Genomic DNA, 144033 nt, shown 5'->3' on the forward strand with positions numbered 1-144033 from the left:
ACCAGCCAGAAGCCTAAGCGTTCTTACGCTGGCACGCTGCACTTTCTAAGTCTTTCTCTAAAGCGCCCCCCCTCCCCCCCCCCGTCTGCCATGCAGCTGCTTGCTCAGCTCACTGATGCACTCCCCCTGTTTTCTTGGACCCTCCCTCAAAAGGCCATGGCTGTCTTTCCTCTTAGCCCATCACTCTCTCCCTAGCAGCCTAATGCATGGCTGTTTCTGTTCTTGCCAGCACTCTGACCCTAACAGCTAATGAGATTACAGGTTGTTTTCTCTCAAACTCTTACAAAACAGCTCTCAAGCTCTCTTCTTGAGTTCGTTTTTAGAAATTCTTTACTAACATTACTAAGATCAATAAAAGGAATCTTGATTTATAAGTTGAAAAATTTAGCATCCAACGTGGGTTGTCATAATGAGGTTCCTCTGAGGACAGAACAGGTGGCCTTCTTTTAGTCTTTTGACCTCAAGTCACTGCCTTCTGTGGTTCAAACTCCTTCCAGTTACTTTGGGCTAAGATTCTTTTTTCGGGAGTATTGACTCTAGACTTTGCTTTTCTATCTATCTTACTTTCGTTCGGGTGCCCTTTGCTTTTGGTACTCTGTCTTCCTGGGGAAAAAAAAAAGAATAAATTTACTTTCTCTTTTCTCCTCTCCAAAGTTTCTCTCCCTTGCATAGGGACAAAACAGTGAAGATTATACACATGGCTTTCTTTCGTTCTTGGTTATGTGGGTCTGATCCTCCTCTCTCTCTCTTCATCCTATCCTCTCTCGTCCACCTCTCTCACCATCCTATCCCTCTCTCCTCTCAGTCGATCGCTCTCTCTACTCATCTAGCAAGGCAAACATCAAAATCAACTATTCTTTCTCAACATCGATCTCCATCCGTTCTTCTATTCTCGTCATCTCGATCTCTCCCTCTCTCATCTCTCTCTCTCTCTCTGTGTGTGTGTGTTGGGGAGGGGGGGGGGGGCTTATGAGCACATAAATGGCCTCTAAATGGCACTAAATTTAATCTCCTCCCTTTTCTCTCTGACTGCTGAGACCTCCCTTTTATATCCTTCACCACTACTATTCTTTCCGAGCCAGAGAAACTTCACCTCAAATTAAGGGGAAGAAAGGGAACAAGGAAAGCAGCCTTAGCAGGTTTGGACATACAGACCCCTGACCATAATGGAGGGCATTGTAACTGCCTTGTAGCAAGTGTGTTACCATGCAACTGGATATACAATCACAAGGTCTCCTGGAAGTCGCTTCTAACCACGTAGAGACAACACATGAGGATGGTGGTGTTTTACAGCAGGGCTATTTGTTTGGACAGCTTTAATTCTAAGGGTCTTGAACAGCCTGCCACAGAGGTCACAGGTCCTTCTATCTTGGCTCATGTCCTCAGCTGGGACTGTGGAGGTCACACCATGAGATAATTTGTCACTTTCAGTCCCTCCCTGTGCTCCCAACCCATCAGCATGGACGCATTCTGGCTGCACTTCCTTACCTTGTCTGGCTCTTTCATGAGCCTCATCAGCAGACGGTTTAAATTAAGACCCTACAAGGTAAAGGAAAACAAAATCCAGTTGCCATCATTTTGGTGTTTCCAATTACAACAGGATTCTTGCTACCTTCATTATGGAAAACATGGCCTCTTCCTCCTTAGGTCAAGACCATGAAATTCTTAACCTTTTCTACCGACAGCTTCTCTCTGAGTGTGCGCTTCTGGTCCTTGGCTACAGGAGCTTTCTTATTTTCTAGACAATGTGGTGCCTCATTTCCCCCCCTGGCACATGTGTGCCCACCTTCACTCTTTCACATACACTAATAATTATAATAAATTAATAAATAAGCATTAGGGTTGCCACAGCTGGGTTTCCTAGTTTTCTTTTCTAAGAATGGTGACTGTGGAGGAACCATTCAATATGCTAATATATTAGAGTTTATATTTTAGTCTGTAGCTAGAGTTTGGTGAAGAAGGAAGTGTTTTGTTTTAAGCTTAAAGATATCTATTCTCTTACCAGGGTGACTATAAAGCCTTTCACGGGCATATCTAATGTCACCCTTACTTCCACAAGAGTAAAAGGAAAAGAAAACAGTCAATGAAAGTGAATAAGGACCTCCAAGAATCACCTTAGACTAAAGCCTTGAAGAAATACCTGGAAAAAGGGCAGCTAGTTTAATAACCAGCACTTAGAAAATTACAGATTTTTGTCCCATGGATTGGATCAATTCTCAATGTGCCAAACTTGTGCGTAAAAGAAGTAGGGTCATGAAATACTGAGATGTAAGAGCAAAGATTTATTTTCATAATAAAGAAATGAAGAATGGAGAACCAGTATTTACAAAATAGGCAGTAAATGACAATTAATTGATTAAACAAATAACTGAACTATTAATGACAACTGAGTTGTTAAGCAGCCTAGTAACTAATGAAAACAATCAGCAATATTAATTTCTTGTTGCCCAAGTCATACATTTCAATCCTAGTAACCAACAACAATGTTCATGCCCAGGGCTTTATGGGTCCCTTAGACACACACAGTGGGAAATGGCAGGGCTGTCATCTGAACTCAGTTCCAAAAATGGTTCAGTAATGGCGCACTTTGGATCATGAGCTAAGTCATAATCGATCCTGGCAGATTCTCATTTCAATATGAAAATATTCTTAACACTGTGCTTGGAAATCTAGCAAACACAGAGTGGCACTACTTGTCATAGCCGGTCAGAGCTCAGGACCAAAGGGACCTTCCAGAAAGCCATAATAATTCTGCATTCTGTGCCTTCAAATATTTGACTACCCTACACTAGGTGCTTGATGAATAGACAGCCCCACACAGTTATCTCCAATTAAAGTTTTCTCAGTGGCCAGAGTTTGTGACCCACGTGTTTCTCAGCCACTTTAACAAACCACAAAGAGTTCCAAGAGGAAAACTGGATTAAAGAACATTCTTTTCTCTTTTGAAAAGAATTCATGAATAGCATCTTAGGGATAGCATACAAGGACTTCCTCGTGGGGACACGAATAGATACGTGGGACAACACAGAATCTCAACCTTATGTCTTCTGGGATCATAAAGTTGAGGGAGTTGTGATGGGACATTTGTAGCCTTTTTCTCTTAATAAATTTAATGCTTTACAATATCCTCTGTAAATATGTCCCATACCGAATAATAGAGAATAGTCATCTTCCTGTTTTAGACAAAGGCATGGATTAAAGTCAAGGAGAGAAGATGCTGCCTTTCCTGTCTGCTCACTAAAGTCTGGATATTGCCAGTCCCAAGTTTTTCTATTCCTCTATACACACCAAGGACAGAAAGCAGTTCAGTGACATGTGGCCTCTCAATAGCCAGAGTCCAGTTTTAAGTGATGTTTTAGGTCACTCAGAAATCTTCATGTCTTTGTCACAACAGAAATTTCTTTAGTGATCAGCATAAAAGCTACATTATGTAACTTCCCTCAGCCAAACCACAATGAATTATAGCACAAACAGCCACATCCTTCCCACAAACAATTGGAGATGTTGGACCCAAACTTGGGACTATAAATAAAGAGGACATTAAAAAATTTTCTTCTATTGAAAATGATTTTTTTCTCATGGAATATATCCTGATTATGGTCCCATTTCTGTACCCCACTCAAACTTTTGTCACCTCACCTCCCATCCAGATCCACCCCTTTCTGTGTCTTATTAAAAAACACACAGGCTTCTAAAGGAAAAATAACAAATAAAATGCAATAATATGAAACAAAAACTAACATATCAGAATAGAACAAAACAAACAAAGAGAAAGAAAAGAGACCAAATAGAAGGCACAAGATGCAGATATAGATAGAGACGCACTGGTTCAAACACTTAGAAATTCCATAAAAACACTAAACTGGAAGTCATAATATATATTCAAAGGACCTATAAGATAAAAAAAGAGAGAAGAAAAAAATACTAATTAAATAAAATTTTAAAATAATATATATTTTTTAAAAAATGTAAAGCCCAACATGGTATTTTGAGACAAAGAACTTCCAAAGATGCTGTTGAGTTATTTCCTGTCAGCTATCTATGACTGGGCATACAGCCTGACTTTAAGAATACTTTGTTTCCCCAGAAAGATTCCCTTGGGGGAAACTAAATTTTCATTTGCAGGTAGACATCAACAGGAGATAGCTTCTGGGTTAGGAATGGGGGCACATGTCTACTTCCTCTTTCAGCTCCAGGGCCCCATCTGGCACAAGCCCATGCATGTACAGTCCCTGTGAGTTCATACATGCATGTGTCCTGTTGACTTAGAGGGCTATGTTTATTTGGTGTTCTCCATTCTCTCTGGTTCTTACACTCTTCCCACCTAAGAGGACATTTTTTTTAAATGTAGCCTTTATGTATCTTCTGATAAGGATTATCTCCCTAAGCTATAAAAATACTGAACAAAATCTTGGGACTGAAGAGACGGCTCAGAGTTTAAGAGCACTTGCTGCTCTTGCAGAGACCTGAGTTCCGTTTCCAGCACTCACACAGTGGCTTACAACCATCAGTACCCCCAGCTCTAGGGGGTGCTGCCCTCTTGTGGCCTCTTCAGGCGCCAGGCATCCATGTGGTACACATGCATGTATAAAAACAAAGCCAATACATAAAACAAAAGTTAAGTCTTAAAAATACTAAATAACATCCATTTAAAACCTACTGTGTCCAATAAGCCTTGTTACTTTACCTAGGTTATTGTATCTATTCACAAAATCCCAGGAAAAACTTGTGCCCTTTGTTCCCACTTACAGCAAAGGCAAGTAAGTCCCAGAGCAGTGGTTCTCAGCTTAGCTGATGCTGTGACCCTTTAATACAGTTCGTCATGTTGTGCTGACCCCAACCATAAATTTATTTTTGTTGCTACTTCATAATTGTAATTTTGCTACTTTTGTGAATCATAATGTAAATGTCTGATAAGCATTATATCTGATATGTGACCCCTGTGAAAGGATGGTTTGATCCCCAAAGGGGTAGTGACCCATAGGATCAGAACCCATACCTGAGACCCATAGGCTGGGAACCCATGCCTGAGACCCATAGGCTGAGAACCCATAGGCTGAGAATCCATGCCTGACACCCATAGGCTGGGAACCCCTGCCTGAGAACCAGAGGCTGAGAACCCATGCCTGACACCCATAGGCTGAGAACCCATGCCTGAGACCCATAGGCTGGGAACCCCTGCCTGACACCCATAGGATGAGAACCCATGCCTGAGACCCATAGGCTGAGAATCCATGCCTGAGACCCATAGCCTGGGAACCCCTGCCTGAGACTCATAGGCTGAGAACCCATGCCTGAGACCCATAGGCTGGGACCCCCTGCCTGAGACCCATAGGCTGAGAACCCCTGCCTGACACCCATAGGCTGAGAACCCATGCCTGAGACCCATAGGCTGTGAATCCCTCCCTGAGAGAATCAGTCGCATAGTGAGACTACAATCCACACCCCTCTGACCAGAATTGATGTGGTGTTTTTAATTTCATTTTGTGTATTTCTTTACAAAACTTCTGTCCCCATAAATGTGAGCATTTTTACCACAGAGAAATGGTAAAGCCCTGGGCTATTGTTCTTTTTCTTCTTCCTTTAATTATTGTGTTCCAAATCATTTCTCCAGTGAGTATCTTAGAACCAGGCCACCCCTATTCTGTAAGAATTACAAACTAGTGAGTTCCCATACATCTCCCCCTACTCCTATGTAAACCCTTACCATCTAATAGTGCTTCCTATTTTGAATGTCATGTATGCAATTCCTATCCAAGAGCTGTACAAGTTTGGGGAAGAATTTAACTTCTATTATTTTAGAAATTATGCATGTATTACCTTTATTAGATCCCTAAAGTCTAAACTTGTTCTAAATATAGGACTGAAGCCCAGTGTCCCTGTGCCAGCCCAGTGTCCCTATTCCTTGCCCAGTGTCCCTGTGCCTGCCCAGTGTCCCTGTGCCAGTCCAGTGTCCCTGTGCCTTCCCAGTGTCCCTGTGCCTGCCCAGTATCCCTGTGCCGGCCCAGTGTCCCTGTGCCAGCCCAGTGTCCCTGTGCCGGCCCAGTGTCCCTGTGCTGGCCCAGTGTCTCTGTGCCAGCCCAGTGTCCCTGTGCCTGCCCATGCACTTTTGAGCACAGACCTGAGGAACCGGGTTGTGCAGATATGTAAGGAAGAGGAAGTCGAGCAGAGGAAGCAGAACATGAGGTTGGAGCATGCTTGGCATACTTAAGAAACCCAACAAAAGCCTTATAACTTAAAGTAAGACAGAGAAAGGGCACGCCAAGAACAGGTACCAAGCAGAGCCAGCAGCACAGACCAGACATAGAGTCACAGGGTCCTTGTGCCCACAAGAGCTCTGACTTTCTTTAATGCTTGACTCTCAGCGCGTTTAAATACGTAATAATAATTGTGGCGAGGAGTTTGACTCTTCATTTGCAGTGAGCAATGCAACTCATAAGAGCTCCCCACCCCCCATCTGTGGCTTTGCTTTCCTCAGATTCACTTGCTCATGCTTAGCACTGCCCAGGAAGTAGTAAATGAAATTTTCAGAAAGATACAAAGTGTGTTTTCCATTATTATCCATCTAAATAGCACGATGAGATTTCCTATGCTTTCCTCCTGAGTTTTATGGATTACACAATGTATCCACACTTTTTATACTCCCCACCAGTTGGCCCCTTAATAACCAGCTCAGTTACCAGATCAACTGTTGTATTACACCACTTCTGCTCTAGATACTCTTGTTTTATTTAATAATGGTCCCAAAAGATAAGGCTAGTGATACCAAAAAAGGAGCTGCAAAGGGAAGTAATAAACCATGTCTATTAAGTGAAAATATAAAAATTTGCAGTTGGTATTCATGTATAAGGAAAAAATACTATTTATGGGGTTCCAAGCATCACCTGGAGATCCTGGAAGGGGTCCCTACCATGTGCAACTAGTTTCTGGGTCGGAGCAATAACAAGGAGTTGATTGTTGTAGAGTTTTCGCCATTGGCCAATTCTAAGAACTTTTAGTTTAATTCTGGATGCGATGAGAAGCCACCGAGGTGTTTTTAACAGTGCAATGAAAACATCTAATTGCTTATTTCATTTAAGTCACTCTGGCTTTTGCTGAGAGATTTCTAAACCAACCAAAGGGTGCTGCTGAGTTGATCCATGGCCAGGAACAAAAAAAAAAAAGGGCCACAGCCTAGGTTTTTGAAGATAAATATTAAAACATATGGTGGGTGGGAATGGTGGACCGTGTCCTGACTGTCAGCCCTTGGAAGGGGCAAGTGGCTCTTTGTGAATCTGAGACCAGCCTGATCTATGTGGTAAGATGCTGTCTCAAAACAATAGCAATGACAAAACCAGACATATAATGCTGAATGGGAACTAGTATGTGAGACAAAGAGAAAAATCTGGGGAGACTTTCAGTTTGGGACCTGACCTGAGTGCTTGGAATAGTGGAAGACCCCAGAAATGTGGGCTTGGGCTTGTAGAGACCAGAAGTCTGTTTATCGGGCTGTCCAAGTTGAGTAAGTAGATACGCAAGTCTGAGGATGGGTAACAAACAAGGCTCAGGCTAGAGACGTCCAAACTTAGAGATTGGTAAACACAGTGGAACTGGGCGAGGATCCAGAGCAAGAGGGAAAAAAAATCACAAGAAGTAATCGCCTGGGACTAAGGAAAGAGCAGCTCCATTTGGGCCAAGAGGCCATGTGTGTCAAATGTCAGTACCGCCAAGGAAGCGCCTCAGAAACACCTGGGGAACTGCCAGGCCACGGAAGTAGCAAGACAAGGATTTTAAAAATGCTTTACTGCATCACTGAAGACATGGTTTTGTGGTTAAAAGCACTGGCCTCTCCTGCAGAATAATCATATAGTAACTTAAATAATCCTTTACCTTTTAAAAATTTTACCGCATCTAGTATTCATAATACCACAACGAAGTTCAGTCTCCCGTTGCCGCAGAACTGGATTATTGAGTAAGCCCTGAACTTCCTGTGTTTGTTCCCACCAACAACCCATCCTGATTAGTCATTCTGGAACAAAGCTTTTCTTGATTACATCCCAGATCCTCTGGCTTTTCTCCCAGAATTTTCTCTCACTCATTTCCTCGCTGTTATTCTTTTTTTCTTTAAGAGAAAAGTCCCTCGCGCAAGATCGTGTGTTTGAACAACTTGTCTCCAGCTGGTAAAGTTGTTTGGCAAGGTTGGGGAACATTTTGGATCCAGATGCTAGCCAGCAGACCGGGTCGGGTCACAGGCCTGGGCCCCATGTAACGGGGCCTCACTTGGGGTCCCCTTTCTGCTCCCTGACTGTAGCAGCCGTGTCTTTTGCTCCCATGGCTACAGCTGTAGGCTGCTCCCTCTCCCACATCTTCCCTCCAGTTGTGGATTGTATTTCCTGGCCCATGAAGCAAAATAAAGCATCTTCCATCACGGCATTTCTGTCAGGTATGCTGTCACGGCTACAAGCAAGACCGCTAATAGACCTACCTAGCGGAGCCATGGCCTTCTGACACGTCACGTGTCTCCTTATGTTTGTTAACACCGTCTTTAACACTAGAGAGGGGAGCCCTCCAGAGCAGGCGCAGGCGAGAATGATTCAAGAGGCTTCCTCTAGTCATTACAACTTGACGAGGTCAGTCTCTGCTAATTTAAAAGGAAGCGCAAATGGAAAAAAAAAAAAACCAGCTCTGATTAAGGGGAGCAAAGAACTGATGTTTTCGGTGAAGATAGAAGCTAATCAAATAGTCCAGTCTGTTTTGAAAACCAACCAAATACCAGCAAGGACACACAACCCCCAGGATGTTCGTTCGCTGTTGTAAGTTTGGAAAGTTGTGGTGCAGCCTCTTAGAAACAACTATTCCATACAGGAGCCGGTGACCTCACTGCCAAGTGTTTACTCTGACGGGATTCGAACATACTCCTCCCCCCAACCCTACACACAAACCTGCTACAAAGCAACGGTCGTAATAGCGTTATTCCTAATCTCTAAAATTGGAAGCAATCCAAATGACGAAGAAATGATGATGAAAGAACTAAAATTCGGTTTGAAATTAAAAAATGAAAACAGAACTAAGTCCCCCGGATATAGGGCGAACATGCAGAATCTCAAAGCAACTTTCTAACCGAACGCAGCCAGGCCCACAAAATCCAATGGCTCCATTAACCTAGCACGTGGGAAAGATTGACCTGTACAGGTGGAATACACACGAAGGTTTTGTCAGGGTTTGGTGGAGGGTGGAGCAGAGGAGTGTAGTAGGAGGCCGCTTGTTTGTTCCCCGGCCTCCCAGACTCGAAATAACCACACAGAAACTGCATTAATTAAATCACTGCCTGGTCTATTAGCTCTAGTTTCTTATTGGCTATCTCGTACATCTTAATTTAACCCATTTCTATTAATGTGTGTATCGCCACATGACTGTGGCTTACTAGCAAAGTTCTGTCCAGCATCTGTCTTTGGCCAGGCTACCATGGCTTCTCCCAACTCCACCTACCCTATCTTGTTAAGCCATTGGCTGAAAGCAGCTTCTTTATTCATTAACCAATAAAAGCAACACATACACAGAAGGACTTCCCACAACAGAGGAGCTCTCCAAAATGATGAAAAACACACTGCAAAAATTGGCTGATATGGCAGCTCCATGACCGGATCAATGGTCCGAAGTCATAAGCACACACGTACAAGAAATGTATTTTGCTGCTTATATGTATTCTAATGAGTCTAATTGTAGAAATAAAGTTCTATGAGGGCGATACTTTATTTACTGGCCTATCTTTAGTATCTATAACTATAAACAAAATTATAAAAATCTTTAATAAGAAGAAAGATAGAGAAGAGCAAAGGAAAGGAAGGAAGGCAGAAAGGGGAGGAAGGAAGGGAAATAAAGTAAGAAAGAACAGGAAGGAAAAAGGGAAGTCTAACAGGATTCTGTTTTGACAACTCTTAAAATTCTTAAACACATAAATTCTGGAGCTAGGATATAGCTCATTCTATATCCAAGCTTCAGAATTAACTTATTAAACAGCTGACTTGAAGCCTATCAACTGCTGTAGTTTTGGATTTGGTTTTTGTAGTCTGGATTATGGAGTAACTACTTGATTGGAAACAGGAGATATAGGAAAAGTGTGCTTTTACATATCAAAATAGTGTCACTTAGAAGTTCAAAACCAGCTCAGGTGCATGTTCAAGACTCTTGATACAGAACCATCTAAGGAACATTAGTGAGTTCAAACAGCAAGAATTTTAATATTAAGGAGACTTGCTTTTAAATTACCAGTGTAAGCCGGGCGGCGGTGGCGCACGCCTTTAATCCCAGCACTCGGGAGGCAGAGGCAGGAGGATCTCTGAGTTCGAGGCCAGCCTGGTCTACAAGAGCTAGTTCCAGGACAGGCTCTAGAAACTACAGGGAAACCCTGTCTCGAAAAACCAAAAATAAATAAATAAATAAATAAATAAATAAATAAATAAATTACCAGTGTATTTTATACAAATTTCTGCTATATTGTTAAAGTGAAAACGTGGACTCTCTACAGTCCCAGGGCATAAAGTATGGAGGATATACTTCAGTTAGTAATAAACTAAAGAAAAGAAAAGAGCTGCCACCAAGAACAATTGGCCCTATTCGAAAAAAAATAGATAGTGAAAAAGAAAGATATTAGCAGCTTAGCTCTCTGCATTATCAACAAACAAGACTAGTGTTGGAACCTCTCAAGACCAAGGAGGGTGGGTACTTAGAAAAGAAAAGTTCCATTAAATATGAAATTTTAAAAGAAAATGAAAAATATCAGTAAGAGTCTGTGAAATGCTGGGACGATTAAAATATCTGAATGCCTGATTTTAGAATCCCTTATCACTATCAGCCTGTCTTTCAATGTCAGCTACAGTCTGTTGCTATTAAATCACGCCACCTCCATCCCCTCTAAGTTATTCATTTGTGTCATAGGCCAACCCTCCCTTTCAATCTCTGGGTGGAAACGCAGACCCTACCTTTCTGAGAAGGGGCAGTAACAAATAGTGCAGATATATACATATACATACACACACACACGCGGACACACACACATACACCATGGTTGATGATCACACAATGTGACTAGGAAAACAACTTGATTTTTACAAGAAGAATAAAAACAGAACACAAAAAGCAACTGGGCATGAGGATATTCAACCTCACTTGGAATTTGAGTGGTCCCCATTCAACCCCAAGCTCTGTTAGTAATATAGGAACCCCTAGTACTGTAAGGGCACTCTGGAGCACGGTCACATGTCACTGGCAGGAGTATAAATCATTACACTATTCCTCAAAACATGTTTAGAAATATTTACCTGACTTGCCTATAATGTTCACATATTTGACAAGTCGTTGTATACTCAGATGGTCACCCAGTAAATAATCAGAAGCCTAGGAATATGGTTATCAAAATATCAAGAACTACATTTTTGCTTGGCAAAAAAAGTGAGAAGCAGTTTAAATGCTCTGCATCAGAGCAAGAGACAAGCATGTGAGTCATTTATAAAATCACAGCATATAACATTTCCAAATGATATTTTTTCAGAACCATTTATGAGAAAGAAATTGCTAAAACACAATACTAAGTCCGGATTCAAGATTAAGTGCTTGGCATATCTTAGCTTCAAAACATTCTAAAACAGTTTACTTAAATGACTGGAGAATAGGTCTGCGGTTAAGAGCACTGGCTGCTTCTCCAGAGGTCTGGGGTTTAATTCTTAGCACCCACATGGTTTCTTACAACCTTCTCTAACTCCATGTCTAGAGGATCTGGTCCCCTCTCCAGGCCTCCCAGGCACCATACATTCACCTGGTGCACACACTTGCATGCAGGCAAACACTCATACACATAAAATGATAAAATATTTTTAAACATTGGAAAAACCAAAAATCTTAACAATAATTCTCTTCGAGCAACAAGATCATGTTTATTGGCTCCCTGGTGTTTTTTTGTTTCTTTACTTAACACCTCTGTTTGTTACATGAGAATGCATTAAAAAACCATGTCTTAAACCACATTTAAAGTTTATTGATTATTGAAGAATCTACCCCCCAAAAATACACATCATGTGTTAGGATATAGTTCAGTTGTATAGCGCAAGCCTAGCAGTCACACAGCCTTGGGGTCAACAGCCAGTGTAGAAAAGACAGAGGTGTATATCAAGTGCAGTGCTTCTTATATAAGGCATAGAACTGAGTAAAATCAAATTGTTAGAAGTGAGAACAGAGGCTCCCTTGTAGTGGAAGGTAGAGAGGAATAGGGAGGGTGAGGGAGACTGGAGGGTACTGGTTCCTTTGGATTATTTACTTTTCAAAGATGAATAATTACTCTTCACTTGTGACAAAGGCATGTCTTGATACTGCATACCTAAAATTTGCTTTAAGAAGAGAATTCTTGGCTACTTTTCAGAAAAAAATACCAAATTGTACATTTTTAAAGACTGCAGAACATCATCTTTACTAAGCCTGTCTTTTTAGTAAAGAGTTTAATTCATCCTAACTTATTTACAACACAGCAAGAAAAAAATAGATGCTCAGCACTTAAAACAAAGCAGCTTCCCAGACTCACACATGATGCTGAGTGAGCACAAAAGGCTGACTGTAGAATACTTAGTGAACCTAGCCATGTCCCAGGCAGAAGTCAGGTATAGGCTGACTCACCTGGGTGTTTTCACTGCCCAGAAAAGGAGCAGCTGCTTCCTATGAGGAGGCAAGGACACTTCTTAATAACCCTTTCTCGCAAATGGGTGGAGAAGGGGAAATGAGGATGAGCAAACAGAAAAGGAGGGAAGAATAAGCCCCCGTGGGGTTTGGCCAATTCCATCCCATGGGGCATGTCCACGGGAAAGGATTCCTGAAAATCCAGGTACTACAAAGCACAGAGACCAGCTCCAAGCCGAAGCTATCAATGAAGTTTAGCAATGCATATTTTTATATTTGTGAGGCATGTTGCAATTTTCTTATTGTATATGTGCACGTGTGTGTAGGGGTCAGAGGTCAATGTCAACTTGGTGTGGTAGCTCCTTCTGTCTATGTATTGCTTTTATTGGTTAATGAATAAAGAACTGCTTTGAGCCTTTGGCAGGAAAGAACAGAACTAGGAGGGGAAAGCTAAGCTGAATGCTGGGAAAAGAAGGCTGGAGTCAGACACTGTGTAGTCCCGCCAGAGACAGACGCTGGAACTTTAGCCAGTAGGCCACAGCCACGTGGCCATACACGGATTAATAAAAATGGGTTAAATTAATATGTAAGAGTTAGCCGATAAGAAGCTAGAGCTAATGGGCCAGAAGTGATTTAATTAATACAGTTTTGTGTGATTATTTTGGTTCTGGGCAGCAGGGACAAACGTACGGCCTCCTCCAACTTCAACTGTTTTTCTCAGACCCTTTCCCACCTTAATTTTTTGACATAGGGTCCCTCACGGACCTTAGAGCTCATGAATTAGCTAGACTAGCTGATGGATGAGCCCCAGAAATCTTGCTTGCACCTCCCCAACACTGCAGGCTCTGTGCCTCAGAATTCATCCTCAAGTCCCCCTGCTTACACAGCAAGCACTTGCCTGGCTAAGCCATCTCCCAGCGTGATGCTTGATTCATGTGCACGTTGATTCATGTGCGATCGGGCTCTACCTAATCATCAAACCCATCTTTAACAGAGGTTATTCAATTAGAAGAAACATAAGAAATGGGAAAAGTATCATAGGTAGAATGATAGCAAAGGGAGGAATGAGAGGCTTGAGTTCTCTCTCTCTCTCTGTCTGTCTCTCTCTCTCTCTCTGTCTCTCTCTCTCTCTTTCTCTCTCTCTCTCTCTCTCTCTCTCTCTCTCTCTCTCTCTCTCTCTCTCTCTCTCTCTCTCTCTCACTTGCTTATTGCAGTCATGAAACAACCCTCTCCAAAAAAGTCCCAAGATAAAGATCTTGGCTTCCTCAATCTTGAAGGAGTGACTCATCTATTCAGCACAGCCAGTCCCTTTCCTCTTCTGAGGATACAAGAGCTTCTAACATGAACCAGAGGCTTTCAAAGACAAGCTTCTGCGCAGAAGTCAAAGTCCAGGGAACTTTTCCTGGGGATGATGAGCCCCAAGTGTATGAGAGCAGGAAGTGTCTGTGTCACAAGCGACCAAGCATGAACCTGCTAAGATGGGACACCTGGCTTGGGAACATGGGAGGGAACCTCTGTGGGTTGGCTTGCCTGTCTTAAAGTGACAGTCCACATTGGTGCAACCTGTAATTTAGTATTGTGGGAATCTAATTGCAAACGAACAGCGTGTAAAAGCTTCCCGGACAGCTAAGCCAGCTGTGATACCTACTCGTAACTATTGCTACATCAGAAGCAAACATCAAGAGATGGTCCAAGCCTTGGCCAGCTGCAGAGCAAATCATTATAAGAAATGCAACCATGTTGCCAGGAAAGCTGTTCTACAGTGTGCCCTTCCCTTTGCTGTTAAAGTGTTTAACTAGTGCACTCAGCGAAAGAGGAATGTCCCCAGGAAACTCGTGTTAGAAGTAAAGGGCAGAAGTTTTACACCAGCCAGAGGAGGAACTTGTCTCCCTGTAAGAGGCCACCTTGCAGGGGAGACTGGAGTAGAGACACTGTTGGGTCCAAGACGGATCCTGACCAGGATTGCTCAGCTATCTGTATCTCTTGCCATGTAAAGACCAAACCTCATGCCAGGACCCTGAAGATGAACTTGGGGAGTCACTGGACCTCTGTTTCCTCTTCCCAGTTTGGCCATATTGAAACACCCAATTTTCTCTCTTTTTCAAATTGTTTCTTCAATTGGCCTATTGTGAAGGGGTAGCTGAGCATGGCTTGTGAAGTCTGGCAGTGTCTGGGCTCCGGCTCTAACAACCTGGGGGATAGAAGTATTAGATATTGATCTTGGACCCAAGCCCCATGCTGAGCAAACTCCCAGGTTTAGATAAGGTTGTGAAAGGTGTGTTTCTCATGAAACAGATGCATAAGCAAAAATAAAAGCCATATCCATACCTTTGAAGTGTGTGAGCACAAACAGACAAACGAGATAGCTTTCTTTCCTTAGTACCCCACAGTGTGCTTCATCTCTGCTTCCTGTGTAAAGGCACAGTCTTTGGCACCCATGAAAAGGCCCCATATCCTCCCAACAGCTTCCATGTTTCAAAGTAAACCAATATGTAATTTCAAAGCCTCAGAAGCAAAAGCCAGGCAGAGGATTTGGATTTAATTCTCATTAAGAAGAGTCATTGCCAAAGCTAAACACAATATAGGGCCAGAAAAATTCCACCTCCAAGAACAAATTGATATAAGATGGCATCATTTTTAACAAAATCTCAATCGTTAGATTTTTACCAATAAAGACTTAGGAGTCAGATGCTGGGGTGAAAGCCTGCTAGCTAAGAGACGCAGAGAAAGCACCCAGCTAACCTTCCTCCTCTGTCAACCTACCAGCCACCTTCCTCCTATACCATCTCAAACAAAACTCTTTCTTTCTGATATAAGAGCCCTCAGAAGGACCTGAAGAAGCCAGGTAGTTAGAGCTGTTCACATCTCACATATGTACTAAACTGTACAAAGAATACTGTGAACAAACAACAACCATGCAGGGAGAGTTGAAAGTTATTCTAACAAAGACTACACACAATCCTCCCCATGATGATCTCTTGTCCTCGAAGATAGGATAGCCAACTGTCCATTGTAGGGAGGGTATCTTTCAGATGAGAAACTCATTTCAGTCTTTAAGAAAAAATCATGAGCAGGATGAGGTGGTTGGCACTTGTAATTCCGGAACTCAAGAAGCTGAGGTGGAAGAATCATCATGAGTTCAAAGTCAACAGTGCTAAGGTGAGAGCCTACCAAGGTGGGAGGAGGGAGTGGGAGGGTGAAGGTAAGGGTGGGGTCGGGAGGAAGGAAGGAACAAAGGAACGAAGAAAAAAGAAAGAAAAACAGAAACATCAAAACATAAAGCTTTGCATATCTTTAGCCGTAATAGTTAAGATATCAGAATATCTACAACAGAGATGTAATGTTAGAGGAAGTAGTAACCTCTCATCCATTGTCTCCCAAGTCTTATGGTTATCTCCTGATGTAAAACTCGGTCTTACTTTAAATGTCTCCATTGTCTTTAATTCAGTTCTTTAAAAAATATTTTAGCTGTGAACTTCCATAAAATCAAAATCAGGTTAAATACCTCCAATGTGTAATGGCAAGAATACATCTACTTATTCCCAAAGGGAAGAAGCAGTGACAAGAAATAATCACAGAAGAAAAAGTCCAGCTGGGAAAATACTAAATCATACAGCAACACGTCTGTCATCTGGGGTTTGTGATGAAGTTACCTGGCTTCAAAGGGTCCAGGTAGCTTCTCTCCTCCAGCTCTGCCACCTCAGCACACACAGATTCTCCTTTAGTCTACAACTTTGGGGGGGAGGGGACCATCTCAAAGTCTCAGATCCTCTAATATCCTGGAGTCTCCACAGCAACTGAGTCGTCACCTTCATGGATTCATGTACTGACATCTCCGGGCCTTCTCTGCTGTGACTCCAACCTTGCCACGCAGTGCCGGGCCTCAGTGGCTCTTCATGGCTACCACGGTCTTGCATCTCTTATGGCCTTCAAAACCATACCATGTATATAACACTTGCGGCATTATCAAATTCTGCTGCCAGCTTGACATGCACCCCCATGTGGTCTTCTTGGACCTCAGCTGTGTCCACTCCTGGGGAATGACTCTAGAATAACCCTTTACAGGCATTCCCCTGTAGTGGTACTGATCTCTCTACCAATCCCAGCTGCTTCTGCAGCACCAGCCTGAGTACCATCCTGCCTTGAAATTTCATCTGAAAAACAAATCAGTCCAGTGGCCTTAAATGAAGCACGCAAGTTCTCAGGATACTGGCAGAATGAAGCCAGATTCTCGGTCACACTGCCACATGCATAGTCCCTATTCTGGCTCCTGATAGAGTCCTTGTTCCCCTCTGAAACCTCATGAGTTGAGCCTGTACTGCCCACATTCCTCTCAGCAGTCAGCTTCCAAGGTTCTCCTAGACTGGCCCATTAACCTCTGCTTCCAGCATTGAACAGCTTTTCTAGCCCAAAGTTCCAGTCTCTTCCACATTCCTCCCACAAGACAATTCAAAACACCTAAAAGCCATACAGTCAGATTTATTATAACAATGGCCTCATCTCTCAATACCATTTCCTGTCTTGTTTGTTCCCTGCTACTGTGGTAAATTCACCTCAGTAAAATACCAAGCTGTTGCAGAATTTTCCTTTACACTGTGTGAAGATGTGTCACAGGGATTGGTTTAATAAAAAAGCTGAATGGCCAATAGCTAGACAGGAAGAGGTTAGGTGGGCTTCCAGGGACAGAGAGGACTCCAGGAAGAAGAAAGGCAGAGTTGTCATCCAGACACAGAGGGGAAACAGGAGGTGCAAGATGGAAGAGAGGTAACGCCACGAGGCAGAACAAGATTAATATAAATGGGTTAATTTATCAGAGCTAGTGGGACCTAAGGTAATAGCCAAGCTCTTACAATTAATATGTCTCTGTGTCCTTATTTGTGAGCTGGTGGCCAACAAAAATCACGCTGTACCAAGCCAGTTATAAATCCTTTATCCCTTTATTCATAATGGTGCACTAGGTGTACTAGATATGCTAAGGCAATGGTGGCACAAAACTTGTGGAAATAACCAACCAATAACTGACTTGACAAAAGGCCCACTCCACAAGATAGAACCCATACTAACACTGTTTGCATGACCAAGAATCTTAGACTAGATAGCCCAGGGACCTACAGAAAACCAAATAATACTGGTCTTAAAGAAAAAAAATTATAGTGATAAAATGACTCCCAATAATATTCTGCTACACTTTTAGATCAGTGCCTTGCTCAGCCATCATCAGAATAGCTTCCTCCTGCAGCAGATGTGAACAAACATAGAGACCCACAGTCAAACATCAGAAAAAGAGAGACTTTGGAACACTCTGCCGTAAATGGGATGACTCCATTAAATCCCTCCTCTCAGAGCTCAGGGAATGCTGAAGAAGAGTAGGCAGAAAGAGTGTAAGAGCCAGAAGGGAAGGAGGACACCAGGAGAACATGGCCTTCTAAATCAACATGATCAAAGCTCATATGAAACCCAAATAAAGCTACATGTCTGCAGCAGGTCCTCTGTGGATATATTATGGCTTCCATCTGAGTGTTTCTATGGGATCCCGAGAGTGCACACAAGTGGGTCTCTGACTCTTGTGCTTTTTCTTGGCCTCTTTTCCTTCTGTTTCCTTTGTCTTGTCTAACTGTGATGTGATTGTTTTTGTTTTATCTTATTATATTTTATTTTGTGACTTTTAAAAAATGAATGAATGAATGAATGAATGAATGAAAACCAAGCCACCAGGATAAATGTTAACAACTGAACCCTCATTTATACCTCCTTGGAAGAGAGAAAATCAGTTTTCTCCAACGGAGTGACACTGGCTCTACCAATCACCTCAGGGCGGGCCTCACTTTCAGGGGTAGTTGACCAACATATAATGGAATCCACAGTTTTTTGTATGTGCTTTTATTTGGTTATAGTTTGATGGTTTTTTTTTTCTTTTTGGGTGTAATTTTGTTTTCTTGATTTTGTTGTTGTGTTGAGAGTTTTGTGGGGTTTGTTTGAGAAAGAACTTGAATTTGGGTGGGTAGGTAAGGGGAGAGTATCTGAGAGGACTTGGGGGATGGGAAGAATCATATCAAAATATATTTAAATTTAAAAACTGTTATGAATAATAAAAAATAAATAAGCAATTTTAAACGCTAAGGTGAAAGGGGAAATAAGTAGGTAAATTTGTAAATCATAATGAAAAGGGGAAAGAATCACCTCAATAAAAGCAACTTAATAAGAAAGGGCTCATTTTGCCTCACAGTTCCCAGGCTATGGTCCATCACAGCAGGGAAGTACAACAGCATGAGACAGAGAGAACCAGCCATGTTATACCCACAGTCAAGGGGAGAGGGCAGTGAAGTAATGAACATACCTGCTTGGCTCATTGTCTTCATTCTTACGCAATTTAGGAACACCTGACGAGAAAATAGTACCACCCACGCTGAGTGTATTTCCCATATCAACTAATGTATCACTGTAATTCCCAACAAACGTGGTACTGCAATATTATGAAAAGATTTCTTACATTCTAAGGAACTGTAACTTTTGCTGGACCTCACACTAGAGTTAATAACACACCCTGAGGTCGCTGAAGATTTGAAACTGCTATCCTCCTGTGCACCCAGCTTGTTCATTCACACTTCGTGTAAGACAGTGATTCTCAACCTGTGGGCCACGATCCCACTGCAGCTGAACGATGCCTTCACAAGGGTCGCATATCAGATATTCACATTATGATTCATAACAGTTGCGAAAATACAGTTATGAAGTAGCAATGAAAATTATTTTATACTTGGGAGTCATCACACCATGAGGAATTGTATTAAAGGGTTGCAGCATTAGGAAGGTTGAGAACCACTGTCTTCTGAGAACAATGAAATCATCAACCTTACCAGTCTTGGATTTCCTGTCTAATCAGCATTTACAACCTAAGCTAATGCATAGCTAAACTGTTATGTACTCAGAGTTAACACTAATTAATTTCATCCTTGCATTTATAAATACACCCGCAGGCAAACCTGGTCTAGATTATCCTTTTGAAATGTTCTTCCCAAGTAATTCCAGGTTTTGCCAAGCTGGCGATTGAAACTAACAATCACAATGTCCAAACTAATTTTTTGTTCTAAAATCTTCTACTTAGAGATGAGTCTATTCCTGTAAACTTGATATGAAGCAATATTGACAGTGAATGTTTGTTCCAAGAAAACCACAGCAGTAGCTCACCGACCTCTACCGACAAACTGACGCACATATTTCAAACCACAGAGACAAAAAACAAATCTTTTCAAGTAATAATAAGGGATGATTAAAACTTAGCACCTTTTAAAAAGGAAACTCTTTGATGTTGATATTTAAACTTCTAGACTCGTACTAAGTCCCCCATAAGGTTTGACAGAGGGAAGACAACCAATTCTACCATCCAAATATTATTATTTCCATAACTCTGTTTATTATATTCCTGAAATAAATACAAAATAACTTAAGTTTAATATAGTCATCATCACCACAACCATTTTGTAGCAACTTGTTTTCAAGGCAGATAGCACTGCCTGCAGCTAGGGTTCATATCTGTCCTCATGTTCAGACATGGTCCTCCAAAGCCAGATCAGGACACAACTCCCTCCTTTCCTCAACTTCCATAACCCATTGCTTGCCTCTCAACTTCTACTCTTTGTAAGGTGGCATGCCTAGAACATATGTCAAAACCACAGGTGGCACACAAATTTCCTGCTAATTCACCCTTCTGAGAACCATCATTACAAGTTCAACCATGAAACTGGGTAGTCGGGCGTGTGCCACTGAGTCTGCTTCTGGAAACCTGGCCTGTGGGCCAGCACCTAGTTCCTTCCTTAGCTCACTCAGAGGCGTGTCCCCCAAAACTGCAACACCAAGATGCAGCAGGATTCTGGAGCAGGCAGCTTCCCGGCTGGAGCTGTGACATCAGCTCACCTTTATCTCCATGACATTCTTTTAGCCTTGAACTGAAACACCCTTTCTTACCTAGGTTCTCCAGCCTGCTGCTCATTCCTGCAGATTTGACCTTGACAAAGACTAATCATGTCAGCTAATTTCTCCTCTCCTCTCCTCTCCTCTCCTCTCCTCTCCTCTCCTCTCCTCTCCTCTCCTCTCCTCTCCTCTCCTCTCCTCTTCCTCTCCTCTTCCTCTCCTCTTCTCTCCTCCTCTCCTCTCTTCTCCTCTTCCTCTCCTCCCCTCTCCTCTCCTCTCTTTCTCTTCCCTCCCTCCCTCCCTCCTTCCTTTCCTCCCTCCCTCCCTTCCCTCCCTCTCCTTCCCTCTCATTTCCTCTCCTCTCCTGTCCTCTCCCCTCTCTTCCTGTTCCCCACACACTAAGCAAGTCCTTAACATTGAACTATGCCCCCCACTCCTCTCTCCACATATACCCAAATCCACACAAACATCCCATTAGCTCTGTTTCCCTGAAGATCCCTGACTTATCCAAACATGCTTAATACATCACAAGTTTAGAAAATTGGCGATTTCATGGACTTAGCTACTATTAATATTTCCCTAAACCTCAGAAATCTCTTCTGAACAGGTTGGTTGGCCTTCCCTTGCTGTGTGGCCCTCAGGAGGTTACAACCTTCACACCATGGGGAACAATGATGATAATTCACGTGAAAGTGGCTGCTTTCCCTCAGTGTCCATCCCCAGAAAAAGCCCGCAGTTGAAATTTGTGGATAATACCCGTCTTTTGATGGCAGAAGGAAGGGGAAGTCTCACGGCTTTGTTGCTTCAGCAATCCAACTTGTGATCATGGGGAAGTCCGCTTTAAGGAAGGACTTAAGGACGGAGAAGCATGGGAAAAGCACGTAAATATCTGTGAACAGGAACATCCTTAGTCCTCATAGCAAATCCCTGGAGCAAATCCTATCTAACGTCTGTCAGTTCTTGCCAAGGAGTGGTGGGTCTCAACACAGACTTAGTCTCACTGTGCCCTTTGCTTTGCAGCCTGACACTGCTGTCTTACTGAGCAATAGCCTTTAAAGAATTCTCTACAGCCAGTGTTAACCTACCCCCAAACTTCCGTCCTCTCATGTCTCACCAGAACTAGAGCACTGTCCGATACAATGGACACTTAGCAGGGGAGTTTCAAACCCTGACTGGCCTGGTCAACAGCAAAGACAACAGAATCTCTCCACTCCCACTCTCGGGCCTCTGAAGTCCTGCCTTCGTCTACCGGATAGCATGTGAGATACACTCCTAGAACTGGAGATACTGCTTTGCCATGGGTAATTTTCCTAGCACCTGCCAGTGTTCATATTTCCCTTGAAAGCATATTTGCAACTTTGTAGCATAGTTCAGCCCTACCCCTAACATTCTGTCTGGCTTTTCCAGCTGAAGATCCACTACATTGTTAGTACAACACTTTGGGCGGTGAGATGCGGGGCTGTGAAGGTCTAAAGCGGGGAGACCTTTAAAGAGAGGTGGTGGTACGTTATTGAAGGAGGAGGAAAACCATGGTGATGACAGGATCTGGACCACCACTGTTAATCAACAGAATGGCAGTTTTTCTACAACTTTCTTTCTCCTTTCTTTCTGTCTGTCTGTCCGTCCGTCTGTCTGTCCGTCCTTTCTTTTTTCTTTTTCTTTCTTTCTTTTCTTAACCTTCTTCCCTCCTTCCCTCCCTCCCTCCTTCTTTCCTTCCTCCTTTCTTTTCTTCCTTTCCTTTTTTTTTAAACCAGGAAATACACTAATTCTATTATAACAATAGCAACCCAAAGTTTCCAATTTCTCAGAAGAAAAATAACGTGCAGCCAGGGCCACCTGGAAATTGTCACAAGATATCTCACGTCACATTACTGTTCTGACGGCTCCAGGCAACACTGAAGGTCAACCAAGGACAACTACCACCAGGAGCGCAGGGAAGCCAGGCTTTTCACTGGGGGCAGCTTCATTGTCAAGGCCTCAGACTGAAGACTGAGAGGATGCAAGTTGTGTTTTGAAGCCTTTGCTGCAGAAAGAACATATCAAGGTAAGGAGCGGAACCTTGCTTCTCCAATTTAAGACAACAAAAGAAAAAAACCACAATTATGAATTAACCTAGGACTATTTGTTCCATAGTCTGCCTGGGTGCTCTATAAAGAACCATTTTTCATCCCCACCCTCCTAGGTGAAGGAAAGAAAGGCTAACAAGAGGGTAGGACACTAGCAGACAGTCCTGGTGACACTCTGGGGCTCCTTCATGCCCTTTCTGCCTGAGCAATAGGTTGTAGCATGATCAATAAAATCCCAGAGACAGAAATTGGGGTTCAACTTGAAGGTCAACGGCTTGCCTGATGTTCAGAGATCAGCTACACTGATCAACCTTACAGACCAGGCAGTGGTGACAGACCACACCTTTTATCCCAGTAGCCATACTAGTTTGCCGCTGTAGAAACTGGGTGGTGCATGCCTTTAATTCCACTGGTGCATGCCTTTAACCCCAGCCCTAGAGACGAATATAAACAGGAGGTGGCAGCTCTCACACACAGTCTCATTCTGAAATTCCTAGAGGCAGGACCACCATTTCAGACTGGGATAGAGCTAAGAGCCAGTGGCTGGCTGGTTTGTTTCTCTGACCTTCAGGCAAGCTTTATTTATTAAAATCCAAATGAAATATCATTACAGTAGGTATCTATTTTGGTGGCTGCAGCAACTTGAAGGGGAAGAGATGGCGTTTATAGAACAGATCTGTCTTAGGCTTCCCCAAATTGACAAGCCTCTCTCCTTCCCCTGAATGGTGAGTCAGAGACTGTGGGATCTCCACAGATCACAGAGTAGCTGTCGCAAGATGCATAGTTACCCTCGTCACAATTGTGCCCCAGGGTGCAGGGCTCGCCAACCACGCCTTTGCCATCACCTTTCCAGCTTTCCGGCAGCTGGCACAGATGGTACAGGCAGCCGTCTCGACTAAGTTTCACACCTATCAAAAAACTGAGGCACTTGCCAGGACACTGAACACAGGGGAGTCTTGGAAATGCAGTATCTGTTTATCTTAATTCCGCCTTGATCAAGCAAAATTTAAGGAGCAGTCAAGGTGCATCCAAAGGCGGATTTTCCATCATGAACGGTACCCTCCGTTCACATCTAATCGGTCACAGCAGAGGCTGCTGGCCTGGGAATGCAGCTGAGTTAGTGGCCTACCAGTGGCCTTCCATCTCTATGGTAGAAGAACCACTGGCTCTCAGCAATAGACAGCCCAGTCTTCGACAGAGGGTAGGTTGCCTCCAGACTTTGCTCTCTTTGTTACTTCTCTGGCTATCACTAGGTGAATCTCAGAGGCCAATTGCTCCTCCCTGCTGTAAACCGTTATCAGTTTCCATAGTAAGTTCCTTAGTCCCACATTCAGACGGAGCTGTGACGGAGCTGTTTGTTTCAAGGGGTGCTCCAGGGATTGGGGCTTTGCGCTTATGACTCAGAGCCTCTTTAAGTCTCCTGACCTGTTTATGGTAGGCAGGAAATGCTCTATTGCCAGGTTGGTGGCCTTGGCCTGTCACAGAGGTCTCCATTCCTTTCTGTAGCAGGTGGCTTTGCCCAATAGATGAGACTCGTCAGAATCTCATCTTGAATGATGAATGCTCAGGTTGGGCAGACAACAAAGGAGGGGGCTGTAGAGAAAGTGTGCTGGGACCTAGGGCTAGAAGAACATGACTGAAGCTATGACCAGTCATGGTAGTGCCATGATTTTTTAGCATTTCTCTCTCCCAGACCGACTTTCATATTTATCTGATCTACGAAGGCAGAAGGCAGAGAGCAGTGATTGAGCAGGAGGCTCATAGTCGTCAAATGGTGGGCCTGCGATTGGAATCCAGATAATGTTCTCCTCTTGTTGGTTAACGCCTGTGTTCTGTGGCAAAGAAACTACGCAAATACTTCATTAGGAAATGACACCCCTTATCTTGGACATTTTAGAGACACAATGGGCAATTTTGCATCCCCAAATGACACATTTTTTGCACTTAAAAAAAGAGAAAACTCCAAATCACTCCTTTTCTTTTTGTGTAGGGTTGTTGCTGCAGTTGTTTTTAAATGTTATGATTGCATTTAAGTTGTTCCTCCATTTTTTTTTCTTTTGGCCTAAAAAGAGAGAACTGAAGTACGTACACACACACACACACACACACACACACACACACACCACACACTAGCACATGCCCCATGCCCATTTTGTTTTATTTTGAGAGAGGACTTTGCTATTCTGGCTAAATATGAATTCCTGACTCTCCTCCAATCTTAGCCTCCGGACCAGCTTCAAGTTGACATCACTACACCACACTCGTTATATTTAGGTTGCAGGAGTATGTTTCTGTAGTTTTCTACCAAACTGTGAATGTATTCCATCCTGAAACGAATGACTGAGGAGCTCGGTGGAGGGACAGTGATTGTTGGGTGAGCCAACACTGGACTTGCGGAAGACAGAAGCAGAAAGCATATCCTGCTGGCACCTTGTCGCTTGCAGTAAACCGAAATGTTGAGCGGCAAGCATGCTTTGCAAATAAAGGAAGCACACAGTTAAAAAGACCCCGTCTTCTCTGCCACGGTTTGGCAGTTGCAAGGTGAGAGGAGAAACTAGTTTCAAGATTAAGTTCAAAGGTCCCTTCCTATGCAAAGGATTTCCTGACTGCTCCCAGCCCACTGGGTTAGAACTGACATTATTACCCTGTAGAGATCTCACCAGAGGTGCGGGCAGCTTTTACTGCAATTCATAAAGTTGCAGCAAATCTTACTCTTTATAAATAGCCCCTCCCCAAAGACTGTCTTGTATTCTCTTTAATGACAGCCAGAATTGCCATGGCCATGTTAATATCCTTTTCCCACATGATACACGTCCATGAAACAAATGCTTTCAGCATCCTATAGACATGGCCTTCTCACTGCCTTCTGATTTCAGGTCAAAAGTTATGTAAGAAATATAGGTTCACACACGCTCAATGTAGTAATTCTCTCTTAAAGGTCTATGTGTTGATACATACACATTCTCAGATCATCTAGAAACTTAGAGGTTGGTTTGGTCGTAGTACTGTGTGTGGGGGGGTGTCTTTTCCTGCCCACCATTTGTCTCATAAGAACCCTCATTAGAAAAGAATAAACTACGGAAACTGGAGCCTGGGTGTTCTTATGCTGTTTGCTGACATGGGTGGTTGGATAGCAGTGTTGTGACAGTAATAAACTGGGAGGGACATAACAATGTCTGGTCATTTGTCCCCGTGCCTGCAGATTCAAGCAGAGTCTTTTCCAGGAGACAGCAAACATGGACCTCTGGAATGAGAGTCTTACAGCTCCAGCAGGTCAGAGAAAACATTCACCGTCTATGCCAAAAGACAAAGGCAGGAAGTCACAGACAGGTCCTTCCTCTTTCCTCAACTATTAAAACACCACATTCTGCATGTCCTGAACCCAGCTAGTGGCAAATGCCTAAAATAAAAACCAAGAAAGTAACGTAAATCAAGAGGTGTGCGAAATGACGCGATGGAGATGGAGATATGGCTCATCTGCAGAACTACAGGAAACAGAGAAATATTCGTATATTTCTGCACAGTTAAGGTTTCTTGAGAAAAGTTTCCTGACACATGGGACCTGAGCTAGACAAACAAGACTCAAAGTTAGGAATGATTACTAAAGGAGGATTCCAGAGCCATTTACCTCCTCCCCAAAGGTCGGGAGTGGGAATGGTGAAGCCTCAGGACCACAGAGATGGTCAGCAGGTATAAAGTTTGGAGCTCCAGTCTTATCTTCTTTGTAAAGAAATCGATTTATAAGCCTGATCATAAGCAGCCAGGTCTTTCTTTGTATTTCCAAGGAGAATTGTCTATACTAAGGGAGACAAGGTTTCTCTTTATGTCTCAAAGAACATGGGTACCTCTTTCTTTAGGTGTAAATGCCCAGGCTGACTTTGGAAGGTGACCTTGCCTGCTATAGACACCAGTAGATTCAGGGTGACTGACACTTGGAGTACGAATTTAAACAAGAGGAGCCAGGTTCTAGTCATACCTTTGCATCCTAGACTGAGACAGGAGGGTTAAGAGTTTGAGGCTAGTCCAGTTTAATGACAGACTTTGTCTTGATAACAAACAAGCAAAGGACAAGAAGTCTTTTATTTGCTATAAATAAGAAAGAATCTCCTTTAGAGACCATAACTGACATTCAATACAATAGTAGTAATGCAGCTATTAAACACTAACCAGGAACGTATGCCCTCTTTCTCTCTGTTGACCAAATAAAACAAGCCTCTTACTTGAATCCGATCACCAAACTGCTAATGTAAGTAAGAAAAGACACACCCCTCTTTTGAACAATGAGCTACCACATCATTGGTGGCAGTTCAAAGATTCCTTTGCTCAGGGAAAAATATATTCATTTCTGCTTTCTTTTTAAGACTCCCACTGGCCAACACCATTTCTGAAAATTCATATTGCAGTTGATTAAGTTGACCCTATTTTAGGGTCAACGCATTTATTTGGAGTGGCAGTCCCAAACTGATCAAATACTGATATCAGTAAGCTAATTTGTTTAATCATGCCCCAAAGCCATGTTAAAAAAAAATCTGCCTAAATGTAGGTGAAAGGGAAGAGTGGAGAGAAATTTTAAAGCTTTGCAAATCAGAGCAGGTCTAGCTAGGAGGAGGCCCTTTGTCTGCAAGCAGTGAGAGAAAGAGAACAAGGCCAGGCACAGGAGTGCTGAGTTCCCTTTCTGGAGTGGAGAGGGGATGGGGGGTTGAGGGTGATGTGCACTAAAACAGGAAGTAATGGGGCACTGGGGACAGACTGTTTGCTTCTTTAGGTTACTCAGTTCTTTGTCACAACACTTTTTTTCAACCCACTATTTTGACTGATGCAGAGAATAGTCTCGAAGTACATGGGAGCAATCCTTTTGGAAGACTGACCACATGGCTGCAAATTATGCTCACGTTCTTTTAACTGTGAAGCTCCAACACTCTAGGTGACTGGGGGTGTTACAAAGACATAAGGGAAAGCCAGAAGAAAAGAGTAACCAGTGAACTAGTCTCAGGGAGTTCAGAGTACACAGCAGGTTCACCAAGCCTTCCAGTCCACTGCAGCTAGGACACCTTGACAAGGCCTTGTTCTTACCACCCCCCCCCCCGCCCATCTCCCACCCAAACTAGGGATCTTCTTTGCTTGCTAATTTTCTACCCTCTGTGCTTGAGTGGTAGCCTCCGCTTCTGTATTTTCTTTTTCCACAATGTGGTTTACACCCCAACTCTTTCTCTGAAAGAAAACTTACTTAGGATGGCCTGACATTGAGTGAGAAAAAGGTTGGCACAATGAATGGAAAATCAACTTGACAATGGCTTCAACCAATACGCATTTGTTTGTCAGAGACAACTTTGACAAGTATACCACTTACCAGGGTAGGGACATGGGGATTAGAAAAGTTAGTAAAGGGTGTGAAGACAAGAGTGGAAATAATAAAACAGAAAACATAGGAGAGTACCGGGAGTTCCAGTGAGTACTGAAATTGCCTGTGTTTAATTTTCATTTGCTTAAAAATACCCCTGACCCCAAAAGGTAGGAGCATAATAAAAAAAACTGTGTTAACATGATACAAGGAAATGAACATCTGATGCTATAACAAAACAAGTCATGCTCACACCCTAGACCAAACATTCTGGAGGCATTTTCTACTCCCTGTGTAGAATCCATTGTTATCTCCTTAAGGGAGTAGGAACTTAGTTGGCTCCTTAGACTTTTGTTTGGGGTAGAAATATTTATTTTCTTCTCCGTGGCAAATGTGCGTATGTGAATGGTCATAGACATGGACACAATGCTCAATGCTGACGCTGAGGACTCAGGCTTCCAGTTTCCACAGTCTTCCATTTTTGTACATGGTGTGTGTGTTGGGGGGGTTAAGGGTACATAAGTGCATGCATGTTGTTATGGTAAAAGTAAAATGCTGCAGATCCCCAAGTGGCTGCAGCAGGCAGCGGGCCATGAGATCATGCAGCAGGTTTCCACAATGGTGGCAAACAGCAGGCAGCAGGTCCTGAGAGCAGCAAGTCTCAGGTAGGAATGGCGCAGTTGCAGTTCCCTGAGTGGCTGCAGCAGCCACTAGTCCCAGGCAGGGGCTGTGTGGTGGGTGAGAGACCTCGATGAGGCAGCCAGTCCCATGAGAAGAGACAGACAGATGGGCATGCCACAAGACCATGGTCTCCAAAGGCTGCTGGTTCCGGGCAGGGAGCCACACGGTGGGCGAGAGACAGAGAGGTAAATAGGCACACCATGCCGAGTGAGGTTGGATATTTATTTAGCGGGTTATGGACGGGAAAGGGAGGAGGGGGAAGAGCCGAGAGAGGCAAAGAGAGACACAGAGGGGGGAAGGGGAGAAGTGGGGAGAAGGGAGAGACAGAAGCTGCAGAGAGAGAGAGAGAGAGAGAGAGAGAGAGAGAGAGAGAGAGAGAGAGAGAGAGAGAGAGAGAGAGAGAGAGAGAGAGGGAAGGGACTCAGGCTGGAAGCTGAAGATCAGCTTACCTCAGCGGATGAGGGAGGGAATGAGCATGGCTTGTTTCTTAAAGGGACAGAGCAGACCATTACACATGTATATGCTCAGTTGGGTGTGCAAGTGAGCATGCATATGTGTTCACTGACATAGGGAAGCCAGAGGTCGATTGTAAGGTCTTCATCAATTATTCTCCACGATATCTTTGGAGACAGTGTTTCCCATTAAATCTGGAGCTCATCAGTTTGGCTAGAATGACTAGCCAATGAACTCCAAGGCTCTGCTCCCTCACTGGTGCTACAGACATTTTGCTGGGTGCAAAACACGGGTGCTGCAGATCTGAATCAGGCCCTCACGCTTGTGCGGCAGACGCTTTACCAACTAAGCCGTCACCTCAACTGCACTTCCATTTGAGCTGTGGATTTGTTTTCTTCTCAGACTTATTGCATAAGGGTCACCCATTGCCAAAGCCCAGTAAAAATCACCGGGTGGATCAAGCTAGCATGTTCTCTTGTCGCGTCTGCTCTTATAAAGCTCTCCAGTCATGCAATATAGACTCTTGCTTACAGATCATTGATCAAAATGAAGTCATAGGACTATATTTTCCTACCCCTAAGGTTGGAAAAGTAATATTAAGCTTTTAGAGCCACAAGAGCAAGAAAGCTGTGAGGACAGGAGATTGAAGTGACTTAATGAGATTCGCCTGACATGTGCCACAAGGCACATAGCAACTCTTCATGTAGCCCTCTAAGAGAAACCATATGGTAGGTGTCAGTTTCCAAAAGAAACCCAGGGCAAGTCACACTCAGTACCTGGGGCTCCTCCCAGCACCTCTTATCTCACCCCAACCCCAAAGCTCTCCAGCCCTGGGGCTGGGCTTTCCTGCCCACCCTCAGCTTCCCCTTCCTACGTAAATCAGCCATTTGGGCCACTTGCTCTCTTAGTCCTCTCTGTTCTTCTCTCCCTCTTGGTCTCTTGGCTCCTGACTGGCTCACTTTTGACCTTTTGCTATCTTGGCATCTTGGTTCAAGGCTCCTTTCTTGGTATGCTTGTCCTCTCCCCCATCTCTTCTCTTCCTCTCCAGATCTCTCCACTTCTTTTTCCTCTTATGGTCCATTTCAGAATGGACCCCTACCAGATGCCCCTGGCTGTGCTCTCCCTCATAGCTACAATAAAACACTTCTCCTCAACCATATCTAGGAACGGTCATGTCCTCATTTTCATTCGATGGGTGACTTGCCTGTCTAGAAATAACTGACTTTAAGGCAGGGGATCAGATAACCACATGACAAATGAGAGAACTAGGAGTACCAAAAAGAAATGCTTTTCTTAGCGTCAGTATGATATACAAACACTCGGAACACCCACCAGTGACCCAGTTATATTATACAACTATACATTAAATTATAGTTGATTCCACCCTCTATCTCTTGGGTTTTTTTCTTCTTCTTTTGTTTATTTGATAAAGATTAATGCGTTGTTAGATACTTGTGCAGGGGTAAGAGAAGTGGCAGTGAGGAAAACAAGGAGTTTTCAGTCAAAAGTTTACCTTTCTAATAAAGAAAGACAAGTGAAGGAAATGTGTGTGTGTGTGTTACACATTTACCCACCTATGCATTTCCTACATCTCATATTAAATCCCTTTTTGTGTTTCTATAGTCCTGTTGCATTCTCTGGTAATTATAAACACAATTTCAATAACTATTTGTGGTGACAGTGTCACCTATATTTATACAATTTGTAAAAAAACAAACAAACCATAGGGTCCATACAACACATGTACTTTGAGTGTATATAAATTTCTAGTGAGCTCTCCAGATGGTGATAAAGACGACATCAAACAGAAAGTTAGATAAGGAGCAGTGTGCAGAGGCCTGGGGAAGCGTGTGGGGTTAACGGTATTGGCTATAATTTATAGACTGGGGAAGAGAATATGAAACTCTGTGCTCTAGCTACAGACTCTCACGCTCTCTGCTTTAAAGGGAAGCAGGCAAACATGCCTGCCCTGCTAAAGGGGAAGGAAATGCCAGCGCCTAGGCAAAGTGTGTGTTGCTCATTGTTCTCGCTGGATCATGCTTTATTTCTAAGCTTTTAGCTTATTTTATTTGGCTTATTGATTTTTTTTTCTAAGCCATGTTAAGTGTGGCCTTCAAACCATAGCTCCCGTCCTGAGCAGCAGTTCCATGTCCATTTAGCTTTGGATGATCCACCCTCACCTCAAATTTGTTTTCTTGGTTTAAAAATCTACTTGAGGCTACAGTGGGGACCATCATATAGCTGGCTATTCCCCAATGATTAGGCATTAGAAATTGCCAAAGAAGCCAAAACTCTGATTATTTATTACTTTCTGTACTGGCTTCACAAAATTTGTATAATTGGATTTTTAAAATATGCAGAGTTTATTTATTTTTCTTCTAATCTTATTATCTTGTAGAACTTACCTCTTGTCCCACCCCAACCTCCTAATTAAGCAGGCTACAGCATTGTAACATCTTTAAGAAAAGATCTACTGGACTATTGGTACAGCCCAGTTAGTAGAGTACTTGGGAAGCATGCACGGAACCCTGGGATTGCACCCCAACATTGCAGAAACCTGGTGTGATGATGCATACCTATAATCCCAACACTCAAGAGGTGGGAAGATCAGGAAGACAGAATGACTGGAAGCTTAAGGCTACTAGTGAGTATGAAGCCAGACTGAGATACATGAGCCCCTAACTCAACCAACCAACCAATAAAGTAAACAAACACCTTTTCAAAATTAAAATCTAGACTGAACCACCCCCCAACCCCACCCTCCATCCCCCACCACACATACTTAGGAAACTTTAATCTTATTGTTCTCCTTGAGAACTGTCAAGGCTTTGGTACTGCCCTTTTAATGCATGTCCCTGAGTGGATGCAAGCTCCGTGGGGGTAGGTGCCATGTCTGCTTTGTTCAGGTCTGTACTCAAGCTCATAGCTATCTTGGGTAGTCACAGAAGCACTCGACAACATTCAGTGAATGCATAAGCATCTTCCGTTTCTGAGGAACAACAACAGTGTTTCCGAAAGGATGTTCTGCTTTGTGCGTGTGTGGTGTGCTTGTGAACCTTTGTCCAAACCCTTCCTCAGAAATGGAAGACTTCGTCCCATCCCCACCTGCCATCAGGAGTGCTGCCAGGAATCACCTCAGCTGCCGGCCTTCTTTGGGGAGGTGCTTCAGCTAAAGTCACGGGAAGCCCCCAAATCCTCACGGGAAGCCCCCAAATCCTGTCCTCTTCTTGCTTGTGTTCAAGACTGGTAAGGCATGGTTTCGCTTCTCACACCCATCTAGGTCACCCCAACTCCAGGTGCAGCTTGTGAGGTTGGGATGTCCTCACACATCAGTTCTTGCTCTGCTTCTTCCAACCTCCCCTTTACAGGTTTATCCCAGCAGCACCACCTAAGAGATATTCTACACCTTGCTTTCCAATTCCTGTATCCACTACAACAAAGTCTACAAATCACATAGTGTGGTCTAGCCTACTCTACACTCGTAAACAGCAAAGTGCAGTAATTTCCCCTCCCACCCACACAATGCCTAGAAATGCAATGTAGATCATAAGCAAACCAAAGGAAATAGGCTTGCAGATGGTATAACGCCTTCCTATTCCAAGGAGCCTGGTATTTGCTGTGTATCTTTTCCAGAAATGCAGAAATATCACTGATATCTATACTGACATTAAAGTCTAAGAAATACTAGGCTATGAAACTAACATATATAGATAGCGTGCTTTAGCTGGTAATTCCTAGTCTGTACAATGTCTTCATAACAGTTTGCTTAAAGACAGGACTTTCTGCCGGGCGGTGGTGGCGCACGCCTTTAATCCCAGCACTCGGGAGGCAGAGGCAGGCAGATCTCTGTGAGTTCGAGGCCAGCCTGGTCTACAAGAGCTAGTTCCAGGACAGGCTCTAAAAAAGCTGCAGAGAAACCCTGTCTCGAAAAACCAAAAAAAGAAAAAAGAAAAAAAAAAAGACAGGACTTTCTTTCATTCAGCAAAGACTGACTGAATGTCACTTGGAGATTTCAGCCTTATAGAGCTTGCATTCTAAGAAACAGAGGAAATCAATCAATGTATATATTATAGTGTGGGAGGAGGGTGAAAAGGTGTCATTAAAAATAGGGTGGGATAAAGAGAATGGGAGTGTGGGTTGCAGTCTTAAATCTTTGCAAAGATGGTGATAAGCAGAGGACAGAAGCGGGTAAGGCAGCTTGTTTGAGGATAAGTCTTAAGTAGTGTCTATATTAAGGGCAAGGACACTAAGTGGACGTGAGAGAATGGGCGATGCAAAAGGGCCCAGTTCTTGATGAGAGACTACGTGATAATTTGCCATTTAACAGCTAATTATTAAAATGGACATGCACTTTTTTGTGGTAGTTGCTTGCTTTTTCTAAGAACAAAGTGCTTACCAAGCACATTGAGTTTGCTTTGTGGGTGTCTGCACAAACAAAACGCAGAGGTTCAATTTCCACAGACAAAACGGACAGGAATTGGAGAAGGCTTTTTTGGAACTCTTCTGAAACCTCAGGCTCCAGGACGCCTAGATGGTAGACGGATGAGATAAACATGGTGTCTGGGTTGTGGACCAAGACAAAGCTCTGCAACAAACACAGAAAGAGGAATTGCAGAAGGTTGTGCCAAGTTGAAAGAATATGGTAACTTTTGGAGCCGAGTTCCCGAGTATCCCAGAGGCCAGGTCCTGAATAGAGACAAGGCCCGTACAGCTTACAGCCTCAGGCTAGTCCACTCCTCCAACTCGCCTAATCTTTCCGCTCACGCCCTGCTCCGCTAGCCAGACCTCGCCAAGACAGACCTCGCCCTTTCCCGGCGTCCCAGTTCACTTTTGACCCATCTAAAACCCGCTAAGACCTCGCCCCCTTCCCCACGCGCCAGTCAATCCTTACAAATCGCACATTGGTCCCGCCCCTCTGCCCAGACCCCGCCCTGACTCCGCCCCCGAGGGCCGTCTCTACCTTTGCCTCTACTTTTCGCCCTGCCAAGGCTCCGCCTCCCTCTAAAGTCACGCCCCTCAGGGGCTGGAGTCTTTGACTTTGGTCCCGCCCATCCATCCGGACCCGCCCCCTACGGGCTTAAACGCTACGCTGGGCGGACGTGACGCCAGGCCAGAGCTGTGGCTGGCGCGGGGACCCTGTCAGACCTGCCTCTTGCTCAGGAATGGACCCGCTGGTCGCAGCCAGCAGCATGATTCTGCTGGTGGTCCTGATGCTGTCTGCGGAGGCCGCGAGCAGAGCCGTGACTAGCACCGAGGATCCAGAGACGCCCTCGGGTAATGACTCCGAGCCGCTGCGGGCAGGGTTGGGGCTGGAGGTCAGGCGGGAGGCCGGGAAGTCCCTTCTAATCGGGCTGCCTCGCTCTGGGCAAGACAGCCCGCGTCTGGGGACCGTAGGGGCGCGCGGCTCACCGCGGTTTACACGCCACTCTTGCCTCTTCTTCTTTGCCATAACGCAATAACGCAAACCTTTAGTAACTAAAGTTTAATCTCTTATAGTTAGTTTCCAGGGCAGCGTTTGGCATTGTAAATACAACTCACTGTTTACAGACTTATTTTCCGGGTGTTGTCCAAATTCTTTGTGTAGGAGAGAAGAAAGATGTGCCAATTGATAGGGATTCTGGTTTACTAGTCTGGTTTTTAAGTATGAAACTGTAGGGATTTAGGGGTTCTTCCTATAGAGCAATCCTCAGAACCTTTGATTTCACCCGCTAATCACATTAACCACCAGGGAATACATGCTGGGGATAGTTTTCCGTGAATAGAGCTCTAGAGAGAGCGGTGAAACTTGGCATCCACTCCATCCCAGTCGCTAGTCTTAAGTGCCCGGGATGTTTCCAGTTAGCAGCTGCTGCAAGGCATGGAGATACCCAACCCCCTTTAACTCCCAGGCGCTCCAGTTAGGTGTGCAACATTCCCATTCAGCCCTGCCTTGATTTCATCTTCAAAGGCTAAGCAAACCCAATCACAATAGACAGGAAAGAGCCACCTATATGTTAGTTGGCAAGGAACAGATAAAGAAAATGAGGTGCATATACAATGTGAAATTCCATTCAGGTATAAGGAAACAGGAAATAATAACTGCGGGAAAATCGAATCAGAAATAGTGTTAGTTGTGTATAGTGAAATAAGCCAGATTGAGACAATTCAGAAAACAAATACTTTGTTTTCTTACCATATATAAACCTAGATTTTAAGTGTGTGTGGTGTGTGCGTGTGCTTTATGTGTATGTGTGCACACGCGCATGCGTGCATATGTGCGTGCGTGTGTGTGTGTGTGTGTGTGTGTGTGTGTGTGTGGAGACCGTGAGAGGGAGGAGAAATAAAACAATAAAAACGGTAATAAAATAATGGATAGGACATGAATGCAAAAGGAAGGGTTCTTGGGGGAGGGAGGCGACCAGAAACAGGCAGGAGCAACTGGGGGACTAATTAGAAAGTATGATGATATATATGTAGTATGTATGAAAATGCTGTGCAAGAATCTATTACTTTGGTACGTTAACATTTTTAATTAAATAGAGAATGCAGTCATTGAAGAAAATGTCAAGCAAACAAATCATTAGTCATCCCTTAGGATAGGCATGGTGCCCAGGGCTAGGAAGACAAGTTTGGTTAGGACTTACTGGGTGTTGGCAACTGTCTTAGCAGAGGGCATAACAGGTCTGTTTTCACAGTCACCTCTAATGTAGTGGTGCTGGTATCTCCATCTACAGTGAGGCACACAGGGCTGCCCAAGTGGTAGAGACGTTCTTAACCACCCTGCCAACAGCCATTACCCAGGGCAAGCTGCCTGTCCCCGTGGGCGATTGCAGCACACCGCGATAAGAACTTGAACGTACTTAAAGGCTGCTGGGAACTAAGATAAGAGTCCTAAACCCCACTTAGGGGACTCTGGGAAGATTTCACAGAGAAAGATAGCCCAGGCTTAACCCAAGAGGTCTAGAGAGAATCGTATTTATGGAGTTGTGAAGTGCCATGTTAAGCTAGAGGGATAGTATGTGTCTTATCGTAGACTGTGCATCAGGACAGCAGGACGAAGCAATTGAAAGTCTTGTGTGTAACAGAAAGCGATGGAAATGTGGCTTTAGCTGAGAAGTTTATTGGTTCAGAGAATCCAAGTTAAGCAGAAAATGAGAGCGATCACCTTGGTTTCAGGAAGCTAGCACTTGGAACACAGGAAGGCTGCAACTTACCATTTCTTATTTCTAGAGGCCTGGCTATGGACAGATTCCCTATTTGGCCATAGTCATAAGTGCTAGTAGTCTTTGGGTTTTAAAATATTACAATTTCTATCCAAGCAACATTCCACAAGGAAGGCTCTGATTTCCCTAGCTTGATTGTATGTCAGCTGGTGTGGGAAGGACATTGTTGGAAGGTGTGGTATGGGATTTTCAAAAATAGAAGCATAATGTTCCTGACAGAAGTGCAGGACCTGCGCCAAGAAAATAATGTGCCCCCTATTCCTGGTGTGATGGGTGACCTCGTGCAGGTTTAGATAATGCTAGTTAAGAAAAGCCAGGCATCATATAAAGTAGTCTGAGGAAGAAAACCCATTAGGAGGCCGTAGCTCAAGGTGGCAGAGGGATTCCTTGAGGAGTGGCTGTGTGATGGAGGAGAGGCGACCTTTGAAGGAAGACTGAGAAGGCAGAGTCCGTTGGACTCTGGCTGTGGGTGGAGAGAATGATCCAGCTGCCTGGTGGGGCAGTGCCTTAAATGGAGTGCCAGGCACTTCCTTCTGCTGAGGTTCCTCTCTGTGGCTTCATGGTTTTCAAGTCTTCAAATCCTGCCCTCTGTGATAAGTTCTGTTCCCTTCTGCACTGTACCCTAGCATTTTATAGTAATTTTTAATATATTATTTTACATTATATATTATTTATATATTATTTTATAATATAATTTTAAAAGTTAACATGCAAAATTTAGCAACACGAAGAAATAGTGTGGATGGTTTTGTTTTAATTGTGCAGGTAATCAGAACGAGATTTGGGTTAGTATGAAGTGACTTCAAGAGAGAAAGGAATTGGTTCATTTGTAATTTTCATACTAAAGGGGCATCTTTATTTTAGATACCCTGGGGATTCATAATCAAAATACAAAATACCCATTTCAGTCCTGTCTGAGTTATGGAAGGGACTTGGTGTAATGCTTATTCAGGTTTCTCGGTGGCTTATACAATTGTGGCAGAGCCATAAACAGCACGATTGCGTGAAGTAGGTTCTTGTGAAGTCATCAGAAAGCAGTCATCTCCCCTCCGCCTTTATATGTGGAGGCAATAGCCCTAGCTTTGGTAAGCAGTCACAAGGATGTTTAGTGAAAATGAACAAGGCACTGTGCGCTGTTATCTTTACTTACCTTCCCCAAAGTTTTGTTTTCTCCTTCATAAAGTCTGTACCATAATCCTGCCATTCATGGGATGGCTTGGAGAATACCTGAGCTGTGCCCTGTAGGGTCTGGTACACAGGAATCACTGTCACTTAGCATGTGTAGCATTACTTTAACAGATAATATTTAATGTTAAATTATTTTAGTTATGTATGAAGATCTGTATTGGCCTTTTTTAAAAATAAAATCATCAAGATCAATATAAGAAATTTAAAATTTGCTCAGGAGTGAAACTCGTTTTTCTAGCATTCACTTATTTTTTGTTTTGTTTTTTAGCAGAAAAGGCCAGTTTGCTTTTTTTTTTCCAGTTCCCATTTTTTCTATTTTTCACATTAAGAATAAATTAGCCCAGGGGCTTCAACTATAGTTCAGTGACAGAACACATGCCTGGCATCCACAAGGCCCTGGGTTCAGTGACTGAAATAAAGGAAGTAATAAGGGAGTCTGAAGACACCCCTATTCAGCTTAAACCCACGACCTGCTGCTGCCTCCCGAAACAGAAGCTGAAATGCATGAAGGGAAACAGTTCTTCCCACAGATTGGGAATAGCCCATTCCAGAGGGAGAAGGTAGTCATAAATTTATTTTGACAGAAATAACAAAACCTTGGTATTTTCTGCTTATGTAGATTCCTCATGCCAGTTCTCAGTTTGCAATAAGACATCACCTTTGTGAAAACAGAGGTGTCTCCGTGCAGCTCTTCCTATCTGCAGGCCGGTAGACCTTTGCTCTGAAAGTCAGCCATTTGGAAAAGGGCCCGGATGCTTGATTTCATTATGACCTTTGGTTTTGAGTTGAAGGAGTCTGGGAATCAAATAATTCAGAGCCCTTTTCTGAAAACAAGTTCCAGAAAATGTCTGTTTTCAAGAAACCACAAAATCTTGTAAGATTGTATTAGTCTGTGAAACTATTCTAGCCTCCTCTTCAAGTCCAAAGATAATAATGTCTCTTTGCTTCCTCCGTGTGTATTTTTATTTATACAGTGTAAATATATCCCGAAGAGAAGCTTGCTGTGAACCTTAGTTACTTCAGCCTTTCTGCACTGTAATTTAGAGGTCAGGTGATAAAATCTGAAACTGACTGACGAGTGTGGCAGTTGTTGTGCTAGTTTGGCAAAGACAAAAGTGGTGTCTAGTAGCCTAACCACATGGTTTCTCTTCTGGTTGTATTAAACCACAGGTGATGTCATTTGGTATAATAACAGAAGTTTCTCTTTAGTAGTAAGTGATGCTATAATCCCTTGAAACTTCTTCCTACCGCCTGTTTGCTTGATGTGGGATATATAGTGATTTGGAGGCCAGCCTGGGCTACTGTCTCAAGCAAGAAGGTCGACACACGTAGTTAGTATTTTATTATGATGAGGGTCATCACACACGATTCACACTCTGAATTCTTTACCACGGTTGTAAGCCTATCTCCCCAAGGCTGCTCTCCTGTGCGACATATCTTAGCTGAAGGTCAAGTCCAGTCTCTTAACAGAAGTCTCTGATTCAAGGGTCAGGATCCTGGGAGAGACTCTCCCTCCTGTCACAGGGTAGATCAAGCTGGCATCTCCCGATGTGCAGAGCAGGGCATTGCTCTTGGTCTCTGCTTATATGCCGTCCAGTATGAGTTTTGGAGTACTAGTCATGTGTCTGTTTTCTTGAGTGAGTGATGTCCCTGGATTCTGGCTGTCAGGTACAGCCTTGGGTATAGTGGTGATCCTGACTAAGCTGTTTTTATATGTATAAAAGATGTTTGTTTTTTTACTATGCTCATTACATCTACAGTGTGATCCTGCCTCAAAAAACCACCTAATCAATCAATCAACAAGAAAGCACCGATGCTGTACAAGACTGTTATTGCTTGAGGTTTTAGGTTGCATAACTCAGTGTCTTCTTCATAAATATAAATGAACTTTGATTATGTTGGAAGTATTAGAGTGGCTTCTATGTGCCTTTTCCTCAAGGCAGGAATTTCATATTGTATATGTACAGTTAGAAACCTACTTCTATTAGGAATAGTTAAAAAGAGGATCTTAAGTAGTAGAGAGATGGCTCGGGGTTAAAGATGCTTGCTGCTCTTGCGAAAGACTCAAGTTTTGTTCCCAGCACCCATATGGCAGCCAACAACCATGTGTAACTCCACTTCCAATGGACCAGGCACTCCTGTGATGCGCACCTACACATGCAGACAAACACTCATGTACATAAAAATAAATCTTAAAAAACTTAAAGGGTTTTAAAAGGAAGTAAAGAGCTTGTTGTTAGAAGTTGGAGGAAGGGGCATCCTTGTGCTGTGGAGGAGGAGGCTTAGCAGCTTTCACGATGTGCAAGTAGAAAATGTGCTTCTGGTGCTGTGTGATCAGCCCAGGAGGCTCCCAAGCAAGGTGTGGAAGGCACCGCCTGGTCTTTGCTCATTTCTTGTCAAAATGTGAATGCTGGCAGGTTAACTATAGAAAAGTGGTTTAAAGGAAATCAGGATAGCAGATCTCTTGTTGAGGTTCCTGAGCCATTTGCAGTTTTGTGCAGGGTGAGGGATGAGGGTCCAGCTTCATTCTTCTGCATGCAGCTGTCCGCTTTGTCCAGCACCATTTGCTGAAAATGCTGTCTCTTCCTCGATGTGTTTTTTTGGTCTCTTTGTCAAAACTCAGGTGACTATAGAAGCATGGGCTTACATTTGGATCCTCAGTGCTACTCAGTTGATTAATGTCTCCGTTTTTATGCAGGCACTATGCTGTATTTATTGCAATAGTTTTGTAGTATAGCCAGAACTCAGGGAATGTGATACCTCTAGCAGTGTTTCTATTGTTTATGATTCTTTTGGCTATCCTGTGTCTTTTGTGCTTCCATATGAATGTTAAGATCATTTTCAATTTCTGTGAAGAATTGCTTTGGAATTTTGATGAGGATTACATTGAAGCTGTGCATTGCTTTTGGTAGGATGGCCATTTTCAGAATATTAACCCTACAAATCTGATGTAGGTGGGTCTTCTATTTATCTGTTGGTTTCATTGGTTAATTAATAAAGAAAACTGCTCGCCTCATCACTACACAAATCCATGTGCACAGAATGTCTTTGGTCTTCTTATGTCTAATTTCTTTCTTCATTGTTTTAAAGTTTTCATTGTAAAGGTCTTTTACTTTCTTGGTTAGGTTTATTCCAAGATAAATTGTTTTGTTTGTTTTTTAGGATAAATGTCAAACCATTCAAAATCCCATCCTGGTTGGGAAAAGGGCTCATGAAGTTCCCCTCTCACTAAGGAGCAGTTGATGGCTACTGGGGGAAGGAGAGTGCCAGTTAAATTCAGAGATATTCTCACCTCAGCCCCCTCAGGCTGTACACATTCCCAGCAGATGGCCCTACACCCAGGCACAGACAGGCAGCCTTAAGGAACTTAGTGCTCTTAAAACACAAACAAACAACAAAAAAACCCAAAAAACAAACAAACAAACAAACAAAAAAAACAGCTCCAGAAGCTTAGCAGGACACATGGTGATAAGGGATATGGATGGAGGGAGTGGGGGATAAATTTGATCAAAATATCACGTGCATGTATGCAGTTCTCACAGAAAGAGCAAGGAGAGCAAGAGAGAACTGATGGGTTGCTGTTTTCAAGCTCTGTAGAGGCCGCCCATGCTGAAACCGAGAAATGACTTCAGAAAGTCATTCAGATTCATCGTGAACACCCACCTCCACCTGACCTGTTTTGTTTTGTTTTGTTTTTTTGATCTTACAGGCTGGTCTTGGAATTCTGAACACTCCCATTCAAATGCCACTTAAATGCTGGCATTATAGGTGTGCCCCACCACAGCTGGTTCACTTAGTGTGTTGGTTTGGTTTGAGATTTGTGTGCGCACAAGCACTGATTGATTTAGATATGCTGTAGTCATTGTGGGCTGGTTATTTGGTATTAATGTTGAATTGTTCTTGAGAGGGGGAGTAGTAGTTTTTATTTATTCTTAAACCATGGTTTATTAACTGGAACCTAGGCTGTTTGGGAAGGCAGAAGTCCAGACACACTCTCTGAAAGAAGGGAGCCCCAGGTTTCCATACTGTGAGTGGCTGTGGGCAGTCTTCAAGAAATCAGGAAAGGAAGGAGCCAGGCAAGAGCAGTGTGTTTAGGCTTGCCCTCAAGGAAGCTGCTTAGAAAACCAAAGCTTATAGGTACTGATGTCCCAGCATGCATCTGTGGTGTTTCTGGAAGTACAGTAGAAAGTTTGCAGTTGTCTGGCTAATGGCCACAGAAAGATCAAGAAAGTCCTGCTGAGTGCCTGGATCTGGAGACAGCCACCCCATCCCCCTTCTCATAATCTCAGTCTTTGCCATAAGCCTTACCCTATGTTGATAAATAACATAGAAACTAGATATATTTTCAAAACAAATGTACTGGGAGAGAATGAAATACAGTAATCATAAAGCATTTTAGAATAAAAGCATTTCCCCCTCCAAGCAGTAAAGAGCTACTTACAATTATAAACACACAAAGCGCGTTTCTCAACTGTTACGCTCTTGACCTTTGGAGCTGGATATTTGTTGCCATGGTGCTGCTCTGTCCATAGCTCTGTAGGATCTTCAGCAGCCTCTCTGACCTTTACCCTCCAGATGCCTGTGGTGGACTCCTTCCCAACTTAGAGTCCAAGTTATCAGGACCAAAAATGTCTACAGACGTTGCGTACTGCCCCCTTGGGGACAAAAAGCATGTGTTGTTGTAAGTCACAACTTAAGGAAGAAGTACTTGGGGAAAATGGCAGTAGAATTTGTGACCTTTAATGATGTGGCATGGGGTGGGGGTGTTGGAATATTAGCCTGCAGCCTCCCTAATGCTAGACAACCACTCTTTCACTGAGTTACAGTCCCCCAGATAAAAAGATAATGCATGTGTTAAATAATTATGAATTAAAACAGTGGGCCAGTCTGGTCATAAATACTAAAAATGTTTATTATAGGAGAAAAATATCTGGTAGGTGTTTCCAAGCAGATATTTTACATATGTAAACTAATAGGTGTCCTAGTTTCATTTCCGTTGCTGTGATGAAAACTCCCTGGCAAAAACAGCTGAAAGGAAGAAGGTTTATTTGGGCTCACAATTCCAGATTACTGTCTGTCATCGAGGGGAAGTCCAGGCACAGGGAGCTTGAAGCAGCTAGCCACATCATATCCACTCTCAAAGCTCAGAGAAATGAAGTAATGTGTGCATACTAATTGCTCAGCTTCCAAATCCAGGAATTGTACAACCCACTTTTAGGTTTCTTCACACCCACACAACAACCTGGTCTATGCAATTCTTCACTGAGACTCTCTTCCCAGATAATGTCCAGGTTGTCCACACAACAACGTGATCTATGCAATCCTTCACTGAGATTCTCTTCCCAGATAATGTCTAGGTTGTCCACACAACAACGTGATCTATGCATTCCTTCACTGAGACTCTCTTCCCAGATAATGTCCAGGTTGTGTCGAGTGGGATAATTAAGATTATCACAATGTCTCGCTCAACAGAAGACAAAGTACAAAAGAGCTATCTAACAGATAACTGGGAAAAGACCCGGGTTTCTTAATGATTTGGCCTGGGGTGTAATTCTTGATTAGAACAATCTAAGTAAGCATAATTAGTATCATTATATTGAAAAAATATAAGCATGGGCCTGGGTGCTCTTAGAGCACTTGCGGAAGATGGCCAGGTGTGCAAGGGAGCCACTTTACCTGCCACATCCTCATGCATTGATGGTTTTAGCTTTTTAAGTCAGTCATGCTTAATGTCCAGGTAAGATGGAATGATCTTAAATTTGGGGTCACATCACCATCTTTACATTTGTGGTCGTCCGCCAGCTCTCTCCCTGTGACTCTTGGGAGTCCTCCCCACAGATCTTTCAGGAGTGGTTTAAAGGGAGAAAAGGCACAGTCCAGGGAGCAGTGTTGATGACACTGGAGGACCAGTGTCTGCTTCTGTTGTTGCCAGGCAGATTTCTGTGTGCTGTTTAGAAAAGAACAGCATGCCTTCCCCCCGGGAGGCAGTGTTGAGAGCCTGGTGGCATTCTCCAGTAAGAGTGTGTTCAGTTCTTCTGTAGACACAGAGCAGTCTGCGCTGGCAAACACTGAGAACTCTGGTCACAGTGAAGCGATTAAATGATTGTTATTATGGTAGGCCGTGTGCTTGTTTATCGGCGCCATTCAAATGTTGTGGGAGTTGTCTTATGCTGTGTTTGTGTTTCCCGTATATACTAGTTCATGTTCCCGCTGCTGTTTCAAAATACCTAACAGAAGCGACTTAAGGAAGGAAGACCTTGTTTTGACTCACAGTCTGAGGGCTGCAGTTTGTCCTCGGGAGGAGGGGTGGCAGCAGAGGGTAGGAGTCAACTCACTCACACTGAACCCAGTCAGGAAGAGAGATGATGACGATCTCTACTTCTTCCCCCACCCTTTCTCCTTTCGTTCCGTCTGGGACCCCTTAGAACAGTGGTCTCAACCTTCCTAATGCTATGACCCTTCAATACAGTTCCTCATGTGGCGGTAACCCCACGAACCATAGAGTTATTTTCATTGCTACTTCATAACTGTAATTTTGCTAGTTATGAATCACAGCGTAATTTTTTTTTTTTGAGATAGAAAGTTGCCATAGGGGAATCAACCTACAGGTTGAGGACCACTGTCTTAAAATGATGCCTCCCACATCCAGGGTGGGTCTTCCCTCCTCAGCTAACTTCTCCAGAAACTGCTCTCACAGAGACATGCCGAGGTTTCTCTTCTGAAGGACTAAATATATTCAAGGGCATATCGAGGATTAAGCATCATGGCTTCCGTTGTGGTGATGTTTGCATAGCCTAAAGTGCATCAGAACTCATCCGCACATTTTCAATAGAACATGTCCTATGAGTTCGCTCTGGTTGAAATGACTTCAGTAGCTGCTGCACTGCCTCCACTTCCGTGTGCATGTTGGACTAACTTGCCACTGCATAAGGCTTTCTGTTGCCGACTGTGACCCCTTTTGGTTCTGAATCTCTTACAGTGCCTGCACCAACGAATGTTCTGATTACGTCTTATAACTTGAACCCTATCCTGTGCTGGGGATACCAGGATATGCCACAGACTCCCACTTTTACTGCGCAGATAAAGAACTATGGGTGAGTATTGCTCAGTTATTATTTCTATTCGGTTTTAAGCCAAATCCTTTCGTAGTCCATGCATCTCTGTGGTCCTCCATCATCCCTCACCAAACTTTTATCAGCTGTCTGCAGATGTCACAAAATGCTAAGGATCCACATTAGCCCTACTTGGTGGTGAAGCAGAGAAGCACTACGGCCGTGCAGGATTTCTCTCTAGTCTCTGAGTAAACTAAGGTTTGTTAGCTGTTAGCAAGGACTAGCCACATGCGGTGCAGTTAAGGTCAGGGAGGGCAAACAGCACCTGGACAGCGGCTTACCAGTCTTTCAGAGTAAATACTCACAAGTCAAGTCTTGGAAAACAAGACTTCAGTGTGGATCTGTCGTCTCATGATTTAATAAAGACTGGAAGTTAACATCTTGATAGGCATACTACAAAGGCAACCTTTGTATCTGCCCTTCAGACCACAGTGAATGGTTATCCCAGGCTTGGTATCATGCAAACTGGTAATTTGATAAAGGTCTTAGCACTCAGGTCTATCCTGAGTGTGTTCCTTTAAGTCACCTGCGGAGCAAAACCACACGAGGGCATGAGTATCCTGTTCAGCACAAGTCCACAGATATTTCAGGAGCTGTTTGTTACTCTAACTCTGTCTAGTTAGGGTTTCTCTTACTACAGTGAAGCACCATGACGAAAGCAACTTGGGGAGGAAAGGGTTTATTTGAGTCACTCTTCCGTAGCACTGTTCATCACTGAAGGGAGTCAGGACAGGAACTCGAACAGGGCAGGATCCTGGAGGCAGGAGCTAATGCAGAGGCCATGGAGGGGTGCTGCTTACTGGCTTGTTCCCCATGGCTTGCTCAGTCCAGTACCACCAGCCCAGGAGTGTTCCCACCCACAGTAGACTGGGCCGCCCCCATCAATCACTAAGAAAATACCCTACAGGCTTGTGTTCAGGCTCCTTTTATGGAGGCATTTTCTTAGTCAAGGTTCCCTCTCTCAAATGATTTTAGCTTGTGTCAAATTGACAGAAAAACTCTTCAACACGGTCGCTTAGTAAATTGACAGAAACATTAAACTCTGCAAACATTCTGTTTGAAAACTCGGGAAGACAGAAACCCTCATAATAATTAATATGAATGCAAATAGATCTAGCCCTGGGGAAAGAACTTTTATCTGACAAACCTTACTATGCTTATCGTGGCACATTTTTTTTTTGTGTGGTGCTGGAGATCAAACCCAAGGCTCTACACATGCTAGGTAAGCTGTCTACCACTGCACTGCACCACCATCTCCATGCTGCATCTGTGTTTGTTGTATGCATGAGTGCAGGTTTGTGTGTGTGTATGCAAGAGTGTGCGCATGTATGCACACATACATGTGGAGGGTTGGGACAACTTCAAATGTCATTCCTTGTTAATTTTTTGTTTTGTTTAATGTAGATTCTGAGGCTTGAACTCAGGTCCTGATGCTTTGCACAGCAAGGACTTGATTGACTGAGCTGTCTCTCCTGTCAGCGTTTGCTTTTAGGTCTATTGATTCCATGTTAGGAACTTACCCGAAAGACACACTGTTCTAAAGATACAACTTGAGATTCAATAGGAAATTGAACACATGACTGTATTAGCTTTGTAAAATTTGAAGAAAATTTCATATTTTATGGACCTAAATATAGTGATTTCCAGATGATATTGTTCAGTGAAAAGAAAAGTTAAGTTCTATAAGGTCTATGCACTGTGCCCCACTGGGGAAGATGAACGAGATGGACTGTCTGTGTTTGTTTTGTCTTCCTCTGGGAAAAGAAGGGCAGGGAGCGAGAACCCTGAAGCCAGTGAGATCGGCTTTCTGCAGGAATGGCTAACAAGCAATGTTGTGGAAACCAACTGGAAGAGCCTCATGTTTCTTAGAGAAATGCTCACTCCAGTGTTAAGCCAAGAAACAAAATGAAGGTTGTTTAGAGATTTGAGGGAGTTTGACTTGTTAGATTGGTTATCAGGATTTTTGTCTTTGTGGGGCTTAGGTCCAACTTGTTCACATAAACAACAAACACTGTACCTCCAAGCAACCGCCTTAGCCTAGGAAGACAGGAAAGTAATTAGAAAGTCTCCCTGTGGCAGACACAGATGATGGGGACGTGTCCAAAGGGTCTTGAAGCCATCTTGAAGTAGGTTCTTACTGGCCAAAGGATGGGACAGCTTAAGCAGCAACATCAGTAAGAACATGATGAACTGATAACTAAGAAGGAACACCTGAATCTGTATTGTCATTGACTAGTGACGAAGTTGGGAGGATGAAAGGTTCTTGTGTGGACAGGGAACTTCTAAAGTGTTAGGTTTGGGCAAGTGAAGCTGATACCTTAGGTGCTGTCTTCCTACGATACCTGTACATTTTACTAGAAAGATAAATTTAAAAGAAAAACCTGACCACAATGAGGAGCTTTTGTAATTTGTCGGATTTTGTAATTGACTCACATTTGTATCGACAGGATTCATAAGGGTTTTAAAGTGGAGTCTGAAACTTAAATATGAAATGTATTAATGTGAGTTCTATCTCCTACAAAAGAATTCACAGCAAGGGTTATATATGCCTTATCTCAAATGTGTGGGGCCAGGAGTATTTCATATTCTGACTTTTTAGATCCTGAAAGGTTTATATATATATATATACACCTAAGTAGATACATAAGGGGGGGGTAAGTCTAAACATAAGACTTGGGTCATATATACCTTATCCACATATAACCTAAAAGTAGCAGCTGTAGTTTTTATGGTGTTTTGTTCATTTTATTAATATATATATATATATATATATATATATATATATATATATATATATTTTTTTTTAAGGATTGAAGACACAGCTTAACGCATGTCCCACAAACTTTCTATCACTCAGCTGCTCCCCTAGTCTATACATTTTGAGTAATGAATTTTATGCAGGAAACAAACAGCTTTGAATGGTGTAGCATCTTTTCTCTGTGACATCAGATGGCTGCCAAAAAGGCTTGGACTTTAGAGTCATTTGGATTTCCAGGGTTTTTTGGATTAATGGTGCTGGGCTTGCACATCCAATTCAAGAGTAAGGGTTTCTTTCATTTGGCTTCTCTGTCTTGCTTTATTTCAGCAATGCCAAGCAAATGCCAGGAATCAAAGCAGAATACAGAGGGATAACTGAAGTTTATGTGGTGATAAGGTTCATCATGTGTCTCTATTTTAGGAAAGGATGGATTGACTCCTGCACCAACGTTTCTGGTCATTGCTGTAATATCTACGAACAAATTAAAGATCCCGAAGCATCTGTTTGGGCCAGAGTTAAAGCCAATCTTGGGCAGAAAGAATCTGCCTATGCAGAGTCAAAAGAGTTTGTTTTGTGCCGACAAGGTAAGTAGATTGTGTGCACAGATAACTCCTGAAGATATCTATCTATCCCTCTCTCTCTCTCTCTCACTCTATCTATCTATCTATCTATCTATCTATCTATCTATCTATCTATCTATCTATCTATCTATCTACACGGTAAGTAGATTGTGTGCATGGATAACTCCTTAAGATTTCTATCTGTCTGTGTGTATGTATGTGTGTATGTGAATGCATTGCCTGCATGTATGTCTGTGCACCACATTTATGCAGTACCCTCAGAAGCCTGAAGAGGGTGTTGGATTCCCCTGGTACTGCCATTATAGGTATTTGCTAACTACCATCTAGGTACTGGAAATAAAACCTGGGTCCCCTGGGAAAGTAGCCAGTGATCTTAACCACAGAGCCATCTCTCTAGCCCGACATGAATACATTTTAATTGGGAAGTTCTTACACTTCTATGTGTGTTTGCTTTATTGATAGTTGCTACAAGTGTCTAGTAAACAGATGACAGAATTTAAGGAGCCAATGTCTTTGCCTTCCAGGTCCCACAAAACAGCACTCAACTGGCCTTTCCTTTGCCATTTGTAAAACCATTTAGCATCCAGTCCTTTCAAATCCTGATCGGTGCAGTTCACCATGGCTAGCCATCAGCCTTTCCCTTCCTGACTAATGTAGAATTTATTTCAAAGTTAGATCACAGAGGACTTGGCCACTGGGTTCATTCCTGCTACCTCCCTTAAGTCCTTGAAGCATAAATACCAACATAATACATTGGCATAATACGTTAGTACATTAGAGTTTCAAGCTGGCTATGGTTGCCCATACCTGTCATCCAGCAGGCAGGAGGCTCAAGCAGGAAGATCAAGGGTTAGTGAAGAATGTGAAGCCCGCCCATCCCAAAGAAACAGAAGTTCAGAGTTCTTTCGTGTGTCTGAGCCTAAGGTTTGCCATCCCAGCATCTTACCCTATGGTTCACTGGTCTCGGCTCTCACTGCAGTTCCAGAATGTTTGGAGTCAGGTCTCATCTCTGGTGGGGCATCCCATCTTAGCCTGTGCCCTAGTCCGCTGGCCCCCATGGCATTCTTTCCAACTTCCCTTCCTTCCTAGCTGACCCCCGTGCCTGGTTATGTCTACCCCGTCATGCCTGTGGCGCCCACTTGCCTTGATTCTGCTCCAGCTTTCTGGGTGTAGCCAAGGCTTTCCCACCAGCCCTCCCTTTGCTTAATTTAGGTATTTTTATTCTCTGAGTTCATCTAGCACATGCCATCTTTAGGTCAGATTTGTCTGCCACAGATTTATCAAGATTTATCTGCCATGTCCCAGAAAGTATGCCTGAGATACACTGGAGAGTCCACAGTGGAAGACTGGGTGGAAGACAGTATGTGTGCGGCACTTGTGGAAAGCACAGGTCGTGCTCACCACGCAAGCCCCATACACCAGAAACACAGAGGTTGTGCAAAGACGACCTGAGTCCTTGGCTCTGATTTTCATGGTAAAAACTGAACCATTAGCAGGCTTTTTTAGAACCATCTTCCAGACACCCACGGATGTTAAAGACGCTGGGTTCAGTTAGGAAGACAGCTAAAGAAATTTCCGGGAGGTGGACACATGGCCCTATGGTTAAGAACACTGGCTGTTCTTCCACAGGACCTGGCTCAACTTCCAGCACCTACCTGGCAGCTCAGAACCACCTGTAACTTCAGTTCCAGGGGACCCTGGGACTCTTCTAAGCTACACAGATACCAGGCATGTGTGTGACGTGTAGACTCACATGAGGGCAAAATACTCACATACATTAAATAAACAAACAGATAAATAAGGGCCTTTTCAGAATCAGTTTTTAGAAAACAGGGTTCTTAAGCTACAAAATAAATATAAACGAGAAGATATTTGCTGGAGTTTCTATTTTGTGTGTTTATGTGGGGGCAGCGTGCTGGGGAATGAACTCTGGGCCTTACGTTGCTAGGCAAGAGCTCTACCCTCAAGCTACTTCTCCAGCCTGCTGTTCTGCTTTTTATTTTGACACTCATAGCTGTTGAGTTTAATGGTCTTCCTGCCGTACCCTGCTAAACAGTAGGCCGTACAGGCGAGTACCACCAGCCCAGCCTTTTCATCTTCTGAAAACCCACGTTTATGACAAAGTGTACCTTCCTAAAGACAAAGTCAGAGGTGAAATTAAATCGGCAAAGCAGGCTTTAGGCAAGAGCTTCCTGTCTGAGATTTATTAAACACTGTATTCTTAGAATTTCTTCTAGGTCTTTGCAGAGTTGTTCAAATATGTCCTTTGATTTGGGTAAATGTAGTAGGCTATGCTGGGAAGAATTATACTTTTCCTTTCTTCCCAGGAAAAGTTGGACCACCGGCCCCGGACATCATTGTGAAGGGAGACCAGCTCATTGTCAATGTGCTCCACCCTGCAGTGGTTATAAATGGAGAAAAGTATGGTGTCATGTTTGAGGATGACAGCGCCTGTCACACATTCTCCTACACACTATATGTACAAAAATTCATAAATGGGGAGGTGTGTGTTTCTCTTTTATCTTTTTTAAATATAGGAATCATTCTATTGCTTGTGTGAGTTGTTGTCATAAACTGTGATGTGATATCACACGTGTGTGTGATAAGATTTGTGGGGCATAGATTGTTGGTAAGAAAAGAAAACCTACGTAAACGCTATTGGAGGAGCCAGTATGGAGTTAGTCGCCGCACTGCCAGACAATACAGTCTTCTCTTCGCCTCTCTAGGATGTCCTCTTCTCTATGTATCTGTTTCTCCACTCCTAAGACGGAGACCATCTGAGGACTTTTTTCTTTCTTTCTTACTGATAATATGCAGTGTATAAAATAGCCTATAGCTATGATTTATTTCTGAAAGGTAAGCTAACAGTATCACTACAGTGATATAATTACTTTACCCTGGCACTGGTGTGGAGTCCATAATTGATTCAAACTGCACAGTGTAATCATTTAGTCATCGAAACCATACTGTGTGCCTCCTAAGTACACAGAACTACACAAGTGAACCGCACAGACAAAACTCGGGATAATCCCAGTGCAGCAGAGGAGGACGTGGGCAGCCTGCAGGGATGGAATAGTGGCTTTCAGTGGAGGGGTCAGAGAACCCTCCTGGGAAAGGAGACAGCTGGAGTCAGTGCTGGGGTTGGAAGCTGGTCCCTGCAGCTATATGTGGGGACATCATTTGAAACATAGGACGTAGGAAAGGCAGAGATCTCAGCAGAGCACAGTTGGCATGTGGGGACAGTACCAGGGGCCAATGAGCTCAGGGGGAGGGGTACAGGGGGCATGTGGAAACAGCAGGCATTGGACAGGTTGACTTGTTCTTTTCTCTTGAGTAATATGCTGCTTGCCCCATGGCTCATTGAAAGCTCCACACACATTCCCAGAATGCCCTTCACCATTTCCATCTGGCTCATTCCCGCTTACTCTTTGGGTTCAGGAGTTGCTATCTCCTCTTTGCATTCTTTCCATACTCAGCATGTTATTTCATTTTGGGTGATCTGGTTGGTTTTCCCTTGTTCCTTATAAGATTCGTCTTACAGTGCTCCTGACTTTCTGACTTTCTTAGCGCCTATCCTCACCGAATTGTTATTAAACAATTATTAAACAAAGGTCTATTAAACCAGTGCTGTAATACACATGTATTAGTCACCTGACCAAACACCCAAGCCAGCCAGCTTGCAAAGTGGGAAAGTTTATCCAGCTTAGTTTTAGGAGACACAAAGGGTGATGTTTGCGTCCACTCAGCTCTGGTGAGGGCAGCAGTCAGGGCACATCACTGCGGCGTGTGTACAAGTGATGACCACTCTTTCTCCCTGTCTGCTCATGCTGAGAACCAAAGCCATGACCTCATACACATAAGGCATGCACCACACTGTATACCACGGTCACAAGAGATTTCACCTCAAACCAGAGCAGAAGCACGGAGGCCATGGCGGGGTGGGGACACAGGGCATGACTCCCAGTCCACTTCAAGAACATGCCCCTGGGAGCCAGGACCTCTGTGTTCACTATTTTCTCACCACCGTGACCACAGATCTGACAGAAATCACCTAAAGGTTCATTTGGGCACTCAGGTTCTGAGGGTTCAGTCCATGGTCACCTGGCTTCATATGCTTGGACAGGACATGTTGAAGCATGAGGCAGGAGGGGCCAGGACAAGGTGCCCTCAAGGGCTAAACCCCAAATGACCCACTTACTCCACTTAGACTCCACTTCTAAAACTTTCCAGAACTTCCCATAATATCGCTACCAACTGAAGAGCTAGGCCTTATTTATATAAGCCGGTAAGGGACATTTTATACACAAAGCTTAACCCATGGGGCTTGTCTCATAGAGGTCTCGGCCAGGTATACCCTAGTATTGACACCTCAGTCCGAGACTAGCCCTTTAATACACGAGTCACACTGGATGCCTAGCCAAGCTCCTATCCCGCTTCTGTGTGTCCAGGCCCTATTGCAGGTGGCCGTGTGCTGTAACTAGTGAATGAACGAACTGTGAGTGCACAAAGGATCCCTTGGGGCGTTATACACTTACCGCACAGTGACCCTGCAGCTCCATGTAGCTACTTCATTACGTTCTCTGTAAAACGCTTTCCTCCTCCAGATGTTTCTAGCGCTCTAAGAACTGGATAAGCAAGCATTGGCTAGTTTCATAGCCCCTGAACCCTTAGAATCTCCAAGTCTTAAACAATACCTGTTCCCATAGAGAACATTTTAACAGATGTACTTCCTCATGCTGGGTTGACATCACTGGTTGACTTATTCTTTGATATCAAAGCTGATTCGAAGTTCATGTTCATTCTCTGCATGTTTTCCTTCAGTGTTTACCTAGGATAATGCAGTGATTGTCCCCCTCAGATTAAAGAAGCCATACACTTTCATGTTGTTGTTTTTCCATGTAGGTCCTGTATACAAGTCATAAAATTGATATGGACGATTGCAATGAAGATGGGTGCCAATTCAACATATCAGTGTCCGCACTGGATTCCAGATACTGTGTTTCAGTAAACGGACTCTCAGAATACTGGGACGTTACAACAGAAAAGTCAGAGGATGTCTGTGTTTCCCTTGTCGCTAACAGCAGAAAGGGTAAGCGCTTGCCTTCCCCCAGCTGAAGACAGAGTGCTAACTCAAGTGCAGCAATGTGCAAGAAACGAGATGCTTTACAACTTACACGCATCTTTTCTTTTAAAAATATCCAATGGTCCCTCTCCCCAGAGAAGCTCCTAATTAAAAACAAGACAGTTTCTCTGGCATTGAGATATACTACAGCAACCAAATTAGGAAGCCACCAGATGAGTGACCCGAGAAAGGAAAGATACGTAACAGATTTATAAAATCATGCACACAGGTGTCTGTCCTTCAAATAGTCACTGGAAAATGTACCATGGAGAGACTGGAATTCTGGAGAGTCAGCGGCAGATTACTTTATCTTGGGCTAGTTTTCACCTTCTGGAACAGCCATGCCTTGTCCCACTCTGAATCTGAACTAACACCTTGTGAAAATAAGTAAAAATCTCAGAAGCTATTAACTTAGAACACTAGTTTCCACCAGTCTAAGAGCTAGGACTGTCGTCAGCATTGTGGGCCTGTAAGATAGCTACCCCCATCTTCATGTGCCTGCCTCTCTGGTGCACCCACCAGTATATTTAAAACTTACCTTGACTTATGACATTCTTTATTCTGTAAAACTCTTAAAAACCCTCTGAAGCTGCTTCCACATTGGAACATGGAATTTTGGATGAAGTAAATCTGTGTTCCTGGTCTGTGGTCACTTATAGTAACTCAAGAATAAACTGTCTCTTGTACTCTTTAAGGTGAGAGCTCTGGTTTTTATGTCAACAATAGTAAAAATGGAAAAAATGCCACATGTAGTACTTCCCATTTCTGAGCGAAGGTGAGGTACTCTTCTGAGCGCGGGCTCTCCTGCGACAGTGCACTGAGATGCTGCTCAGTCTGTCTTAGGAGCTAGGGTTTCTGTTGCTGTGATAAAACACCATGGCCAAAGCGCCTTGAGGAGGAAAAAGAACCGGTTGTTTTGCTTACATTTCCACAGCATAGTCCATCACTGAAGGAAGTCAGGATAGGAACTCAAACAGGGCAGGAACTGGGAGGCAGGAGCTGATGCAGAGGTCATGGAGGGGGGCTGCTTACTGGCTTGCTCCTCATGGCTTGCTCGCCCTGCTTTCTATAGAATCCAGGACCATACCAATTTGCCAATACATTAACAGAAAAAAATTCACTAATTAAAACCCAAACAAAACTCCTTACAGTTTACTAGAATACCAATGACATGTGTAAACTAAACCTATCTGAACACTGACCATTTATCATGGCCCTATAGAACTATGTACAACTTTTGCTAACTCAATAAATGTTTTATGACAAGATTTAACCCTTCTGCTGAGATTATGTCAGTAATCCCTTAATGTAAAACATTGCCAATATGCTTCCCATTTACATGCTAGCCATCAGAAAACAGTAGATAGATACATTGATAAAAGAATGTTTCCATGTTCACATAGCCACTAAGAATGCTGTCCTTGTAATGGATTAAGTAAAAATGCCATGGATCCCTAAGTGGCTGCAGTGGCAAAAATGCTGCAGGTCCCCAAGCGGCAGCAGTGTGTAGCGGGTCCCATGAGCAGCCAGTCCCAAGCAGGGATGGTACAGTTCCCCAAGAGCTACAGTGGGTCACGAGGGGCAGCTAGTCCCACAAGGAGAGACAGACAGATGGGCATGCCACAAGACCACACTGCAGGTCTCCGAAGGCGGCTGGTCCCGGGCAGAGAGCCATGCAGCAGGTGAGAGACAGAGACATGGATAGGCACATCATACAGAGTGAGTTTGGATATTTATTTAGTGGGTTATGGAAGGGAAGGGGAGAGGGGGTAACGGGAGAAGGGGGAAGAGCAGAGAGAAACAGAGAGAGAGAGACAGAGATGGGGGAAGGGGAGAATGGAGTGAGGCAGAAGCCTCTTGGGGGAGAGATGGAAAAGAGAGGGGACTCAGGCTGGAAGCTGAAATGGTAGACGGGAGGGAGTGGGCATGGCTTGTCTCTTAAAGGGACAGAACACACCATTATAGTCCTTATGTTCAACTTAGTTTGGGGCTATTAAATAATATGAGCATAATTACCTTATCAGCAAAATTTAGCAGGTGATAGGTATCATAAACTGACTTTATGGCAACATAGTAAGCACTGACCTGAATAACTTATTGTCTGCAGAAATCCCAGGATCTGTTGTATTGGTTGTTATCCTGAATTATTTATTTTCACCAAATTTAATATTGATGCTGTTGATTTTGTATCCTGTACCTTTTCTGTATTCATTTATCATTTCTTTTTAAATTATTTTATGTATATGGGTGTTGTGTCTTTGTGTTTGCTTTATGGGCCACAAGTATGCAGTTCCTGAGAAGGCCAGAAGAGGGTATCAGATCCCCTGGGACTCTATGATTGTAAGCTGCCTTGTAGATGCTGGGAATTTAACCCCCAGGTCCTCTAGAAGAGTAGCCAGTGCTCTTAACCACTGAGCTATTCCTTCAGCCCAATAGATGTCTTTTTGACTGATGGAAATCTAAGCTGAAATTTTAGATCATACGTGTAAAATTTAATATTAAGAACTTTCAGGCCATTCTATGAAAACTTTAAATATGACTTAAAACAGTGCAGTGCATTTTGTGCTAATGTGCATTAAGCTATTTGGAAAATAAAATCCTACTTTATATACAAAATTGATGCACTTATCCCAAATCCAATTTTGTAAAAAGTCTAAATTTAAAAACAAACTAACAAAAAAGGAATTAATTTAGTGGTCACATGGTGGCAGCAACTTAGCTAGTGTTTTGTTCCTTGTCACATGTAGGTCTTGCATGCTGTTTCCTCAGCCCAGTGGGATTTCAGTGGGACTTCTGATGCAACACTAATAATCATTATTTTGTGTGGGGGGGTTGGTTTTGGTTTTTTATTAATTGCTATTGTAATGATGTAATATTATAATGGTTTATATAATTATATATATATATATATATATATATACACACACACATATATACAGATAATGATATATTTAACCAAGGCCCATAGTAGACATGGTATAAGTGTTTGTTAAGCAGTAACATGCAGCCGGGCGGTGGTGGCGCACGCCTTTAATCCCAGCACTCGGGAGGCAGAGGCAGGCGGATCTCTGTGAGTTCGAGGCCAGCCTGGTCTACAAGAGCTAGTTCCAGGACAGGCTCTAAAAAAGCTGCAGAGAAACCCTGTCTCGAAAAACCAAAAAAAAAAAAAAAAAAAAAAAAAAGAAAGAAAAAAGAAAAAAGCAGTAACATGTAATTATTATTCCAGAGAAGCAGCTGTAGAGCAGAATTAGAGTCATAGGATGCTGTTAAGGAGATACACACTGTCACAATATTTAGACTACTGTTTATTTTTTAGAAGAGAGGACTCTGGAAAATTCTGCTGATGACGTTTTGAGAATAAGAGAGCAGAGTAAGAACAAAATACACAATGGCTATGTGTGCACACACAATCCTCACTGCCTATGTGGGCCTGAGCTTGTGTGTGCTCAGCTCCGCTGTGTTGTTACAGGCACAGGGGTCTTCGGATGTTTAAGTGGTGAGGAAGGAACATGGCTGAATTGTTTAAGAGTTATCAGTAGTGTTGCCGGAATTTTTTTCTCCCAAGGTGGGGCATTTTAAAAATGCCTTTTTAAGTGAAGGGAAAGCATCCCTTGGTCACACCCTGCTGTGAGGCTGTGAAGAGGTTTAAGAAGCTATTCCAGCTACCTTGTGTCAGGGCAGTGTAGTCCCAGGATGCTTCAGAACTGCAACCCTCGGATGAGCCTGACGTCCAGCTAGGATGTACAGTGCTGTGTGCTCAGTCACATTGCCCAGTTCTGTCCAGTGTTCTTTCACGTACTGCTGATCTGAGCATGTGCATCTGCTGAAGAATGGCGTTAAGACTTCTTTGATGCAGAATAGAAGTATTCTATTTGTTTCTCTCTTTCTTTTTAGATTCGATTTGGATTCTGGTTGTTGCTCCTTTAACCCTCTTTTTAATTGTTATCCTGATATTTGCATATTGGCATATGAAGAAGAATCCATGTAAGAGAAAAAGCATAACGCTACCTAAGTCCTTGGTAATATATTTAATTATTTATTTAATTATACACGCTAACATTAATTTGAACCTTCTTTAGCAGTCCCTTAGATACTAAGTGTGATTCAGAAAAATGCTTATGTGCTCTGATGAATAGTATTCTGTTTAATCTTATTATAGTACTTTTCATTAAAAACCAATCTTTCGATCTGCCATATACTCAAAGCCATATATATTTCACTGTGCACCAGGTACCTTTTTGTATAATTTCTAGGATGGAAACTGACACATTTGGTAAGGAGCTAAAGGTCCAGAAGGAACAGTAGTACAATCAGTGTAAGTGCGCAGTGCGTAGAGGCTTGTGCATAAACCAGTGAAGAGCTTGCCCCCTTGGTGGATGGGTGTTGATGTAGCGGCAGGGCTGTGTCCCGCTACCCAGCTAGCTTTCTACCCGAAATAATTACATGGAAACTGTATTCATTTAAACACTGCCTGGTCCATTAGTTCTAGCCTCTTATTGACTAATTTTCACATCTTGCTTTAACCCATATTTAATAATCTACAAAGCACCACGAGGTGGCCGCTTACCAGGAGAGATCTTAACCTGTGTCTGTCTGGGAGAGGAGAAGCATGGCGACTGCTTATGGCGACTGCCTGAAGCGTCTGCCTTCTCTCTCTCAGAATTCTGTTCTGTCTACTCCGCCTACCTAATTTTCTGTCCCATTAAAGGGGCCAAGGCAGTTTCTTTATTAACCAATGAAAGTCCTCCATCAGATGGGGGTTGGTTATGACTCTTCAAGAGGCAATGATGCATTAGCCCTCGGGAGCAGCATATGGGAGAGCCTGCCTATAGCCCCCAAAACTTGGCTTCTGAAGAGCTGCAAACATGCGAATATTTCATCACAGCCGGCATATAGAAGGCAAGATGGCCCAAAGTGAAACTGTCACACTTGACATTGAAGTGTAGGCACACTCTAGTCTCTTGACATGGTTTAAAGAACGCTGAAGGGGAGTAAGATGATGACACATTGATTCAGAAATGACAAGAATAACATCTGTGCTGCGCAGAGGGCACGCTGGAATTGGCTGCAGCAAAGCCGTCTCTAAGGTGACAGAGAACTATCAACAGTGAGGAGGCAGTGCATATATGTCCTGTACATCCTCCTCACTAGTAGGTAAGCAGGAGACCACCATGTCTTTAGCCACACCTTCCTCACTGGAGCAGGAAAACGAAGCTGACCCTGCAGCAGCGGCAGCAAGGATTAACTGTATGCCTCTTGCCAGGAAGCTGCTGGCACAGCAGCCTTTTACATAATCCTTCCAATCGTTTATCCTGGGGAAATAATTTCATAAATAAGGAAGTGTGGAAGATTCTGAATGTTCTGTGCCTTTTAACGAAAACGTCACTCCAAAGAAATGCCAAGTCACTGGCATGAAATTTGCATTGCACAGACACATAAAGGATGGCGTGCAAAAGGCAATGTGCATTTATGAGATGCTTAATGACATCATATTTTTAGTCTTAAATAAGTTCTGTTAAAAAGGAAAGACAAGGGCTAGAGAAATGGCTCAGTGGTTAAGAGCACTGGCAGTTCTTCCAGAGGTCCTGAGTTCAATTCCCAGCAGCCACATGGTGGCTCATAGCCATCTATATTGGGATCTGATGCTCTCTTCTGGCATGCATGTGTACATGGAGATAGAGCACCATATACATAAAATAAATAGATCTTTTCAAAAGCATTTTAAAAAAGAAAAGGCCACTTGGGTGTGGTGGCTCACATTTAATCCCAGCACTTAGAAGACAGAGGCAGGTAGATCTCTTTGAGTTTGAGGCCAGCCTGAGTTCCAAGCCAACAAGAGCTATGTAGTAAGACCTTGTCTCTAAAGAAATAAATAGAAAAGTCAAGGCACATGGTGACACACATTTTATGTCCTAGCGGAGCTCAGGGCACCCTCTGCTACGTAGTGTCTTTAAGGCCAGCCTAGGCTACATGAGACCTTGTCTCAAACAAACGAAAAGATCAAGAAAAAGAAGGCAATGGGCTTATTTTAATTATGTTTTCTGAAATAAGTCATTTGCTTTTTAGGCCTTTGCTTTTTTAATAGGCATTTAAGCTCAATAATTTTCTATCTTTACTCGCTTTCTTTCAATTTAGCTCTCTGTTGTAAAAAATGCCACGTCAGAGACAAAACCTGAATCCAAGTATACCTCACTTGTCACATCGTGCCAGCCAGCTGTGCTGGAGAATGAGACAGTGGTCTGTGAAGAGCACCTGTCCACGGTGGCCCTTCCAGGCGACCCAGGAACAGCAGAACACGGAAAACTTTCCAGCGAAGCAGAGCCTATGATCCCCGAAGGAAGCACTGCTGTGGCCCCCGACAGCCCTCCAATGCCAATACAGAGAGGCAGTTCTTCCCTTTTGAGTAGTAACCAGTCGGAGCCCTGTAGCCTCACGCCCTACCACTCCAGAAGTGGCTCCGACAGTGGCCTTGTAGGATCCGGCAGCTCCATAGCCGACTCCGAATTCCTGCACAATAACCCGGAAACAAAGACACCAGAACAGGAGCCCGCACCGGTGAGGAAGGCCCCCACCTCCTTTGGTTATGATAAACCGCATGTGCTCGTGGATGTGCTCATGGATGGCGGCGATGGGAAGGAGTCTTTGATTGGGTATAGACTTCCAACAGATGCCAAGGAGCCATCCTGAGGCCACCTGAGTTCAGCCAATGGCAAAAGATCTGATTTTCCTCAGTGGTTTTTCTGCTTTGATTTCATGAAAAGGAGTTGTACCTTAGCTGATACTAACGGCATGGAATGTCTTGATTTAGATCCATGTGTAAGGAGCCTGTGGGCATTGCTGAGTTTACTCTGAAAACTTCGAGACTTTTTTTTTTTTAAAAAAAAAAATGTATCGTTGCTTATGAGATCCTTTCTGGGTGCGTTACCAGCGGTGAATTTTCCTCTATTAACTTTGCTTCCTGTAGTTGCTGCTTCTCCATCCTTAGCACCTCAAGGGACATGTTGGGCAGTTTTTTTTTTCATATGCCTTCACAATTGTAAGTTCGTGTATATAGTATGTCTAAAGTTTCACTTTGATGGGAAAGCTGAAAGCTACTCAAAGTAAAGTTTACTTCAAGCTGACAGAATTTGATAGAGCATCTCAGTGGGAGTTTGTACATATTTTTTTATGGAGCATTACTTGTTATTTTTAAGTAAAATGTTTTGAAACCAAAACTTATTTGGGTATTCATTTATCGAAGCATGAGGACAATCTTATAGTTAGTTGATGTGTTTTCTACATTACTTGTTGCTACTTATTAATGCTATAGAATTATTTTCTAGTTTATATATCTAAGCCTTAAAGTAATTATAAAAGTAATCTCTTCTTTTAAAATGGGTCAGGGAGTGGAGGGATGCTCAGTTGTTAAGAGTACTTGCTGAACTTGCTGCAGAGGGCCGGGGTTCAATTCCCAGTACCCACATGGTGGTTCACAAACATCCATAACTCCAGTTCCAGGAGATCCAGCACCTGCTTCTGACCCCTATTGGCACCAGGCACAAATATGGTATACAGGCATACATACAGGCAAAACATTCACACATGTAAAATTAAAAAAAAAAAAAAACTTACAGCATGGGACATTTCTATAGTAAGTAGCCAGTGAGGAATGGCCTGTTCCAAGTAGTTCCGAGAGAAAATCAGGTCTCACTGGAGAGCAGGGATCAAGGACGCTTTCCCTGCGCCATGAAGGAGGAAACCTTGAGACGAGTGTTGTGCAGAGAGAATGCGTAACACGTGGGTGCCAGCAGTGTCTGTCTTGCAGGAATTATTGCGATCACTAACTAACACAGTAGAAATATTCCCCTGCTTAGAAAGAGTGCTGCATGGCTGTAAAGATTGCTGCATGGCTGTGGTGCGGGACAGTCACGGGGACCTGAGTCTAGATCCTCAACACACATATAAAAAGCTGGGTGTGGCTGCACCTGCCTGTAGCCACAAAACAGGCCTCACCTACCAGCCAGCCTAGCTGAAAACAGTGAGCATCCGGTCCAGGGAAGGCTATCTAATAGGCAAGCTGGAGAACATGAGGAAGATACCAGAAGCCCAGCCCTGGATTCTGCCAGTGCTCTTACCACGCTCAGTGCCTCACAAGAAGCAATATAGGTAGAAAGTTTGTTCTGGCTTACAGGCTGAAGGGCTACAGCCCATCACAGCATGGAAAACTCAGTGGGAAGAGCAGGAAACCCGGTAGTCGCATTGTACAGCAGTTGGGAAGCAGAGTTAGTAGAAGGGGGAGGGGCAATTTAAAAACCTCCAGTGACCCACTTTCTCCAGTGACCTTCCACCTCCTAAAACCATACAACCTTCCAAGAAAAGCTGGGTGCTGTATGAACTAAAGACATGACCACTCCAAGATATAGTTCAAGGGATGGTTTTATTGTAGATATAAGGGAGAAAACAGCCAGAGGCATCTGGAATCAGAGGAAAAAGGACCAAGAAGGGACCAAGAGACATCAGGAGGGAAAGCATAGCCAAATTAAGGAGACAGTAGTATCTGGGGGAGGGAAGCTCCTGGGCCTGGGGAAGTTTAAGGTAGGAGGATAAATAGGCCAGAAGAGCTAAGAACAGCACAGACTCTGCAACAGGTACTTGTGATACTGAGGGAGCCTGGAAGCCAGCCTGTGCCTTGGTATGCTGATAAGGACCTCAGATAGCCATTTGTCCCTTCTGCCAGTGATTGGAGGTGAAACCAGCTTCCCAAGTTCCTGAGGAATGCTTGCTTTTGTCTAACCACCAGAAATTGGGGAATGAAATTTCCTTTGGATTTGCCAGGGACCAAATGTTCTAACTCACGGCTGACAAGGAAGATTTTCACATAGTTAGAATAACTTGAAACGTATCTTGTGCAGTGCGGGAAAGTGAAGGGGATGACAAAGGCAGCCAGCTGGGAGGGACTGGGACCGGTCTTTGGGGTGAGCAGCCAGAAAGCCAACATTAAGGCAATATTAAAGCAGGCACGAAGGAGGTGAAGCAATGATCTTGTATCTCTCAGGAATGCATTCAAGAGAGAGGGAGTGTGCCTGGCATGGCAAAGGAATGTCAGGAAGGTTGTGAAGTCTGGAGAGCCATAGCAAAAGTGGAGAGTGTGCAGGGCATAGATTTAAGAGTTGACGGAATCAGCTCCTAGAAGGTCCGAGAAACAAATGTTTGGTTTTCGTTCTGATTGAGATGGGAAGGTGACATGTTCTGAGGAAAATGTTCTCATTTCATGTTTAAAAGGAACACTCGGTGCACAGGACAGTAGTAGTAACAGGAAGGCTGGTCAGGAGGTCATGGCCACAACTCGGCCAAAACATCATGATAGCAGGGACCCGATGGATCAAGATGGAGGAAGGAATGTCCAGTGCCATTCAGATTCCAATGAAAGCTCTTTCCAGGGACACCAAACACTTGAAGGCCTTAGGAAAGGACTTAATGATTTCCAAGGTCACTGAATGACCTTGATCAAGAACAATCAAAATAGGCTTCCTAAACAGGACCAGAACAAGGATAGCAACAATAAACACACTGTGGATAGTAGAAGGTACAGAAGGCCTCAACCCTAGACAAAGACTAAGGAAGACGGGGAGGCTGAGAAACAGTCTTCCCCAGAGAAGAAGGTGCTAGTGGATTATTCAGTACCAGATGGTCAGCTCTGGGAATATACACATACATGAAGCAGACCACACAGACATGACATTCTTTGAAAAAAAAAACAAAAGCAGTCAAAACAAAATCAATAGCTTCTTTTATCCAGAATATATATATAAAACAGAAAATGTTAATTTCATGAAGTCTTAAGTTTTGAGGAAGGAGATTTTCAACTGCCACACAAATCGGGTGGCCTTTTTCGAAAATGCTTAGGACTGGAATTCCTTCAGCTTTTGGAAATGTCCTATATTTTAGAATGTTTGCCTTAGGAATACCTTAGGAATAGAGTTGGAGTCTAAACACACTATGTTTTATTTCTATCTCAGTGTGTACACAGAGCCTGAAGGGCTCAGACTGGTGTTTGTAGAGCAGCTGCCTTTGACCATTCTCCATGACGTGAGCTTGTAGCATCTCAGCACTCCAAAAGTTCCACAGTAGAACAGATTAGAGATCCTTCGTATATTCAGAGCAGGGATGTTCAACCTGTGATGTATTGTTGTTGAAGGTCCAAATGACCAAAATTAAACTTAGGTTGCACAGTGTGCTTGCTTATTGATTGTATTTGAATAGCAAGGTTCCTTCTCTGAATTCTCCTCTGAAAACAGTCTGAATTGCAAACCAGTTCTTCCAGGAGTCAGAGCTGCTTGAAGGTCATAGGCATTCCTTGGGGAAGTTGTGAGGGTCTGGTAAGTAAGAAAAGACAGCAGGTGTCCCAGCTTGCTACTATGGGCATCCACAGGTCTGGGGTTGGAATTGTGAGGACAGAATGGGAGAAAGGTCTGGAGAAGAAACAAGAGGCAAACTCCATCCGATTCACTGTGGGTGGACACCACCAAAGTCACCCTGAGCTTCTGGTTTTAAACCCCTCTCTGAAGGAGTATAAGAGACACGTACAGGGCCATCTGCTTCCAGTACCTAGCTACAAAAGATTATCTCAACCTTATCATTGCTGAATCTGCTGTTGAGTTCATTCTTGCCTACTCATGCCTAGAACAGTGCCTGCATTTAACAGGGTAAAAAGGGATTATTTTCTTGTTTGTGTGAGTGTTGCATTCTTCTTTGACATCTTCCTGTCCCTTTAAGAGATTAATACTCCAAATAAAGAATGACAGTGGCAATTTTATAATCACCTTCGCACTGTGGATTCAGCCAGATCTGAATTTGCTCCTCATTTCAGGACTGTTTCCTACAGAACTTTGACCAAGCACTCTCAGTTTCTCCGTGCCTCAGTTTCTCCAACTGAAATGTCAAGATAACGATACCAACCTCCTAGGCTAAGGGATAGTTTTAAATAAGTTAATGCACACAAAACCCTTAACAGTGTCCCATAATTAACGAGTGTTATTCCTGCCTTTCCACGGCCCTTCTATTTGTAAACAAATCATGCCATTTTAACCTGCCATACTTCAATATATACCTCTAAAAAAGAACAACAGCAACAAAAAGTAGCACCCCATATCACATCTAAAAATAAGTTTTTTCCCTAGGGGAATTATTGATCTTCTAGAAGCCACAGAAGAAAAAAAAAGAAGAAGGAAGAGACTCAAGTCTGGTCAAGTCAGGGGCTTGGGCACGTTCTCCCGACAGCACAATGGGGACACCTGTTGTCGTAGCCACGTAGACTCCCCCTCCTGATTAGTGGAAGGTAGAAAGGAAAGGACAGAAATCGTGTCTAAAGCTAGTATTTCGTGACTGAAGGAAGGAGAGCAGAGAGCCCCCACTAACTGATTCATGTTATTTCACACAAGATGACTTCAAATTTCATTTGCCACAATCCTGTACATGTTCGTTGGCTGCCGTTTTGTCTACTTAACGAATGGTTAGAGATGTTGGCTTTACACGGGTTGTCATTTACACAGGTTGTCACTGAGACAGCTCATGAAACGGTGACAAGATGGGTTTGGTTTCTGAAATGTGACATGACGAAAGCTCAGGTTATTGAGAGAATTTAGTCCTCGGATACATTTTTTTCTTTCTGTGCTTTGGATGCTAAGGACCGAAGCCAGGATGGAGAACACGCTTGGCAAACACTCTGCCACTGAACTATAGTCCCAGCCAGAATTCAGTTCCTAAGGACTTTTACATAACTTTCCCCTTCCTCCCAACTTCTTATTTGTTCTACAGAATCAGTAGCTCCATGCAAACCCTAATCTCATTCTCCGCTGTTCAACATAATACTCTAAACTCAGGCATTTCCCCTTCCCCTTGAACTGGAACCAGGAGCCATTCAATTGCTTTGAAATAAGATTCATTGATGGTGAAGACATTGACTGTCTCATGTGTTCAAATCCAGACGATCACCTACCATTTAATAATCACGGCGGGTGCGAAGTTTAAAATCCAGTGGGCAATGTTAACAAATGAGGAAGGATGACGCTAGGGAATTTGGAAGGCCAAAATCATGGCAAGGGGACTTAGCATACGCTGCAGGACTCTTCTTCAAAGAGGCAACCTTCTAACCAATGGCAGCTTCACTCACAGAAGGGGGAGGCCTCGATCACAGAGAGACGACAGACCTGTTGTTGTCGCCACACATCTTATACAGTGCTTTTATAAAACACGCGTGACATCTATCCTCACCCACCCTGCTGTCTGTCCGCAGCACCCTCCTGCCTGTAGTTCTGCTGTCTTCCCTCCTCCAGCTCCCTTCAGCTCTAGCCCCAGCTAATCTGTGGTGAAGAATAGGGGAAGACATCTCCCAGCGCCTCCTGAAACCTTTTCTTTCTCATTTAAGATGGAGAGAGAGAGCAGACATGGATAGAAAGTCACAGCCCAACCTTGGCTCGGTGCTGTCTACATCTCTGACCCCTCTGGAATTCAGCATCGGAACTTAAGGGGCATCTCTGTCTTATCTGCTGCTTAGAGCAATGCTTGCTCTGTGGTAGGGCAGCACACATTTGCCAAGTATGAATGAACGAGTGAATGAATGCATGCATGAATGAATAGATGCATGCATGAATGAATGAATGAGTGAATGAATGAATGAGTGAATGGTGAATGACTCCTCCTCAGCAGCCATCACCAAATGAGGTCTTCTAAGAATCTGAATGAGTCTACAGGTATACTGTTAGGTTTCAAATCCAGGACAAATGGCTAGGGTGCCTATTTAACATATCAAATAGACCTGGCTGCCAGGTTCTCCCTATAATCCCTCAATCCCTACCTGTTACAGGGCCCTCCTGGCTAGCATACCCTGTCCCCTACCTGAACTCTCCATCCCTGAGGGCTGGGCTGCCCTTGCCATATAATCCAACCATGTTGGTACCCTCTCTCTTTGTGACTTTGGGCCTCCTGGCTGCCGCACCTGGTTCCCATCTCTCCCTCTTCTTTCCCTCCTGTAGAAGGAACTGCGGCAGGGCTGTGTCCCACCGCCCAGCTAGCTTTACACCCAAAATAATTACACGGAAACTGTATTCATTTAAACACTGCCTGGCCCATTAGTTTCAGCCTCTTATTGGCTAACTTCTCATATCTTGCTTCAACCCATATTTAATAATCTACAAAGCACCACGAGGTGGTCGCTTACCAGGAGAGATCTTAACCTGCATCTGTCTTGGAGAGGAGAAGCATGGCGACTGCCTATCACGACTGCCTGAAGCATCTGCCCGACTGTGCTTCCTTTCTCCCACAATTCTGCTCTGTCTACTCTGCCTACCTAATTTTCTGTTCTATTAAAGGGCCAAAGCAGTTTCTTTATTAACCAATGAAGTAACCTTCTCCATCACCCTCCCCTCTCCTCACATGGCTCAGGGTCATCTCCACTCTGGACTCTCCCACATGTCTATAATTAAGTCTCTCCTCCAGCAAATTCAGGACCAGTCAAATTCCTTTCCTTTCCTTTTATTCCCCCCCCTCTCTCTCTCCTTTGCTTCCTTCCTTTTTTCATTCATTTGATGCTAAAATTTGAGACCAGCCATGTTCCCTTTCCCTTTCTTATTTCTTATTTTCATTTATTTGTGCTTGGAACTGGGAATGCCAAAAATGAGCTCCCTTCTGGGAAACTCAGTGGATCTGAGCCAAGCTGCTGGTCTGACTTTTCTAAGGTATGTATGGCTCATGTGTTTCTGTTGGCTTCAAAAGCCACACAGGTGTTCCAGGAAGGCCCTCTCATCCTCACTGGGCTCCAATTACAAGAGCAAGGGATGCCTTTCCTCTGTGACTTGGAACATTTTCTCTCTGACAAGTTTCTCTTTCTTCTTGGGGATGTCTTAGACAGAAATTCTTGTCACCGTGACACTTTATCCAGTCTCTACTACTGGATCCCTTTTCCCTGCTCTCTCTTAGCTTTCTCTAGCCTTCCTCGAGGAACTACAGCCTGTCTGCAGCCCCAATAAGCCTCCTGTCAGCTCCTGTCTGTAGCCCCACTAAGATACCTGTCAGCTCCTGTCTGCAGCCCCAGTAAGACACCTGTTAGCTCCTGCCTGCAGTCCCACTAAGCCTCCTGTTGGCTCCTACGTTCCCAGAGCTTCAGTTCTCAGCCCCCTCCTGGAACTTACAGTAACAGCCCTTCCCTGGCACACAGTGTTCTACTTTGCGACTCTTTGTCTTCGTCTACAGGCTCCTACTTTATTACTACAGATTGGCCTCAGTACAGAACAATGGCCTAAAATTGGCACTGTTGATTTTCAAATTCTCACAGATTGTAACAGTTTCTGCTACCATAAAAGTAAACGACCCCACAGTCTCTGATCTCTAAGGTTCCACATCTTCTCATTCTTAAAAATATTATCTCTATGATTTTTCTGTGTTCTGCTAAGGAAAAAAAACACTCTTAAGACTATGCTGACTCTGTCTCAGGATTTATAAGTTCATTGGGTATGGTTTAAAATATGTAAAATCTGCCACAAAAATTTGCTTTAAAACTTATAACAAAAGGCTCACAATTAAACACTATACATAGGAATTCTAATTTGCCACAATATACAGCATATGTGATTCAACTCTGGTTTAGAATCTACTATTTAGGTAGCTTAGATTTGACTCTTATATAGGAAAATTGGTGTTTTTAAACAGCAGCCATGTTGCTGTCCCCAATATTGGTTGATGGCATCATCAAGATGTAAGCAGCCACATAACCGGCAGCCATCTTTCTAAGGTTAAAGGATACATGCACTATGACTCCACCATCTTAAGATGACTGCACGGTATAAAACAACAATGATAGAACTTCTCAGTCCTACTGAGCCCTTAGTTTCTCATCGTATCCCCTTTTAGACTAAGGAAGCAACAACAGGTCTCTAAAATATTTTGGATTGGTCTGGACTTTTGCATGGTGACAAAATTTTAAGGTTATAAAGGTCAAACTAACAGGAGCTGATTTATAATGTATTTCTAACTACTAATGTCTTTGCTAATTGTTCAATACCATGCTTCTAAAAAATTTAGATAAGTAACTATGTATGTTTAATAAATAAATTATATTTGATAAATAAGGTTTATAAATTCCTAAGGTCTACTTAGGTTCACAGTCATATTTGTCTAGTTCCTTTGTCTTTGGTGATTTTGTCAATCTACTAACTTCTAAACTGTTCACTTAATGACAACCTTTATTTGGCCTCTTATGTGTTTTCCAAGTTAAAAGCAAGTAAAAAAAAAAAGATATGCTTCATAGATAGATGGTCCTCAAACTCTTAAGAGAGCTGTTGAACATGCATTTTTAATGTTTAAGTTTCCCACAAAAGAAGATACTGCCCCCTCCTAGCGGGAACCTTTAAGGTCTCCAGGGAAGACGTATGGGACACAATGACTCCACCTGGATTGTGATAAGGCTAACACTGCCTAAAACCACCTCATGCCCTGCCTGCCACCAGCGCTCTGCACAAACTAGACATTTTTTTATTGCTTGTCCTATTTTGTCTGGTAAAAGTAAGGTCAGCATTCCCAAGATTCTTTACAGGAAAAATTTCTGAGACCTGAGTCTGGACAGCCAAAGGCCTCTGCTATCCTGTATGACATCCAGAGTGTTGCATTGGAACCTCCAGCTAGCCCCTGCATGATCCAAAAAGTCCTCTCTCTGTCTCTCTCTGTCTCTCTCTCTCTCTCTCTCTCTCTCTCTCTCTCTCTCTCTCTCTCTCTCTCTCTCTCTCTCCAAACACTTCCTGTTCAGAGAGTCTCTGAACAAAAGAAAGGCCCCCCAAAGTCCAATTCCTGGTGGCTACTGCAGCTCCCTCCCCTGAAGTTACCAGCTGACCAAGTCCCTACCTTAGTGCTCCATTTTTGACCACACTTGGGCACAAACCCAGCTTGTGGCAGGTATGTCATTCCCCCCTCGCCTCCAACACATGGGGTGCAACTTCTCTGGCGTTGATCTCTGGGATTGGAGAACCTGTCTGGGAGTTGCTCTGCTCAAATATCATCATCATCATCATCATCATCATCATTATCATCATTTCTACCCCAGCAATGCTTCTTAAGCATGCGTGGGCAGCCCATTTATGACGGATCTCCAGCTGCTCCTCTCCGTAGTCTTCCTTTATGTGGTAGCTGGCTCACTGATAACAAGACTGGAACTGACCAGTTATGTCCTCTAGAAACCTGGGGAATTTAGTATGTGGGTGGAAAGAGGTCCAGCTGGTCGGCTCAAGGCTACCACACTAAGAGGAAGAGACCTGGTCAGCCGTCCTCATCCACTCAGACCGTGACCCAGTATGGACCCAACTGCTCAAATATGCCTATTACTCTACTTTTTCAATTCACCTTGATCTTACTGCATCAGTGGAGAAACTTATTTGTGGGGGAAGGCAGAAAGCATATTACAAAGATCAACGACTTCTGCCCCTAAAGAACTCTGGGAGCCTAGAGTAACCTGTCTAGGTAATGGATCTCGGGTGTTTTAGTTGATACATAGACCATTGAGATTATATTTCTGGCTATAATTTATCCTTCTCAGATCTCTGATGACATTGAATAACTGTTGTGTCTTTGTCAATTTAACACCCTCAAGTACCCAGCTTCTTCCCCCACCCCCCACCCGCCCGAGGCTTCAGCTGCCTCCTCAGTTCTCCTGACATAGAAAAATCTGCCCTTCTCACCTGGAGCTTCTAGGCCCCCAACTGAGAAAGACAAACAGTTTATCTTGCTACCAGACTTTGAAAAGAGATTAAACTCACAAAACAGATTTCCAAGTAACTTTTTACTGTTCCTTTATTTAAAGGAACTTGCTTTACAGTGAGGGCTGTCAGTTACCAACCAACCATGTCTCATGGTAAATAACTGGACTAAAAAAGCTTAAAGTTTTAACTTTATAAATATACACGTTATAAAAGTGTAAGAAAGTGATTCAAAGTATATAAAAATAAAAAATTCTTTCCATTGCTATGCTATTGTTAAGCTAAGACTTCAAAAGTTCAGAGTTTTGACATTAATCAATAGAAGTCTGATAAGCTATTAATCTAGCTCTGGTAAACACTGACCACTATTATAGTCACAAGCTCAAGATCTTAAATTTCCTTTGGTCATCTTCTAAGTATAGAATAAGTGCTTCTTGTGCTAAAAACATCTGTTCAGCCTGTTTACACCGTCTGGAGAGAGGAAAGAGTATTCATGTTTTTAACCTCAAATCATTTTTGTGTCACCAAGCTTGTATTACAGTTCAAAAGTCTACTGCCCTTTCTACAACATGGATTTCAATGCAGATTACAAACAGTGGTAATGCTAACATATCTAAAACTTTTGTCTCTATTTGTAAATTTAATAAAGCAGTTCCTGTAAGCTTCAGAGAATCTACTTGGACCCATCTCTCACAGTCAGATGGATTTCAGATAACTCCTGTCAATCGGCAGCCTACCTTTTCCTGCCTACTGCCTATTCCTGGGGGTGGGCTTTTCCCCATTTCCCTGATCTTGGGACTCCCCTCCCCAAACTACCAGAACTATCTATGGCTCTATGGGCAACTTTGAAGATCTTCCTTGAGATTAATTGCTGGAAACTGTGGAGTGGAACTGGGAAAGGAGAGACAGCTATTGATAGGGGCTCAAGGCCACTTTGGAGAAGAAAAAGTTACAGCATAGCAGGGAACTCTAGGGAGAGTTAGGAGTGCCAAGGGGCCTTAGGCATAAATACCAGGGAGATGGAGAAGCCATCCAAAAAGCACTGCCTACAACTCTTTGAACAGCTGCCAGGGGCTGGGGCTGCTACAATTGCCAAGCATATTATTCTGAAGTCCTCCTCCTCCCCAAAACACATCCTGCCTCTTAGAGGCAAATTCTTTCAAGATTCATTCAACTCACCTTGCATAATGCTGTCCCACCCTGCTCTCAGGATTTGCTATCAAACTGCCAGATAAAAATTCAGGTGTGTGTGTGTGTGTGTATGTGTATATGTACAGTTCAGAGATTCAATCCTCTCTCTCTCTCTCTCTCTCTCTCTCTCTCTCTCTCTCTCTCTCCTCTCTCTCAATGTCATCAAGCGATTATAGGCACAAGACACAAAACCCTAAGTCACATAGTCAAAACATATACATATATGTGTGTATATGTGTGTATACATATATTTATATATGTAAATATGTGCTAAGAGATTCCTAATTTTTAGTGTGACAAAAATAATGTAACAAAATAAATTTCTTTTAAGGAAACCTTTGCCATTGGTTGAACCCACGGAAGTGACGGTCCATGTGTGGATTTTTAAAGTTCCTTCTTCTCAGCTGTCTCCTCACTGAAAGGAACACAGGCACACTTGCAACCATGATGCTGAAGCTCTACTTTCTAGGCTTCCTCATCAGGTCCCTCCTGATCATTGGAATAGGTAAGTACTTACTACTTTCTTTTAACTGGCCAGTTTTGAGTCTGATCAAGACAAGTTTAGGAATGGCTTGAATGGTTTTCTGAACTCTGTAAAGTCACTAAATGGTCCCAGGAGACATAGGGTCAGTTGCTCTCTGCATCCTGAATGAATAGCAGGTACCTGAGTCCATGGCTTTCATGGTAGAAAACAGTTCATGGTCTCAACCTCTCTGTGTGTGTGTCTCTCTCTGTCTCTCTCTTTATCTCTTGCCTCTCTCTCTCTCTCTTTTAATATCATCAAGTGATTATGAGCACAAGACCCAAGACCCTAAACCACATAGTCAGAACCTAGATTTCACCTGCCATTTGTTACCTAGAAAAACAGGTATCTTACCTAACACCCCATCCGAGACATTTCTCATCTGTGGAATGAAAATTGTAGGTTACTGTGGAGACATAAAGAGTTAGTGTAAAGGCTGAGGATTTAATACAGCCTCCCCCACAGAACAGAGGCCACAAACAAATGGTGCCTACAGAGAATTCTTCAAGAATGTTTTTATCAAGACAAATCTCTCAGAAAGGCCCCTGGAGTCCCAAGTCAGTAGATGGGGATGCTCACTTAAGTGGCTTAGGTAAGTGTCCACAATTACGCAGTTGTTCTATGACTCTGCATTAAAGCGACCCCAGTCCTATCTGACAGAAATAAGGGAACTAGAGTAGGCTATTCCTCTTGTCCTTGGTAGCAAGGACTCACTTAGCAGGAATTCAAGAGCTGGTAAAATGACCCTGCTTCCCTACTGTACCGCACCTGTAACCCGGGGCATGGCCTGATGTGTAACTTTGCTGAGCCTGTATCCACACCTGGAAAGGCAGCAGTAATAATATCTCTCTTATGCAGTTGTCCATGGATACCGTGAAAAGAATGAGCACAGCTTCTGATGGATATTTCTGTATGTTCACTAGTAAGAGTCAAGAAGGAAGGAAATGAGGGAGGCAAAGGCTTATAATTACTGCATTACTCTGCCTCCACCACCAGCTCCTCTCGCCCAGAACTTTACTTTCAGTTTTCAGTAGTAAGAAGCAGGCTATAGAGTCAGCCCGGGCACAAAATCAGCATTAACACCTGAGCCTGGGCAGAGCCCTTCACTTCTCCAAGGCTGGGTCTCTAGACCAGACGAGGAAGACTCCGACCGTATCTTTATCAAGGAGGAGTTGGGTAAGTCCAATGAGCAGGTGATGGGAAAGCACACTGTGTGCACTGTGAGCTGTCACTGAGAACAGCGGTGAGAGCAAAGCTGCTAGAAAAATCCTAGGTGAGTCCAAAGACCTAAGAGACAGCGCCAGGAGCCAGCCATCTTCAGGTTAGCAAGTCAACTCTGGGTGGGGTTTCAAGACATTGTGCCTGTCATCTGCTGCTAATTTTTATGTCCTAACTAGGATGGAGCAGGTAGTGATTTGGGCGCACAAAATAAGGCATGGGAGCAGACATTTTCCAAGTCCATACCAACATTCATGCATTGCCAGATGCCTTCAAAACATACACAAACAAAAAACAAACAAACAAAAACAAAACAAACAAATAAACAAAAAACCAAATGACAGTGTCAAGACCATTCATGGGTAAGAAGAAATACCCGAGGAAACCATCCTTTCGCCTTTGTCGGAAAGTCTGAACCCTGAAATACATTTTGTTATAGATCCCCAGCCTCTATAAGATTAAATGCAGGTAAAGCTAGGTCACCCACATCATGTGATTTGAAGAAGGAAATGCAAATAATCCTGCCAAGCGAAGTCTTGCCCTCTCCTGCCTATGACTTCACACCCTCACCAGAGTCCATGGTCTTGAGTAATTCCCCGGGAGTGTGGGCCAGTGAATCTGAACAACTCTAGGTAGGTACTTACAGCAAGTAGACCGGCAATGGGTTTTTGTTTCTTTGTTTTTTTCACAGTAATTACATCCCATTGCTAATTGGGTATAAACTAGAGATTATGTTCTCTATTCTTTTCGTGAGTTTTAGTTTCTTTACCCATTGGGGAGTGCTGAGGGGTGGTGGTGGTGATATCATTAACTTTTTTTTCTAGTATGAAAGACATCATTCTGCAATTTTACCTTAGACTAAGGTGTAGCTCAGGGGCAGAGAACTTGCCCTGAGTGCATGCACTAGAACTGGAGAAGGGAGGGGCTTCTCGCCGTCATACTGAAGAGTCGAAAATGTTGATTTTTGACCCTGCCACCACTGCCTTCCCTTTGAATGACTCCCCAGGGCCTCCTGAGGCAGAGATTTCATGAAAGCCTTCTGTCGCTCAGAGCAGCGGTCGTCACAGCCATGCCCACCACTGTCCTTCTTGCCCCTTTAGAAACTCAGCCAGCCCATGGATCTCTGAAGCCTCGGAATGTCCAGTTTCAGTCCAGAAATTTCCACAACATTTTGCGATGGCAGCCAGGGAGCTCCCTCACCAGCAACGGCAGCGTCTACTTTGTGCAATTCAAAATGTGAGTAGATTCAGTTGGCAGGGCCTACCAGGGATATGTTTCAGAATGCAACGGAGTGTGAGATGAATACCTTTAGATTTTGCTTTATTTGGCTTTTGGAGGAGTTCCAGGCAGGAGGGTTTAGAAGAAGCGGAGGTAGGAACAGAAGGTTGTCCGGGGACTCAAAGGTATGATAATTTGTGCAGTCTTTAAGGCAGATAAGTCAGCTCCAGGGAGCCCAGGATAGGAGTCCTTAGGCGTCAGGCATTTTCAGCACATGATGGCTCTTCAAGTTGTCAAATGGATGTCGGCAGCCACTCACTCATCCCAGAGCAAACACTCAGCTAATTAAGACAAAGCTACTGGTGGTTGAGCTTGAGGCAGACATGGAAGTATGTAAAAGATATTATTAATTGGTAAATTTGTCTTTGGGTAGGTTTATGATCTACCGGATTCTTTGTAAGTATTGATGACTTCTGTGAGCGTGCACACACACTAGGACACGCAGCAGCATGCTCCTCTTGTCAGATCTTCGTGCTTGCTTTGCCGGTTCAATGCCAAAACTCAGATGTAATCAACTCCTTTCCTCTGTCAAGGCTGAGAAATAGTCACTCCTGATTGGAGAGTGGTGGTATTTAATCTACACATTCCATAAGGGTTTTGAGATTCTCCTCCTCCTAAATAGTTTGGAAACTTGGCTAAGTAAAAGGCAGGAGCAATTGCAGATAAACTTTTGTGGTCTATAGTAGAAATCCAGGAAATCAGGTGTAGATACGAGCCATAAATCCATCTAAGTCCCTTTAGTTGAAGTGAGCTGGGAAGTGGTTCCTTGCTCAGATTCCTCTGAATTAATTTTATAAAACAATATCCCAGGGGTATTCTTTAATTTCCTCTGTAAAATGTATCAATCTTTTCAGTAAAAGCTTCTCTGTTTTCAAACAAGGTTTGGACCCAGCTGGAGAAGCTTGCAGCGTGTGGGAAATAGGGACCTGCGCTCTATTCACATGTCCCCTGCACGCAGTACAAACAGGTCCAAAATGAGCCTGTCTGTGGCCAAAGAAATAAGAGAATTTGAAACTGTTCCACCATGAAGCTAAGATTCAACCTGAGGCTCCACGAAACTTTAATCTGTAATTTTTCAAGTTTACATAAAATTCAGACCTCAGAGTGTCTGGGATGATTCCTGTCCCTATGATATTTTCAACAGCACAAGACATATGTCTAATTTTGAGAACATTCATTTGTTTGCATGGCTCATAGTTAATATTGGTGCTATTTTGAATAGAACATACGCAAAATCTTATCATAAAGGAAACAGGAAAACTCAGTCACAGAAGATGTGCTTCTCTGAGAATGACAATCTGTCATCACTAAATGATGATCTAAGCTCATCCGATTGTGTTTCATTTGTGGCTGCTTCTGTTTTAATCCTGACACCATGAAACCACTGTAATTACGTAGAGGGTAGAAGATAGGAAGCAGCAATATTGCTCACTATATGGAAGGACAAAGTCAGTCCTTCAACCAGGGCCCTTCCTCCTCAGCCTCCTGCTTGCCACACTCCATGGTGAGCCGTAGGAAGGTTTGGTTGTCATGCCGCCCCATGGGCTCAGGTTGGCCTTTTGCTTCACCCCGTTTTTGTGAGCCGTAGGAAGGTTGGGTTGTCATGCCGCCCCGTGGGCTCAGGTTGGCCTTTTGCTTCACCCCGTTTTTGCAGCGTTCTTTATCTCAGGTCCTTAGTACTAGCTCCCTAAGACACCCTCAGAGCAACTTCCACTCAATTGTCAAGAGCTGGACCCTGAGTGTTCATTCGGTAAGCATCACCTGAGAAGGCATGTGGCAGTAGCTGAGGCTTCAGATGTGGGAAGGATGTGAATGGAGTACTTAAAACGGAAGCCGTTCCACATACCAGAAGAAGCACACCGCTGCGCACCAAAGGAAATAAGCCATTGTGTTAGTGACACAGAAGGCTTCAAAGTTCAGTTTAGCGTTCAGCAAGCCAATGCCTTGGCTGACATGAAAGGACTTTCATAGATTCTTGAAGATAGCATAAGATTTCAATCTGTAGAAAGAGTAACACACTTGAAAAACTGGCGTTCTCAGGCGGGAGAGAAGAAACTCACGTTTGTGATTTCCCTTCTTTAGGTATGGACAGAGACAATGGACAAATAAAACGGACTGCTGGGGGACCACAGAGCTCTTCTGTGACCTGACCAATGAAACCTTAGACCTGTACCAGCCGTACTATGGGAGGGTGATGACAGCCCGGGCTGGGAGCTACTCTGTCTGGAGCAGGACACCCCGCTTCACCCCCTGGTGGGAAAGTGAGTTTCGCTTGCCATTTCCTTTCTGCCTTTCAACAACCTCTGGGTGTTTGGCCAGGTCCTGTGCTCTGCTGAGACCCATACTGTCATCCTGATGGAATCCTTGGGACTACACTAGGCACTTATGTTTATAACCTGTTTGATAACCCTGGAAATCTGGGTCAGAGTTTCAAAGCTCCAGCACCCTGCTTACACAGAAACCTTTCAATCAGTTAACCCCCAAACACTCAGAAACAATAACTATTTCTCTCTTTATCCCAACGCTTTCTCACTTCACAGATCCTGTCCCTCTTATTTACAGTCCATGTAAAAACACAGGGTTTCTCTGAAACAGTCCTGGCTGTCCTGGAACTTGCTCTGTGGAACAGACTGGTCACAAACTCACAGAGATCCACCTGCCTCTGCCCTCGAGTGCTGGGATTAAAGGCATGTGACACCAGCGCCTGGCACATTTGTAATTTAAAAAAAAAAAATTATTTTACCTATGAATGCTCTATCTGCTTGTACAATGTTATGCCAGAAGAGGGCATCAGATCCCACTATAGATGGTTGTGAGCCAAATGCGGTTGCTGGGAATAGAACTCTGGTCCTCTGGAAGAGCAGCCAGTGCTCTTAACTGCTGAGTCATTTCTCCAGGCCCCATATAAATGTTCTTAGTTCTAAGTACAAATACCGTAAGTCCGGCAGACATTTGCCAACCTTGCTTTCAGTATTTGTGAGAACAGATCCCAAGACCTGAACTTCCTTCTGGTTAACATCTGTAGTGATGGTGTGGCTCCCCCGGTCTGAAGAGCTTGGGACTCATCTGTCTACCTCTTCTATGTGAAATAATGTCCACTTAGACTTAAACTTAGTGACTTAGGTTCAAAATGCTAGATGCAATGGAACTCGGGAGAAAGGTCACTTTATTTATTTATTTATTTATTTATTTATTTATTTATTTATTTATCATCTTGAGCTTTTGACTTGGGAGATGAACAGAAGAAATTAACAAACCCACCTGTACTCTAGTATCTTTTCTGGGCACGACTTGAAACTTATGTCAGTCCATGAACAATTCTCTGAAGTAAGGGAAGAAGCTGCATGATTGAGCTGGTTTGTACCATTCAGAGAACATGTGGGTCATTTGTTATATTTAAGGCTAGAAATGGGATCAAGTTCAAATATTTATCATCGTCTGACCCATCAGATAAGAACAGCCCAAGACACTGGCTCAGAGCAGTGGAGACTTTTGGCTGTCCTACTTAGATAGGGATGGTATCTAGTTAACAAGGGTTTGGGTTATTTCTATAGTACTCTTCCTCACAGAGAAAAAGCCTTGTGTGTGGGGGGTTCTTTTGTAGATTCCCAAGTAGAAGAGACATCCAGCATCTAAAACAGTTAAGTTGAGCTACGTGAAGCCTTTGGGAGGAGTCCCACCCCCTCCTCTGACTCTTGAAGCCTTTGGGAGGAGTCCCACCCCCTCCTCTGACTCTTGAAGCCTTTGGGAGGAGTCCCACCCCCTCCTCTGACTCTTCACTATCATTCTGGCCCTCTTCTCCCCCAACTCCTGAGGCAGTACAAACCTGTTGAAAAACAGGTTTCCAGGATCTGAGGACAGTATGTTCCTAGACCCTGGTGTGCCAGTTAATGAGCCACCTGTATGCACTGGCACTCCCAAGACCTGCTCTGAGAAGCATCCTATCACAGCTCACGGAGCTCCGACTCCTGAGGTCTGTCTAGAAACAAAGCAGCTAATAAGGAAAATCGTTATGTTAAGTGTCTGTCATCCAGTGCTGGGTAAGACTTCAAATATACGGTGCCAGGATTCTTTGGATTAAAAATAAATATGGGCTTTGGATATAGGCTATAGCCACATGAAAAATCATCTCATCTCTTCTATAAACTGACAATGTAACTCCTCCAGGATGTTGTTTAAGGGAAAGCTTTTATTGTAGATATAAGAGAAAGAACAGCCAGGGGCATCTAGAAGAGTTCAGAGCAGGTGGGGAGAGAGTAATGGACCAAACATGGCCAGCAAACTGGCCATGGGAGATGCAGGAAGGAGGAGGAGGGAGGGAGAGAAGAGGTAAGGAGGGAAGGGGAGGGAGGGAAGAAGGGGGGAGGAAAGGAGGAAGAGAGAAGAGCATAGAGAACGGAGAGGAGAGGAGAGAAAGAGATGAGAGATGGGGCGGAGTGGAGGAAGACAGGGAGGGCATAACACAAAGTTATGCATGAGAAAATGTATAACAGGCACTTGTGATACCGAGGGAGCCTGAGGCCAGCATGAGCCTTGGCATGCTAATAGACGACAGAGATAACGTTTGTCCCTTCTGCCTTTTGACATTTGGGGAAATGGAGTTTCATTTGAACCTGACATCTCCTTTGTTCACACAGCAAATATCTACAAGGTACTTACTGTACATTTTTCTGTACAGTACATTCCAGAGGGAATATTGCAAGCAGAGCAAGCAGACAAGTCTCTTCCCGGAGTTTTCTGTTTGGTAGGGAAAACTCATATTGACACAATAATGTACCCACAACATGGTACCCATGATGGATGCTGTAGAAACAAAATGAGCTCTATGAGATCGTAGCCAAGGAGGGACTGGGCCAGGGGTGTTTGGAAAAGTGGTTCTGGGAAAGGACACTTGAGCTGATCTCAAGATGAATAGGTGTTAAACAAACAGAAGGAGGGGGAGAGTATCCCAGGCAAAGGGAACAGCATTTGCAAAAGCCCTCTTGTAAGAGGAAGCAGAACCAGTGTTAGGGGCCAAAAAGCGGTTGGTGCAGTGAAGCAAGGCATGCCGTGGGGCAGCGTAGAAAGGGAGCTAGTCGAGGGAGCTTTTCTTTTAAGGAGTTATGGCTTCCTCCAGAAAAGGAAATAGCAAAGCAAGCACTGTAGCACCAAGCAGGGTCCCAAGCCTCACAAGATGTAATTTTGATCCCATCATCAGACTTCCCAGGAGACCGCATTGTCAGGCTTGTGTTTTGTGAGGATCAGTTTGACTATGTTGGTGGAAAAAACATAAAGAACACACACAGAATGCAGGGAGGGGAAGCTGTAGGCTAGGCTACGTTAACCGGCTAAGGAAACCAGCTGTGGCCTGCATTAGGATCATGAGAGGACTGTCGAAAACCTAACATTGGATGGACAGGGTGAGCGGTTGGAGATACTGGAGAGGGAGAAGAACACACCAAAGATGGCCTCTGTGTCTAACTCTGGTACAGCTACATAGACCAGAGATTAGTTTTTGATGCGATTTCATGGGAAAAGAGCAGTTTTGTGGCATATTGGGTAATCACGAATATGAGTTTAGTTTTTACTACACTGAATTTAAGATGCCTGGACCCACCCACACAAAATGTCAGTACAGATCCAGTCCTCAAAGCTAAGGATGCCTACTGTGAAAGACACAAATCTGTGAGTCATTTGCATATCTTGCAATGGACATTGATAAATTTGGATAGGAAAAGTTTATTGAAAGACAGGCACTGTTTTGTGAGACTAGACATTAGGGTATTTCACCAAAAGATGACCCAGCAGGAAGAATTTTAGAAGATTTGTAACAAATACCCAAAGAGACAGGGAGATTAACAATCCGGTGTGTTCACAAGCACCACAGGGAGACAATGTTTCCACGAGATAAGTGTCACGGCTGGGGACCTAGCTTATGTAGAACATAGAAGTCCCTGTTTTCTATCCCTGCACAACAAAAACAGGAGAGAAGAGGAAAGGAGGGGGAGGGGAGGGGAGGAGAGGAGAGGAGAAGGGAGGGGAGGGGAGGGGAGGAGAGAAGAGGGGAGGGGAGGAGAGGAGAGGAGAGGAGAGGAGAGGAGAGGAGAGGAGAGGAGAGGAGAGGAGAGGAGAGGAGAGGAGAGGAGAGGAGAGGAGAGGAGAGGAGAGGAGAGGAGAGGAGAGGAGAGGGAGAGTTGCCAGAGAACCTTAGTCAAGTCAGCAGGCATTTCTAAGTCTGCACCCCTTCCACAAAAGGTTAAGAATGCTGGTCTTTAAAATTAGCAATAGAATTAAACAATAAGAATCCAAGATGGTGAGTTGAGATATTTTTTTAAAAAAAAAAACAGGCCCTGGATGCTCAGGATTATGAAGTTATTTCTATAATCATTGATTGGGCCTCAAGGGACAAACACTGTATAAATGTTCCAGGGAGGAAAAAATGCACAATAGAATCTTGTAAATACAGAGTCACACTAGAGAAAGGGTGTTTGGAGATGCCAAACGTGATAATAATGTTAAATTCTTATCTAGGAAAAGCGAAACACTTATTATAATGTCCCAACTAAACAGGACTGTTCTCCACATCTGCACATGATGGCAAGGGCTCTCTGCTCAGGAGAATTCGGAGCATGAAATGCACAAGCAAGATTGAATCCTGTGACTCTTGAATGGGTGAAGTGGAAACCCAGGGAAATTCCTTTCTCTGCAAGCAGTCAGATAACAATTCAAGATGGCTGAAAACTTAGTTTACTTTTGGTCCCAAATTAAGAAACCAGGGTGGGAGGGTGTGTATTAAAAACTGAGCTCTTCCAAACATTTAAAAGTTTGAAAAAATGAGAACATAGCAAACTTACAAAATATAAAAATCTCTGAAACAAAAATTGTGGATTCAAGCTCAGGTCAGCTACAGCTGAAGAAGAACTCACAGACTAGAAACAGGTCTAAAAAAAAAGTCAAATATGCTATTTTGAAGAAAAATAAAAAAATAAGAGAAGCTAAGATACAAGGCAAACAGAATAAGAAAATTTAGCAAATACAGAATCAAAATTCCAGGAGAAAAAGTATATACAGAGTTCTGTATCTATGTTGGTAGAATATGTGTATATCTATCTATCTATCTATCTATCTATCTATCTATCTATCTATCTATATATCTACCTATCTATGATAACTTTCAAGAATTATAAAAGATGTGAATCTACAAAGTGAAAATTTGCAAAGAAGTAAGAAAATTGCCACTGCAAAATTTTAGTAAATCTGGAATCAATTAAAATAACAATTTTGCTTTATTTATTTATTAATAATAATCTGGTTATTGGCAACAAAATGGATGACCCAAAAATTCTCTTTCTACCCAGCCATTCCCATAAAATACAACATAATCCTGTTGAATTCATTTAATAGCTACAAGTCTTTGAATGGTTTTAAAACTACTCTGAAATCTTACCTCTTTAAGGAACTAGATAATATCTTTCTTGTTCTAAGCCCTCCCTCTACATAACTGTTATACTTAAGTTTTCTGACGAAATCATAGTGTTGACAAAATGATTGGCATTCTCTCAATATTGAAATAGACTGAGATCAGTCTTTTACAAATGGAAGGAAAACTATCTTCATAATGATTTTTGACACACTTCAGAACACAGCAGTGATTTGGCGTGATGCATAGTGCCAATTTGTAACAGTTAGCTGTTTGGAATGCTTTATCAACATTGCTTATTTTTTCTCCAGCAAAGCTGGACCCTCCTGTCGTGACTACGGTCCCAGTTAACGGATCTTTGCTGGTGCTCCTCCGTGCCCCAGAGTTGCCGAATAGAAACAAAAATGGAAACAATACGTCTACGGAAAATTACTATGACTTGGTATACCGAGTTTTCGTAATTGACAATTCGCTAGAAAAGGTGAGTTCAGATGAATAGATGTCTGGGTCTTTCGTTTGCTTAACGAGCATTTTGATTCTATCCCACGACCTGTCTCTTTGATGTTATGTCTCCAGATCTTTCCCTGTCTTGTTATTCTTTCATCTTCCCTGAGAAGCCGAGTCAATGCCTCTATCAGCATCAGAACGTCTGTGTGCATGCATTCCTGTGTAGTGTATGTAACCTTTCAGATAGTCAGCTTGCCTCCTTAGACTTCTTTGCATAGCGAAAAGTTAATATTAATATTACATTCATTTTTCTGTTGCTAATGTTAATTTCGTTAGCTTTATACTCCCTATTTATTTCAGCAGCCTTTGAATTGCAGTATCATTTAGCAGTCTCTTTGGGGATATTGATTGATTGGTTGATTGATTGATTGATTGATTGATTTTACATCTTGGTCACAGTTTTACCTCCCTCCTCTCCTGTCAGTCCCTCCCCTCCCCACTCCCACCCTTGTTTAGCAGTCTTGCTGTGGTAGTTTGTATTAGAAAGCCCACTTTCAGCACCTTTATCTAGGTTCTATGGTGAACAGAATGTCCTTTTCTGTATCCAAGTCAGGGCTTATTTAGTTGGAAGGAAAAAAAAAACCACAGAGAAACTGGTTCAACTACAGAAGAAAAGGACTAGTTCAGGAAGACACAAGAAGCCATCCATGACAGCCAGAAACAGGAAACAGGTGCTGCCACACTTTCTAAGAATCAGAGAAGTAAAATGGGAGCTGAGGTCTGCAGATTCCCTCTTTGTCTTTGCTCTCTCTCTCTCTCTCTCTCCTTCTCTCCCCTGGCACCCCCTCCCTCTCTTTGACCAAGTTTGCCTGCGCAGTAACCTCTGCAAGTCCACGGCTCCAACCATCCTTTCAAAGAGAAGTCATGCGGCTTGACCATTTAACAAGTGGCCTTCTCCAGTTATGGCCCTGGGCTTTGGGGAAGGAGGTTTTACCTGAAGATCACATACAAATCACTGATTTTAACAAATCAGTACCTCAGTGGAAACCATTCATCCTCTCATTTCTCTCCTGTGTAGGAGCAAAAGGCCTATGAAGGAACTCAGAGAACCGTTCAAATTGAAGGTCTGACACCTCACTCCGGTTACTGCGTAGTGGCGGAAATATTTCAGCCCATGTTAGGCAGAAAAAGCCCGAGAAGTGAGCGGAGATGTGTGCAGATTCCATGAGCTGGTCTGAGGCGCTCTGCAGTGCCGAAACAAAATGCCTAACGAAGATGGGATGGCTTGTGCCTGCAACCGCTTGCTGACTTCTGCTTCTGTTTTCTTAGAGCAATGCCCACGCACACCTTTCAGGGGTTTCTTTGTTAATACTTGCCTTTCTGTTTTAGTTACAAGGTAAATTTGAACAGATTTAAAGATTAGAATTTAAAGAAGAGAAAGAGGTTAGAGAGCTATGGTGGCTTCTGTCTTTAATTCCAGCATAGGAGAGGCAGAGACAGGCAGAGCTCTGACTTTGGGGCCAACCTGGTCTCCTTAGAGAGTTCCAGGCTAACCAGGGCTACATAGTGAGACCCTGCCTCAATAAGATAGGATAGTAAGATAAAGATTTTCTATCAAACACAGAAGTTTATTTCTGAATATAGCAACCCTACAATAATCTTTTTATTTTTCCTGTTAAAATCACAAAATAAGAATCAAGGAATAATAGGCATTTAATTAATAAAATATTGTAATAATTTTTAATGCATCCTAAACAGACAATCCTGCTTCAATAATCTTTTGCTTTGCCACAGATACACCCATTTAGTATTTTATGTGAATGACTATGTTTCTGTACATTTCTATTTTACATGAATGTATTTTCATAGTTTTATTTCTTATGAGATATTTTTACTTAGTGACCAATGCTCTAAAAATAGCCTCTCATGGCTCTGAATTAATCTCTAGATTAAGATTTTTTAACAATGGCATATAAATATTGAAGGAAGTCTCCATAATACAATCTCTCTTCACTTAACACTTAATCTTAGTAAGATTGCCCTTCCTGGTTTTGTTTTTAATATTGCCTTAGAATTTACCTGTATTGTCTAAATGAAGCATGTCTTTATCAGCAGGGAAGGCAGAAGAAGTACATAGGCCACACTGATAACTCAGCCATTCGAGCAAAGGGGTCTCTTTCTATTAGAATGACAGCTTGGTTGAAGACAGTTGAAGTCCATGGAGGAAACTTGGTTTGAAGCTAAAGGTACACAGCGGATGCTTAAATTGTTTCAGGGATTGTAATGAAAATCAAACCCCTGTGAACTCTACTGCCTCTCCTGAGCAAAGATCAGGTACCCTAAGGCTCAGAAATTGGCCAGCTTCCCCTGGCTTAAATCTTTCTGTAGCTCCTTGAACTTAAGTTATCTACTAGCAAGGAGCCATGCGTGAGAAAACATCTGTGATCTTTATGAAAGATACTCCCAAATCTAACTCCCAAAAATTACTTTCCATGGTGAATGGCCACAGGTCTTTCAAGCTGTGGGAGAAATGTGTAAAGCAACATCTGGAGCATTGGCCCTGCTGTTGTGTGTGATCAGAAAACATTGATTTTTTTTTTACTCCTATTTTTGAACTACTCAATTCTTATTTCTCTTTGTGTCTTAGTACCTTTTTTGTACTTTTGTACCTGGGGAAGGACGATGACTTTAGAAGGACACCATCAGTGGGGCTCAGGAGCGTGCAGCATGGTGGCAGCATTTAGGCTGTGAACTTGGTCATCTAGAGCCTCTGAACATGAAAAGCAGTTGTTGGCACATGGATGTTGTCAGATAACATAGACTTTTGTTTTGATCTTGTTTTGCTTTGGGTTTGCCTTCACATCTGAGCACAGCTATGCTTATGCAAGTGAGAAATGCTTTGAGAAACATTGCAATTTTCACATAACATGATTATGTTAAGAACATACTGCCATATGACTTCAATAAATCTGACTTCGCACATTGATGTCGTCGTTGTTATTTGGTGTGAGTCTGTGTGATGAAATCCTTCTTAGTCATCTTGGGTTTCCAGAAGCTACAGCTACAAAGGGGCCCTGTGAGTGAGCCTCCAGGCACACATTGAGCATGTCCTGCCATCATTTGTTGTACAACTGAAAATATGTATTTGGTACAAACATTCCTTCTGTCTGGCATCTGAAACCATATTGGACCCGGGGCTGATAATCCCCAAATTGACTCTATTTGATTGGTTTAGACATTTTCCCTCCTTTCACGCACATCCTGTGTCTTAGCAGGAAGCCCAGGACTCCTGCATGGCACCCAAAGTCTAGCTCACATGCTCCCTCCGTTTCCCTATCCCTATTTGTCATCTACTCAGAGGGACCATCCCACTTCCATCCCTAGCATACGCACAGGGTAATCACCTGGTGGGACTTGTCTTGAGTAGGACAGTCAGGGTTCTTTCCAGCCATTAATACTGGGAGTGTAGAGCCGGGCGGTGGTGGCACACGCCTTTAATCCCAGCACTCGGGAGGCAGAGGCAGGCGGATCTCTGTGAGTTCGAGGCCAGCCTGGTCTACAAGAGCTAGTTCCAGGACAGGCTCTAAAAAAGCTGCAGAGAAACACTGTCTCGAAAAACCAGAAAAAGAAAAAAAAAAGAAAAGAAAAAAAATACTGGGAGTGTAGGACAGGCTCTGTTGTCACCTCTGGAATCATGTACTGTGGCATCAGATGGGCCTGAAACTTCCAAAGGCAAAGGTCCCAGCAGGAGAAAGCCTAGAAGAGAAGGAAGTTCCCAATGACATCAGGGCAGATGGGGGAGAGAGGATCTTTGATAATATAATCCAGCTGAGCTGAGAACCAACTCTACTTCAAAATTTAGGGTTCTAACTCGACAAATAAATTCCTTCTTCTTCCTACTTTATCTGGGCTTGAATTTCTGTCACTTTCAATCAGAAGATCTGTGAATGAGACAACACAAAGGAATGCAGTGTAGACTCCGTACTACATTTACAAACCAAAGTAACCTTGGTCCATTGCCCTACAGGAGGAGTGCTTGTGTTTATTCTGGTCAGGGCTTTCCAGAGATGATTCCAATCAAAGGCTTGTATTTTCAGCAAATTCTCAGCTCGCTCTACCACTTGGTCCAAATTTCAGTCTTCTTGGCTCTAAAAACAAGCACAATTTCATTTCCACTCATTAGAACAGTGAGTCCAGGGTGTGCAGTGGTCTCCAGAGGTCACAGGCTGTGTAATTACTACACCGAAGACCAAGAGCTCTCTTTTGCTCTGTGAATATATGTGAATATAATCTTTAAGAGCGAGATGTCTTTTATTTTTAAACTGAGAGAAGGACTTGCTCTATAAAAACCTAGGTTTGGCCTCACAACTCACAAAAGTGCAGACAACAGGCGGCTCTGGAATACTCAGCCACAAGAGGGACAACTATATTACACCTCCTTCCCAAGGCTCAATGACCGCCTAGGAAAAAGGGGTGGAGAATGTGTAAGAGTCAGAGGTCAGGGAGGGCCAGGGTCAAACAGCATCTTCTGCACACAAAGGGACCACTATACTCATGAAGTGACAGTAGCTGAGTTACCTGCATGAGACAAGTACTAGATCAAGCCAGTCAACAGTCAGGCACAGAGCACAAGGCGTGACATCAGCCCTAACACCTAACTGAGGAGATACACAGAGACGATGGCTTCTGAGGTAGAGGAAGTCAACTTTCTTTAAAGGTTTGGCACTTGGTAAATTGACCATGCTTCAGTGGAAGTGGATAGCATAAACCAGAAATGATAAGTTATTAAATTATTAAATGGAGGACCCAAAGTTGAGGGGGTGGCTCTGTGAGGAGTTAGAGGAGGATTTGGGAAGGAATATAGTGAAAACACATTATGTGAAATTCTCAAGGAATTAATAAAACATTTATTTTATTTTATTTTTGGTTTTTTGAGATAAGATTTCTTTGTGTAACAGCCCTAGCTGTCCTAGAACTCCTGGCACAGTCTGAAGATCGGTCATTTATACCCAGGAACCAGGGAAGTCAGTTGGTCCAAAGTGAGGTTCATGTTCCTATAGATTTAGAAAGGTTGCTAAAAACCGAAGCAAGTGTTAACCGATGATTATCAAACCCCCAAGAGACACAAAAAGATGTGACTCTGGGAATCTGAAGACTAAGAATAAAGAGAAATGTTTAATCTTTACTATAATCCTTCGATCTAGCAATTTTAATTAGTTTTGTGGACTTTAAAATATTCTTTTATTTTGCATTTATTTTGTGAGGCTTAGAAAATTAATGAGTTATGATTTTATAATAATTCATTTTAAAGGCTTTTAATTAGATTTTAATAAATGTTAAATGTTTGAAGATATATAATGGATTAAATCCATAAGATTTCTTATTACCTGTGTGAATATGCAATTATTTAGGGAAATGTTACCTTTCTAAAAATGCCATTTGATTAACAAGTTAAAAATGATTATTAACTGAACATTAAACCATTAGTAACCACTAAGAACATGTTTTCTTCATTTTTAAAGTTCCTTGGACATTTTTTTTTCAGTCTGTGAGCTCCCTGTTCCGAGATTCATGGCCTCAATAACACTAGTCTCATTTCCAATTCTGGTGACCTAATTATGAATTATTAAAAGTATATGGAACATATCTTGTGCACTACATCCAGCTGTTGACACATACAACCCATACTCGGAACATCTGTTCTCTTGACCCATACCATTCAGCTCTCAGGGAAACATTTCTCTCATGTATTGTCCTATGTCTGGAAATAAAATAGAGTTACAGATCCGGGTATGGGGTGGAGATGGGGTGGCTCTCTGTGCCTGCCACACAGTGTGAGGACCTCAGTTCAGATCCCCAGCACCCACAGAAAAGGCCAGGTTCGGCAGTAAGAACCTATAATCTACTAGGGAAGTAGAAACAGGAGGATCGAGAGCCTGGGTCATTCAGCCTGGTCAAATTGACAAGTTCAAGGTCCATAAGGAGACCCTGTCCCAAAAAATAAGATGGGAAGTGAGAATGACACCCAATAACAACCTCTAGCCTCTACATGTATGTGCAAATATGTACACACATTCACACGCACACATTCACACACGCACACATTCACACACACACACACACACACACACACATCACTCACTCACATATGAGTAGAGAATTATAGATTCTGATACTGTATTTACCAGACCTAGTAGCTTCATGCTTCCAGGGAAACCTGAGAGGTGAGTAGTGAGTGTCTTAGTTACTCTCTACAGCTGTGAAGAGACACCATGACCAAGGAAACTTGTAAAAGAAAACGTTTAATGAAGGCTGGCTTACACTTTTAGAGGGTGAGCACATGACCATCATGGTGGGGAGCATGGAAGCAAACAGTCAGGCATGGTAATGGAGCAGTAGATGAGAGCTCACCTCTTATCTGCAAGTTGGAGGGAGAGGGAAAGCTAACTGGGAATACCTTGAGCTTTAGAAACCTCAAAGCCCACCCTCAGTGACACACCTCCTCCAACAAGGCCACACCTCTTTCAATAAAGCCACACCTTCTAATCCTTTCAGAGTTTACCCATCAACTGGGACCAAGCATTCAAACCGGAGGGTAGGGGGGCCATTCTCATCCAAATCACCACAGTAAGTGAAAAGGCAGGTACTTTTTCTAAATCCTTGCTCATCAAACTAATGTTTGCACCGGAAAGTGTCATTTTCAAGGAACACCCGTTCTCCTACTTTCTGCTCATGTTTCTGAACATGTGCCTGGATGTTTTAACGAGGTAGTTTGTGATGTGCAACAACTGCACACAGTTCCTAAGAGATTTCTGTCAGTGTTGAACAGTTGAACAGTTTTGTTCTTGAGATCACTTCCAGGCTGTGAAAATGACTCAGTGGTAAAGAACGAATATTGCCCCTTGCAGGGGACCCTGTTCAGTTCCTTACACCAACTTTAGGGAGCTCACAACTGCCTGTAACTCCAGCTCCAGGACATCTGGCAACCTCTGCGAGCTTCGTTAGGTACCTGCAATCATGTTCACACACACATACACCACACACACACACAACACACATACACACACCACACACACATACACACACACACACACACACATATACACACACCACACACACATACACACACCACACACACATACACACCACACACACATACACACATACACACACACATACCACACACACACACACCACACACACCACACCACACATACACAACACACAACACACACACCACACATACACACACACATACCACACACACACACAACACACATACACACACCACACACACATACACACCACACACACCACACACACACATACACACACACATACACACACACACATACACACACACATACCACACACACACACCACACCACACACACCACACACACATACACACACAACACACACAACACACACACATACCACACACACACACCACACACACACATACACACACACCACACACACAACACACAGTTTAAAATAAAATAAATCTTAACATTTTGAAAAGATCGTACCTCTTAAGTCTGCACATATTGTTTTGTTTTGTTTTGTTTTGTTTGTTTGTTTATTAAAAATTTCCACCTCCTCCCATCCTCCCATTTCCCTCCCACTCCCCCCACTGCTCCTCCCCCTCCCTCTCCAGTCCTAAGAGAAGTCAGGGTGCCCTGCCCTGTGGGAAGTCCAAGACCCTCCCCCCTCCATCCAGGTCTAGGAAGGTGTGCATCCAAACAGACTAGGCTCCCAATAAGCCAGCACATGCAGTAGAATCAAAATCCGGTGTCATTATTATTAGCTTCTCAGTCAGCCCCCATTGTCAGCCATGTTCAGAGAGTCCGGTTTGATCACATGCTCATTCAGTCCCAGTCCAGCTGGCCTTGGTGAGCTCCCATTAGATCAGTCACACTGTCTCCATGGGTGGATGCAACCCTCGTGGTCCTGACTTTCTTGCTCATGTTCTCCCTCTTTCTGCTCTTCATCTGGGCCTTGGGAGCTCAGTCCTGTGCTCCAATGTGGGCCTCTGTCTCTTATCTTCATCCATTGCCAGATGAAGGGTAAGGCTCACAGTGAGCCCGTCCATGCTGAAGAGTCCAAGCCCATCGCCGTTGTCCTTGGTTTCTCAGTCCTCCTCCACCGTCAGCCACATTTAGAGAGTCCGGTTTGGTCACCTGTTCCATCAGTCCCATTCCAACTGGACTTGGTGGTCTCCCATTAGATCTGTCTGACCATCTCAATGGGTGAACGCACCCCTCACGGTCCTGACTTCCCTGCACAAATTTTTAAGGGCAGTGTCAGTCCCAACTAGAAAACAGATATGAAACTAGAAATGGTTTTATCAAAATGAGTAATGAGATCTAGTTAAAATTTCAAAACACGGAAGTTTCATTTTGATGTAAATAACTTATTTTAAAATTTTATTAGTTATTGTTACAATTCTTATGTTTACTTGCGTGTGTGCATGTGTGTGCATGTGTGCGCATGTGTCATGCTGAGCCTCCGTAGCTCAGAGGACAACTTGTGGCATCAGTTTCTCTCCTTCTACCATGTGGGTTTCAGAGATGAAGCACAGATTATCAGCCTTGGCGGCAAGTACCTTTACCTACTGAACCATCTGTCTAGCCTTACATATATATAATTCAACTAATTATAAAATAGACATATTGTTTCACTTTACCTCTTATTGAGATAAAATGTTCTGAATAAAATAATTTTCTTTTTAATTCTTAAGGTCATCCCAGGGCTTTGAGCATGCTAGGTAAGTGTTCTGCCACTGGTCAATATACCAGCCTGAGAACTAACTTTTTGAAGACAGTATTACAATAATTCTCATAGTTTATGTTATCATTGTATCAGTTAGGTTTTTACTGCTGTGAAGAGACACAATGACCACAGCAACTCTTATAAGGAAAACATTTAATTGAGGGGGCTCACTTACAGTTTCAGAGGTTCAGTCCATTATCATCATGGTGGGGAATATGGCGACATGCAGGCCGATGTGGTGCTGGAGTAGAGGCTGAGAGTCCTACATCCTACAGGCAACAGGAAATCAACTGATTGTCACACTGAGGGAAGCTTGAGCAAAAGAGACTTCACAGTGATAAACTTCCACCAATAAGGTCACATCTCCTAATGGTGCCACTCCTTTTGGAGGGCCATTTTCTTTCAAACCACTATAATCATTTATTTTTATTAAATGCAAATTAAATTGCAATCAAATTATAAACAACCTGCACCCAATTATATTTCATTACTACATTACTGAAAAATCAGTATAAGTTAAGAATAAAGCAGGAATTAATCATTTAATCATTTAGGTTTCATTATATAAAAATAAGCCTATAAATTTTGATATGCCTAAAGATGGATCAGTTTGGTAAAACACATACCAGAGAAGGGGACAACTACAGGACAACGTTAAGGAGTTTTATCTTGAACTTTTTTTTTTTTTTTTTTTTTTTTGGTTTTTCGAGACAGGGTTTCCCTGTAGTTTCTAGAGCCTATCCTGGAACTAGCTCTTGTAGACCAGGCTGGCCTCGAACTCAGAGATCCGCCTGCCTCTGCCTCTCGAGTGCTGGGATTAAAGGCGTGCGCCACCACCGCCCGGCTTTATCTTGAACTTTTTAAAATGAGAAAATATCCCCCAAGAGAAGGCAACAGGGTGAAAAAATACATATGTGTGTATGTATATGTATATATAAATTATATAGAATAAAAATAAAAATTAATAAGATAAAATTTTTTAAAAAGGGAAAAGCCCTGACATGACACTGTGAGACAAGAACCTTCAAAGATCCTGTTGAGTTCGTTTTCTGTTGACCATTTACTGCTGGGCATGGGACCTACTCTTAAGAGCAATTTGATTCCCAGTGAGACTCCTTTGGAGAAAACTAAATTTTCATTTGCATGTGGTTATCAACTGAAGATTGCTTATGGATTAGGAATAGGGGCTATGTGTCCAGTTCTCCTTTCAGCTCTAGACTCCGCTTGGTGCAGACCTATGCAGTCCTGTGCACACTGCCTCATTCTCTATGAGTTCATAAGTGCAGTGATTCTGTTTATTTAAAGGGCCTTGTTGACTTGGCATCCTCCATAACCTCTGGCCCCTAATTTTTTTCTCCTCTTCTTCCTCTGGGTTCCTTTTGAGCCCTATGAGGAGGGATTTGATGACGATCCCATTTAAGGCTGAGTGTTTCTTTCTTTTTTTTTTTTTTTTTTTTGGTTTTTTTCGAGACAGGGTTTCTCTGCAGCTTTTTTAGAGCCTGTCCTGGAACTAGCTCTTGTAGACCAGGCTGGCCTCGAACTCACAGAGATCCGCCTGCCTCTGCCTCTCGAGTGCTGGGATTAAAGGCGTGTGCCACCACCGCCCGGCCGGGCTGAGTGTTTCAAAGTCTCTCACTCTCTGCATAATGTCTGGCTGTGGGCCTCTGTATTTGTTCCCACCTGCTGCAGGAGGAAGCTTCTCTGATGATGGCTGAGCAAGGCACTGATCTATGAGTATAGAAGAATGTCATTAGGAGTCTTTTTTCTTTTTGAACAATAGCATTTGGCTTTACCCTAGGTCTCTGGGCTACCTAATCTCCTTGGTCACCTGATCAGTGCCAGGTATAAGTTCCATGTCGTGGAGTGGACTAAAGTGAAATCAAATATAGGCTGGTGATGCCCACAAGTTTTGTGTCCTATTACACTAGCACATCTTGCATGCAGGACACAATTGTAGAGCAAATGGTTTGTAGCTGGTTTGATGTCTGCATTTTACCATTGGCAGTGTGCAGGGTGCCTTCCTGTACCAAAGCCACTGGCACATAAGGGTGAAGGCTCTACGCAGGTGAAGGCTTGACGTCTCCATGTTCAATGAGTTGTGTAGTTACCATCTTCAGCAATGGGGTCTGGCCATTAGTTTGTGAAGAGCAAGCTAAAGTCGTGGCAAAACCCTGAGTTATTTGGGGTTTCCCATAGGATCTTTTTGGCCAACAACTCAATTAGATATCAACCAGTCACAATACTAGGAGTTTCGTTTGGTGACAAGAGATGCCTAGTTCGGGCTACATCTCTCTTTTATTTGGCTATTTCATTAGATAACCCTTATATACATTTATATTTTAGGAAGCTTCTACTGTACAAGGTTTCCACACTGCCCCTCAAATGCCCCTTAGTTCTAGTTGTCTTTCTCTGTATTCCTTCCCTTGTCCCCCTCTTTTCTCACCCACCCCACTTGATCCTCCTTACCATCCATCCATAACTATATATTCTATTTCCCTTTCTTAGGCAGATCTAGCTGACCCTCTAGTCCCTTACTCTATGCCTAAGCGCTGTGATTCTATGGATTGTAGCTTGGTTATCCTTGACTTAATAGCTGATATCCACATATGAGTGAGTACATACCATATTTGTCTTTCTGGGTCTGCATTACCTCACTCAGGATGATTTTTTTCCTAGTTCCATCCATTTATCTGTAAATTTCATTTTTTTAACAGACGAGTAATACTCAGTAGTACTGAGCAGTACACAACTTTAAAGGCATTGAATAAGTCTATCACATTTTCTTTATCTTTTTTTTCTGTTGCGGGACATCTAGGTTGTTTCCAATGTCTGGCTATTATGAATATGGCAGCAATGAAGTTGGTCAAGCGTTTCTGTAGTAGGATGAAGTATCCCTTGGGTATGTGCATTCAGGTATTTGAAGCATGAGCCTCGTTAACTTGTTCACTCTTCAGACAAAAGGCATCCCCAAGACATCTTCCATGCTGGTGCTTTCTCCTCCAACCCGATCACATATCTAACAGGAAGTGAAATGAGATTCCTCTCATTCTCTTGCACTGCTCAGGTATCTCTGTAGTACAAGGGATGCAGCCCCGTTCTGCCAGACATCTCTCTCCATACCCGGCAAGTGGAGGGCCAAGTAGACCTTTGACTCTATCACCTACTCATCCTGCCTGCTTCTGTGAAGAAACCTTGACTGCAAGAATCCACAGACATCATGGTTCTTCTTCCACCCAGCCATCTGAGGGGAATTCCAAGAGAAGGCATGTGGCATAGCAGGATGCTGGTGTCCCACTTCCTCATGGGGCTGGCCCAGCTGCCGGAAGCCATCAGCCTGTCACACCACTACAGAGAAGCAGCTGGCGAGAGCTCTTGGGAGAGTCTAGGATTCTGGATCCACGGGAGAATGGGTGCTGTCCCTGGAACTGTATATGTGTGAACTTGCACGTGTAGATGACAAGCTTCTTATGAAAAATTATGAATGCATAAATGGTCCAAGAGGGAAGCAAGGAGGGGGTGGAAAAAACTAGAAAAATCCACATTTCTAACGCTCAGCGTGGCAAGGGTAATTGTGTTCTCACGAGACCAGTGGGACAGCTGGATTCCAGATGTCTTGAAGGAAACCTAGTATTGGGGCTGAGGAAACAAGAGGACTCCAGACAGAGTCATCTCCTGAGGGGTGGTACTTTCGGTGTGGTTCCAGGGTGTCTGTCTCTTCAAGTCCTTGCTTCTAGGTATTCCCACTCCCATGGTCCCCTTTCTTATAAAACAAAATCCAGTCCTTTAGCAGAAGAGAGAGTGTACTCCATAGAGATTGAATCATAACGGGATAGCACGTGTATTTATTGCTGTGCTTTCTAGATCCATCTCTCAGATCTGTTCTCTAAGGGCAACGCACACCTCTCCTTGTGGGAAGAACTCACAGGGATCATGTTTCTTCTTCCACCGAGCTACCTAAGGGAACCCGAGAATGAATCTAGCATAATCGGGAGACTATTGTGCCAGCTTTTACTTCTTCACATATACTAAGCACGCCACAGATGTGCCGTATCATGAACAAAGGCATGCAGAAAGCCACAAGCTAACAAAATGAGCCTCACCGCTCAAAAGCTCCTTGATCAACCTAACGCTTCTATTTAAGTTCTCTAGCCTCGGTTAAGACCTAAGACTACTGCTTCCTAATATAACAGCTGGACTTCAACATCATGAGAGACTGTGGTCCCAAACCACTCAGCTAATTCATTCCAGATTTTTTCATTCTCAGCAACACAAGGAAATGAATGCTTGTTATCTTTAGTGGCTAAATGTTGAGATCATTTACTGTGTAGCAGTAGAAGCACATCAGTACATCTGTGTGGGTGGATGACCTCTGAAGATGAAAAGGAGGTCACCAACTGTGTCTTACTAATGGCTTTGGATGCCTGCTGTAATGCCATGCGTGACGGTAAAGCAAGAGGATAAACAGCACCAACGCAGCTAAAATAAGCTTTCGTTTACAGTAAACCTAGTCCAACATTTGGCCTGGGGAAACCTGGAAGGACATAAGAAAATCTAGAGGTAAGAGAAAAGGTAAATGAAAAGAAAATTATTCCAGCATGTTTTCCTTTCCTATTGATTTATTTTGAGGCAGGGTCTCACATATCCCAGGCTGAACTCCGACTCCCTAGGATGACCTTGAACTTCTGACTCTCTCGTTACCAGCTCCTGAGTGCTGGGATTGTAGGTAGATACCACCAAACCCTAAGTTTTGCAGTGCTCAGAATGGAACCCAAGGCTTTCAAATACTCTATCAACTGAGTTATATTCCCAGCCCGGAATCCAGGCCTCTTTACTGCTGTAGGCATTCACACCACAGTTCAGTCCAGAGTTGGGGAGGAAATAAGGTAAATAGAAGAAGTTTTGATTCCAAAGGTGTTATGGTTGCGATTTTAGCCTAATCTGGAGGATTTTGATTTTTCTTATTGTGGTAAATTATGTATAACATAGCCATTGTAAGCATACAATACACATGCACACTGCTATGCCACTATTGTCGCCTCCCGTCTCCTGGTTTTCTCCACATACTCTTTAATTTGAGCCCTACAGGACAGAAACACTGGGTTTCCTTACTTCCACCAAGCCGTTGGCCACCATCATTTGGCTTTCTGAGGTTACCTACTTCAGATACTTTATTTTAGCAGAATTGTTCAGTGTTTGTTATTTGTTGACGGCCTTAAAAAAAACCTTAGTGTAATGTTCTTAATGTTCATCACCATGTTAAAAGTATATGACCTTTTTAAGAGTGGAAAATTAATCTATTGTATAGACATGCTGCACCCTGAATGCTTATCTCTTCTCGTGAATCAAAGGCCCTTTAGAAATTACATTGAGCATGTGGTTCCCATGATATTCAGACAGAAAGGGCCACTGTCAGGCCATCACTTTCCATGGTCTGTGTATTCAGAGCTCAGAAATTTCAAAGATTGTGTCTTCCTTTTCTAAATTATGTTAATAACATTTCTAGAAAAAAGGGTGTTAATTTCATAATGCAAAGTTCTTACACTCATATTTAATAGAATTTAGTCCTTTAAAACCATTGGCTTTAAAAGTGCCAGTAAAAGAAAATACCAACTCCAAACTTCCAGCATGAGAAGCAGCAACAATGGTTCAACATGTTTTATTGTTGTTGTTGCTGCTGCTGTTTGTTTGATTTCGTAGGCTTCAATTCTGTTTTTACAAGTTATGGAGGAATTTCACATTGTAATTCACTTACACAAAGGTTCTAGCCCAGTAATGGAACATAAAAGGATTTTTATTTTCATCTAGAAAAATTAGATCAGATAAGCATCTGGGGGAGGCGCCTTTTACTTATTTTAGTATTTGTCTGAAATTTAGAGAGGTAATGAAAACCGATCTCCCGAGCAGTGAACACACAACACAGTGTAGAAGACGAACACTGTCTCTGACGGCTTGTGAAGTCAGTGCACAGCATCAGTGATGTGACCTGCCTTGTTTCCAGAGGCAGAACCTTACGCACCTTAGCGAAGTGGAGAGAAAAGAGCGAGAGAAACAAAAGCAGGCTTCAAAGCCTGAGAGTCCAGTGGAACACCAAGGCAAAGCAGGATAATTTAATTCATTCTTCACCTTTGAGAATGATGCCAAAGTAAAATCTTTAGGCATTAACTGGTTATTACCTGGTTCCTGAAAAGTTTTAACATAGCATTGTTCTTTGGGGTATCTATCGGAAACAAGATCTGGACTGTCTGAAGAGTGCATTTGATTTCAAATGGTGTTTCTAACATTCGTCTACGTTCACATAGCTTTGCAGGTTTCAGTTGTTTTTTTAAAAGAGACTTCTCTTATTTTCAACAGGCAAAAAATTCTAGTTTCTTGCCTTGATCTAAAGTTTTTATTGTTTATAGCTAAGTGTGGGAAGGCAGACATACTCAAGACTTTCTCAGAGGCCAAGAAAGAAGGACAAAGGGAACTTTAGTTCTGTGTCATTGTCCAGGAGTGGACTTGGCAACACTGGTTAGAGCTGGAGCCAAGTGTCTCAAAGGAGTCAAAGTTGCAGTTTCTGGGAACCCAGCTTTCTCTGAGTTGTGGTTATTAATCTTCAGGCGGCTGTGTCTAAGGTATCCCAGGTTCTCTTTGCCAACATTGTCTTGATTTAGCTCTCTGCTGACCTTGGCCATCTCCCACTCTGCTGGAAAACGGTATGATGCTGTACTACCCAAAAAGTTAAATTAGCATGAGTCATCACCTTATGCAAGACTGCCTGGTCCCAGCTATCGCTTTTGTCTTCTTTATTTTTCATTCCTGATCCTCCTATTTGACACCTTAGTGTCTGGGGACCCTTAGTTCTACAGGTGTGAGCCAGCTAGGGCTATAACTCAACAAGCAGAGTGCTTCTTACCTGGATTCAATTCCTATCATCACATGTTTATAATCTCAGTGTTTAGGAAGTAGAAGCAAGAGGATCATAGGTTCAAACCCATCCTTGGCTACAATTCAAAAGCAACGTGGGCTTCATGGGACCTGTCTAAAACAAAAAAAAATACTATCTATAATAAAGGTTTACTAATACCTAAGGAATTTATCAGAGCCTGCACAACCAGACACCTTTTCTTGGAAAGCCCCTGTGTGTTTCTCCCAAGGTTCTGGTTTTGGGGTGTCTGGATGTGGACGGGAAGGGGGAAGAAATGCAGAAGAGGTGGAAAGGAGCCTCATGGGAAATGACACCATCTCACACTGTGCGACTAACTATGTTATGTTTCTCAGAATTTAATGAACTTGAAAAACCCGAGACACTGTCTCAAGGCAATGTTAAAAGAAGAACTAAAAATATTTATGAGGAAAGATGAAAATTTTGAACATAAAGGAAATTCAAACTGGGCGGGGGCGGTGCACGCTTTTAGTCCCAGCACTTGCGAGGCAGAGACAGGAGGATCTCTGTGAGTTTGAGGCCAGCCTGGTCTACAGAGCAAGTTCCAGGACAGGCTCCAAAGTTACAGAGAAACCCGGTCTCAAAAAGACCAAAAAGAAAAATCAAACTAAAGTGAGGTAGTATCTTATATTTAAAAACTCAGCAAAACCTAAGAAGTTTGATAAGATGTGTTTCTGTGTGTGTGTAGGAAGGCAGGTACACACAACCCCCCAAATAGAATGACAAGTTTAGAGTGAAGGATAGCCTCAAAAGTCAAATTAGGTGCAGCTATTAAAATTACAGGGTACGGGGAAGGACTGGAGAGATGGCTCAGTGGTTACGAGTGTGCACTGCTCTTTCGTAGGATCTGAGTTCCCAAGCACCCGTGTCAGGTGGTTCACAACTGACACCTCTAGCCTTCATTTGCACACACTCACATACACACTCATTATAATATAAATAAAACAAACTACAGATACAAATGTTTGTCTTACTATGTGTAAGATATATAATATATACTATGTATACTACATATCTTTAAGAGGATTTTAAGCAGCAACAAATTGGAAGCTACCTAAAATGCAAAAGTAGAAGAGATTATATTACAGCACATTTATTGTCGTGTGCTGCAGAGATACTCAAGAATCAGAACGGAGTGAGGTGAGACATCGATCATGCCCCCCAAAATCATGCTCATCATTTTCAGGGGTGATGCCAGCCTGCCTGCGATACGTTTCAGCCTTCTTTGAAGCTAGGCAAACTCACATATTGTAGCTCTCACCAAATAGAAGTGAATGAAATTGGCATATATACCTGCCAGTTCATCCTCTGAAAGACAGTCGCTTTTGAGTCATTCCTGTTTTTCGGTTTCTAAAGCCATGGGCTGCCTGGTCAAGATGTCTTCACTCATATGGGGTCCTGAATGATTTCACAGACCAGACCTGCTGACTAGTTCTGTGCTGGTAAGAAATAAATGTCTGTTAGGTTTAAGCCAGAGACCTTGCCTTTCCTTGACAGCTCAGTGCTTGCCCTAAGTCATACAGAGAGGGAGCGTGGCACCACCCAAACCAAACTCTAGAGCAATGGTTCCCAACCTTCCTAATGCTGCAATCCTTTAGTTCAGTTCCTCATGTTGTGGTGACTCCCAACCATAAAATTATTTTCATTTTTACTACATAGTGGTAATTGTGCTACTGTTATGAATAGTAATATAAATAGCAGTGTTTTCTGGTGGTGTCCGGTGATCCCTATGAAAGTGTTGCGACCCACAGGTTGAGAGCTGCTGCTCTAGCACATGACATTGATACAGTGAATGGGATGGGGAGAGATCCCAATAAAGCTTTGTCTAGACCAGGCTGGTTTGTGAACTTCTAGGGGAGGCGGTCATCTTTACCATGTTAAATGATGTGGAAAAGACCCAGCCTAAAAGGGTGATGCCATTCCCGGCATTTAGGTCCTGAGGGCATAAAAAGGAGAAAGTGGGTTGAGTATATGTATGCAAGCGTTCATACTCTCTCTGCCTTTAACTGGATGGAATAGCTGCTCCAGGATCCTGCCATATTGACCTCTTCAAGATGATGGACTTGTGACTGAAATAAACCCCCTTCCCTGATGGGACCCAGGTATTTCACACCAGAAGTCTGACGGATGCCCCTGCTGTGACATTTGGTAAAAGTGTCATCTACAATAACTAAACACATAGGCCCCTGTTGTGGAATGTTATTTTAAGATGTGTTATATTTGTTTATGTTGTGGAACATTTGTTTAATGATAGAAAGATGTGTTGCATTCTTTCATGTTGCATTAGTTTAACTCTGTGAAGCTGTGTTCCTTTGCCTGTCTAAAACACCTGATTGGTCTAATAAAGAGCTGAACAGCAAATAGCAAGGCAGGAGAACGGATAGGTGGGGCTGACAGGCAGAGAGAATAAATAGAAGGAGAAAAAGAAGGAACGAGAAAAGAAAGAGGAGGATGGTAGTGGCCATCCATCTAGCTACACAGTCAGTCACAGAGTAAGAAGTAAAGAAAGGTATACAGAAATAGAGAAAGACAAAAGCCCAGAAGAAAAAGATAGACGGGATAATTTAAGTTAATAAAAGCTGGCTAGAAACAAGCCAAGCGAAGGCCAGGCATTTATAAGAAAGAATAAGTCTCCGTGTGTATTTATTTGGAAGCTGGGTGGCGGTCCCCCCAAAAGAGTAAAGAGTAATAAAGGGACCAGCTACAGGCCCCTTCTGTTAATTCAATGGAAGCCTTTGTAAGCCATGAGAATACTGAGATGTAATGACTGTCTTGCTATTCATACAAATATTTCCTTTAGAGCAAAGAATGAAGACAAAACATGGCAAGCCTGCGAGCAGGGATGAGCAAAAATAGGAAGGCAGAGGATGAGACAGGTAAAGTTTGATAGGAAAACTGATGGCCGTCCAAGTAGAGAAAGAGAAAACTGTTGAGCACAAGCTTTCTCATTAATCCTCCTTAGCTGAGGAGCCCTTGGGCAAGGAGATCCGTCTTCCTACCCAACCTCGTTCTTTTTCAGGAGATCCATCTTCCTATACAAACTCATTCTTCTCAGGTGCCCTTAAGGTACCTGCCATTCAAAGAAGAAAAGAAACTGTCAAAAGAAAGCCACAAGTGAGGAGACTTGTCCTACCCAAGGTTTGGGTACAGTAAAGAGCTGGGAGAGTCCTCAGTATCACAGATAGCTCAGGAAACATAGGCACACCGGCAGGATAGGGGATGCTACAAAATCCCTCATCTGCCAAACATGGTTGCTTTCACAATATATAATTAAAATTGTTTATATTTAGCAAAAGATCAGGACAGCTCATAAAATTACCTCGGTGGAGAAGGAAGGAGAGGGGAGGACGAGAAAGAGGGTCTTCTCCTACCCTCTGAGCCTTATGAATCTGTCTCCACACAACTGCTTGCAGTTGCACAGGGATTGCTCCTACATGCAGAGGTTTACCAGTAAGACGCCCTGCTAACAGTAGACTGGACACATAGCGCAGGATGGCTGCTATCTTCATGTGCAGAGGGGATCTGGGAATATGCAAACCCAGCTGTACAGAGATAGACAATAATGACTGGGAGATGTAGGCAATCGAGAGGAGAGGGGTGCCCATGCCACGACTCTCGGAGACAGGCTGGCCACCTGATCAGAGGGGTACAATTAAACCTTGTAATGGCAAGCTCCCATTTTTCTCTGTTTTATTCACTGCAGAGTCTGGTACCTAGGGCGAGGTGTACAGATCTCCAGGATGTCAATCTTCTGCCTTCTCAGTGGCTCTGAATTAGGCACAATCGAAAGGGTCAACTCATGGACTCCGTTCCTTAGCTTTTGTAGCCGCAGGAAGACGAACTCTGGTATTCCAGTTACAGGAACAAGGGGACCCAATGTCAGTTAATTTGGGGTTCTTTTGTGAGAAGCAGAGTTGTATGATGAAACAATCAGGAAGCTCACAGCTCTGGCCACACAGAGGCATCATGGAACACAGAGGACAAGCCAAATACAGTGTGTTCACTCCCCTGGGGAATTGCTGTGCCCTCCAAAGCATGCCAACAAGCCAGGTGTTTTCGAGGTATGACTGTTGGTTGATGGGGTACGAAGACTGCTCTGCTCAGACCAAGGAAGCCCCGGCTGCCGAGTCAACACTGCTAGGTTACTTTTCTCACTGTGCTGACGACAAACGCAACTTACAGAGGACGGGTTGACTTCCACAATTTGAAGGTACAGCCCATCATGGTGGGGCCATTGTAGAGGCAGAAACGGTGGCACTTGGCACGCAGGACTTAGAGAGAGTTGAATACTTGTGCTCAGCTTGCTTCTTATTCAGTGTTGGCCCTTCAGCCTACACAATGGTGTCACCCACATGTAGAGTGGCTCTCCTTACCTTGATTAACCCAACCTAGAAACTCCCTCATCAACTTGCCCAGAGGTTTGTCTCTAGGTAAGGGGAGGTTCTAACAAGCTGACAGTGCCAATCCTCACAGCTGCACAGGGCTCAGTCCCTACTGCATAGACACCTGGTCACAATCACTGTGCCTGGGAAAGAGAGTGAATGGGTCCCCTTTTCAGAGTGAACCCCCTTGTTCGTGAATCCTATACAGCCTACAGTTCACTTGTGCCACAGAATTACCAACCCGAAGAAATACCACGAGCAAAAGAAGAATTTGTTTGCAAGTAGGAATGGCACTTTTGGTACTCAACCAAGGGCGGACCCAGGGTGTGTTCTGACAAGGGACAGAGGAGGGGATTTTTGAAGAGTCAAGAAGATAGGGAGTGTAATCCTGAATCACTTGTTTCAACACTTTGGGGATGGTTGGTAGGGGCAGCAGCTAGAAGGCTGCAGGGTAGAGCTGTTTATGGCAACTGGGAGCCTACAATATCCTAGCCAGCCAGTTCTGGAAAGACAGGAAGCTGTTTAGCCGTGCACACTCCGCCGAGTTACATTTTCAAATGACAGTGTGAGTGTCGAGATGGGGTCCATTTGACTTTTCATAAGTTCCAAAGAACATGGTCGTATCTAGCCATGAAATGCTCGTCCTACTTCATGGCTTGAAAGAACAAAGCACATCTACCCATGATGGGATACCCACATCATGTGATAACATAGGATTCCACATGCATGCTACCAGCCTTCCTCTGTCCAGTTAATAAGCCAGTTGCATTTTCCAGACTAGACTAATTATTTACGGGCAAAACTAGGTAAGGGTCTTGACTGCTACCAAGGTTTGCCACAGACTTCCTGTTTGGTATCAAGCCTACTGTTGCCTCCTTCCTTCTGATTTTCATATATATCCAGAGTAAGCTTTCTAAAACTAAAACCAGAATGGGGCTAAAATTGAATCCTTAATTCACTCAATCACAATTCTTTTCATACATATCCAATAAATACCAAATGTACCCGTTGTAAACCATGATGCTTATACAGAGAGTCAAATAGAAGACCATTGTCTCTCCTTTGACTCTCAGGAACAGGTGTCTGCTTCCCACAGTAACTTAAGGTGCTCTAATTAGTTAGTGAGAATTAAAAATCTGTCATCAGTCACTCTTAGAACAAAGTCGTTCATATTTTTAACCGTAGTACAAATATACTCCACTCATAACTAGGAAGAATCTTTCCTTCTAGGACAAAGGGACACTAAAACCTCAACCCCAAACTGGTTCAATAATGTGTATATAAACATGGGGTCCTTGACTGAAAAGAAAGTCAAGATACTATTATTTTTACACTTTTTGTAAAAATTATAACTTCAAATCCTTTGCATTTACTGAAATTTTTAAGTTCAACTAATATAATATATTTTTTTCTGACTCTGTTTATCAACCTGGCAGCTTTTACCAATCACTCCTAAGAAACCTTCTATACTTTTCTTACTTTAAATACATATAAACTTGGAGTTTTAGACTTTGTGGTTTTCATTGCTTCACCAAAGAACAGAAGCGTCATCGGGAACTACAGGGACATGCGATCTTTAATCTACTTGGAAGTGACTAAGTTAACTTGTCAGCACTTCGTAGATGCCAGCAGAAGATAAGAGACTCCTGAGTCTGACAAAGTTCTTTGGACAGCATCAGAGAAACACCATCTTGCAGCAGCCCATTGCGCAATACCTCTAGGTCGGGGCCCAAATATCATACGTTAATTACTTTTAACGTGTTCTCTTGAATGATATCCAGGAACAATAACAAAAAAGCATTAGGTAAAACCAAGAACATTTGTATTTGGAAAGGAGAGTCTTTAGCTCGTATGAATGTGTGGATCTTAGGTCATCAATTTCAATGAGCGTGTGTTGCTAACATCTGACACTATTAGCAAGAAACTACAAGTGCAGTATATGTGAGCTCATGGATGCGCCTTCCTGGTGATTTTAGCTCATTTGAAACCTTTCCAAATTTGTTTGTTTAAAAAGAATACACTAAGCATATTAAAGGAGACACAGGATAGATTTTAGTTATATGAGAACCATTTAGAAAATTGGAACCAACTGGCTGAAGATTGGAAAGGCTAGGACCGGAAGGAGTGAACTGTCTGCTGCCCCACCCCCTGGTTCTTTCCCACCAGTGGGACAGAAAGAGGTGTGATTGAGCTGCCGCACCATCTGCCCACAGGTGGCAATAATTAGAAGAGTCTTACATCACATGCTCTGAGGATGAGCAGTCGCTAACCACAAAAGCAGGGCTGAAACTGCTTGGAAAGTGAACCACCTTTGTGTCTAGAGGGAACCAGGTCGCCTTGGTGGCTGGATTCTCAGGGGATTTCTTAGTGAAGTGTCATTATCAACACTTGGGCTCTGGTTTACCACAGGGCATGGCTCTTCAGGAGCCTCTTTTCTTTAGCAGTTCCTCTCCCCACCACCCTGACCCATCAAGCTGAGAGCTGAGGACCATGGTCAATGGGGTGGATCCTCAGTAGACCTTTATGCCTGATGTCCCACCGTGTTCACAACCACAGAGAAGGTTCCAAGAAAAAGCAGATTACAACACAGGAAACCAGGCCCACCTCCAGAGTTACACTGATTTGTATTTCTAAGAAGTCCAGAGGTGATGGCTGAAGCCCTGGTTGAGTTCCACTTGAAAGAGCTGTTGATTCAAATGATCACAAGGGCAACTTTCGGCTTTCATTATTTGTTAAATCCGTTTGTCTTGGGCTTATAAGAATCACCTAGAAATTTGGTCAACTATACAGCTCGACCATCCTCACGTGAACATCCATTTAATGATGGATGCATTAAATGCTGGTATTGAGCAATGTTGTATTGGTGAATGTGAACATTAGGCAAGTCACGAAAGAATGGTTGTGGACATTCAAAGACAAGCCTGTGGCTTCCAAGATGAGGGGAGACACTTGAAGTAGAGCGTGAGAAAGGACCAACAGGATCCTTGCTCGGTTTGTGCAAAGTGTTGCTAAAACCATCTCAACCCCTTGTCAAGGGCTTTGTTAACCCAGTACTAACCCCGTGGGTGGGAAACAAAAGACTCAACAAAATGCACATTCTATGTGTTTCCAGGTCAAGGGGCGACACTGAAAGATCTCTTAATGGAACTTAAAGATCACTGAGTATTTTTTAACATTAGTGTCCTCACATACTTAATATATACAAGAAGTCCTTTGTTATTTGTTTAGTTGTTTTTGCTTCCTCTTGGGTGCGCAGTAGTGTTCAAAGACAAAGCTGCTATAATGGGTACTCAGAACATGTCTTTATCAACTTAAATATCAAAAGGAAGTTCTTGAAAGAACAGTAGGACTTATTTGGGATGAGAATGGCCCAGCAATAAGAATACACAGGCCGTAGTCGGTTGTGAAAACAGTCACAGGTTGGAGCAATATTATGAAATGTACCATGAGGAGTATATAGGAAATCTTGAAACAACCACCCTTGGCCTCAAAGACTAGTAATGAGATTGGTACCAGCGTGAACTCTATAGCCCTTTTGGCCAGTGGCCTTGTAAAAGCTTTATGTGTGCACGTGCGTGCGTGCATGCGTGCATGTGTGCATGTGAAGGTTGTGCTCCTGACAGAGTTATTTGTAAATTACTACTAGGAAATAGTGAATGAGGATTCCTGCCTGTGACCTCTCTGCTAATGTTTTGCTGCTGTTCGTGTAAGAGACTCCATTTTCATTATGGCTTTCACAGCTTCTAATGCCTCTTGTGGGCTAGAATGCCAGTATATACAGGTTCTCCCTGGGATAGTCTGCTATTATCCCAGGAGTCTCTACACTCTTCACTTTCTTCTCTCTCAAAAATATTCTGGTTTGTCTGATAATTATGTCACTTTATTATAAACCTCCTCTTCCACATGTCCATAAAGATCAAATTGTTGCCGCTAATATTTGTCCAGGATCTTAGGTTTTTAAAGGTATTTTTACATGAGTTCGAGCCCTTAACCCCACTGTGAAGTTCTAGAAACACAGACTCAGAGAGGCTAGTGCCTCAGTCAACATCACAACTTTATAGAAGTGGCAGAATAAATGCTAATGCCTTGTCTACTGTCTAGGACACTGGGCTTCTTCCAAAGCGGTGTGGCTGAAAGGCAAGGTGACACTTCTCTTTTGTTGATTTTACCCACATGACCCAGAAGGTGAAGTTCTACTGTTAAGATTTTCATTCCTCTGAATCTTAGACATCAATATTCCAAGCCTCTACCACCCACTAAGAGTTCAAAAGAAAGGCGGTAGGAACCTGGGCCTATTGCCACCTAACTACACTCCCTGGAAGCAGCAGGAAGAGCATGGGGGAAGAAGGGAGGAACGTTGAATGAAGACAGGCCTGTCAGAGGGCTGTGGCGGGCAGTTAAACGGCTAAGAAGGAGTCTGGGCTGCTTTTCTTGTGAGAACATTCCTAAGAAGAAAAGGTAAATTAAGAGAGAATTTATTTGAGATCAGACTTGAGGATCCAGGCCATCATTGTCACGGAGGAAGCACGGCAGTGGAAGGTCAAAGTGCTGGTCACAGCGCCCCCATTCGCAGGATGCAGAGACTATGGCAGGTGGTCGCTTGCTTCCTGTGTTGTTTCAGTCTTGGACCCCAGCCCGCGGATAATACTGCCTACATTTGGGGTAGGTCTAACTTCCTCATTTTAAGCATTTAGGAAAAGCCTTCACAGATGGGACCCAGACGTGCTGTGGGTGACTCTAACTCTCCTAAACTGACAGTGACAGCTAACAAACAGAGAGTCATCACGCTGCATCCCCTTCCTGGGTGCGTCCCAGAAAGTGCCAGCTGACTTAAAGTAAGCAGAAACTAATACTTACTCTAGCTGGAAACAATCAGGTTAGTTTGGCCTAAATCTTCCTTTTATGGATTAAGGGATAAAAAGACCCTATCCAGGGATGACAGCCCTTGGTTCTGCATATAACAATGTAATTTCAAAATTCTACTATTTAAAAAAAAAAGTGGCCAAGCATCCAGGAAAAAAAAAGCATGGATCTGAGTCTTCCTGATGTTTCTGATGCACAGGATCCTGAACCTTCATTTTTCCCTGGGGAGAGCCCTCCCTTCTTCTCTGCAGGATCATGGGGCTGCCCCACTGCCTAGAGGCTCAAGGGTAAGGCTGTTAGAAAATTGGAAAGAGAGGCGGCTAGCGAGCAGATGCTCCTGCCTTATAAATTAGGGGAAGATTATGCATGGCCAGCTGTACCATATAAATGCCCAGTTTTTATACCACACCGTGATCCTCTGTGTTTCTCATATGGTCCAGCAGCTGGTCAATTCTGCCCCCGACTCCCATATATCTCTTCCAATCAAGCATTGGCTGGGGATTTATTTGTGTATACTTTTCAGTCTCGGTCAGGATCCCTGCCTGCAGTCTTAACATGCAACATGGTAGGGAATTAAGCCAGCAAGCCCTTTGTCTCCCAGAAAGGATCCTCACTCACCTGAGTTTAATGGTGACTACATGGCCAAATGGGAGGGAGGGAGGGAGGGATGGAGGGAGGAAGGGAGGGAGGGAGGGAGGGAGGGAGGGAGAGGGAGGGAGGGAGGGAGGGAGGGAGGGAATGGGGCGTTCTAAGTTTTTATATATTGACAAAGACACTAAAATAAGGTGAGAGCAATGCATGATTCGCCTTGTATGACTAAGAAAAAAGACAAAAACTTCCTCGAGGTTTAAAAATCTTGAGCTAAGCCTGAGGCTGTGCAAGTTGCCAAGTGTTTTTCCATTAGTGTTTCCAAGAAGGAAATCCATTGCCTGTATTTCTTGGCCCTTAGTCACCTTAACCGTTGTTGCTCCTTCACTTCATGGACCTGGGTCTATGGCCCAACTCTGTGCTGCAGTCGAAGAGCTTTTCTCCTTCTTCTCATGCCATCATCCATCAAAGAAACTCAAGGCTGACCCAAGGAGCAAAGCAAAAGTATTATTGACTTAAAATAAACCTAGAAATCTTCTGATTTCTGGAAGATTAAGGGATTTGGAACATAAAATAATGGAAGGGGTTACGCTGACAAAATTTCAAGAGTTTGCAGCATCCATAAGATTTTATGAATCTTCAAATCTTTGTCAATATATAAAAACTGAATTCAAGGGAGAACAATGAGATGTGAATTTTGGAGCCAATACATGAACAAGGGGTTAATATTCTTGATACTTAAAGACCTCTCACAAATCAATAAAAATACCAGGTAAGCAGAAAAGACATAAACAATTCTCAAAAGAGGAAATTTAAATTGCTATTCATTTTTATTATTCAATTCATTAGTAATGTTCAAATCTTAAGCAAAATATCATTGTGGTTCTCAACTAGAAAGATATGAAATTATATTCAGTTTGACAAAGATGGCATGAGATCAATAAATCAGGGAAACCAATTTGGAAAGCAAATTGGCTTTAAAACGTTCATGTCTTTTGACTGAGTAATATTTCTGGCCTTAGTTGTTTCAAAGGCAAAGATTTTAATACATATAGAAAAGAATTAAAAATATTTCTTTATCAATTCTTAATAATAAAAATATACAGGGTACAAACCATCAAAATGTTTTTCAATTATAGTGATTTTTATAAGTATATAGATGTGTCTGTTAGGTTATTAAATTCTCACTAAAAATTATTCTTCAGGCTGGAGAGATAGCTCAGCAGTTAGGAGGACTGGCTACTGTTTCTAAGGCCCAGGCTCCATTCCCAGCATCCATGTGGTGCTTTTCCATCATCTAAAATTGTACTCCCAAAGAATCTTCTGCTCACTTCTGGCCTCTGCAGTGTACACATGTGCCACACAGACATATGTGTGCACGCATCACACCCACACACAGAAAATAAAAATAAATGAAAACTTCTTACAAGAGCTTACCGTGACACTCGGGGTGAAAGCCCATTGCTCAACACCTTTTCCTTGGACCCTTCATCTGAGGGTGTGTTTTCTGGTCAAACTGTCAGCCATGCCTAACATATGGTGATTCCTTTATGGATCTTAACTATTGTTTTCATTCTCAGTTGATCTTTGAAATAACCCTGTGAATTGGGCTTAGTTTTCTGTGTTTCACTGGAGAGTAAGCCCAGCCCCCCGAATTCATGTTCAGGGGCATGCATCTAAGATGTGGTTTAAACACAGATGGACCAGGCTTCACAGGCATCCTCTTCCAATGCTTCACACTGGAAAAGGTTGAAGGGATCAAGATTGCTCACCACACTCAGCAAAATGCATCTTTAAGAAGCTCTTGCCCTATATACTATAGCTTTCAGCTTAGTACATTTGTGGGACTTTTGAATGTGTGCATAATTAGGCCTCTGACTCTTGTGATTTGGGGGCTCTTTTATTTTGCTGTTGGCTCGGCTTGTCCAACTTCAAAACCATAGTTTTTGTTTTATCTTATTATGTTTAATTTTTGCTGTTACCTCTTAGAAGCCTTTTCTTTTTTATAATGAGAGACAGAATGGGAGTGGATCCAGGGAGAGAGGTGAGGAAGAACTTAAAGGGAAAATGTATTCAGATTATATTGTATGAGAAAAGTATCTCTTTAATAAAAGGGAAAAATCCTATGCTATAATTCTACCTTTCAAGGAAGTAGGACTGTGTGTTGCTTTGGTAAAAATACCTGACAGAGACAAAAGAGGAAAGGCTCCTTTTGCTCCTGGTTTCAGAAGTTCATAATTTTTAGGCCCTGCATGCTTGAGCAGAAAATTATGCAGCAAGAGTAAGTAGTGAACTACAACCATCTGCATCCTGGTTGACCAGATGGCAGAAACTGTGAAAGGAGCCAGATATTGGTAATTGTCTTCAAAGGTCCACCCTAGTGATTTACTTCTGCCACTCAGTCCCCACAGCCTAAAGGTGTCCCATGGCCTTCCCAAATAGGGCCACTAGCTGAAGAATAATCATTCAATGCGCCTGACTATGGGAAGACATTTAAGATTCAAATTCCTCAGGGACCTTTCAGAGATCATTATAGAATGAAGAAGGAGCCTTTATAACTGGGATTAATATTCTTACTGAAGAGGTACAAGAAAACCTTCCACCTTGCTCTGAGAAAACAGCAAGAAAGAGTTACCCAGAAACTAAGACATGGGCTCTCAGCAGATTCAAAACTTGTCTAGTCCCTAGAGCTGTGAAAAAAAATTGTAGTTTAGTAGTCAATGAGGCTTGGTATCTTGTTATTATTTTATTTTATTTTATTGAGCTCTACATTTTTCTCTGCTCCCTCCCTGCCTCTCCCCTCACCTTCAACCTTCTCCCAAGGTCCTCATGCTACCAATTTACTCAGGAGATCTTGTCTTTTTCTACTACCTATGTAGATTAGATTCATGTATGACTTTCTTAAGGTCCTCATTGTTGTCTAGGTTCTCTGGGATTGTGATTTGTGGGCTGGTTTTCTTTGCTTTATGTTTAAAAACCACTTATGAGTGAGTACATGTGATAATTGTCTTTCTGGGTCTGGGTTACCTCACTCAAAATAATGTTTTCTAGCTCCATCCATTTTCCAGCAAAATTCAAGATATCATTTTTTTCTGTTATATAGTACTCCATTGTGCAAATGTACCACATTTTCTTTATCCTTCTTTGGTTGAAGGGCATTTAGGTTGTTTCCAGGTTCTGGCTATGAAAAACAATGCTACTACGAACATAGTTAGCACATGTCCTTGCGGTACAATTGAGCATCCTTTGGATATATACCCAAAAGTGGTATTACTGGTTCTTGAGGAAGGTTGTTTCCTAATTTTCTGAGAAATCACCACACTGACATCCAAAGGGGCTGTACCAGCTTGCATTCCCATCAACAATGCAGAAGTGTTCCCTTTACCACACAACCTCTCCAGCATAAGTTGTTATCAGTGTTTTTAATCTTGGCCATTCTTACAGGTATAAAATAGAATCTCAGAGTTGTTTTGATTTGCATTTCTCTGATGACTAAGGATGTTGAACATTTCCTTAAGTGTCTTTCAGCCATTTTGATTCCTCTGTTGAGAGTTATCTGTTTAGGTCTGAACTCCATTTTTTTATTGGATTATTTTTTCTTTTAATGACCAATTTCTTGATCAGACCTCTGTCAGATGTGGGGTCAGTGAAGATCTTTTCCCATTCTGTAGGCTGTCGTTTGTCTTGTTGACAGTATCTTTTGCTTTACAGAAGATTTTCAGTTTCAGGAGGTCCCATTTATTAATTGTTTCAGTGTCTGTGCTACTGGGGTTATATTTAGGAAATGCATTCAAGTGTACTTCCCATTTTCTTTTCTATAAGGTTCAGTGTGGCTGGCTTTATATTGAGGTCTTTGATCCATTTGAACTTGAGTTTTGTGCATGGGGATAGATATAGGTCTATATTCATTCTTCTACATGTTAAAATCCAGTTATGCCAGCACCACCAGTTAAATATGCTTTCTTTTTTCCAGTTGATATTTTTTTGCTTCTTTGTCAAAAATCAGATGTTCAAAGGTGTGTGGATTAATATCTTGGTCTTTGATTCAATTCCATTGGTCCTCCTGTCTGTTTTTATGCCAATACCAGGCTGTTTTCAGTACTGTAGCTCTGTAGTAGAGTTTGAACTCAGGGATTGTGATGTGTCCAGAATTTTTTTTTTTTTACAGGATTGTTTTGGCTATCATTTTTTTTTTATTCTTCTGTATGAAGTTGAGTACTATTCTTTTTGCTGGGATTTTGATGGGCATTGCATTGAATCTGTAGATTGCTTTTGGTAAGACTGACATTTTTACTATGTCAATTCTACCTACTCAAGAGCATGGGCAATCTTTCCACTTTCTGGGGTCTTCTGGTGTCTTGTTATTTATGTCCCAACTAAAACAAGTCCATTTACATAGGACAAACCAGCGGTGTTCTGAATACTTTTCTCACCATTTCTTATAGAATTGCAAACTATTTCAAACACTCAGTTGTAAAATAAAAAGTGGTATCGTCAGAGGGTTTTTTATATTAATTTTTGTGTGTTCAATCAAGTTAGACTGCTATGTCTATTAGGGACCACACTATCTGCATGACAGTGTTTCCTTCCAAGAACTTTACATATTTTGATATGGCAATGCTCTGAAGCCATTGACACACATCACAGAGGGAGGCAGCTTCTTCCTGTGTTATCTGTAGCACGCACTGCTCACAGGAGCCAAAACGCTGCCTAGTGAAGTATTCATTACAAAAATTACTCTTGGTTGTTTTTATGTTTCCTGTTTTTCCCTTCTAACTCTAGCTCCATAAGATTTAAATGTGTCTCCACTGCTATTTTCAACAAAACACAAGGTTGAAAGACAATAATTTTGTATTAAAATGGTCAAAGCACTGTTCTTTGGTCAAGGTGTCTTGACCTAGATTATTTTCTTAGATTCTCAGCCACTCCTACAAATAAATGTTTTGATGAGAAGGTCAGAGGAGAGTTGCTGCCAGGTCCTTGGAACATCATGTTTTTTAACTCAAGCTGTAGAACAAGCCTGCTCACTGTGTCTTTGACAGGAAGTGCACATATTCAGATCTGTGTGTCATTTCTTGTTTGTTAAAGAAAGAACTATTTTGCTGATAGTATTTACTTGCCAGTTTAAAAAAAAAGGAAAAAGTAAATCAAGACTTCTTTGACCTTTTTTGTTTTGTTTTTCTTACTAAGAAATTTTCTGAAACCTGTAAGCCTATAAACTACAGATCAGCAGCTCCGACCTGGACTCTGAGTCACCACTGACCGGACGCTGTAAATGTGTCCCAGCTGTTAACTAAGCAGACTACAGATAGACGGGTCTCACAATAGCTCATCAAGTGACTTATAAATATCCATCATGCAAGAAAGGGGAGCTTGTTTTGTTTTTCCCTGTGACACTATGGTACCTAATCTACCTTCTTTATTAGCTTCTATTACCTTCATTTCTCCTTTGTTTAGTTTTTAACCTTACCCCAGTCACATATTAGGAAGGAGTTATACATGCCAGTGTTGGTAGAAGGTGGCTCTCTGATCATGTCTCTGGTATCGAGAGGAGTTATGTAAGAGCATAAAATGAATTTGAATACTTAAGAATTAAAGGAAAATGCTATTAAGCAAGATAGATTATTTTGCAGGGAGTGAGTTTAAAAAGCAAAAGGGTTTGGGCTAAGTCCTTTTCATAAAGGGGTTAATCATCTCATTTTAACTTGCAGGTATTCTGCAAACACATCTATAAACATAGCAATTTGAAATCATGGGTCTCAGATCTGAAGTATCTTACTGAATGCAAAGCTATAAACAACCACAGCTGTTTCCTCAGACACTTTAGCATAGGTGTCCCCAAATGATCAGCCAAATGGCTTTGAAAGAGCGATGGTGTAAGAAAAATAACTTGATTGGGCACCATTATGATTGGCTTTTGTAAGCTTCAGATTTTGCTGGTGAGAACTGTGAAGGGTCATCCCTTGATACCACTCTCTTCAGCTCAGACCTACTTCTCCAACAGAAGGAGCTATAAGTATCATCACTGGAGTTTAACAAGGTGGGTTGTCATCAACCCAGAATACAGACAATGCAAATATCTTTTCATAATAGGGAGTGACACTTGCGTGTCCATCCACACTAGGAGACAGTCTTTGTCATAAACCGCCTCATCACCCAGGCCAGGTCTGGGGAAACAGGCATGGCAGGCGAATGAGAGCTCTTTCCAAGAACCCTGTCTGGTAGTGTTTCATCAAGAAGTAAGATACATTTGAAGAAACAAACGGCAGCCACTTGGGACTTTGGTTTTGAGGCAGTAGGTTGATGTTAGTTACTGGCTTTAAGTCACTATAGGTGCTTTAAAAAGCTTATGACATTTCACTTTAGAAACTGAGCAAGTGATCTTCTAATATCACTTAATATTTTCCATCTGAGGCAATGGTAGTAGCCAGTTGGAGTGTTCAGTGATTTATGTTTAGAAACCCATGATTTAATAAGGAAACATGTCTGTACATATACACAAGTACAGAATGCTCCACTATTCTCATCCCAGTGGATTGCGGAGGTATTTACATTTTCTGCTGTTTGAGTTTAAGGGCTGAAGTCACTAGTCCCATAAGAAAAATAGCTTGAGTGCAGCTTCCAACGTTGGAGGAAAAGAAAGCTAGGCCTTAGTTAGTGCCTGCATGCAGCTCATGGCGATGGCCACTCCAGTCATTCCCAGACACCCTTCTGTTCAATCCCCAAGGTAGAATGGTTGACGAATTGTCCTCTCAGTCTAGGAAATACCATTAGAGTCACCCTAATCTTTTTCTAAAATGTCTAATTTCTCTGTTACAACTATTATCGCATTGTGAAATAAAATTCAGGAAAAACTCCACTTTCCACCCACTAGAAGCCCTTTTAACCTGAACTTTTTGTATTATTATCAGCTTGAGATAGTAATTTCTGAGTTGCAGAAAACAGAGCATTTCCTGACAATTATTAGTATGATTGAGTTTGTTAGAAGGATACAAATTAGTTGTAAGAAGTTTGGGAAAAACTATGCTTCCTTAGGCAAAAACAAGCCCTACAACATCACCTTGGACTCACTGCTCCTGATTGCTGGGAATCTTACATCTGCAGCAAAAGTTATCTAAATGGCTCTGGGTCTTTGGCAAGCACAGCCCAAATGGGAAGGTCTATTGACCACACATTGGTCATGTACCTATGATCTAACAGTCTAATCAGAAGGATATTTAATATCCAGTGCCACAAAATGTTGGGACCTGATGATGGACATTTACCTACTGTGATGGTTTGAATAGGAATGCCCCCCCCCCATAGGCTCATATATTCAAATGCTTGGTCATTAGGGAAATGGCTCTACGTGATAGGGATTAGGAGGTGTGACCTTGTTGGGGCAGTTGTGGCCTTGTTAGAGGAAGTGTGTCACTGGGGGTAGGCTTTGGGGCTTTAGATAATCAAGCCAAGCCCAGTGTCTCTCTTCCTGCTGCCTGCAGATCCAGATGTAGAACTCTTAGCTTCTTCTCTAGCACCATGTCTACCTGTATTTTGCCATGATACACACCATTCTGATAATTATCTAAACCTCTGAAGATGTAGGCCAAGCCCAATGACATGATTTCTTTTATAAGAATTGCTGTAAGCCAATCCCAGTTAAATGGTTTTTCTTTATAAAGTTGTTATGGTCTTGGGGTTTCTTCATAGCAATAGAACAGAGACAAAGACATGTATATTATCTGACTTACATGTGACCATAACTCTCTTACTTACAATTTATTCATGATAATCCTAAAGATGAAAATCCGGGCCACAAGAAAATGAGTTACTACCTGTAATGATTAGATCCAGGATATTGAAGTACCAGTCTAAACATCAAAATGATCTTATACTACACTTAATATAATTCTAGTATTAGCTGTGTCTGTGTGCATTTTTGTTTTAAATAATAATCTAAATGTGGTACATGTAGTAGTAATCTTAGCCATAGCATAGGTTTAATGGAAATATCCATTTCCTCAAATGCACACTGACCATAGCACATGAATCTTTATGAAGATGTTAGTGAGTATGCTATTTTGTAGATTAAAATCATACCTTCTTCGAGAGAAAATGTCACTTGTATAAAGGTTTCAAAGGAATAACATACTCCTAGCTCAGAATAGAAAATTTGTGGCTTAATACTACATCGAAAAACTGTTTTACTTCTTTATAGAACACAACACATGACTGATCCCATGTGGCCTTATTTTCAAGGTGCCCATTTTCTACTTTAAGCCAGCCTTGCGCATCTGCGGCAGAGGTCTGTAGTGAGATCTGGGTGTGTCATAATTGGAAAACCAGACATTATGGTTGCATATTGAAACAATGAACTAGTAATTATAAAACTTGATTTTAAAACTTACAGGCTTGGTCTTAATGACTTGCACAAGTCTTTATTCATAGGATAATATAAATGCAGAAATATGCATGTATGTAGGCATATGTATACATGTTACAATTCATTACTCATCTACTATGTTTGGAACATTGGACAGATACTTCATTTATGACTCATTTGATCATTGTAATAACTGTACTGTGACCATAATTTGATAGGTGAGAAATGAAAAGTCAAAGATTAGTAAATTTAGTTCACTAAAGGAAATTTTGGAAGAAGAATTAAAATCTTCTTCCCTCCCCTGATCCATTCAATTCTAACACATCCCATGAAGTCCTCCAGGATTAGTCTTTAAATATTTATTTATGTTTAGTTATGTCTGTGAGTGTTTTCTTACCTGTATGTATGTACACCACATTCATGCCTGATGCTTACAGAGGCCAGAAGAAGGCATAAAATGCCTTAGAACTGGAATTACAGATGATCATGAGCTACAATGTGAGTTATGGGAGCAAAACACAGTCCTCTACAAGAGCAGCAAGTGTTGCAAACCACTGATACATCTCTCTAGTCTACTGGAACCACTCTTAACACAGAAGCATCACCTCCTTAAGACTTAATCTTTAGCATATATTTCTTTATGTTATTTAAATTTTTTTTTTTTACTTTATGTACATTGGTGTTTTGCCATTGGTGTCTGGTCCCCTGGAACGGGAGTTACAGACAAAGGCACTGAGATGCTACAGTGGTCAACCTCATAACCAAAGTGACTTGCAGGCGGGAGGCACATACTAAATTGGCACATTAAACAAAGGGGTGGTCACATAGCAGGTGGGACAAAACAGAACGGTGTGTAGTTTCGTTGTGCTACTCAGAACAGCATGCGATTTAAGGCTTAAAATGGCACACTTCTGGAACTTTCCATTTTATCTCATCAAACCAAGAATAACTCAAAGTCTGAAAGCAAAGCTGAGGATGGTCAGAAAGAAAATGGGCAGCCGGTTTCCCTGATTCGAAGACAACACAGTGCTGTCTTCAGGCAGGGTCTAGGTTGTACAGAATTAGCAGCTCATACGGAAAGAGTAGATATTCATGTTAATTGATAACTAGCATATCTGTACACTACTATGACTACTTCAATTATGAACTCCTACTGGAAATTTGCATGGACACGGCAACCCACAACCTAGTTATTCTTATTCCTCTCCTCTATAAGTGATACCTATCTCTTTGTGCCCTTGGCTTCATCTTCTAAGAAAAATTATCAGTATCATGTCAAAAACTGTTTTCTGCGAAATTAGAAAAGCCAAAATCTCTATCTTATTAGGATGTAAGTACATCAGCTCTGATAATGAGCAACTTCAGACATCAAATGACAGACATCTAGTGCCACGCATTGTTACCACAGAACCAGCTGCGGCAGAGGAAAGAGTCCTCATTTGTAGTTTGTTGATTTCCATAATGTAAACATTTCCATCACTATCCCACGCTTTCATCTTGCTATCACTAAGCCTGGAGTTGGCCAGTGACATGTGCAATTGGCTATTACACATCCTGGTCCAGGAACGTGTACAACCTGTTTTTAAGTTGGTATTCTTCATATTCATCAGGAAAGCTAAAGTGCTTCTTTCAAATAATGTTTTTAAAAATGCATGAAGCTTTTCAGTTACTGTAAGAATTTCCTAATGTTCCTCTGGGTTAGCTACATGAATAGTCCCCTGAGAGGAGGAAGGTGTGAACTGGAAGCCTCTAGGAAATGTTCACACTGCCAGTATGTTAGACTTTTTGGACCAATAGAATTCTTTGGTTTTTTGCAATTTTTAAAAAATATAAAAATTGTTCATAGGGCGCTGGAGAGATGGCCCAACAGTTAAGCTTGTTTGTTGTTCTTGTAAAGGACCCAGGTCTGGTTCCTAGCACCCACACCAGGCAGATCATAACTGTGAGTAAAAGAGAGCCCATTGCCATCTTCTGGCCAGCAAAAACACCTGCAGAAATATGGGCCACATAAACTCATATAAAGACAAAAATACATACATAAGTAGCAAATAAGTACATGGATCTTTTAAAAACATCACTCTTAGGTCATAAGCTGTTCAAAAACATCTTGATTTGGCCTCAGATTGCAATCTGCTAACCTTTGCTCATACCCTTGAGAAGACCCGTCAGGGAGAGAAATGAGATGAGCCATGTGGTCCAGTATTGCTTATCTTACCTGTTGTTGGGTGTCACCATTCCCGGAAAGACCTCAGCAAACAACTACTAACCCTAAATAAGGAACCAGTGACTGCCCAAAGTAACGATAACACCAATGAGTTCACTGGGGTTGTTTACAAAAGTATGGGGGAGGGATTACTCCAAAAAGCAGAAATGACTCAAAGACAGCTGCATCACCAAGTCCACTAGGTGTCTGCTCATGCAAGCAGGAAATTTAGAGATCACTGCACAGCTGTAGGCAGCTCAAGAGGTTAGAGTAGTGTGCTGCAACTCCTTTGGGGCTGCATATCAGATATACTATGTATCAGATATTTATACTATGATTCATAACAGTAACAGAATAATTGTGTGGTTGGGGGTAACCCCAGCATGAGAAATGGTACTAAAAGGTCACATCATTAGGAAGGTTGAGAAGCACTGGGTTAGATGATGTGGGATTTCCCTCCATATGCTGTGAGTACCATTGGTTAATAAAGGAACTGTCTTGACCTGTGATAGGGCAAAAGAGTAGAGCTAGCGGGAGGAAAAATTCTACTAAATGCTGGGAGAAAGAAGGCGGAGTCAGAGAGATGCCATGTAGCCGCCAGAGGGGAAAGATGCGAGCTGCCTTGCTGGTAGGCCACAAGCCTCAGGATAAAATATAAAATAATAGAAATGAGTTAATTTAAGATATGAGTTAGCCAGAAATACGCTTAAGCTATTGGCCAAACAGTACTGCAAATAATATAGTTTTTGTGTGGTTATTTCAGTTCTGGGCAGCCAGGAACAAACAAGTGGCCTCATACAACAGTTAGAGAATGTCCCCTCCAGACAGCTTGTCTTGTCTGAGAGTGTCTCTTAGCAGTTCTTACTGCTTAAATATGCTTTGGAAAGGATGGGTCTAGCAAATCTGATCAGTTTTTGGGACTTCCTGAAGCAATTAAGTTGCTTATTTCTATATATGAAAGACCTTCCCTATGAGATGGAATATTTCCCCTCCCCTTAGAACATCCTGTGTCTTAACAAGCTTACTTCCAAGATACAAAGTTTACACTGGAGGAAATTTCACACAACATATTTTCGATTGATATTGACTGGTCATAGTTTTCTAGTTCTTGTTTCATTGATATGGGAGTCACAATAACCCCTATGGAAGCTCCTTGTAAAGTCTGTTGCAGCAATCAATGATTCTCCTTTTAGAACATATTCAGAATTGCCCATGAACAACTACAATCTGTTTCAATAAAACTTCTATCAAAACCAGAAGGTACTGTATCTTTAAATGCCTGGATGTCCAGCAGCAGAAGGGGACCAAAGAAGGCTCAGGGCACTGTTCTAAGATCCCTGCTTCCATTCCCTTCTGCTACTGTGCTAAAACACCATGACCAAGACAGCTTATGAAAAAGAATGTTTATTGAGGCCAAAAGAGAAACGAAGAGGTCTCCACATGTAACGTTTCCTGACCTTTTGTTTTTATTTTGACCCCCCCCTCTCTCTCCTCTCTCTCTCTCTCTCTCTCTCTCTCTCTCTCTCTCTCTCTCTCTCTCTCTCTCTCTCTCTCTCTCTCTCTCTCTCTCTCTCTCTTAGGTGGGTGAAGGGTTTGGTATTCTTGCCTGCTGTCTCAAAGAACTAACAATGGAATTAATTGATTCTATATATTCTCCGCTTATATTTCCTTGATCTGCTTTGATTTTTATTATTTCTCTATTTCCCCTGGTGTTGGGTTAAAATGATTCTTGATTTTTGTAATTTTTGAGTTATATCTTTTGGCCATGATATTTTACTGTAGGCACTTTGAGCGATAATTTTCCATCATATGACAGCTTTTAATATGTTCAGGAATTTTTGGTTCATTTTTCGTGTTTGCATTTTTATTCCATTCCAGGAATGATCTCTCTCTCTCTCTCTCTCTCTCTCTCTCTCTCTCTCTCCCTCCCTCCCTCCCTCCCTCCCTCTCTCTCTCTCTCTCTCTCTCTCTCTCTCTCTTTCTCTTTCTCTCCCATTCATCATTCAGTAACAAGTTCTTTAATCTCCATGAGTTTTTATTTACTAGAGAGGTTTTTTTCTTTTTGCTGTTAATATAAGTTTCCTTTTACATTGTCATTATATGGAATACATTAAGTTAAGTTAAATCAATTTTTTGAATTAATAAAGATTTGTAATTTTTGCCCTAGAAATAAAAAAGAATGTTTAATGTGACTTACAGTTTCAGAGAGTTAGAGTCAATGATGGCAGAATGAAGGAACAGAGTTCACATATTGATCCACAACCACCACCCAGGAGGCACACACACACACACACACACACACACACACACACACACGCACACGCACACACTGGGAATGATGCAAGAAAAGTCTGCTCCCAGTGACATACTTCCCCCCCCCAAAAACACACCTCTTTATCCTTCTCAAATAGTTCTACCATCTGGGGACCAAGTTTTCTAATATATGATTTGATGAGGTCTATTCTCATTCAAACTGTCATGGCCCCTTAACTGTTTTAAGCCACTGCTGAGGAAGCTTCTTGACTTTCTAGTATTGAACAATATCTCAAATTCAGCTCTACTTAGCACTGTTCTGTCTCTGTCTCTGAAGCTATATCAGCTGACATAGAGTAAGTGCAGATCCATATTAACTGAATGAGTGATTATATCCAATTATCCAAGCCCTTGCCTTCTGTGAAACATGAAGCTCTCTCAACCATCTAGCCACCTGTGTATTCCAAAATGTTGTTGTTGTTGCCTGAGACAGGATGTCTCTTTATAGACCTGGCTGTCCTGGAACTCACTAGGTAGACCAGGCTGGCCTTCAGCTCAGAGAAATACTCCTGCCTCTGCCTCACAAATGGTATTAAAGGGCATGTGTGATACCATGCCCAGGTTGTATTTCAAAATGAAGGAGATCCCCTACTAACAAAGGAAGCTATTTTCCTGGCTCAGTGGACAGAGTAGAAAGGAAAGCAATACTCGCTGTATGCAACATCTATCAATCCATACTGTTAAATGGATATCTGGTTTCATTTACTCCTCAAAACTCCACATAATTATAATTATAATTAAAGTTCTGTTCTATTGATGAACATATTTTTTAATTTTTTAAAATGTATTTTATGTCTTCTGTGTATGAATGTTTTGCTTACATATATGTTTACATCATGTGTAATCCTGGTACCCTCAGAGGTCAGAAAAATGTGTTGGATATCCTGGAGCTAGAGTTACAGTTATAGGTGGATAGTTTTGATCCACCACACAGTTGCTGGGAATTGAAGCCAGGCTCTCTACAAGAACAAGTGCTCTTAGATGTGGAACCAAGAATCTTGTTTTGATGGAAAAAAGTGTGTGTGTGTGTGTGTGTGAAATCCCACTCCAAGAAATCCAATCCTGATGTGGGATAGTCTAAGCCCTCTTCCCTTTCATTATTATTAGACGTTCAGACAAGGCCTAGCTATTTACAAATGTTTTATAATAATTTATTAATCAGATATGCTTCATGGCCAAGGGTTTTAGAGCACTCACAAAGACTAATTACATTAGAGCCTAGCAAAAGGCAGAGGCTCAATCCATGATTCATTAAACTCTTAGTGTGGAAACTGAGAAGCACTGTTGTGGGAAAGGCCACCCCAGATCCAGCAGAACTGAACTTAGAGGAAAAGAACTTACATTTCTTTATAAAAGTATTATGATTGAAAGCGATTGAATGTCATTTAAAAATGGTTTTATGGGGCTAGAAAGATGGCTCAGTATTCAAGAATGACTGCTGATCTTCCAGAGGATCCAAGTTTGACTCTCAGCATTCATGAGAAGTTGTTCACAACTGCCTGTAACTCCAGAGCCAAAGGATCCAGCACCTTCTTCTGAGCTCTTTGGGTACATGCATAAAGATATCACACCCACAGAGATAAAAATACGTAAAAAAATAAAGAGCATCTTTAAAAATGATCTTGGTTTTCATTTTAAATTCTAGTATGCCAATTGAAACCTGTTCCTTTTAACTCCACAGCCTCAGAAATCTTTTCTCTCCCCTCTGGCGCATGAACTTGGAACCCCCCCTTTATAAACCAAAACCTCCATCAAGCTGAAATACATCTCCAGCTCCTAAATATGTTTGCTTTCACTGTTTAGGCAGCAAGTTAAAGGGTGACAATGAAAGTAGATTTATGAACCTAGTTTCCCTAAAGAAAGTAACAAATGAAAATCTTTGGATATCACTGTAAGAAAAAAATAGTACAACTAGATATACCTTTAACATCTGTCACAAATTATGACAAAGTAGGAGGCTAGGAATTCCAAAGTGTGTTAGCACCTGCGAAGACATGATAAAAATCCCCTTGAACAAAGCAGCTAGGGCCAGAGGAAAGTGGTATTGAGTTGGACAGAAGGAAACCTTGGTAGGCCAGTTCAGACTGGTCCATGTGTTTTTGTAGAGTTATGAAATCATACAACATTCTGTCACACTCTACTTTCATTCATTTCTAGAGAAGCTACCTCTATACCAGGGCATTCATCCCCTGCGAATGGAGACTGGAAATACTACAGCTCATGAGAGTCAAAGCAAACGAGAAATAAAGGGATTTTACACAGGGACTTCAGAGGGCCAAAAGGATGAAATAATTCAAAGAGTTCTATCATTACATAACTAATCCTGAAAGAACCAGTAATGAATTTATTGCCAAATATGTGCAAAAACTTTCCTAAGGCACTGGAAATGTAGATTGGTTAGTTACATGTTTACTTAGCATGCAACAAGCTCCCCCCACCCCACATTCCATCCACAAAATCTGGCCGTAGTGGTGCATGCCTGTAATCCCAGCACTAGGCAAGTGGAGGCAGGAGGATCAGGATCCAAGGTCATTCTTGGCTGCATAGTGAGTTTGAAGCCAGTCAGGGCTAGAGACATTCAGAAGAGGCCATCTTCGCTATACTGTTGTGAAATCATAGTGGCTGACAGCTCTCAATGACTTTGTCTTTGTGAATTTATGCATCAGTGATTGATGGTAACATCTTAATATCCTATCACTATTTTCTCTGCCATCCTAAGAAGTATTTTTTGCTGCCCTCCCTTGATATGCAAGAGAATAAACTTGTTTACCAAGTGGTCTGTGTTTCCCAAAACCTCTTTCCAAGAAATACCAGTTCCAGGCAATTCTATAAAAAAAGGAGATTTAGTATCAAATAAATCTAAGTAAGCTGCTTTGATTCTTGCCATGGTGAGTCAACACTGGGCTGGATTTTAAATCTTCTGAGTTGTCTGGTGGTAAAGAAATTCATTTGTTTATAGATTTGGAGGGGTTTTGTTTATATGTAACATTTGTTAACAAACCATGGAATTAGGGTTTCCAAAGACCTTCTACAAATAAACTCCAGGAAGAGAAATCAGTTGAAAGGTCATGGCCAAATATACCAACGTACAAAGACTTAGTACACAGCAAACAATGCAAAGCCTCTCAATGCTTTATGCTGATAAATATCCTCATTTGCTTCATTGTTGCTGTAGTAAAAACGCTGACCAAAGACAACTTAGAGAAGAAAAGGTTTATTTCATTTTATAGGTAAGTTACAGTTCATCATGAAGGTCAACTAAGGTAGGAACACGGAGGCACGAGCTGAAGCAGAAACCATAGAAGAAGGGTGCTTGCTGGCTTGCTCCCATGGTTTGCCCAGTCTGCTCTCTTACAGAACCCAAGACCAGAAGTAGACTTAGGACCCATGTGGTGCCCTCTCATCTCAATCACTGAACAAGAAAAGTGCCCCCCCACACCAATCTGATGGAGGCAAATTTCCAGGTGAGGTTCTTGAATGAAATGAGGGCATGAGTGTTAATCCCAAAATTTTGAGGACAAAGATCGCCAGCCCAAATCACCATGGCCAAATAAATTAAAGCATGCAGTTGACTAAAGCAAGCTTTTTATTAACGTGCACAGGCTGTCCCCTCCTAAAATAGGGTTTAAGAGGTCAGAATTGGACATAAGGAAGACAAGGTTTCTATAGCTTAGGAGTAGAGGGTTCCAAATGGGGCTCTTGGTGGGCAAAACAGGCAGGGCTACAGGAGCAGAACATAAGCTAACAAGTTAGTCATAATGACTTCCTGAAACAAAGACAGGGTTGCAAGCTGGTTAGAAGAATGTTGTCTTAGGAACAGGTGGTCATAGCAAGGCACAGTTGCTGTTTTCTGGAACAAGCAATACAAAACCATTTGTAGGTAAGGTTACAGGTAGTACACAGCCCAATCCTTGAGAAATAAAGGTTTGATTATCAACAGAAATGAACTGAGTTTGTCTTTATTATAAGATGGCTTTCAAACCCAGGATGGAAGCAGACTGGTTCATCACAAGGTATGGTTGAGGAGAAGGATTTCACTGTAGATATGAGGGAAAGTATAGCCAGATGCCTCTGGAAGAGCCTAGAGCAGAGAGAAAACATAGTAGACTAAGCACGACCAGTAGACTGACCTAGGCCATGGTGGTGCAGGAGGCAGAAGCGGAAGAGAAGGAGAGAGTAGGGCCAGGAGAGAGCCAAGAGGAAGCCCAGAACTAAAAGAAGGGACCAAGACAGCATGTGGCCAAAATGACAGGGCTATATAGGAATCAGAAGTTGGAGAAGGGAAGGCCCTGAACTGGAGAAGGTTAGGAGCAGGTTGAGAAGAGCCAAGAAGAACCAGGATGCCAGCACAGGGCTCTGTAACAGGCACTTGCTGAGAAAGTCTAGAAGCCAGCATCCAGGTTGGTATGCCAATAGGCTCCACAGTTACCTATTCATTCTGAGTTTTTTTTTTTTACTTCTGTTTGTGTCAGTTTTATAAAAGCTAACCAGCACAATTCCATATTAAGATACTTGGGGTATATGAAAGTATTCTTTTAATTTTTAAAAATCCATAACTATATGTAAAAGCCAAACTTCAGAATGGCAGAATCACTGACACAATGCTGTGCACCAATCCATTCACACTACTTCACAGCCCTGCCCCAGAAGAGTAAAGCCTTTCTATCTCCCCTGAGGCCTAGCTAAAGTTACCCATTGAGCCCCTTAGTTAGTATTGATTGTTAACCTGGCAGGATTTCAGAGTTGCCTAGGAGACAGCATACCATTGAGGGAGGGGTTATTCAGATTAGAATAGCCTTTGGGTTAGCTGGCCCTGGGGATTATTTTGGTTAGGTTAATGGAGCTGGGAAGACCCACCTTAATAGTGGCCTGCAGCCTTCCTTGGGTTTAAATCCTGGGCTTCATAAAAAGGAGAAAGTAAGCTAAGCTTGGACATTCTCAACCTCTTCTACCTGATTGTGGTCGTGACTAGCAACCTCAAACTCTGCTGTCAGGACTACTGCAATGGACCAGACCCAGAAACTGCAAACCAAACATTCTCCTTTAGATTGTTTTACATTAACAGCCTGGGAACAAGTGAGACACCCACTAAGACAGGATGTTTTAAAAGGTGTTTTTGATGTTCTTTAACCCTGAGTGAAAATTGGAACTCTGATCTAACAAGTGAAAAATACTTATATGTGAATAAGACAAAGTATAAGGGTAGGCCTAGGATAAATAGAATAAAAACATAAGAGGTAATTTAAAAAATATGTATTAGTGTGTGGTGTGTATATTGGTTGGAGAACTATATAAAAGGTATCATAACTTAACTATTTTCCCATAACATTGTATTTATTCCAACACCAATAGGCAATTGTTGAAAATAGCCAGTCGTGGATAGGAAAGAAAATAATGAGAGGAGAGGAAAGAGGAGTGAAGAAGATCGAAGGGAAGAGGTGATTGTTATAATTATGTGGGCCTGCCCTGTCACTGGGGTACCCTGTCCCTTTAAGAGACAAGCTCCACCCACTCCCATCTCCCACTTCCCCAGAGGCAAGCAGGTCGCAGGTCTCCTCTCTCTCTCTCTCTCTCTCTCTCTCTCTCTCTCTCTCTCTCTCTCTCTCTCTCTCTCTCTCTCTCTCTCTCTCTCTCTCTCTCTCTCTCTCTCTCTCTCTCTCTCCTGGACAGAGGTCCAGCTCTTCTGAAGAGGCAGCTCCCTGCCTCCTTTCTTCCCCCTTCCCCTTCTCTTCCCTCCCTCTCTCTTTCCTCTCTCTCTCCCCCACCATAGCCCCTCCCCTCCCATTCCCTCCCAATACCCATTAAATAAACTCTCCATACCCAAGTTCTCTCTGCATGGCCTATCTGTCTGTCTCCCAGCCGCCATGGGACCTGCCACAGGCTGTAAGTCATAACAGCGATGAAGGGAGGAGAAGGAGGAAAGGGGTGGGGAGAAAGTCGGATTCTGTTTTTGTTTTTGTGACAAGGGCGAAGTAACACTGTGAAAATGATTTTATTTAAGGAAAGCCTGATATAAACTGACTTTCTCCAATTCCCTTCCTTATTTTCCTGTCATCTGGGCATCATCTGTGACAGGCTCACAGCCACTGCAGTCCCAAGTTTCTGAGTGAAATTGGTGTGTCCTGTTGATGTGTGTCTTCTCATGAGGCCAAGTCCTGTGTCTGCATGTTCACGCCTCTGTCCCTGACGCTAGCACCTGGCCAGCATTTAATGGTTGCCTATAAAACTTTGACAAAGGAAATAAGGAATTAATTTTTGTCTTTGGTATTAACACAGATTTATATTCTTTAGCCTTGCCTTTCAGGGACACAAGGCTTAAGGTTATAATCTGTGTCCATGAGACAGGATTAACCCAACATACATCACCCAACCCCAATGTTATTTTTGTTTTCTCTGCAGTCCACTTTTTCTTACAAATTGTACACTCTTTTTTGAGAGAGGAAATGTGTAGCTCTTACACTAAGTGAAACCCATCTAAATTTTATACCTGCAGAGTCATGTAGTCAAGGAAAGTTAAAGTTTCCATGCAACTATCAGGTTCAGATTTGACCGTCAGGGAAGAGGCCCTGTAATGGGAATTTGGTCATTTTTGCCTTCCAGTGCCCCTTTTTTCTGCCTATAAAACCACAAACCCATACCAGGTGATCTAATGGAGTTATTACATATACCCAGTGCGTGACATGATTTTGCTAAATCTGGAAACTGAAACAAAGCACAGACCATGACAAGACATCAGACTACAAACATCTCAGTGTGGTTAACCTCCTGGCAGGCACTGAGACCATTCATGGTGTTCACAGAGCAAGGTGAACACGAAGGACACTCCTATCAGGAGGAAGCCAACAAAGTCAATGCATCTTTTATTATTATGCTGGGAGGGTATCTCGAAATAGTGCTGCTTCAACAGAATGGAAGAGGATTCAGGTACTGTCATATATCTTTTCTGAGCCTAGATTGGAGCAGAGCCATTACATTGGATTGTAATTCCTGCAGCTAAGCAGATGGGTAAGCAGTACAGCAGGAATGATAATAATCTACACGAAGTGTTCCTAAGACATGAGTTAGTGCTTTCAGGCCCATAAAGCTTGCAGTTTTATGAAGATGAAGCATATTATAGACCCACGTGCAGGCACATACTTATCAAATTACCTCAGCCGAATCAACAGCTCAGATCATTTGTACTTCTTAACCTTCTGGAATGAACCTGGGAGATGCAGCCCCAAATCCATTTCTTCTGTGCAAGGATTCAAATCAGATATAGACAAATGTGGTCCTGTGCTTCAGATTTTTTTACTCTAAAGTAAACATGAGAAACTGATAATACTGTGCTGCTGTTAGCAAGTGATTCTAAACTGCAGTCATGGCCTGTGCCTACAGCTCCAGGGTGCTGCCACAGGTAATTCTCAGAGAGAAGGGAAGAATCTGTAGACAAACTCACCGCAGAAAATTTCTACCCAAAAAAAGGAGAAAGAAAGAAAGAGAATGAGAGAGAGGGAAGGAAGGAAGGAAGGAAGCAAGGAAGGAAGGAAGGAAGAAAGGAAGAAAAGAAAGAAAGAAAGAAACAAAGAAAGAAAGAAAGAAAGAAAGAAAGAAAGAGAAAGGAAGATGAGATGAAGGAAATAGGAAGGGAAGGGAAGGACAGGACAGGACAGGACAGGACAGGACAGGAAAGGAAGCCAGGCGTTGGTGGTGCATGCATGTAATCCCAGCACCGAGGAGTCAGAGGCAGGTAGAACTCTGAGTTTAAAACCAGCCTAGTCTACAGATAGAGTTCTAGGACACCCAAGGCTATGTAGAAAAAAAAAACATCTTGGAAAGAAGAAGAAGAGGAAAAAGAGGAAGAGGAAGAGGAAGAGGAAGAGGAAGAGGAAGAAGAAGAAGAAGAAGAAGAAGAAGAAGAAGAAGAAGAAGAAGAAGAAGAAGAAGAAGAAGAAGAAGAAGAAAAGAGAAGAAGAAGAAAAGAGAAGAAGAAAATTTCTGATTAATTTGGGTACAATGGAAAGAAGACAGAGCTTAGCATCCATCACAGGAGCTAGGTGTGAATTGTGACTCAGAAAGTATTTGTATCAAGCATGTAGTCCTGATACTCTATGGAAATAACAGATATAGCTACTTACAAAGAGAGATCAAGCGCAGCCTCTGGCAGGCCCATTCATTTGGGCCTCTGGTGAGTCACACGCATCAAAACAGAAGCAGCCCTTAGAGCTAGTGCTCACATATCAAACCAGGAAGTTTACAGAGGCTGAGAACCCTCAGCCTGCAGTCCCACTTGGAGAGCATGCCTCCAGTGACCTAAGACCTCTGACAAGGCCCTACCTGTCAAAGAATTCTAACAACCCCCAATGCTGCCACTCTAGAGACCAAGCCTTTACAAATGGATGCTTCAGTGGACACTCATCCAAACTCCAGCAACAGTTAAGGGCATCAGGAGATTGTTCAACCTTCCACCCTCAGAGTCCTTATCCTCAAAATGTGGAAAAGACTACCTACCCGCTGCCTAGCATGAATTCAGAACAACCCATATGAAGCACCCAGCACCACACAGCTGACAAACACCATTTACTTTTCTTGGTTAATAATAATCCTGTAGCGGGGGCCATCTTCTTCTTATTTAAAGATGCTTAAAATGGAGTTTCTTGACCTGTCTGATGAACACATGACATGAACATGAATTATTTTTCACTTACTGGAAAGCTGAAGTTCATCCTAGACCCCAGGCTCCTCTACCCATAGTCCTGTGCTGATTCTAGACCCCAGGCTCCTCTTCCCATAGTCCTGTGCTGATTCTAGACCCCAGGCTCCTCTACCCATAGTCCTGTGCTGATTCTAGACGCCAGGCTCCTCTTCCCATAGTCCTGTGCTGATTCTAGACCCCAGGCTCCTCTACCCATAGTCCTGTGCTGATTCTAGACTCCAGGCTCCTCTACCCATAGTCCTGTGCTGATTCTAGACCCCAGGCTCCTCTACCGGTAGCCCTCCCTGTACTGATCCCAGAAGTCTTAATACTGGGGCAACTTCAATTATAGGAGGAAATAAATCAAAACAGTGAGCAGATTCTATGTTAAAAATGTAATACCCATTTTCTCAAGATGACTTGTAGTTAAAGAGACACAGAATATTATAGTAACCTAGGTGGCATCATTTCTGGGTGCACTGCAGAACTGGGAAATTTATTTACAGGAAACTACAAATAAATACCTCATTAAGAATTATAGATCATATGGATATAAGGGCTAGTGGATTTAGAAGAACCAAGAAATTATGCATTTAAAATGCATTTTCTGTATAAATTTAATTTTATTTTAAATTTATGTACATGTGTTAATTTATGTACATAGGAATGCAGGTGCCCCCCAGAGGCCAGAAGAGGGTATAGAATTCTTGGGAGCTGAAGTTCTAGCTGGTTGTGACCTGCTGAACACTGGTGTGGGAATCAAACGCAGGTCCTCTGCAAGAGCAGCAAGCACTCTTAACTGCTGCGCCGGTGACCCAGCCCCTTAAATTCTCTTTGCTTGTCCTTCAGAAAAAAAGTATTTTTTTTAAAATAAAAAACCTAAGCCTGGTCTACAAGAGCTAGTTCCGGGACAGGCTCTAAAAAAAAAGCTGCAGAGAAACCCTGCCTCGAAAAACCAAAAAAAAAAAAAAAAAAAAAAAAAAAAACAAAAAACCCTGATTCTTGGTAACAATTACTGTTGGCAGAAACTTGCCACTGACATATACATAAATATGTAAGATTTTTTTTTTACAGTTCTTCCCACTGAAAAGCTATTGTTAAGCAGGAAGTGTACCCTGGTTAGAAATACCACCTCTAGCATAGTAAAGTGGAGGCTGAAGGGAGGACTCAGTGCATAAGAGCCCTGGCTGCTTTTCCTAGAGATCCTGAGTTTGATTCCCAGCAACACAAGGTGGCTCACAACCATCTATAATAGTGGGCTCTGATACCCTCCTCTGGAATAAAGGCATAGATGCAGATAGACAACTCATTTACATAAAATAAACAATTTTTTTAAAAAAGCATAGTAAAATAATCCATGGTGTGATTAAGTACTACTAGGAAAACGTGTTTCTTTGCTTTTTACCTAGTTTTTATTTCCCTGCAACCTGCACATATATGGTGTCACTTCTGGGAAAAAGAAATTGTTAGAACATTTAAAAAATATTTTTAGAAATGAAAAAGTGGGGCAAAGAGAGAAGATGAAAGCTTTCAACGCATTTCAGAAGAGGTCAAGAATGACAACCGATAATGTTTGGTAAGAAGACAAGCTTAAAGCACCCAGTACCTGTGTGTACTGGTGAGTTTTCCATTCCTGCTGGGTGAAGATGTCTACAATTAGAAACACAGAAATTATCAGTAAACCAAGATTATATCTGAGAACAGAAGGTCAACAGGGTGACTAATAGGGCTACAGAGTCATGCTTAACAGAAATATAGATTATATCAATCATTATTTTGAGACTTCACCATATGGCGGGAGGTCTGGCTGGGTGCCTGAAGTGAACACTCACGGCACCACCACCCCACACTCCCCAGCCCACTTTAGACTGAACGTTCTTGTTTCCCAGGGCCACTGCCTTGACTGTTTCTGGAAGCATCCTTCCAAGGCTCTGCCTTTGGCTGAAAGGAGCTGACCCCACCCAAATTTGTGTTCTCACTGACTGGGGGATGCCAGGTCACCCCCTCAGCCTCTGGCATCAATTGGAACAGCTCCGAAGGACCCATCCTGCCCCAGATCCAACACCTGCCATGGGATTGGGCCTAACTTCTGCCAGGCGTCACCGTTCAGCCTCCCTACTAAAGGGACTTTCTTGTCCTGTTGCTGGTGTTGCCTGCAGGGCTGAATGAGCCCATGAGTCTCCATGTCAGAATTGTTTCAGAGGAAGACACCTGGCTTCAGAAACGGTCCTATAGGTATTTTTTAGTGGAATTCTACAGATAAGATTCTTTGCTGGCCGGTTGGCAATGAAGACCCCCCTCAAAGAGGGGGCATGAGAAGTGAGGGCAGCATGTTCCAGGGGTCACGTGTCAAACTCCTCTAGCCGTGGGATAGTGGTGGGTGCAGGGAGGTCCCGCAAAGATGGGGACATACCACCAAAGTCTAATAAACCAGAAGCAAGCTTTATTCCAGAAACCAGAATCTAAGAAAAAAAAACAGAAAAATAAAATAAAATAATCTCCATGGGGCACAAAAAGCTTATCGGCTAACTGAGACCACAGTCACAGATGGTTTGTGTAAGGCTGTGGCCCAGGCTGGTTTATGAACCCATCTTTTTATAGTAGGGACACCAAGCATTAGGTCTGAATAAAGGATTTTTTACAATCTCAAGGTAAAACTCAGTTACAGATTACCTTATTTTACAATCTCCATTGACAAGAGTTTTTCAGTTAAACTAGTGTTTGCACTTAATCTTCTTTCCCTTTGATGCTGCCAGTTTCACATAACAGGGATAATGCATAACCCAGAAGTCATATATCTGTTTGCTAAAAGTTGACTCAGTTCATATCCGTAGGCTAGCTCTCAGTTTGCAGAGAGATGCTTTGGCGTAGTAACCCACTGTTAATAGTTAATCCTCAAGCTGCTGACAGTCTGTTCTCATTCTCCTAGGCTTACGACTTTATATTTCATTATTTCTACACTCCTGTTTCTGGAATCTACATTTGTATCTTCTTATTCTTGAACTCTTCAATAGTAACAAAAAGGGACGTGCTGCTGGGGGCAAGTGTCACGGGCACAAGTGTTATAAGAACTATAGAATGGGGAAACCTGGTTAACTCTAAGCTCCGACTTCACTGTAGAAGTAGAGTTCAAACTGATACTTGAGTGCGCATGTGGCGGAGAGGAAGTGAGAGAGAGGTTACAAAAGAACTTTCCAGTCAGAGGAAGCTTCGCTTACCAAAGCCCCAAGTAGAAAACTGCCAGGCAGCTAGAGGAAGTGCGAACTTGCTAGCTTAATCTCCTGAGAGTAGAAGAGAAATAAATGGCGCCTAATGGTGCTGTAAAAGCAGGCAGCGCACTCGGGAGGCAGAGGCAGGCGGATCTCTGTGAGTTCGAGACCAGCCTGGTCTACAGAGTGAGTTCCAGGACAGGCTCCAAAAGCCACAAAGAAACCCTGTCTCAAAAAAAAAAAAAAAAAAAAAAGCAGGCAGCGTCCAAGTCGCAGCTGTGAGAGGATTCGGGGGAGGGGAGCAACTCTAAGAGCAACCATACACCACTGAAGCTTGCCAAGTCAAAAAGCTCCGAAGAGAAACTTGTCCAAACAAAACTAACGCTATTTGGTTTCTTTGTGAGCAGCCTTCATCCCACTACCTCAGGGCTATTGCAGGATTCAATTCAGAGGCGGGCCATTCTCTCGAAGCTGCCTCTGTAGACAGAGTGGCTAAGTCAGCCACTCTTTTGGCAATGGGAAAGTCAAGCCACCTCCACACATTGACTGATAGCTCCAAATCTGTGTCCTTGGGTTTGTGATCTCAACAAGGAAGTACTTCGATTCCACAGTAACAGATACTGCGTGTACTGGGTTCTTGCTCAACCCCAGCCCTACCAGTGCCTGGAATTCAGAGAACAGCATCCAATAAATGCATGATTTCATGTTGAGTAATAGATACACTCTCAAGGAAGGGCCCCACAGGGAAGGTAGCGAGTTGCTTCAGGCTTATTCACGCCCTGATGTGAAGGATGAAGTATGTAGGCTCAAAGACAACGGGGTGAACAGTAAATGAAGACTCCAAAGCCATTTGTGTCATCATGGTAGGTAAGGTTGGAAGGGGGCAATCTCAGGCAGTGCCTGTAGGTGGAAACATTCCTGGAACTGGTGCTGAAGCCACATCCGGTTCAAGCTGTGGCCTTTCCTCTTAAAACGTTCTTCTCAAGGGAAAGCAACTGTCCCAGTATCACACTGGCCACTGACGCCCGTTTTGCACGTCCTGTTCTATTTTGGAATGAAAGGATTTGGGTGTTTATTTACATGCAACCTGTGCCAGCTGTAAAACTAAAACGAGTTGCAATCCTTGGTTCTAGCCGGAAACCTGTAGGTGAGCCCGCCTCCTCTTGACTGGCAGGTGTCCAAACAACCGGAACTCTCTGAGCACCACTTACGTGCTGAGCCTGAATCCCAAAGCCCCACTTGGGCTTACTCATCTCTTCTCAGCCACTCTATACTGCTGAGAATCAAAATTCAATTTAAGAAAAAAAGAAAAGGAGAAAAGTTTATGTAGGAAGTGCAAGTGCTCCCAGATTGAGGGGGACTGCACAGGTGAGCCTGCGCCACGTCAAGGTTTCTTTTGAGGACATTGCGTCATTGCGTATTCATCTGCAGAAACCTGGGAGGACAACTAGACTTGGGAGCATGAGAGAAGAGTGACATCCAGTGGCCAGTGGGTCACATTTCTGCTGTTTCTGAGACACTCGGTTTCTGAGAATGATTTCTGTCTTTGACCTTCAAATTCCGGAAAGAGATGTTCCAGGAAGATTATGATTTCAGAAGAGATTCTACCGATGACGCTCCCCTGCCCACATTCCCGAGCGGTCTTTCCGCTTCCAGCGTAAGCGCTCTGTTCTCTCCAGAGTTATCATGTTAAATCGCACCACACAGTATAATAAATGGAGGCTAGAGAAAGATGATTAAGAACACTCGCTGCTCTTGCGGGGAATCTGAGCACCCACAGTCAAATCCCCTTGCTGACCCTTCAGGCACCAGGCACACACGTGGCACACTTATGTACGTGCAACAATCTACATATAAAATATTTTTGTGGGCTAGAGAGGTGGCTCGGTGATAAAAAAAAAAAAAAAAGTACTGCCTGATCTTCCAGAAGACCCGCACTGCATAAACAAAGTTCATAACTCCAGTTGCAGGGTATCTAGCGCCCTCTTCTGGCCTTTATAGACAATGTACACACATGGTGACCAGACATAAATGCAGGCAAAATAGCCATATACATAAAATGAAAACAAATGAGAATTCTGAAAGAAATAAAAATAAACTTCTAAAAAAAGTAATGAAGGTTGATATTCAACGGTTAAGAAATAGAAAGCCCCAAATTACATTTTTTTTTATAATTTTCAAAATAAGAACTGGTCTTCAAGAAATGTTTACTGAGCAACTACAAAAAGTGTAGGAACGCTTACAGTATTACAGGCTACATTCTTATCGGAAAAGACAGGATGCAATGTACACAAACAAGTACACGTACATGCACGCATGCACTGACAAGCTGGGGCAAGTGCTAAGAAGAAAAATGAGATAAGGTAAGGTCACAGAGTCTGAGCAGAAAACTGGCGCTGTTTTGAGTTCACATGGCCAGGCAAACTCTAAGGAAACTTGAACAGAAAGCAGAATCAAGCAAGGGCCAGTGTAGGGCAAGGCCTCCCAAAGGCAATCAATACAGATGACTACAGGGCAGAGCGGAGACCCTGGGGAAATTGAAAGACGGGCTGTTGGTGTTGACAATTAACTACAGCTGACAGCAGGTTCAATCCTGCTTTGAGTGAAAGGGGAAACCTGTGACAGGAATTATGACTGTCAGCGAGGGTCAGTCTTCGAATTAGAAGTCCAACTCAAGGGTCATACAGTGTGCTCTAATAACCAAGAGCTTGCCACATGACCAGAGACTGCTAATCAGAATTGCAAATTCTACTACTCAGCATCCCACTCCCAGCACAGGTCACGGGAGCGAGGCTGGTACCCAATCCTTTCTGCTTTGTCAGGTAAGGACATTGTACACACACATGCTTATGCAAACAGGGACTCATGCACACACGTGTGCACCTGCATGCACACACACATGTTTGTCATACATCAGTATTTGGTTACAGAAAAGGGTGAAGCATTCTTGCTTGCTTTCTTCTTGATTGATGCACAGCTTACACACGGTAAATTCCACATATCTTAAGGGTACGCTGTGCTCGGTTTTTGCAATACCAGCATCCACTAACACCCCAGTTCAAGACATAGAAAGTCCCATCTTCTCAGGAGCCTCGTTCAGACCCCCTCTCCCTTTCCCCCTAAGGTGAGCACTATCTGACATCTGTCACTGTCGATATGTACTCTGAACTTCTTACACATTATCACATGCCATATATACACATATACGCATATATACATATATACTTATGTCTGAGCTCTTTTTCTTAACATTCTATCTGTGAAATGTCTTAATGGTGCTATATGTAGTAAGAACTTGCTTTTCTTTGGTATTTAGGGCTCCATGATATGGATATGCCACGGTTTATTCCATTCACAGGCTTTGGGGTTGTTTCTCACTTTAGATTAAGGAAAATATGTTACCAACATTTTTACGATGTCTTATGATAAAGATAAACACTTACTTTTATTGAGTATACACTCGTGGTTAAAAGTACTGATTTAAAAGCTGATACATAATTGTACGGCTCAGCGCAAACTGAAAATCCAAAGGAACTTGATCAAAAAGTGTAATGCCAAAGCGGGAGGGTACATTGTTTCTCTCTGTCTCTCTCTGTCTCTGTCTCTCTCTCTGTGTGTGTGTGTGTGTGTGTGTCTATTTCTCTCTCTGTCTCTCTGTGTCTCTCTCTTTCTCTCTGTGTGTGTCTCTCTATTTCTCTCTCTATGTCTCTCTGTCTCTCTGTGTCTCTCTCTTTCTCTCTCTCTGTCTGTCTCTGTCTCTCTGTCTCTGTCTCTCTGTCTGTGTCTCTGTCTCTCTCTCTCTCTCTCTCTCTCTCTCTCTCTCTCTCCTGCCCTGCCATTCCTGTCAGCTTGTCATGGTATCTACCTGCTGCTTAGTGCCATTCTAAGTAAAGAACAATTACAATGGTTAAATATTAGCTTGAATTTTACCATCTATCTTTTTTGTGCAGAGGCAATTTTAGGAGTGGATATAAAAATATTTCATCTGAGCCAGGCGGTGGTGGTGCACGCCTTTAATCCCAGCATTCGGGAGGCAGAGGCAAGCGAATCTCTGTAAGCTTGAGGCCAGTCTGGTCTTTAAGAGCTAATTTCAGGACAGGCTCCAAAGCTACAGAGAAACCCTGTCTTGAAAAACAAAACAAAAAAATCTGTTTGCAAAAGCCTTTAATTATGAAATTCATATTCCATACATTATACCTGTAAATGCATTTTGCTCCTGAATATACTGCACAGACAGTTAAGAATTTTTTAAATTTCAGTTCATAAAATATTTGCATTGAATCAATACATTCTGTTTTCACTTTATTGTTTATTAAAAAACTAAGAGAAATGTGTGTTTGTGTGTGTTAATGTCTGCGTTTGTGTGTATGTATTTGTGTGTGTGTGTATTTGTGTGTATGTGAGTGTGTATGTGTCCTTAGATGGCAGCCTCTTTCTGCCTTCACAGCAGGTTTTGCTGTAAAGCAAAGCCTCTAGTGGCATTCAGAGCCCCTCCTCATCCCCACCCTGCTTACCACATTCTCCTTTGAGTCTCATAAAATGCACAAGTGCCTGGTTCCACCAGGACTCTGCTCAAGTGACTTGAGACCAAGGAGCAGGAACCAGCTGTGGAAGAGACCCTAGATGCATATTCCTTCTCTGCCTAGCTCCTTGCTCTGTGTCCCATCCTTTTCTAAGGTTTCATTTTCAAAGATCAAGTTTGAAGACAAGCTTGTTAAGAATTTCAGATGATGTCTTTTTTTTTGGTAAGGCATTTATCCAGGCTTCTGCCCACTTTTATACTGGTGTGGTGGTCTGAATGAGAATGGCCCCCATAGGCTCCTATGTTTGACTATATGGTCCCTAGTGGATGGAACTGTTTGGGAAGGATTAAGAGGTGTGGCCTTGTTGAAAAAGATGTGTCAGTGGAGGTGACTTTCAAAAGCCCATGTTATTCCTGGTTAGCATTCTCTCTCTCTCTCTCTCTCTCTCTCTCTCTCTCTCTCTCTCTCTCTCTCTCTCTCTCTCTCTCTCTCTCTCTGATGGAGGAGAGTTATCTGTCTATGTTACTTTCATTGGTTAATTAATAAAGAAAACTGCCTTGGCCCTTTAAGAGACAGAAAATTAGGTAGGCGGAGTAGACAGAACAGAATTGTGGGAAGAAGGAGTGAAGAGATGCTTCAGGCAGTCGCCATAGTGAGCGGTCGCCATACTTCTCCTCTCTGAGATGGACGCAGGTTAAGACCTCTCCTGGTAAGCCACCCCTTGTGGTGCTATATAAATTACTGAATATGGGTTAAAGCAAGATATGAGAAGCAACCAATAAGAAGCTACAGATAACGGGCCAGGGGCCAGGCAGTATTTAAATGAATACAGTTTCCGCGTAATTATTTTGGGTAAAGCTAGCCGGGTGGTGGGACGCAGCCCGCCGCTCTTTCTACATCTCTCTCTCTCTCTCTCTCTCTCTCTCTCTCTCTCTCTCTCTGCCTCATGCTTGTGGATGAAGATGTGAGCTCTCAGCTACTGTGCCCACAGCATGCCTGCCTGCTTGCTGCCATGCTCCTCACCATAATGATCATGGACCCCAACCCTCCGAGACTGTGAGCCCAGAATTAAACACTTTCTTTCAGAAGTTGTCTTTGTCGTACAGTTTTGTCACAGCAATAGAAAGTTACCAAGACAGCTGCTTCTCTTTTTCTGGATTATTTGTGGAACCATTGCATTCTCTACATGCATGTTGCAAATACCTTCTCCTGACCTTTGCTTGTGTTGTCTGAGGTTTTCTGTCCTGCCTGGTTTCCACAGTTGTTAAGTCCCAAAGAAATCACACAGAGGTCTACATTAGTTATAACTGATTGACCCATTAGCTCCAGCTTCTTATTAACTCTTATACCTTATATTAGCTCATTATTTTTATCTGTGTTAGCCATAAGGCTCAGTACCTCTTTCAGCAAGGCAGTCACATCTTGCTTCTTCTGTGGCAGGGTCAGGACTGAGTCCTCTTCCCTGAATTCTCCCTTTCTCACTGACCCACCTCTACTTCCTGTCTGGTTGTTCCTCCTATACTTCCTGCCTGGCTACTGACCAATCATCATTTATTTAAAATATAATTGACAGAATACAGATAATTGTCCCACACCATGTTTGTCTCTCTACTCCTTTAGCAATCCTTTTCTAGAATTGTATCAGTTTTTAATTTTAATGAAATTTAATTTGCCAACCTATAGCTTGATAGTAAGCTGTGATAGCCTGATGTTAGTCAAACAATTTTATTTTTCCTCAATGTTATTTTGGAGAGTGTAGGGTTGTTTTGAAATCAAAAGTTCCAAAATTATTTATGTACTAACCAGTCATTTTTAAAACTCTCCCAATTGTAACTCCTTAAATTCCTTGGATGAAGGGATGGTGGTGCATCTGAGGGAAAGCCTAGCTATGCCTGGATTTGAACCATAGTAGATAGTTTATGTAGTTCTCTGTTTTGCCAAAGTAGAATAGAAGAATCTTTAGGGGCCAACTTCCCCCACCCCCACCCCCCACCCCTGTAACACACACACACACACACACACACACACACACACACACTGGCTCACTGGCTAATTAGTATACCTGGCAAACACAAGCACCAGTTAAATTACTACTAACAATAGTTATACTGAAGGATTCTCTTTTTTTCCTTCCTCTTCCCTCCCTTCCTCCCTCCATCCCACTGTCTTTCCTTCCTTCTGTCCTTCCTTTCTTTCTTCCTACCTTCCTCTCTCCCTCCTTCCTTTTCTCCCTCTCTCTCTCCATTCTTCCTTCCTTCATTCTTCTTTTCCCTCCCTCCTTCTTTCCTCTTTCTTTCCTTCTTCCTACACCATAATTGGAGGTAACTGAAGTACCACTTTGATGGGGAAGCTCGGCCAATCACATTTGGCTAGGGTGTGGAGACTTGGGGCAACAAAAGAAGGACCTGGGCATCCAGGGGCTCACCCCCTGTTTTTGTATTCATTTGGCGCGTGACTCTCGCTGGATCCTGGTCATGTGAGTTGCTCTTGCTCCCAATTATTAAAAGTATATTTCCTGTTTTTGAACTGGTCTGCTTAATTCTGACTACCGGTAGACCACGCCCTTCACCACTTTGGCTATTTACAAACTCTTTCATAGTTGTCTTTACCCATAGAAAACTTTTTTTCCTTACTCAGAGCAGTTCTTAACCTCATCATGGAAAGAAAATGATGAAACAGTATCACAAAACAACAAAATATGTGTTGAAAATATCTTTGTAGTTAAGTTAATAATAATGCAAAGTCTAGGATATTAAGAATCTTTTCATGTTCTTATTTCCCATTTAATATCTTTCTTACTTGTAAACTGTCCTCAGACTTTACAATTTTTATTGATTTATCTTTTATTATTAAACTCTAAAAGTTAGTGCTATATTTTAGATATAAGTTTGCAAATATTTCTTCTATTCTTAGTGTTTCTTCACTGTTTTGATGGGCTCTGAAGCAAAAAATAAATTTTAATTTGATAATATATAGTTTATTCATCCTTTCCTTTGTTGTTTGTGCTTTGATATTATATTAAGAAACCATTCTCAGCCAGGTGGTGGTGGCACATGCCTTTAATCCCAGCACTTGGGAGGCAGAGGCAGGGAGAGGCAGGCAGAGCTCTGCGAGTCCAAGGCCAGCCTGGTCTACAACAGCTATTTCCAGAACAGGCTTGAAACCATTCTCAAATCCAAAATTGTAAGATTTACTATGTTTCCTTATCAAAGTTTCATCTCACTGCTCAGAGTAAGTCTCCAATCCATTTTGACTCTATGTGTGCTAAGGTGGAGTACAGTTCTATCCCTTGGTTTCTAGGTTTACAGTGGTCCCACACCATTGTCGAAAACTCTTTCAACACTGAATTGTCATTGATGATGAAAGCTATAGACCATTGATTGTTATTATTAGACTCTCATAAATACATCTGGTGTGCACATTATGCAAGCCATCACCATCTTGAGTACTGCCACTTTTCAGTAAATTTTGAAATCAGGAACTATACATTCTCTTTATGTTGGGGGCCACACGAGGGGAAGAGCAAGCTGCTTTGGAGCTCATGGAAAACGGTTCACAATTAGCCTAATTATGGTGGGTGTGTCTCTGAGAGGCAGAGGTCCTGTGCCTACTTTTCCTGTGAACCCCATGCTGTTGTTGAGCGTAGCTCTGCTTATTGCCTTTGAGGTCACCATGTCCCTCGTAATCTACGGGTTGTATGAAAATTCTAAGGAGGTTTCTAGTCCCTCACTGGGCATTGTTTCTGGTACTTACAATGATACTGACTGACTTTCTCCAAGCACTGCTACTGGAACAGATTAATGATTCAATCACCACCCTTAGAATTTAGAGATGTAGATTATTAGTAAAGTTAGGTTAAGATACTTTTGCTCAAGGGAGGGGAGCAGAGAAAAATGTATAACTCAATAAAAACAATAAAAAAGATTTATGCTAAAAAAGATAGTTTTGCTACTGGTTTTGATGTGGAAAATCTTTGGGAACAATTTGAAATTTAGAAAGGCACACTTTTAATAGTTGAGCAAGAGACTCATTGAGGTCAGGGAACAAGAACAAAGGCAGCCCATTTATCACTAGCTGATGTATCTTTCTTGCTAAAGATGGGTTGGTGACCAAAGGTGATGATTAATTTCTTGCACCCATTTTTGCCCTCGGCTTCTTCCTGGTTGATGGGTAGGTGTGCACTCTGGGGACTAAAAGTAGAAATGACTGGTTTCTTTTTATAGATAAAAGTTTAGTTTTGTGATTCTTTTAAGTTTTTCTCTAAGTTTACCTTTGAGATAAATAATAAAATGATTGATCTTTCCTTTGTAACTGCAAAATGTAACCTGCCAGTTAGGGAGAGAGAGAGAGAGAGAGAGAGAGAGAGAGAGAGAGAGAGAGAGAGAGAGAGAGAGAGAGAGAGAGAGAGAGAGAGGAGAAGAGAGAGAGAGAGAGAGAGAGAGAGAGAATCTGACTGAGAAGAATACCTTGAATACCTTGCTTGCTTACATTTTGTTAATCTGTAACAAGTTGCTTAGATTTGAATGTATGTGGGTCCTTAGGAATACTTGGTTTTTCACATGTATTACATAAAATGTTTAAATATATAAGGGTATTAGAGAACCTGCTGTTTTTTTACTTGTATTCATTGTAGTCATTCACTTGAAGAGAAGGAGACTGTAACCACATTGTAATTTTCATATTGCTTCAAAGATTTTGTTGGGGTATATAAACCATCAGGGAAAAAATAAAGCAAGACAGACCCTGACATGTTGAAGATTATGGGTGGGTGGGTGGGTGATGTTTAAAATGTCCTTACCTGTCAAAGGGAGAAGGATCAGAGGGAGGCGCTGAGCTGTGTCTGGACCACGGTAGTAAACGGCTCGAAATAGCAGCACTTGGTTATTAGCTCACCTTGTTTCACTCTGAGTCTGAATTCCTCCTCCAAAGACTGACCATCACTCACCTTCCTGCCTCCTGCCACAACTTCTTTCCTTTGACTAAAAATAAAATTGAAATTGTAAAGGAGCCAAGAAACATTGTACTGCCTTCCTAACTGTTCTATACACAAGGTACAAAACCAAAGCCAACCACAGCAGAAGGTCAGATGTACACCTCAGTAGCAGTCCCTAAGTTTGACCCCAGCACCATAGACAAGGAAAAGGTTTCTTTAGAACAAAAGTGGTATTGGTGCAGACATATGAAAATAGACCAATGAGAAGAATAGAAACCCAGAACTTTAAGTTTTCATGTATCATTAGTAGATATGTATCATATGTATCAGTTTGCATGTATCATTAGTAGATAAGTATCACATGTATCAGTTTGCATGTATCATATGTATCAGTTTGCATGTATCATTAGTAGATAAGTATCACATGTATCAGTTTGCATGTATCATATGTATCAGTTTGCATGTATCATCTGTACATGATGAAGCTATAAATGATGAGCAAACTTGGAGAGAATTCTGGAAGCTACATGCTGCTTTGCTATTACTCTCCTGAGAGAGGGAGGGAACCGTATTTAATGTGAACAAGTTCTCTAGAATCTCAATTAATTCTCCCAGGAAGAGAAGGGGAAGTGCCTCAACGCACTCAATGAATAAAGTCATTAAATGTGGAAAAGTCTTTTTTAAACAATGGAACAGAAACAAGACATATATCCAAAAATTTAACCTCTTTCTTCACATATACTCAGAAGAACTCAGCAAATATTATAGATCAGATTTGTAAAAGCTAAAAATAAATGCTCTTTAATCTCGAGAAATTAAAAAATTCCTTAGAGGGATACAAAAACACAAGAATAGAGTAACAAAAATTGAACATTTTTAAAATTAAAAACTTTTTGCTCTTGTAGATGTTGGCGTAAAAATGGAAATGAGCCATAAACTGGTAAAACCACTGTAACATACACCAGACAAAGGATCTGAACTTGGGATATACACACTGATAACGAGAAGGAACCCCAGTGCTGGTTAGCAGGAAATGGACACAGTCGAGCATCCAGAAACAGTGTCAGAGAATCAATGTTCCATGTTTTCATGACCCTGGACAGTCTGTCTTTCTGAATCAAGGAAATCTGTCTGCTACAGATTATCTGCTTTGCAGCAGACTCCTTTCCTTCTTGTGTTCTAAGGGTGTTAGACTTGACACCAACTGTTTTCACGATGAGGGTAATAAAAATCATCTCAGCACTTGGGGGACTGAGGTAGAGCATCCAGAGTTTAAGACAAGCACAGAACACTGCAAGCAAGTTCGAGGCTAGCCTGGGTATACAGTGAGACCCTGACTCAGAAAGGAAAAGAAAATTGTGGAAGCTGGGAAGGGAGACACATGTCTGTGATCCAAACATGTAAGAAGCTGAGACAGGAGGACCATACATCAGAGACTAGTCTGGAAAATAGCAAGACACACTCTATTATGAAAAGAAAAAAAAGCTTATGAAACACACTAACAAAAAAAAAGAAGATAAAAGTGTGAATGAATCACAAAGAGATTCTAATTAATGGGTAGGTTTGTTTATGGGCAATATTCTGTCCCATTAGTCTATTTATCTACTATTATGTTAATATACAATATACTAATATACTAATACAATGCTTTGTCTTTTTGCCAACAGAGCAATTACTTCCACCTTGTTCTCATTTAAGTACTTTAGTGATTTTTTTTACTCTTTATATTTTCATTTAAATTTTAGGATCCTTTTCCAGTTCCTACAAAACAACCAACTAAAATTAGTTTTTTAATTTAAATTAAGATATAAGATAGGCAATTATATTATCTATCTTAAAGTATACTAATTTCAATATTTTTATATATACACAAACATGCTGCCAATCTTAGATGAAAATGCAGGCTGTTGCCAGATTCCAGAAAGTTCCTCATAACTCATATATAGCCCCATCACACCGGAAGTCACTATTTCGATTTCTATTACCGCTTGATCTGTTTCAACTGTTCTTGACTTTCTTATTAACAGGAACATATGGTGGTCAGTGTTCTTTCATGTCTGCCTTTTCCATTCAATAAAGTTTTTGCACTTGAACACATGTGCATCACACAGATGTACACCCCCCCACCCCCACATCCTCTTATACAATAAATAAATAGAAATACAATAAGATGATCTAACTGAAAAAAGAAGCCAAGTGAATCCATCATGAAAAACCATTTCCAACATTATCATTGCTTTTTTGCATTCTTGTGGCAAAATACCCAACAAAAGTGACGAAGAAGGAGGAATCTGTTTTGGCTCATGGTTTGAGGGCACGGTCCACCACGGCAGGGACTTAAGGCTGGTCATACCGTGTCTGCTGGCACACAGCTTACTGTCTCTATTTTTATTCAGTCAGGGACCCTACCACACAGGATGATATCACCCAATTTTAGGGTAGGCTT

At 42.5% G+C, this 144033-nt stretch overlaps 2 protein-coding genes across 2 annotated transcripts; both read left to right on the top strand.

The window, feature by feature from the left end:
• Positions 1 to 34187: 34187 nt before the first annotated feature.
• On the top strand, positions 34188 to 60274 carry Ifngr1 (interferon gamma receptor 1). Its single transcript, XM_038340081.1, has 7 exons — positions 34188 to 34371; positions 44467 to 44581; positions 47778 to 47941; positions 50266 to 50441; positions 52841 to 53027; positions 56955 to 57079; positions 59196 to 60274. Exons 1-7 carry the CDS (start codon positions 34260 to 34262, stop codon positions 59745 to 59747), a joined length of 1431 nt encoding a protein of 476 aa, XP_038196009.1. The 5' UTR covers positions 34188 to 34259; the 3' UTR covers positions 59748 to 60274.
• A 13508-nt stretch (positions 60275 to 73782) lies between these two features.
• Positions 73783 to 83065, top strand: Il22ra2 (interleukin 22 receptor subunit alpha 2). The gene is made up of 4 exons (XM_038340828.2): positions 73783 to 73949; positions 76074 to 76252; positions 81702 to 81871; positions 82916 to 83065. The coding sequence occupies exons 1-4, from the start codon at positions 73783 to 73785 to the stop codon at positions 83063 to 83065; spliced, it is 666 nt and encodes a 221-aa protein (XP_038196756.2).
• The last annotated feature ends 60968 nt before the right edge of the window (positions 83066 to 144033 follow it).

The sequence above is a fragment of the Arvicola amphibius genome, chromosome 8, assembly GCF_903992535.2.
Source record: "Arvicola amphibius chromosome 8, mArvAmp1.2, whole genome shotgun sequence".
Taxonomy (NCBI): Eukaryota; Metazoa; Chordata; class Mammalia; order Rodentia; family Cricetidae; genus Arvicola; species Arvicola amphibius.

Bases quoted from the DNA above. Each gene is read 5' to 3' on its own strand.
- Ifngr1 (XM_038340081.1), top strand. From the start codon at position 34,260: ATGGACCCGCTGGTCGCAGCCAGCAGCATGATTCTGCTGGTGGTCCTG. The intron at 50,442-52,840 runs GTGTGTGTTTCT...TTTTCCATGTAG, and splicing joins AAAAATTCATAAATGGGGAG to GTCCTGTATACAAGTCATAA. The intron at 53,028-56,954 runs GTAAGCGCTTGC...CTTTCTTTTTAG, and splicing joins TGTCGCTAACAGCAGAAAGG to ATTCGATTTGGATTCTGGTT.
- Il22ra2 (XM_038340828.2), top strand. From the start codon at position 73,783: ATGCCCACCACTGTCCTTCTTGCCCCTTTAGAAACTCAGCCAGCCCAT. The intron at 73,950-76,073 runs GTGAGTAGATTC...TCCCTTCTTTAG, and splicing joins TACTTTGTGCAATTCAAAAT to GTATGGACAGAGACAATGGA. The intron at 76,253-81,701 runs GTGAGTTTCGCT...TTTTTTCTCCAG, and splicing joins CTTCACCCCCTGGTGGGAAA to CAAAGCTGGACCCTCCTGTC.